We start from the raw sequence: 144179 nt of genomic DNA on the forward strand, positions 1-144179 counted from the left end.
GGTCACGTGGTTGCGGGGTGGGGTTAACAGGTAGGCGCGTTGCATGAGTTTTTCCGTTTATAAAGTGCAACATTGCACTTGCTGGTTGTCACTACTGCCGTGTGCTCTCAAGACAACATGGATTTCGATTTGGCTTCAGGTAAATCTTGATTTCTTGAATCATAATTGCATTGAACTCTAAAATATTGTCTGAAATACAGAAACTACATTGTGTGTATTTCTCAATTGATTTGGTGGTTATTAGTCTGAAATGCAGTGTAATATTTTCCTATTATTTGAGCTGATTGAATGCACTTCACACCTATTAAGCATTTATTTATTCCAAAGACTGCCTTAGTTGAGACTATGCTTACATTATTAATGGCAAATGAACAGGTGGAGTCGGCCTTATGTCCTTTCAGTTGAAGAACGCATAGTGCCACTGTCTATTTATTGCTATTGAGGATGGTAACCTATAATTTTAATGAAAATGTTCTGGTTAGTTTATTAGGCTGTGATTGTTAATGTAAAGATAACTAAGCCTACATGGCCTGTCTCTTCTTTTCCACAGCTGTAGGTAAAGATGATCAGGTGAAAAAGGATGATGCCTCTGGCCAGGAACAGAATGCCCTATTTGGGTGGGGGAAGAAGAAGGACAAAGATGGGGATAAGGTAAGAAACATACTGTTGCCATTACCTAAACCAGTTGCTTGATGAGTGTGTCAATTGTATTTCAGCCATGAATGGCAATTTGTGTGCAATTAATGCTGACAATCATACACACACTGCATACAAAGTATTCTGACTGTATGCCAACTTCCAGAATGTGTCCAAGGACAAATCAAAGGACCATGACAAATCGAAGGACTGTAACAAATCAAAGGACCATGACAAATCGAAGGACTGTAACAAATCAAAGGACCATGACAAATCAAAGGACCATAAGGAGGACAAAGACAAGTCTAAGAAACATGGTGACAAGAAGGACAAAGGTCACAAGAAGAAAGACAAGAAGCCCAAGGAGCATAAGGACAAAGATGATGGGTCATCATCTTCCTCTTCCAGCAGCGATGAGGTAGTGCACATTAGCCTTGATTTGTTACTGTTCCAAAGAATGTTAATATATGACTGCTATAGAATGGGGTCCAAAAAGTCGTGTTGACAACCACTCCTTTGGTTCAAGGGTTACTTACTACCAAGATGGGTAAGGCCATAGAGGCTGTGCAGGTTATACCAGTTGTGGCAGTTTTTTTTTTATCAGGTTAAACGCCCTAGTTATGTAGGTGTGGTTGTTGCCATTTACAACACTTGAGATTCAGAACTTTTACTGTCACATGTGTTTCCATACACTATCAGCTAGTAAAACATCATTTTAGAAACGTATCTCCTTTTGCAGTCTGTATTCATGCTACCTCTTACTGTAATGGTTCTGTTGTCGCTAGGTATATTGGTAAGACCCATAACCTTGGCCGTGCCTTACTTCAATGTAAAAGAGGAAATGGACAAGAATGCTCTGAGTTACTAGGTGTGTCTGTGAAATCAGATAGGAGAGCAATAAAAAGGTGTTCCCTGCCCTACAGTCACATCAGGGCCTGGCTGCATATTTCAACCAAGACAAGTGTTTATTATTAGTACATGTAATGGTTCATACTGGCACTTTAATGTGGCACATAATCACCAGGGTTAGTTTTTATTAAATGTATGTCTTTTGTCATTTTTAGGATGAAGGCAAGAAGAAGCATCACTGATTCTGGTGCTGTGAGGAGGTGCTACTGCCAGTGAACTCTTACAATGTTTTGTACTGCAGTGTTGCCTGCATGATATTTACTCTGTACTGTTTCCTTGTTGATCCTGATCATGTTTTGATGTGCCAGACTGTAAAGTAGTGGTTTTACAACAGCACATTAAATAACACAACAACCAGGATATATGGTGGATTGTCAGACTTCTTTTCAGACTTCTTTCCTACCTAGTAAAAAGTCTAATGTCCACCAGAAGGGGGAGGTGTTCTTCATTGAATGTTTATTTAATAGATTGAATTCAATTGCTTTGTTGAAGTTTTTTGATAAATTGTCCAGTTCAAAAGATTGAATTGCATTCACTTTATTTTAACACACCTTATGGGAAAGCTCAATGTTCTTTAGTTTGAAATAAAAAGCATAAGGGTGCATATAGCCAAAGGTTTTCTCAACCGGGGATAGTGTTGGTAGTGGGACATAGGTACCGTGCATGTTACTTCAGTACATACGTATTGTATTCCAACTATGCAGATTTAAGATGGCAGTCCATTCCTTGTCTAACCTGAATGGACGTAGTGAGCAGGTGCACTGGCCTTGAGTAAATTCATTCTACAAAAACTAACTAGGAAAAGAAAAGCTGCACAAGACTGGGGTACACGAAATGCATGACATCGCAAAGCCAGGTAGTGTTTCCTTGAACACTGGCATCAATATTGAAGTGGACCTGAACTCTAACATGGGTTGTCAGGAAAGAGGAATTAAAACATTTAACATACGGAACTTGTTCACGTACTTAATCTTTTATACCGGGCGGAAAAAGAAAATGGAGCGATTGCAAAATGTATCAATAAATAAATAGTGTGTGGATGCTGCTATTGCTGTACTGTAACTCCTATCACACTAGGCTGTATCCCTGTTGGGATGCAGAGGAGGGGAAATGAACAGATATACACCTTGTCTTTCTAGTTGATCTAGTAAACTTGTCAGCAGAACTAGCTGGTCACTTTTCATTGATGCTTTCATGGTTTATGAAATGAAACCCAAATGGTATGCTCATATGGTGTATTGGCTTCTAAACTCAGCAAAAAAAGTGTCAACTGTGTTAATTTTCACCAAACTTAACATGTAAATATTTGTATGAACATAAGATTCAACAACTGAGACACAAACTGAACAAGTTCCACAGACATGTGACTAACAGAAATGGAATAATGTGTCCCTGAACAAAGGGGGGGTCAAAATGAAAAGTAACAGTATTCTGTGTGGCCACCAGCTGTGTTAAGTACTGCTGTGCATCTCCTCCTCATGGACTGAACCAGATTTGCCCGTTCTTGCTGTGAGATGTTATCCCACTCTTCCACCAAAGCACCTGCAAGTTCCCAGACATTTCTGGGGGGAATGGACCTAGCCCTCACCCTCCGATCCAACAGGTCCCAGACGTGCTCAATGGGATTGAGATCCGGGCTCTTCGTTGGCCATGGCTGGTGGCATTGTCATGCTGGAGGGTCATGTCAGGATGAGCTTGCAGGAAGGGTACCACATGAGGGAAGAGGATGTCTTCCCTGTAACGCACAGCGTTGATATTGCCTGCAACGACAACAAGCTCAGTCCGATGGTGCTGTGATACACCGCCCCAGACCGTGACGGACCCTCCGCCTCCAAATCGCTCCCACTCCAGAGTACAGGCCTCGGTGTAACGCTCATTCCTTCGATGATAAAAGCAAATCCGACCATCCCCCCTGGTGAGACAAAACCGTGACTCATCAGTGAAGAGCACTTTTTGCCAGTCTTGTCTGGTACATCGACGGTGGGTTTGTGCCCATAGGCAACGATGTTGCCAGTGATGTCTGATGAGGACCTGCCTTACAACAGGCCTACAAGCCGTAAGTCCAGCCTCTCTCAGCCTATTGTGGACAGTCTGAGCACTGATGGAGGTATTGTGCGTTCCTGGTGTAACTTGGGCAGTTGTTGCCATCCTGTACCTGTCCCACAGATGTGATGTTCGGATGTACCGATCCTGTGCAGGTGTTGTTACACGTGGTCTGCCACTGCGAGGACCATCAGCTGTCCGTCCTGTCTCCCTGTAGCGTTGTCTTAGGTGTCTCACAGTACGGACATTGCAATTGATTGCCCTGACCACATCTGCAGTCCTCATGCCTCCTTGCAGCATTCCTAAGACACGTTCACACAGATGAGCAGGGACCCTGGGCATCTTTCTTTTGATGTTTTTCAGTCAGTAGAAAGGCCTCTTTAGTGTCCTAAGTTTTCATAACTGTGACCTTAACTGCCTACCGTCTGTAAGCTGTTAGTGTCTTAATGACCGTTCCACAGGTGCATGTTCATTAATTGTTTATGGTTCATTGAACAAGAATTGGAAACAGTGTTTAAACCCTTTACAATGAAGATCTGTGAAGTTATTTGGATTTTTACAAATTATCTTTGAAAGACAGGGTCCTGAAAAGTTTATATGAGTTTATATTTAATTAATCTTTTTTAAAATTTTATTTCACCTTTATTCAACCAGGTAGGCTAGTTGAAAACAAGTTCTCATTTACAACTGTCACCTTGTCAAGATAGGGCAACGCAGTACGACACAAACAACAACACAGAGTTACACATGGAACAAACAAACATGCAGTCAATAACACAGTAGGAAAAGTCTATATACAGTGTGTGCAAATGAGGTAGGATAAGGGAGGAAAGGCAATAAATAGGCCATAGTGGTGAAATAATTACAATATTGCAATTAAACACTGGAGTGATAAATGTACAGATGTACATTCTCACACTTATGTCAAATGAATTTAAGAATAACTCAAGGATTAGATATTTGTGCCTAAAGTCAGGAGTGACAGACATATTCTTTGGAAATGCTGCCAACAACCCCAGGCAGTACGGAAGAGCTGGTTGAAGCGCTGGCCCTTGTCATGCCTTCTCCTCTTACATTTTGAATTTCTAAAGTCTAAAAAGTTGAATAAGAGAAAAAGTTTTCACCATATGTTTGTCTACTAAGCCTTGACAGATGAAAACATATAAAAGTAATGTAAATCTGTATTTGGACCAGAAGTGCTCAGGCTCTATGCATGCAGTGTTTAGTGAGACACAGGGAGTATTTTGTGCTGAGCTGTGGTGAGATCACATTTTGTTCAAGAGAACACATTGACAGTAGCCTCCCTTTGAGAGCTGTTGTTCTGTGTTGCTGGCTCTCTAATATGGGCGGTGGTGACAAAGACAACTGTGTTGGGCTTGAAAAACAACTAAACAGTGTTGGTTTGCTGTTACATGCATGCGGAAGACAAATTTTTGAAATTTAATTTGGCTTAAACTTTATGAAAAGCTTGTCACTTCTGGAGAATTAAGATGTGCATGAAAGCTGGAGCAATCAATCAAACAAAACTTGCAATAAACCAGATAAATGGTAACCTGGCTAGTCCATAGACTTTATTTACTTGATATCAGCTTTTATTCAGCACGTGCATTGCATTGTATGCATAATGCATTACATCCGTACACATTGGAGCTGGTTTGGAGCTGGCAGCCATACAGTAGCTTTTTTTTTTTTTTTACACCAGAGGGGGGCATTACTACCTCTAGTCTAGACCGGCGTCACTGGTCTCCTGGCAACAGCCCGGGCGAGTTCTCGATCAACGTTCCAAATAGAATGCTGTACAGAAAAGGAGTGCGTGTTTCGCGTTGAGAAACATGGGCCAGCCTTGTACAAGAAGAAACAACTACCCTCCAAGAAAGTGTGCTGTTTCATGTTTTCTATAAATTTGTATCTACAACAACAAGACTGACGACAATTTTCAGAACGTGCGTAAATTAATTTAAGGTAAAATACCAAGTGCTGTCAGCAGGCAAAATAGTGCAAGAGTGTGCGACCAACAACAAACAAATAACAGTGAACTACGAAAAGATAGGACGACCAAGAAGAAGCAAAGGTTTGGGGTGGTGGTAGGCTATGAGGAGATGCAACATTTTGTTACTCTTTCGACTTTTAGAAAATTAAACATTTTGTTTTGCAACGTTAAACGCATCTGATTATTGCGTAAACCATTGGGACTGCATTCATGTGTGCTGTTTCGAGAGACCGTCACTTTCCATCAAATAAACTGTGAAATAACGATTTATTTAATCAAGAAGGCACACAAAACGACTTGCCAAGTAGTTACGAACCATGATGAAATTCCATAATTCGGACCTATGGATTGCTTGGCTGGTTTTATTTTGCATGGAAGGTAAGACATTTATTTATTACTTGAAAAAGTGTTTTAGGCCTAGCTACTTGAGTGACATTAAACTGTCCCTGCCAGTCTAACACCATGCCAAAATGTGATGGAAAAAATTATTGACCACTATTGACATTCATTTGAACAAACATAAAACCGGACTACACAAAAAACATTTTTTTTTACATGAGATGTTGTTTTATATCAATGTGGTCATAAGTATGTGATTGGGATACAATATTGCATTTATGTAATCTATGATTGCAATATAGGCGACTTTGGAATTACAATTGTGCCATGGAAGCAACCTCGCCAAGAGCGCATGCCATGCTTACGTTTGATCCTTCCCTTAATATATTTGAATCTCTCTGTAAATCCCCTCCATTTCAGCACAATCTAAAGCAATGATTTAGAATTACTTTGCTTAAATAGTTTTTCCCATATCGCATGAAAATCACTTTTGATTGCTTTCATATGCACACGATGTGCGTTGTTTTGAAACATAGGACAGGGAGCCCAAATCTTTATTCACTGTTATTGCCAATGACATGGGTACGGACTGAAACATGTAGTGGAATATTCAGTGTTTGTCTGAGATAGAAACGAAGATCCGTCCAGACGACAAAGGGTTGCATCCGATAATCCGCGCGATTAAGAGCACTCGATTCCCTGTGACGACGCGCCCTGGCCGCCTTGTCGTTGTGGCTGTACAACCTCATAAGAAGTTTTCAGAATATATAGATGGGAACTAGGCGGGGGTAGACGACAATAATATACAAAGTCATCTTTATATTACAACAAAGTATGTGCAGTTTGTGAAGTTGAAATGGCCAATGCTTGTGTAATATATTCCCAATATGAACCTGCACCCTCTGAATTCTCCCTCACATGGTTGTGTATCACAGAGAAGTGTCACTTTGAATTCTGGTTTGATCCAATTGAGTGCTAGTTATTTAACATAACACTATACTTTGCTATATGTTGTGTGTGATGTCTGATGTCATCCCTATTCAATAGTGGACAGAGACAGAGCATCCTTCTCCCCATCCCATCCAAGTCTACTCCTGTAATCAGGGTCTCACTTGATCTGCTCTGTACTTAAAGTGATCCAGTGGAAAATGCAAGAGTTCAAAGGGTGAGGTGCAGCAGTTCTCCCTTGTACTCCAAAGAGATGACCGTGAGTGGTTCGTACTGTACAATGTATCCAAAGAAGACACATGACTGAACACAAGTTGTTGATTTACTTTTCAAATATGTCCTCTTTCTATCTAGGTGTTTGTTTCTAAATACAGTGAAGTGGCAATAGATGTCGTCTTGTTTCTGCTGTATATTGATATTGACCTCCCTTGGGTGCAGTGTGCATCTCAGGCATCATCACTCAGTTATATGAATTGATCTGATCAACTCCCTGAGTTAAGTCTCTAGTATGGTGAAGCTAGCTCTGTTGATATGGTACTACTGGTTTGTTGGGGTAAAGTGTTCGGGTGAAGAGGAGAGATACAGTGCACTCTATTGGCCCGCATTACTTCAGCGTCACTTCCCACTGGGCACAAACTGGTTGAATCAACGTTGTTTCCATGTCATTTCAATGAAATTATGTTGAACCAATGTGGAATAGACATTGAATTGATGTCTGTGCCCAGTGGGTTGTCTCCCCGTGCTGTGCTGTGCTGTGCTGTGCTGTGGTCTCTCTTTAGCTGACTGTGGCCGTTAGTTTCCGCTAGATCTCCCCTGTGTCTGGGAGAAACCGTGTCACAAGGGAACTCTCTCCACACAAGTGACGCCGGACATAGTCCCCTTCACACTGTCGAGTTCACTGAAAGTCCCTTCAAACTGTCAGCCTTAGTTGGAAAAGTAGCCTGTCCTCAAGCCTTCCAACCCAAATGTTGCATTCCTGTCAATTAGCTAAGGCCAGAGAGACAGAGTACGTACATTCAGATACATGCAGAGCACAAAGTGATGCAGAAAAAGTTTTATGTTAAAACAAATTTTTTTCAGAGCTGGTTCAAGGGACTTTTAAAAGGACAGAATAAATGGCGGATTGGTTCTGCTTGTGAAATGATGCCCAGGGCCATACCCAGAGTGTGTCTCTCCGTGGCCGGCTCTAAAGATTTCACTAGATAGCTGGAGGGCTGGAGAACCAATCCGGCATGCTGATCAATTCTGCAAATTAAATTCATCTGAAGTGGTATCCCTGAACTTTTCAACTGGTTGTTGTTGAATATAATGCATTTTAAATTGCCCGGTTCCACCAGTGGCCCGATGTAGTGGCATCTCGTTTGAAGTTCTCCGCACCCCATGAGTTAAATGCTGTGTTGGGAAGGCGAGACATAAAAAAAAAAGCAGCAATGGAAAAACTCATAATAGCAGTAAGGTACTTTATCTGCATCAATTTAACACTGATTTCTTGGCAAAAAGAGTTTCAATGCAGGGACTGTAAGCTTTAACCCTCCAGACATCAACAGGCATTCTGAAATACCATAACCCGGGGAAAAAGTAGGGGTGTTAACCGGGTGTCTTGGCTGAATTTCCTATCCTGGCCCCTCATAATGCCATGGCCAGTTTCCTCTACACTGGTAATTTAGAGTAAGTTCAATCAATTTACCTGCCAAAATCGAGGTAAACGAATAGAACAGAATTGAACAGATAAATACGACTGACATGGCAGAGGAATCTCTGAAAAGAGAAGCACTCGGGTGAGAGAGCTGGGAAAGCCGTGCTCAATACAAAACACACGATCTCTGTAATCATCTGTGGTCCTTCATGATGAGTCTCCCTTCTAAATGATATTGAATATATGATTTCAATAATCAATTATTCTTTAAAAACACATTAGAGTACGATTTATACATTAAATACGTGCTCAAATCATTTGTGTTCGTTTTCTCTGGAAAATGTATGCGAAAATAAAAATGTTCATCACTAAAAAGGAGCAGCTGGAATGTGTGTAGGACAGATGGATGTTTCCACCTCGGTTATTTTAAAGCTAAAAATATCTTCTCAAAAATTAAAAGACCTTTGGGACTACTTGCAAAGTGCATGAGCGACAGAGATGAGCTAGGAGGACAAGCCTTCAAAAGACGACTGTGATAGCTGGTTTTGGGGAAATGTATAAATTAATGACAGAGATATTTGAGAAAGGAACTTAACCGTAATTGCTCCTGTCTGCTAAATGACTAAAATGTCAATCTCATTAGTGTCATCAAACCAAGCTAGGAGAATACACACATTTTAATTGAATAGAGATCGGAGAGAGTTTGTGTCAGAAGGGAAGTGGATTCGAACCCTTGCTGAGACGGTATATGTGTTCTGAAGGTTGTGGCTCTAACCACTAGACTGCACGCATACGGTATGAGCAGGGTTGGGGAGTAACGTAATCCGTAACATGTAAGGGATTACAAAAAAAAGGTAATTTACATTACCAGCAAAATTATTGTAATCAGATTACAGATACTTTTGAAAAACTAGATGATTACTTCAAGGATTACTTTTAAATTCAGAAAGGAGTTTTGCTAAAACAAATCTGACACTTCTCTGTTTTCTCAACGACATTCAAATCAGTATTGAAAAAAGGCGCACGTTTAAATTTGTTCCACCTGAGAGTCTGACCACAAGTCAGAAACCACTAAAATGACACACCAAATGAGTTTGATGGATCGTGGGAAAGATTATCCAATTTGAAAATACGCTTGGAGCTAAGGATGACTGCAGTGGTGTAGTCTACAGCGATATGCATATCACTCATTATTGATATCTATAATAGCGCATTGATGTGAATCACACTGCTGCGCTCTCATTTAGCTATTTGTCCTCATGGATTGTGGTTGTTGTGGATGGCCGTTCACAAATCTAAATGTGTATCTGACCCCAATAATGGTTGAATTCAAGAAGTTTAAGCTGCCTATCAATCATTGTTTTTGAAACCAGTGGACAGACAATGAAAAATGCACTCTTGCAATAGCTGCATAGCGCGGATCCCAGCCGGTAGAATAAAAGTTTTTTATTTTTATTGCTCAATCTAATTCAACTACAGATCGCCCCTTTAAGTCTATCACCATGAATTATATATATATATATATATATATATATATATATATATACACAATTGAAGTCAGAAGTTTACATACACCTTAGCCAAATACATTAATCTCAGTTTTTCACTATTCCTGACATTTAATCCCAGTAAAAATTCCCTGTTTTAGGTCATTTAGGATCACCACTTTACTTTCGGAATGTGAAATGTCAGAATGATTTATTTCAGCTTTAATTTATTTAATCACTTTCCCAGTGGGTCAGAAGTTTACATACACTCAATAAGTATTTGGTAGCATTGCCTTTAAATTGTTTAACTTGGGTCAAACGTTTCGGGTAGCCTTCCACAAGCTTCCCACAATAAATTGGGTGAATTTTGGTCATTCCTCCTGACAGAGCTGGTGTAACTGAGTCAGGTTTGTAGGCCTCCTTGCTCGCACAACCTTTTTCAATTCCGCCCTCAAATTTTCTATAGGTTTGATGTCAGGGCTTTGTGATGGCCACTCCAAAACCTTGACTATGTTGTCCTTAAGCTATTTTGCCACAACTTTGGAAGTATGCTTGGGGTCGTTGTCCATTTGGAAGACTCATTTGCGACCAATCTTTAACTTCCTGACTGATGTCTTGAGATGTTGCTTCAATTTATCCACATCATTTTCCTGCCTCATGATGCCAACAATTTTGTGAAGAGCAATAGTCCCTCCTGCAGCAAAGCACCCCCACAACATGATGTTGCCACCCTTGTGCTTCACAGGTGGGATGGTGTTCTTTGGCTTGCAAGCCTCCCCCTTTTTCCTCCAAACATAACGATGGCCAGTATGGCCAAACAGTTCTATTTTTGTTTCATCAGACCAGAGGACATTTCTCCAAAAAGTGCGATCTTTGTCCCCATGTTCAGTTGCAAACTGTAGTCTGGCTTTTTTTATGGAGGTTTTGGAGCAGTGGCTTCTTCCTTGCATAGCTGCCTTTCAGGTTATGTCGATATAGGATTCGTTTTACTGTGGATATAGATACTTTTGTACCTGTTTTCTCCAGCATCTTCTCAAGGTCCTTTGCTGTTATTCTGTGATTGATTTTCACTTTTCGCACCAAAGTACGTTCATCTCTAGGAGACAGAACGCGTCTCCTTCCTGAGCAGTATGACGGCTGCGTGGTCCCATGGTGTTTATACTTGCGTACTGTTGTTTGTACAGATGAACGTGGTACCTGCAGGCATTTGGAAATGTTCCCAAGGATGAACCAGACTTGTGGAGATCTACAATGATTTTTCTGATGTCTTGGCTGATTTCTTTTGATTTTCCCATGATGTCAAGCAAAGAAGCACTGAGTTTGAAGGTAGGCCTTGAAATACATCCACAGGTACACCTCCAATGACTCAAAATATGTCAATTAGTCTATCAGAGGCTTCTAAAGCCATGACATAATTTTCTGGATTTTTCCAAGCTGTTAAAAGGCACAGTCAACTTAGTGTATGTAAAGTGTTTAACCCACTGGAATTGTGATACAGTGAATTATAAGTGAAATAATCTGTCTGTAAACAATTGTCGGAAAAATGACTTGTGTCATGCACAAGGTAGATGTCCTAACCGAGTTGCCAAAACTATAGTTTGTTAACAAGAAAATTGTGGTGGTTGAAACACTTAGTTTGGAGTCATTAAAACTAGTTTATGTAAACTTCCGACTTCAACTGTATATATTGATTCTTGAAGAATATAAGTTATAAGTCCTTCATGAGCTTAGTTCAACTGTCACACTCCATGAGAACCCAAAGTATTAGTTTGTTTTTCTCCAATGTTTGTAAACATTGTAAATGTAAACAAACACTGTATAACCTCATAACATGGTTAAAACAATACTGTTGATATCATGGATGGACAGTCCTTGCATCCATAGCTCTGTTTATTAATCTGAGAGTGGTTACATTTCTCCAGGCCCATCCCTCAGTTTGTTACCAAAACAGAGGCGGGGCAACCGTTTTGTTATTGTTTCATCTGTGGAATTGCCCTTTAAACAGCCTCATATTCCCAAGATAAGAAAGTGTCGGCAACAAAAGGTAGACAATAGGCCTATAGCAAATGCAGCATATGATGGCATTCATTTTTCACATGTAAATGGTACTTTTCAGTAGTGCTTAATTAAAGCATGCCATTCCATGAGCGCAGCATTTATTTTTCAACTCGAATCAATGAGCCCAGTCAGTCTTCAATAACAACAAAATCATAAACAACAGAGTAGGGCTGGCTAATAAGTCCTTAGTTTTGGGGTTATGCTCTGGTAAAACAATTTGGCTAATCAATACTTCCATGTTTCCTATTCTTGAAGATCAAGGGGTATAACATTTATTGGAATGGCTGGAATTCTGATAGACTTTGGGTTTTAATGTAAAGATATCATGTATGTATATGTAGTATGTAGTAGAAAGTGATGGGTTAGAAGATGCCTACTTAACAAACCCATAAAGTAAAAGGTAACATATGGCCAGCTATGTAAACTTTAACATGGATTTATCCTGCTATAGATGTCGTTCAATTGGTAAAATACATTGTTTGTCCTATTCTAATGCCTCTTAAGGAGAAAGTAATCTAAAAGTAACTTAATGTAATCAGATTACGTTACTGAGTTTGGGTAATCCAAAAGTTACATTACCGATTACAATTTTGGACATGTAACTTGTAACTGTAACGGATTACATTGAGAAAGTAACCTACCCAACCCTGGGTATGATCGTACTGCCACAACTTCCTGTTGTGAAACTGTTGGGAGTAACTTTCTGTTGTGACACTGTTGTGAGTGAGGAGAGGGACACATCTGTGGTTCACACACTAACCTGTCTTTAATGTGGATTTCCTGTCCCTGTGCGTTGCTCCCAGGGTTTATGCATCTTTTAGGCGGATGTTGCCCTGCTGTAGTAGCATCCTGAGAATGGCCTCAACTTGCAGTTTTGATTTTCAGCTTCAGTGGCTTGAAATTTGATGGCATTGCAGGGGAGGGTTTAGAAATGTTCCTTGTCTATCTATCTGTAATACAGAAAAAGTATTGTATCGTGCTTTATGAAGATGGCTAATTTAGTGCTGTACCTTGGTTCTCCATTTTAACACCAATGTAAAATGTAAAGCTTGCATGGCAAGCATTTTAAAGCTATCATTAAACCTCCCAGGTGCAGTTATAATTCGTAAGCCACATTCTATAACATTCAAACCTACAACACCCATAAGACACCTTGCCTCCTTGTGCGTTAGCCTATTATAATCCTCCAACAGTGTCTGATAGAGGATTATTATGTATCAGGGCATTAGCAAGGATTGTTTGTTTATAAACCGACGGGTCAGGGGAATCAATGGGTCAGAAGGTATAGTGTGCTCTAATTCCCTTGGCATGGCAGTGAGTGAGCATCCCAGAGGTTTAATGCTCTCCTGCCCTGGTATGACCACATAGCTGCTGTAATCCACCTCACATACTGGCCACCAACCAGCATCACTTTATGTTTGTATAGTGTTTGCATGTGAGCTTTTTCTCAGGTACAAGGATTTATTCAAACTCAGCTTTTGTTGTACATATACATGTATACATATAAGTAATATATCACCATAGTGCCAAAAAAAGTAATATATCACCTCAGGTGACATGTAATTAATATGTCAGCATAAGTGACATACAGGTAACTGCCAAAATAATAGTAACACTTGAATAAATGAGGCATATAAAGTATATTGAAAGCAGGCGCTTTCACACAGGTGTACTTCCCGAGTTAGGGAATTAACATCCCATCATGCTTAGGGTCATGTATAAATATGCTGGGCAGGCCATTATTTTGGCTACCATGGCTATGCTCGCATAGCATGACAATGCCCCCATCCACAGGGCACGAGTGGTCACTGAAGGGTTTGATGAGCATGAAAACGATGTTAACCATATGCCATGGCTGTCTCAGTCACCAGATCTCAACCCAATTGAACACTTATTGGAGATTCAGGAGTGGCGCCTGAGACAGTGTTTTCCACCACCATCCACAAAACAAAAAATGATGTAATTTCTTGTGGAAGAATGGGGTTGAATCCCTCCGATAGAGTTCCAGACTCCGAGCATGCGTGACCAACTGGCAAGTGTCTTCACTGACATTTTCAACCTGTCCCTGACTGAGTCTGTAATACCAACTTGTTTCAAGCAGACCACCATAGTCCCTGTGCCCAAGAACACTAAGGTAACCTGCCTAAATGACTACCGACCCGTAGCACTCACGTCTGCAGCCATGAAGTCCTTTGAAAGGCTGGTCATGGCTCACATCAACACCATTTCCCCAGAAACCCTAGACCCACTCCAATTTGCATTCCGCCCCAACAGATCCACAGATGTTGCAATCTCTATTGCACTCCGCACTGCCCTTTCCCACCTGGACAAAAGGAACACCTACGTGAGAATGCTATTCATTGACTACAGCTCAGAGTTAAACACCATAGTGCCCACAAAGCTAATCACTTAGCTAAGGACCCTGGGACTAAACACCTCCCTCTGCAACTGGATCCTGAACTTCCTGACGGGCTGCCACCATGCTGATCCTCAAACCTGGGGCCCCTCAGGGGTGTGTACTTAGTCCCCTCCTGTACTTCCTGTTCACCCACGACTGCTTGGCCAAACACAACTCCAACACCATCATTAAGTTTGCTGACGACGCAACAGTGGTAAGCCTGATTACCGACAACGATGAGACTACAGTATAGGGAGGAGGTCAGAGACCTGGCAGTGTGGTGCCAGGATAACAACCTCTGCCTCAACGTGATCAAGACAAAGGAGATGATTGTGGACTACAGGAAAAGGAGGACCGAGAACGCCCCCATTCTCATCGACGGGGGTTTTATGCAGCAGGTTGAGAGCTTCAAGTTCCTTGGTGTCCACATCATTGTCCAAACACACTAAGACAGTCGTAAAGATGGCACGACAAAGCCTATCCCCCCTCAGACGACTGAAAAGATTTGGCATGGGTCCTCAGATCCTCAAAAAGTTATACAGCTGCACCATCGAGAGCACTGGTTGCATCTCTGCCTGGTATGGCAACTGCCCGGCCTCTGACCGCAAGGCACTACAGAGGATAGTGCGTGTGGCCCAGTACATCACTGGGGCCAAGCTTCCTGCCATCCAGGACCTCTGTACCAGGCGATGCACAGCAAGCGGTACCAGAGAGCCAAGTCTAGGCCCAAAAGGCTTCTTAACAGCTTCAACCTCTAAGCCATAAGACTCCTGAACAGCTTATCAAATGGCTACTCGGAATATTTACATTGTCCTACCCCATATTTTACGCTGCTGCTGCTCTCTGTTTATTATCTATACATAGTCACTTTATCTACATGTACATATTACCTAAATTACCTTGACTAACCTGTGCCCCCACACATTGACTTTGTACCGGTACCATTTTTTTTTAACATATCTATTTTTTTTAACTTAAAACTGCATTGTTGGTTAAGGGCTTGTAAGTAAGCATTTCACTGTTGTATTCGGCACATGTGACAAATACAATTTGATTTGATTCGACACTTGTAGAATTCATGCCAAGGTGCATCGTGCTGGCCCACCGCCCTATTAAAGCACTATGTTGGTGTTCCCTTTATTTTGGCAGTTGCCTGTACTTTGGTTAAATGTCACTATTTTGACATATTCAAATGGGACCATGTTGCTTTTGTATACTGTAGGCAGAGGAAATTCCAACATAAGCACTGTGAGTGTGTTCTTGTTACCATAAATTCCCCTATAGACTAGAAGGAATAGAGACGTGACCTCTTGAACCTAGTAGAGCTGACAATTGGAGGTTATGCCCCTGGCCATAGTAATGGCTTCCAATTTCGAGATATTATGTGGTTGAAGACTATTATGTCTGTTATGTTTGTGACAAAATCACTGAATATTACACTGCTCTAGTGAAAACAGGTAGACCAGGAAAGTGTCTTGACCAGATAATTACGATTCTCTAAAAATACATGGAGGATAATTAATATTATTCTGAATGTAATTTAGAAAAATTGCACATAGTTGCACCCAGCGTGTCGTCTGGCGCTCTGTAATGGTGACTTCCGCGTTTCCTCCCTCGAGGTTCGGCTACGGACCTCCGCTTTCATGTGCCTGGGAATTCTTTCACTTTGATATATTTAGTGTGCCAGCGTGAGGTGTGCAAAATGTAAATGCTTTGAAAAGGTTTTTCTGCTTACTGGCATTAGAAGCTTTTAAATGTGAAGGGAGGTGGTGTGCTCTCAACTGATGGCTGTTTAGCTGTATGTGACGCAGCCAGTGGCTAGTGTGTGTTTTCTTTTTAACCCAGAAAACCCAACTCGGGGGACACTGTAGTACAACGTCAATCAATCGCCACTGTACTACAAAATTCCTTGTTTGTCTAGATTCTCTTCCTCTGGAGCCGGTCGTTCTATAGCAATGTCATGCTGTTCCTCTGACATTAAGCACAATTAATAGATATTTAAACCACCGTTCAAGTGTTTGGGGTCACTTAGAAATGTCCTTGTTTTTGAAAGTAAAGCATTTTTTGCCCATTTTTAAAATGACATCAAATTGATCAGAAATACAGTGTAGACATTTTAATGTTGTAAATGACTATTGTAGCTGGAAACTGACGTTTTTTTAATAGAATATCTACATGGGCGTACAGAGGCCCATTATCAGCAACCATCTGTCCTGTGTTCCATTGGCACGTTGTGTTAGCTAATCCACGTTTATCATTTTAAAAGGTTAATTGATCATTAGAAAACCCTTTTGCAATTATGTTAGTACAGCTGAAAACGGTTGTCCTGATTTAAAGAAGCAATAAAACTGGCCTTTGGACTAGTTGAGTATCTGGAGCATCAGCATTTGTAGGTTCGATTACAGGCTCAAAATGGCCAGAAACAAATAACTTTCTTATGAAACTCGTCAGTCTATTCTTGTTCTGAGAGATGAAGGCTGTTCCATGCCAGGAACTGCCAAAATACGGAAGATCTCGTACAACGCTGTGTACTACTCCCTTCACAGAACAGCGCAAACTGTCTCTAACCAGAATAGAAAGAGTGGGAGGCCCCGGTGCACACCTGAGCAAGAGGACAGGTACATTAGAGTGTCTAGTTTGAGAAACAGATGCCTCACAAGTCCTCAGCTGGCAGCTTCATTAAATAGTACCCGCAAAACACCAGTCTCAACGTCAACAGTGAAGAGGCGTCTCCGGGATGCTGGACTTCTCTGCAGAGTTCCTCTGTTCAGGGTCTGTGTGCTTTTCCCCATCTTAATCTTTTCTTTTTATTGGCCAGTCTGAGGTATGGCTTTTTATTTGCAACCTTGCCTAGAAGGGCAGCATCCCGGAGTCGCTTCTTCACTGTTGAAGTTGAGACTGGGGGTTATTTTTTGCTGTGATTTTCTGATGCTTAGTTTGAATGAAATCTGTAAAGGAATCATCCAGAGAGATCTTCAGAGAAGCAGCGGAATATAGAGACACTACTGCATTAAACATGCCACAAGTTTTTTTTTTTTTACAGCCATAGGTAATTCATAACCTGACAGGGTGTTATCTCTCCATCTTTCCATCTCCATCTCTCTCTCTCTCTGTCGTTTTTGATGACGTGCTTCATAGAGCCATCGATTCGCTTCCACCGAAGAAGATGTATGTTTCTAAACATAGAACTGATGAATATACTGTACATCGTTAAAATATCTAAAAGATATGTATGCTGCACAGGTTCAGTCTGGCAAAAATGTGTTTAAACTAAACATGAATAAGGTTGTAGCTAAGTGATGGACAGCGACTAGCAACGGTATATTTAACATAGTGTAGAAGTTGATTACATGATATTTTACTTCTCCACCAGAGGACAGCCAGGTTAATGTGTGCTGAGTGTCGGAATTGATCCCTAATGGTGTGTTGTCTACACAAAGTTTTCACCAGTTCCCTTTCCTCACCAACTTAAACAAGAGCCAAATGGCTTTCCAAGGTCGTGCAACATTACTTGAGTATGAATGAGCACGTCAGGTCTGATGCGTGTCAGAACTGCAGAGTGATGCTTGTAAGCATGAACAGTGAGCATGCAGGAGATCCCATCTGTACATGGTTACAGCAGATTTAACTGGCCTCATAGCCGGGGCCCCTGTCATAGAAGGGAGAAGGGCCACTGCAATGTGCGTATTCTTGGGGGGGATATAGCCTACTACATTTAATTGGTCATGCGTGCAGAGCAGGTCATACGTGGAGAGCAGCCACACACAAACCTAAGATGCAATGCCAAGAGTCGGCTGGAGTGGTGTAAAGCTCTCCACCATTGGACTCTGGAGCAGTGGAAACGCGTTCTCTGGAGTGATGAATCACACTTCCTCATCTGGCATTCCGACCGACAAATCTGGGTTTGGCAGATGTCAGGAGAACGCTACTTGCCCCAATGCATAGTGCCAACTGTACAGAGCCCTGACCTCAAAACCATTGAACACCTTTGGGATGAATTGGAACGCCGACTGTGAGCCAGGCCTAATCGCCCAACATCAGTGCCCTACCTCACTAATGCTCGTGGCTGACTGGATGTGGGTCCCCTCAGCAATGTTCCTACATCTAGTGGAAAGCCTTCCCAGAAGAGTGGATGGAGGCTGTTATAGCAGCAAAGGGGGGACCAACTCCTTATAATAGGCCATGATCTTAGAATGAGATATTCAACGAGCAGGTGTCCACATACTTTTGTCCATATGGTGTATCTATCAGCCCTGATATTAGTTGTGTCCCAGATCCCTGGTCCAGCGGTGTGTTACCTATTAGTGTGTGTTATCCCACAGCAGAAAGGATTTGAAGTAGATTCAAGCTATTGAGGGGCTTTGAGCTAGCGTGGGGCGTAATTTAACAGCCACGATTCGCAAGTACCACATGGACGCTAGACAATGTGTAAAATATTAAAGTGCTCCTCTGTTTATTTGCCCCAAATCGTTCGCTAAGACAGGCTTTTCGGCAGATTACAACCCTCAGTTCCCTATGCAGTGATTTATAGATTATAGATAGCTTTGGGTTTATGTATTCACGAGACTCAGTGGACAGCAAGCCTCTTTGGCCCTACCTCACATTAACAAATTCTCTCCTCTCTCTACTTCCCTTGTTCTCCTCTTTCCCTCCATCTCTCTTCTTCTATCTCCAGCCTCTCATCATCCCTCGGTCTGCTCTGCCCTCATCCCACCACCATCATTTCTCTTTTTCATCCCTGTATGGTCACTGCTCCTCTTCCCTCTCTTCCCTCTGAGCCATGCTTCACTCTTCTTCTGTGGATCTTGAGTAAAAATACAGCACAGTGTTATGACCATGGGAATGAGCTAATGACTAGAGTTGAAAAGGTATTTGGGTTGAATCCCTGGTCCTGCGTGCTGTCTGTTTAGGTCCTCTGGGGTTATTTTTTCAGTTGTCCAATATGCAATACACAGTGTTAACAATGCAATTAACATTAATCTAGTCAATATGGGTAATTAGCCATGCACAAGTAATTATTAATGAATTAATCCCTGCATGTTATCACAGCTGTAATTAGCCCAAACCAACAATAACCATGCAATTGCCATGTTGTCCCATCTCTCAATGCCAACACGAAGAGTAATTCCTGTGTTGATAGATACTGGAGGTAGTGTATGTCATGCATAACAACTGAGATATTCCCTTTTTTAAAAGAGAAAAGGCATGTCCCAATAATCTCTCCTTCCTAAAGTGTGCACCACAGGAGGTTGGTGGAATGTTAATTGGGGAGAACAGGCTCATGGTACTTGACTGGAGAGAAATTAGTGGAACGTTAACAAATACATCAAACACATGGTTTCCAGGTGTTTAATGCCATTCCATTTGCTCTGTTCCGGCAATTATTATGAGCTGTCCTCCCCTCTGCAGCCTCCTGTGGTGTGCACTCATTCACATCTTCCCACAAACTTAAAAGCATCGGGTTGGTGTTGGAATGGGCTAGGTAGAGTACCTCATAATAAACTGTAGACCACACTATCTACCAAGAGAGTTTTCATCTATATTTTTTGTAGTCATCTATTTACCACCACAAACCGATGCTGGCACCAAGACTGCCCTCAAATAGCTGTATAAGGCCATAGGTAAACAAGAAAATGCTCATCCAGATACGGCGCTCCTACTGGCCGGGGACTTTAATGCAGGAAAACTTTGACCTAATTTCTACCAGAATGTCACATGCACAACCCTCCATTTGGCAAATCTGACCGGAATTCTATCCTCCTGATTCCTGCTTACAAGCGAAAACTAAATCGCTCAATACGTCAGATGACACGGATGCTACGCTACAGGACTGTTTTGCTAGCACAGACTGGAATATGTTCTGGGATTCAACCAATGGCATTGAGGACTATACCACCTCAATCACCGGCTTCATAAATAAGTGCATCGATGATGTCGTCCCCACAGCCATGGATTACGGGCAACATCTTCACCGAGCTAAAGGCTAGAGCTGCCGCTTTCAAGGAGCGGGACACTAATCCGGACGCTTATAAGAAATCCCACTATGCCCGCAGACGAACCATCACACAGGCAAAGCGTCAATACAGGACAAAGCTTGAATCCTACTACACCAGCCGCTTGTCGAATGTGGCAGGGATTGCAAACTATTACGGACTACAAAGAGAAACCCAGCTGCAAAATGCCTTTTATGTTCCCTTCGAGGCAAGCAACACTGAAGCATGCATGAGAGCACTAGCTGTTCCGGACGACTGTGTGATCACGCTCTCCTTAGCCGATGTGAGCAAGACCTTTTAAACAGGTCAACATTCACAAGGCCGCTGGACCAGACGGATTACCAGGACGTGTACTCCGAGCATGCGTGGAACAACTGACAAGTGTCTTCACTGACATTTTCAATCTCTCCCTGACCGAGTCTGTAATACCTACATGTTTCAAGCAGACCACCATAGTCCCTGTGCCCAAGGAAGCGAAGGTAATCTGCCTAAATGACTACCGCCCCGTAGCACCCACGTCGGTAGCCATGTTGTGCTTTGAAAGGCTGGTCATGGCTCTCATCAACACCATCATCCCGGGAACCCTAGACCCACTCCGATTCGCATACCGCCCCAACAGATCCACAGATGACACAATCTCAATCACACTCCACACTGCCCTTTCCCACCTGGACAAAAGGAACACCTATGTGAGAATGCTGTTCATTGACTGCAGCTCAGTTCAACACTATAGTGTCCACAAAGATAATCACTAAGCTAAGGACCCTGGGACTAAACACCTCCCTCTGCAACTGGATCCTGGACTTCCTGACGGGCCACCCCAAGTGGTAAGGGTAGACAACCACACATCTGCTACGCTGATCCTCAAAATGGGGGCCCCTCAGGGGTGCGGGCATGGTCCCCTCCTGTATTCCCTGTTCACCCACGACTGTGTGGCCAAGCACGACTCCAACACCATCATTATGTTTGCTGACAACAACAGTGGTAGACCTGATCACCGACAACGATGAGACAGCCTATAGGGAGGAGGTCAGAGACCTGGCAGTGTGGTGCAAGGACAACAACCTCTCCCTCAACATGAGCAAGACAAATGAGATGATCGTGGACTACAGGAAAAGGCGGGCTGAACATGCTCCCATTCACATTGACAGGCTGTAGTGGAGCTGGTCGAGAGTTTTAAGTTCCTTGGTGTCCACATCACCAACAAACTATCAATGTCCAAACACACCGAGACAGTTGTGAACAGTGGTGGAAAAAGTACCCATCGTTATACTTGAGTAAAAGTAAAGATACCTTAATAGAAAATGAGTTGAAAGTTACCCAGTAAAATTCTAGTTGAGTAAAGGTCTAAAAGTATTTGATTTGAAATATACTTATGTATAAATTATCTAAAATTCCTTATATTAAGCAAACCAGACATCACCATTAAAATTTTTATTTTATTTTACATTTATGGATAGCTAAGGGCACACTCCAACACTCAGACATAATTAAGTATGCTATGAGTCCGTTAAGTCAGAGGCAGTAGGGATGACCAGGGATGATCTCTTGATAAGTGCGTGAATTGGACAATTTTCTTTTCCTGCTAAGCATGCAAAGTGTGAAAAGTACTTTTGGGTGTCAGCGGAAATGTATGGAGTAAAACTTACATTATTTTCTTTGGGAATGTAGTGAAGTAAAAGTAAAAATTGTCAGAATTATAAATAATAAAGTACATATACCCCAAAAAACAAATTCGGAAGTACTTTAAATGTTTTTTTTACTTAAGTACTTTACACCACTGGTCGTGAAGAGGGCACAACAACCCCTTTTCTCCTTCAGGAGACTGATTTGGCATGGGAATGCTATGGTAGCCATGCTGGTTAAGCGTGCCTTGACTTCTAAATAAATCACTGACAGTGTCACCAGCAAAGCACCCCCACACATTCACACCTCGTCCTCCATGCTTCACGGTGGGAACAACACATGCAAAGATCATCCATTCACCTACTCTGTGTCTCACAAAGACACGAGACGCAGAGTAGGTGATCACACCATAGGACAGATTTCCACCTGTCTAATGTCCATTGCTCATGTTTCTTGGCCCAAGCAAGTCTCTTCTTCTTATTGGTGTCATTTCGTAGTGATTTCTTTGCAGCAATTCAACCATGCAATTTCTGAGGGCTGAAATTTCTGAAGCTGGTAGCTCTAATGATCTTATCTTCGGCAGCTTAGGTAACTCTGGGTCTTTCTTTCCAGTGCCAGTTCCATCATATCGCTTGATGGTTTTTGCGACTGCACTTGAAGAAACGTTAAAAGTTCTTAATGTTACGCATTGGCATTTATGTTTTAAAGTAATGATGGACTGTCATCTCTCTTTGCTTATCTGAACTGTTCTTACCATAATATGGACTTGGTCTTTTACCAAATAGGGCTATCTTCTGTATACCACCCCTACCTTGTCACAACACAACTGATTGACTCAAAACGCATTAAGAAGGAAAGAAATTCCACAAATTAACTTTTTAACAAGGCACACCTGTTAATTGAAATGCATTCCAGGTGAATGAAGCTGGTTGAGAGAATGCCAAGAGTGTGCAAAGCTGTCATCAAGGCAAAGGGTGGCTACTTTGAAGAATCTCTAATTGTTTAACACTTTTTTGGTTACTACATGATTCCATATGTGTTATTTCATAGTTTACTTACCACACCAATGTGTTTGAGGAAACACTGTACAGCTAGCTGGTGACCGTGTCAGCATGCACTGCACCCAACCCGCCACAGGAGTTGCTAGTGCGCGATGGACCAAGGACATCCCTGCCGGCCAAACCCTCCCCTAACTTGGACAACGCTGGGCCAATTGTGCGCCGCCCCATGGGTCTCCCGGTCGCTGCCAGCTGCGACAGAGCCTGGACTGGCACAGCTAGCACTGCGATGCAGTGCTTTAGACCACTGCGCCACTCGGGAGGCCAGTAAATATTTTCTTAACTCTATTTCTTGAACTGCATTGTTGGTTAAGGGCTCGTATGTAAGCATTTCACACTAAGGTCTACACCTGTTGTATTCGGCGCATGTGACAAATAGTGGCCTACCACTTTGACTCTGAGCCGCTGTTGCGCTTAGATGTTTCCACTTCACAATAACAGCACTTACAGTTGACCAGGGCAGCTTTAGCAGGGCGGACATTTGACAAACTGATTTGACAAAGATGGCATCCTATGACCACGTTGAAAGTCACTGAGCTCTTCAGTACGGGCCATTCCACTGCCCATGTTGTTTCTATGGAGATTCCATGGCTGTGTGCTCGATTTTATACACCTCCATTCCATAGACACCTCCAGACAAAAAGAAAGAAACAGAAATGAGTGGCATTGTTGGGTCTGAGGTTGTTTTGAACAGAGGTTTCAATACATTGGAGGTATGCTTCAGCTGTCTTGTTGAAATTGCCTATTGACTTTTAGCTGTGACTAAAGCTTTAGGAGAGTGGAAGAGGGACTGTAATATGGTGGTGGGTGCAGAAAGCGATGGCTTCGCTATTAGAGGGAACACAATAGAAAATTGAGGGTGGTTGAAAACGACAGAGAGCCCCATTGAGGCAACCATCCTTTTGCTCACACAGCCACAGGAGATGCTATTTTCAATTGCTAAAAATGGTGTCTAGACAAAAGGGTAAACGCCCGCTCGACCCAGCTATAACTGATTATATGGCTATGCATGGCAAAATGAGCGCAATTTTAATTCATCCTTGTTTTACAGTAGGGTGAAAAATTCATTGCACATTGGTATGCAGATGAGCCTGTGTGAGACTGTGCTGTACTCATAGTTAATAAACCGTTAAAGGGAGTTGCTTTTAGCTGTGCCGTTAAAGTGTGAGCTCAGGAATAAACTGCATACTTCCCTTTAGATATCTGACAGACACTCCTCAGGAGAGACCAGTTGACTGTAGATGGAGAGGTCAAAGTGAATCTTTTAGAAATGCATACATGGTTGAGAGAGTCACCCACCGAAGCACATTTCACACACGACTGCACAGTGGGTAAGGGCTGTACTGCCTCTATCTTGAGGAGAGTCAGTCAGTCAGTCAGTGTACTGGCACAGTGCAGCAGGATTACAAAGGAAAGGACCACAACACTTTGCTTGAGCTTCCTCTACCCACTCTACTTTCCTCCTTTGTGGTAACAGACCTGTGTTCAAATACTATCTGAGATCATTTAAAATACTTTAGCTGGGCGTCATTGAGCTTGCCTGTTGCAAAGGAACCAATAGAATAACTTTGAAATGGCAAAACCTGACCATTTGGCTCTCCAGGCAAATATTGGAATTTTTTCAAATAGTATTTGAATCCAGATCGGCCATGGTATCTGAAAAACTATTCTAACTAACAGCGATGACGTGTTTTGGAGAAAATCACACATGCCACAGATGATATTCAAAACAGCATTCCTACACAGCCTTTTACAATAGAAAATATACTAAAGGTTACTGTGTGTTTTTCTTTGCTGAAAGATAGTCCTCTGGAAAGCCTCAGTTCGTTCAGAGCTTTGTGGAATCCTTAATGCCCTCACTGTCCCTAGGCACTGTCAGGGTCCCGTTTCCAACTGGTCTCCTTGGCGATGGGTCTTTGAGAGAGGGCTAGCTGGTGCCAGGACACTGGGGGTTTTGATTGTCCTGCTGCATGGCTCATTATCATCTGAATACATCATGTTTCCTGCCACCATGTCAGGGGAACAAGAGGCCCCCTGTTCCACTGGCCAGAGCCTGGGTGAAGCCTGGGCCCAGTGTGGTTGGTTGGTTGGTTGGTTTCTTGGCTGCTTGGCTTTTCACTGGCACTTCTTACCAGACGTTTGTGAGCTGCTGCTGTATCCTGTCTCCTCCATATTCCGACCTGTAGATCTGGGGCACAACATTAGAGGGATAATTTGCTGTTTTGAAGATTGAGCTTTTTCGACTTTCCTAAAGTGAACTATCCACTTTAACCTGGCCCGGTGGTGTTTCTCTGCCAAAGTGATGGTGTAAGTGCTAAAACACTTCACAACCTTAACTGAAGCCTTATTAACTGATCGTGCCCAGTGCCGGCTCTAGGAATAAGAGCCCCCGGCCCAAAGCGACCACTTTCTTTTTTTTTAAGGAACTCAGTCGGGGTTTCAACTTACTGTTGAGAGTTAGAATAGTAGAATACACAGAATGTAAGTTAGAAATGTGGTTGTGCATCAGCAGTTTCTCTTGTGTCAGTCACTGACAGTCACTCAATTAGTCATGTCAGCTAACAATTGTTAGATTGTTAAGTTAGTCTAGCCGGCTATCTAAACTTGTAGTAATCATGGCCAAATACAGTGCCTTGCGAAAGTATTCGGCCCCCTTAAACTTTGTGACCTTTTGCCACATTTCAGGCTTCAAACATAAAGATATAAAACTGTATTTCTTTGTGAAGAATCAACAACAAGTGGGACACAATCATGAAGTGGAACGACGTTTATTGGATATTTCAAACTTTTTTAACAAATCAAAAACTGAAAAATTGGGCGTGCAAAATTATTCAGCCCCCTTAAGTTAATACTTTGTAGCGCCACCTTTTGCTGCGATTACAGCTGTAAGTCGCTTGGGGTATGTCTCTATCAGTTTTGCACATCGAGAGACTGAAATTTTTTCCCATTCCTCCTTGCAAAACAGCTCGAGCTCAGTGAGGTTGGATGGAGAGCATTTGTGAACAGCAGTTTTCAGTTCTTTCCACAGATTCTCGATTGGATTCAGGTCTGGACTTTGACTTGGCCATTCTAACACCTGGATATGTTTATTTTTTAACCATTCCATTGTAGATTTTGCTTTATGTTTTGGATCATTGTCTTGTTGGAAGACAAATCTCCGTCCCAGTCTCAGGTATTTTGCAGACTCCATCAGGTTCTCTTCCAGAATGGTCCTGTATTTAGCTCCATCCATCTTCCCATCAATTTTAACCATCTTCCCTGTCCCTGCTGAAGAAAAGCAGGCCCAAACCATGATGCTGCCACCACCATGTTTGACAGTGGGGATGGTGTGTTCAGCTGTGTTGCTTTTACGCCAAACATAACGTTTTGCATTGTTGCCCAAAAGTTCAATTTTGGTTTCATCTGACCAGAGCACCTTCTTCCACATGTTTGGTGTGTCTCCCAGGTGTCTTGTGGCAAACTTTAAACAACACTTTTTATGGATATCTTTAAGAAATGGCTTTCTTCTTGCCACTCTTCCATAAAGGCCAGATTTGTGCAATATATGACTGATTGTTGTCCTATGGACAGAGTCTCCCACCTCAGCTGTAGATCTCTGCAGTTCATCCAGAGTGATCATGGGCCTCTTGGCTGCATCTCTGATCAGTCTTCTCCTTGTATGAGCTGAAAGTTTAGAGGGACGGCCAGGTCTTGGTAGATTTTCAGTGGTCTGATACTCCTTCCATTTCAATATTATCGCTTGCACAGTGCTCCTTGGGATGTTTAAAGCTTGGGAAATCTTTTTTTTTTGTATCCAAATCCGGCTTTAAACTTCTTCACAACAGTATCTCAGACCTGCCTGGTGTGTTCCTTGTTCTTCATGATGCTCTCTGCGCTTTTAACGGACCTCTGAGACTATCACAGTGCAGGTGCATTTATACGGAGACTTGATTACACACAGGTGGATTGTATTTATCATCATTAGTCATTTAGGTCAACAATGGATCATTCAGAGATCCTCACTGAACTTCTGGAGAGAGTTTGCTGCACTGAAAGTAAAGGGGCTGAATAATTTTGCACGCCCAATTTTTCAGTTTTTGATTTGTTAAAAAAGTTTGAAATATCCAATAAATGTCGTTCCACTTCATGATTGTGTCCCACTTGTTGTTGATTCTTCACAAAAAAATACAGTTTTATATCTTTATGTTTGAAGCCTGAAATGTGGCAAAAGGTCGCAAAGTTCAAGGGGGCCGAATACTTTCGCAAGGCACTGTACCAACCTCCAGGGCCCCCATTGATTTTGTTAGTCACTCTCAGTCAGATATCATTAACATGGCATAAGTCATGGCAAAATGAGTAGAGTTGTTATAAAATTGCAACAAAATAAATCGTCCCATGGCATACAGTGCATTGGGAAAGTATCCAGACCCCTTGACATTTTACAAATTTTGTTATGTTACAGTCTTATATTAAAATGGATTAAATTGTTTTCCCCCCTCATCAATCAACACACACAATACCACATAATGACAAAGCAAAAACAGTTTTTTAGAAATCTTGCAAATGTGTGTGTGTATATATATATATATATATATATTTGAAAAAAAAATTAATTTACATAAATATTCAGGCCCTTTGCTATCAGACTCGAAATTAGGTGCATCCTGTTTCCATTGATCATCCTTGAGATGTTTCTATAACTTCATTAGAGTCCACCTTTTGGTATATTCAATTGATTGGACATGATTTGGAAAGACACACACCTGTCTATATAAGGTCCCACAGTTGACCTTGCATGTCAGAGCAAAAACCAAGCCATGAGGTCGAAGGAATTGTCCGTAGATCTGGGGAAGGGTACCAAACAATTTCTGTAGCATTGAAGGTCCCCAAGAGGCCTCCCGGGTGGTTAAGGGCGCTGTACTGCAGCGCCAGCTGTGCCATCAGAGTCCCTGGGTTCGCGCCCAGGCTCTGTCGTAACCGGCCGCGACCGGGAGGTCCGTGGGGCGTCGTCCAGGTTAGGGAGGGATTGGTCGGTAGGGATCTCCTTGTCTCATCGCGCACCAGCGACTCCTGTGGCGGGCCGGGCGCAGTGCGCGCTAGCCAAGGTTGCCAGGTGCACGGTGTAGCCTCCGACACATTGGTGCGGCTGGCTTCCGGGTTGGATGCGCGCTGTGTTAAGAAGCAGTACCGCTGGTTGGGTTGTGTATCGGAGGACGCATGACATTCAGCCTTCGTCTCTCCCGAGCCCGTACGGGAGTTGTAGCAATGAGACAAGATAGTAGCTACTACAACAATTGGATACCATGAAATTGGGGAGAAAAAAGGGGTAAAAATAAATAAAAAAATAAAAATAAAAAAAAGGTCCCCAAGAACACAGTGGCCTCCATCATTCTTAAATGGAAGAAGTTTGGAACCACCAAGACTCTTCCTAGACCTGGCCACCACGGGCCAAACTGAGCAATCGGGGGATAAGGGCCTTGGTCAAGGACGACCATCTCTGCAGCACTCCACCAATCAGGCCTTTCTGGTAGAGTGGCCAGACAGAAGCCACTCCTCAGTAAAAGGCACATGACAGCCCGCTTGGAGTTTGCCAAAAGGTACCTAAAAGACTCTCAGACCATGAGAAACAAGATTCTCTGGTCTGATGAAACCAACAATGAACTCTTTGGCCTGAATGCCAAGAGTCATATCTAGAGGACACCTGGCACCATTCCTACGGTGAAGCATGGTGGTGGCAGCATCATGCTGTGGGGATGTTTTTCAGCGGCAGGGACTGGGAGACTAGTCAGGATCGAGGGAAAGATGAATGCAGAGAGATCCTGGATGAAAACCTGCTTCAGAGCGCTCAGGACCTTAGACTGGGGCGAAGCTTCACCTTCCAACAGGACAACGACCCTAAGCACACAACCACGACAATGCAGGTGGCCCAGCCAGAGCCCGGACTTGAACCCAATCGAACATCTCTGGAGAGACCTGAAAATAGCTGTGCAGCAATGCTCCCCATCCAACCTGACAGAGCTTGAGAGGACCTGCAGAGAAGAATGGCAGAAACTCTCCAAATACAGGTGTGCCAAGCTTGTAGCGTCGTAACCAAGAAGACTCGAGGCTGTAGACGTTACCAAAGGTGTGGCTTTGTAAGAAGCATTTCAAGGTCCTGGAGTGGCCTAGCCAGTCTCCAGATCTCAACCCCATAGAAAGTCTTTGGAGGGAGTTGAAAGTCTGTGTTGCCCAGCAACAGCCCCAAAACATCACTGCTCTAGAGGAGATCTGCATGGAGGAATGGGCCAAAATACCAGCAACAGTGTGTGAAAACCTTGTGAAGACTTACAGAAAACATTTGACCTCTGTCATTGCCAACAAAGGGTATATAACAAAGTATTGAGATAAACGTTTGTTATTGACCAAATACTTATTTTCCACCATAATTTGCAAATAAATTCATTAAAAATCCTACAATGGGATTTTTTTTCTCATTTTGTCTGTCATAGTTGAAGTGTACCTATGTTGAAAATTATAGGCCTCTCTCATATTTTTAAGTGGGAGAACTTGCACAATTGGTGGCTGACTAAATACTTTTTTGCCCCACTGTATGTGTTTTGTACTGTCTAGGGGTTTTTGTAGGTTTATGGGGTTGTTTACCATCTAGGTGTTTATGTATGTTTATGGTTGCCTAGATTGGTTCTCAATTAGAGGCAGCTGTTTATTGTTGTCTCTGATTGGGAACCATATTTAGGCAGCCATCCTCTTTGGGTATTTGGTGGGTTATTGTCTATGTGATGTTGCATGTTAGCACTCTAGTTCTATAGTGGTCGTTTAGTTAGTTAGTTAGTTAGTTAGTTAGTTAGTTAGTTAGTTAGTTAGTTAGTTAGTTTGTTTTAGTGTATTTCGTGTTTTTTCCGTCTTTCATTCAATCATGCATTCACACCACGCTGCGCTTTGGTCTACTCCATACGACGATCGTGGCAGCGCCAGAAAAATGGTGGGTTCCGTACACTTAGGGAGCAAGTGGGGGGGCTTCATGTATAGTTGAAAATGGTGTAGAATCGTTTTATATTAACAGCAGATCTAGCACACTAGAGATAGAGGGTGGAGATGGTGCTGAAACCTAGGAGAGCCAGTAGGCACTGTGCATAAGCATGTATCATACCCTGTAGGTTTCCTCTGTAAGCTTCCTCTCCTGTGTGTGTGTGTGTGTGTGTGTGTGTGTGTGCGTGCGTTTTTGTGTACAGCCAAAGGCTTTAAAGCCCAAGGCTCTCTCATCTCATCCTGTAATTAATGTTAACCTCTGATTAAGACAAATGTAATCAGTCAGTCTGACTGTTATTGTAGACTTTTGGAACCAGGCTCCTCATCACCAGTCTTGGCAGATGACTTGGATCCCGTCTTCTCAATATTTTCCTGGCTGTGTCCAAGTGGGGGTCTCACCTTGTGGGGGACTCATCATTGACCTTTTGACATCCTTTTCCTTTTAGAATCCCTGTTGCTGATGATCAATATCTTTTGATATTGGCCGACGATTTTGCAGGGAATACTAGTCTGGGTGAAAAATACATTTGGGGTGTGTTTTGGATTAAATTATTGGTGGTGCTGCCGGTCCACACAAAATAAAGGAAATATTGCACAATGTGTGTTCATTTAGGTGCAAATTTATTATATTTGAGCCATATTAAAAGGTCTGATCATCAATGATTAATAGTCGTCGTGCTGTAATCTAGGTTAGGGCCCAAAACGGAGTGGGGATGCAAAATAAAACTAACAAATCATTCTGTATAAAGAAAACAACTTGTTTTACTATCTGGCCCAGATCCTGTTAATTATACAATATAAATGGACATTTGAATGACAAAATGATCAGTAACACGTTTACTGAGGGTTTCTGCATCAGACTGTCATTATTATTGTGAGACATGCTTGCTCACATACGCACACACACACGCACAATTAAACAAACAAGTTAATACTTACTCCTGAAATAAACAGCTTAAATTTTGACTCCTGAAAGAAAACCAGGTGCAAACACCTTGGGTCATGAATTCATGTGTGAAACTACAATCAAGTTGTGCTAATCTTCAAACGCTGTTGTTATTCTCAAAATATCTCCTAAGACTACAGGGAAGCTTAGCACACAGGACTGGGTTTTACAGGATTCGGAAGCTTAGTCTGAGCAGAACTTGAAAAGAACTGGAGGAATCAAATGGCAGAATCCCACACAGTAACAAGCGGACCATGGCCCAATAGCCGCTCGTGCTAGTGAGAAGATAGCTTTTTAAACCAAACCAATGGGACTTGGTCATGTGCTGAACGTACAGACTCATTGTGGCACCATATGGGATGTGCTTGCAGATGAGGGATGTGTGGTCAGATCGGTCTCATTCATTGCACCCAGTTATGAGGAGGTCAGTCTGAATGCTGAGAGAATTGACAATAGGAGAGAGAGCATATAGGCTCTTGGAAGCATGAGAATGGTCTGTTTTTAGAAATGAAGGCTGCATGGACGGAGGGCATCAGGACAGGGCTACCAATTCTGTGTTTGTGACCTGCTTTAAGCTTGCAGGTCACTATCTGGTCTTGAGAAGACTAAGGAACTGACCCGATAGCATCTTACTGAATCTATTTATATTAACTGTACCACCACACTGTACCACCACACAATCCTGCCACTGCAGTTGTAACATGTTTAAGCCCACTGCCAAGCTAAGATTTAACATGGTTTACCTGGCGATTCGACGACAAATACCAGTAACTTTTAAACCAACTACCAAAGTACACTAAAGCCAGTGTCCTCTACCTCTCAAATGATGTCTTTCTGTGCTGCCATTTGTCTACATTGCCTTGATTCATATGTTTTAATCTCCTTTGAGTACCTCTGTGAACCAAAAAATCAGCTAGGGGAATATTAGCAAAGGGATACTTGTGCTACTTGTGTTGGTAAATATGATAACAGATTATCAAAATGAAAACAAACGATGATATCATCAGTTTGACACTTCTTAATTAATCTCAGTGCTTCGTACTTGTAGTGTGGCGAGGAGGTTAGAGCCAGGGTCGGTTCTACAGTAGCAGCCGTCTCCGTGGTAACTGACATTCTCTTTAAAGTGCTTGGCTGTTAAGCGGACAGTTGTTTGCCTGGGTAATTGCTTGGAATTCTCACCAACGTGCTTCAAAGGTCGGAATTCAATTCAAAGGGGAACTTCAATGAAAATTGCCTTGTTCGGTTGGTATTTCTACCTACAAAGGCTTCTGTTACAGCCTGTGATTGTCAACTGTTTTCAAATATTCATGTTTGCCTCCCTGTTTGGGTTTAACCCTGTTAAAAAGCACTTTTATACATGCTACATGTAAGGCGTCTAGGTGTAGCAGATAAGGCGGAGTCAGGCGCAGGACACAGAGATGAGTAATAAACGTAACTTTACAAAAAAAATCAAAATATTCCAAGAAGGAACATAATCAAGCTCACAAACGAGACCAACTTACAATGAACAAACACGCACAAAACCATGGGGGACACAGAGGGTTAAATAAGGAACATATAATTATGGGAATGGAAACCAGGTGTGTACAATGAAGACAAAACAAATGGAAAATGAAAAGTGGATCGGTGGAGGCTAGAAAACCGGTGACGCCGACCGCCGAATGCCGCCCGAACAAGGAGAGGGTCCAACTTTGGCGGAAGTCGTGACACTACAGTAAGCATAAGACTGGCTCACATTAAGCATAAGACTGACTCACCTGCAATAGAACATGATGTGTATGCTGGAGTGAGATTTACACAAAGTGTATTATTGAACATTAAATCAGAATTTGTGGTCTAATTCTGTCAGTCATACGATCACATCTCTAAATATCCAAACGACAGTGATTTCTTATGTTTCCTGGCAGTTATCATTCATGGTAGAGGACAGCCTAGCTACTGTATATGCCTGATTTGCACCCGGTAATCTACCGAGATTCCTTCTTTCCCCAGCAGCCAATGCTCTTGAAGATAGCCTATTTCAGTCAGAGCACTCTGGCCCAGCTTGACAGCCGATTAAATGATTGCCCCTTCGTCTCTGAAATGAGAGCACTTTAACGATACAGCAGGTACTATTAAAATCAACGGTGATAGCCTGTCTCAGTATAGGAGCAGCGAGGCAAAACGTCAGCTTCACATCTCGTTGCCAGTTCATGCAGAAAATATAGAAGATTATTAACGGAGTCCGCCGTGCTTTAGGTGCATGTCCCTCTCCTGAAGCCATGGGGGTTTCAAAATGCTCATTTACATCAACTGGGGAATTTCTGACAGGCATCAATTGAACACTTGAAGATGCCAATGTCCAGAATATCAAACTCCAACCTTTCTCCAATGGTAGACTATATATTGCATTTCACATTGTGTGTGTAATGGCATTTAAAGTGAGCAGGGAGCGTACTGCGCATTTGAGAACAATAACTTTATCTGCAATGCAGTGTATTGTTGACATTGATAACGGTTTATTTGGCTGTCGACGTGGAAAAGAGGGATGGGGAAGTTGTATGTGTGATGTTCCCTCCCTTACACGATACAGTACGAGTGGAACATTTCCTGTGAAAAAAAAACAACTCAAGTATGACACCCACAATGGTCCTCTCACCCCATGCAGTGTTTTGATGGCATGCCTAATGAGCTCTAGTGCTGTTATTGGTATGCTGGTGCTCACTCCAGTTTCTAAGGATTCTACTCTAGGACTGTACGTTTCGGCTCGGCAGAGAATCAAAGGTTCTGTATACTGTCCCCCAGAGCAGGGTTCATGAAAGCCAGTTTTTCACATGATTCTCTTCAGTTTATCGAGGCTGCCTGGGTTAGAGCCAGCCATAGAGACGCTGTGTGTTCTTCTGGGCCGTTGGATCTATGGGAGGGCACTGAGAGAGGTCCATTTAACACCAGTGGAGAGAGCAGTGAAGACGCCACCATATTGCAAAATCTAGTTAGAAACATTCTAGTGTATCAGAGGAGAAGAGCCTGTTATTGGCCAGATATATCAAGCAGCATGCAAAGCTTGAATAGATTTATCACAGAAGAGCTCCATCTCTCTCTTCAGCAGTTACTGTAACTACAAGTAACATGCTGTTTGTTATAATGTATCTCTAGATTAGGGAAATGTTAATTCCAGGAAAATAGGATAAAGGGGAATGAGAAATGGGATTTATGGAAAGATCCTCCTTTGACAACTTATGTGATATTTGCTTTAGCTTGAATTCCTCAGCGATGCATATTCAATTAATTGCTTAAATGCAGATGCTGTGTATGTAATACATATTTGTTATCATGCACTTTGTATACACAAGCTATGGGGTAGATAGACCCCCACACATTGACTCGGTACCGGTACCCCCTGTATATAGCCTTGTTCTTTTTCTGTTCCTTTAAAAAAAAATTAAACTTTAGTTTATTTAGTAAATATTTTCTTGACTCTTATTTTTCTTAAAACTGCATTGTTGGTTAAGGACCTGTAAGTAAGCATTTCACGGTAAGCTCTACCAACACCTGTTGTATTCGGGGCATGTGACAAATAAAAATGGATTTGATGTCAATACATATTATTATGATTATGAGAGCCCAGGAGTCCAGGACTTATATAAACTAGACTTAATATCCCTGTATCATGACGCCTGATTTATGCCTGTAAGGTTAACTCACAATGTGGTCAATTATAGCCAATCGTAATGGCGACAGCGCTGCTGATTGTATTGGCACATTGTGGAAAACCAGTCAGCGGTGCCATCGAGCCATTTGATCTGTTTGGCATATGATTCACTCAGTGGGGCGATGATGCAAAGCTTGTTCCCCATTTGCAATGTGAGCTCTAGGGGATAATGGGGTTGATGGGGGCAGATCTATGAACTGTAATTACATTACCTACTGTACCGGAGGACCTTTTTAATTAAGTGTCCCATGTCAAACAGTATATGGAAAATAAATCGATGTATTCTGACACGCTGCAACAAATAGAGCAGGGTGCATTGAGTTTGCCATCAATGAGTGTTTCTTTCTTTTTTCCAGGGATCTAAAATCACACGCCCTTGACTACATGAGCAAGACCAATTACACTTGACAAGGTGCCCTACCAGGAATTCACTGTAGACGGGGGTGGATTGCCTTTTGAAAACCAACAGCTGTTCATGTTCTTGAAATGCACATTTGCATGACTTTATCTTTACTATGTATAGGCCTAAGCTCTTTTACATGCATGCAAGCTTTTCGCTTCAATACTTAGCATTGTTTTCTTATTCTCTTTTCTCACGTTCAAGATTTGACCTACACACAGGAACAGGTACCTTTTCAACACAGTTTTTGATTATTCAAGAAATAAATACAATGATGATCGTTGATGGTGTAGAATCCATCCACCAAGAGTAGGGTGAAGTGGTGGAGATGCATTGAAATTCATGCCGAGATGAGAAGGTCGCTCGGATGTTCAGGTGTGTCACTAGTAGTGTCAATGGCACTGTTTGAATTAATCCCTTTTTTAGGAATGGTAACTCATTAATTTGATTAGAAATTAGTCACATTCTTCCCCTATGTACTGTTAAAGCACTGCACTTAATATAGTCAGGTCCATAATTATTGGCACTTGATGAACAAAAAATACTGTATAAATAAATAATAGAAATACTGAGCTATATTGTATGCTACATTTTTTGAGGAAATTATATTTCATACAAGAAGCAAACAAAAACTGGTCCTGGGGCCCTTGTTAAGGTAAACGGCATAACAAACTTTACCTAGTACTAGCACATTTTACCCAAAAACCTGACACTTGGCCACAAGTGGATCTCTTCCAACAAGAAATTGTATATTGGTTAATTGACAACAAAAGCTCTCTGTGAGGAATCAAAGAAAATCAAAGATCTGGAAAGATTCTTTATGGAGGAATGGTCGAAGATCCCTCCCAACATGTACTCCAATCTCATATATACAGTACCAGTCAAAAGTTTGGACACGCCTACTCATTCAAGGGTTTTTCCCTTTGCCTCCTTGACAGCTTTGCACACCCTTGGCATTCTCTCAACCAGCTTCACCTGGAATGCTTTTCCAACCGTCTTGAAGGTGTTCCCACATATGCTGAGCACTTGTTGGTTGCTTTTCCTTCACGCTTCAATTGGATTGAAGTCGGGTGATTGTGGAGGCCGGGTCATCTGATGCAGCACTCCATCACTCTCCTTCTTGGTCAAATATCCCTTACACAGCCTGGAGGTGTGTTTTGGGTCATTGTCCTGTTGAAAAACAAATGATAGTCCCACTAAGCGCAAACCAGATGGGATGGCGTATCACTGCAGAATGCTGTGGTAGCCATGCTGGTTAAGTGTACCTTGAATTCCAAATAAATCACTGACAGTGTCCCCAGCAAAACACCCCCACACCATCACACCTCCTCCATGCTTCACGGTGGGAACCACACATCCAGAGATCATCTGTTCACCTACTCTGCGTCTCACAAAGACATGGCAGTTGGAACCAAAAATCTCAAATTTGGACTCATCAGACCAAAGAACAGATTTCCACCGGTCTAATGTCCATTGCTCGTGTTTCTTGGCCCAAGCAAGTCTCTTTTTATTCGACCATGAAGGTCTGATTCACACCGTCTCCTCTGAACAGTTGATGTTGAGATGTGTCTGCTACTTGAACTCTGTGAAGCATTTATTTGGCCTGCAATTTCTGAGGTGCAATTTTTTATTTTATTTTTTATTTAACTAGGAAAGTCAGTTAAGAACAAATTCTTATTTACAATGACGGCCTGGGCTAATTGTGCGCCGCCCTATGGGACTTCCAATCACAGCCTGGATTCAAACCAGGGTGTCTGTAGTAACGCCTCAAGCACTGAGATGCAGTACCTTAGACCGCTGCGCCACTCGAAAGCAACTCTAATGAACTTATCCTCTGCAGCAGAGGTAACTCTGCGTCTTCCTTTCCTGTGGCGGTCTTCATGAGAGCCAGTTTCATCATAGTGCTTGATGGTGTTTGCGACTGTACTTGAAGAGACATTCAAAGTTCTTGAAATGTTCTTTATTGACTGACCTTCACGTCTTAAAGTAGTGATGGACTGTTGTTGCTCTTTGCTTATTTGAGCTGTTCTTGCCATAATATGGACTTGGTCTTTTACCAAATAGGGCTATCTTTTGTATACCACCCTTACCTTGTCACAACACAACTGATTGGCTCAAACGCATTAAGAAGGGAATGAATTACACAAATTAACTTTTAAAAAGGCACACATGTTAATTGAAATGCATCCCAGGTGACTACTTCATGAAGCTGGTTGAGAGAATGTCAAGAGTGTGCAAAGCTGTCATCAAGGCAAAGTGTGGCTACTTTGAAGAATCTCAAATATAAAATGCACTTTTTTGGTTACTACATGATTCCATATGTGTTATTTCATAGTTTAGATGTCTTCACTATTATTAGTAGAAATGAAGAAAAACCCTTGAATGAGTAGGTGTGACCAAACTATTGACTAGTACTGTATATATTTTTTAAATTAAAGGCTCATTGTCATTATCCTCGCAAGGGGAGGATGGTAGAGTATTGAAAACAAGAATGCCAATAATTTTGACCTATCTTTTTGAGTTTTGTTTTTATTACTTGTTAAACAAAATCTCTTTCTCTGAGCAATTGTTTTATTATGAAATAATGTCATTTCCCTTTTTTTGCGTACAATTTAGCTCAATATGTATTATTTATTTTATACAGTCTTTTTTGCTCATATTCATCAAGGGTGCCAATAATAAAGGACCTTGCTGTACATATTCAGTGTGCAAACAGCCATAATCAGTTTAATCACATTGACTACATAGTGTTTACCATGGTGATGTTGGCTTTAGCATAGAGCTGGTCCTAATCATGGTAAATGGAGAGTGTGTTTGTGTGGACACTAGTAATAGTGCTCTAATAATCTGTAGGGACAGTCCTAATGACACTGTTTGGAATTCCCTTCTCCTTTCGGCCCTTTAGTTCCCCTGGGCACGGCTGTTATTCTCATATTATTACTTCTAGTATTTATTGTTGTAATGAGTCAGCACGGACGGTGTGAAGCAAAAACAACAACAACAACAACAACAGGGATATCTATAGACGCAGAGGCATACTAGTCGATTGAACGGTTCGTCCTGCCTTTATGGGTATTTCTAGCAGATGGAGTCTTGTTGCGATTTATGTCTCTGGCCTCCCTCAGTGGATCGCTGAGTATTTTAGTCCCGAATAATCCCCACCATCTGCTGTCTCCTGTACTACGGGTTTTCTCCCTCCCTCTCTCTCTCTCTCTCTGCCTATCTCCCTCTCTCTGCCTCTCTATGCAGCCATCCATCCATCACTATTGCAGATCCAGTCTGGCAAATGTAATCTGGACTCTGGTCAGGGTAGTGTTTCCTCCTGCCATCCCTATAGGCCACTTACTGTTGGCTATTGACCAGTAGCATATTCATGTGCCTGGTGCTTAAGCCTAACTAATGTCTGATGTCTGTTACTGTTTTACCAGTAGCTAGATTTGAATTGAATGTTTGCTTAGTAAGCGTTATATTTGCTACACTATCAAGTAAACATTGTTATGGCTGTCAATGAGGGACAAAACTGTCAGCCATATGACCTGTGTACTGCTGCAGTGCGGTTTGCATATAAACATTCTCGGCTCAAAATATCAAGAGTCTGTACCAAATGCCAGACAGCACTCTAGCATCATAAACAATGGCTGACCATGCACAGGATTTAGTGATTTCAAACAACCAGGCATCCAGGCCTACTGTATACACACTATACCTTACATGTTCGTCCGCCATGTTCATGCTCTATGAATTACTAATGGTTATGAATGGATTATGGAGGAATGATACAGTGCCTTGCGAAAGTATTGGCCCCCTTGAACTTTGCGACCTTTTGCCACATTTCAGGCTTCAAACATAAAGATATAAAACTGTATTTTTTTGTGAAGAATCAACAACAAGTGGGACACAATCATGAAGTGGAACGACATTTATTGGATATTTCAAACTTTTTTAACAAATCAAAAACTGAAAAATTGGGCGTGCAAAATTATTCAGCCCCCTTAAGTTAATACTTTGTAGCGCCACCTTTTGCTGCGATTACAGCTGTAAGTCGCTTGGGGTATGTCTCTATCAGTTTTGCACATCGAGAGACTGAAATTTTTTCCCATTCCTCCTTGCAAAACAGCTCGAGCTCAGTGAGGTTGGATGGAGAGCATTTGTGAACAGCAGTTTTCAGTTCTTTCCACAGATTCTCGATTGGATTCAGGTCTGGACTTTGACTTGGCCATTCTAACACCTGGATATGTTTATTTTTGAACCATTCCATTGTAGATTTTGCTTTATGTTTTGGATCATTGTCTTGTTGGAAGACAAATCTCCGTCCCAGTCTCAGGTCTTTTGCAGACTCCATCAGGTTTTCTTCCAGAATGGTCCTGTATTTGGCTCCATCCATCTTCCCATCAATTTTAACCATCTTCCCTGTCCCTGCTGAAGAAAAGCAGGCCCAAACCATGATGCTGCCACCACCATGTTTGACAGTGGGGATGGTGTGTTCAGCTGTGTTGCTTTTACGCCAAACATAACGTTTTGCATTGTTGCCAAAAAGTTCAATTTTGGTTTCATCTGACCAGAGCACCTTCTTCCACATGTTTGGTGTGTCTCCCAGGTGGCTTGTGGCAAACTTTAAACAACACTTTTTATGTATATCTTTAAGAAATGGCTTTCTTCTTGCCACTCTTCCATAAAGGCCAGATTTGTGCAATATACGACTGATTGTTGTCCTATGGACAGAGTCTCCCACCTCAGCTGTAGATCTCTGCAGTTCATCCAGAGTGATCATGGGCCTCTTGGCTGCATCTCTGATCAGTCTTCTCCTTGTATGAGCTGAAAGTTTAGAGGGACGGCCAGGTCTTGGTAGATTTGCAGTGGTCTGATACTCCTTCCATTTCAATATTATCGCTTGCACAGTGCTCCTTGGGATGTTTAAAGCTTGGGAAATCTTTTTGTATCCAAATCCGGCTTTAAACTTCTTCACAACAGTATCTCGGACCTGCCTGGTGTGTTCCTTGTTCTTCATGATGCTCTCTGCGCTTTTAACGGACCTCTGAGACTATCACAGTGCAGGTGCATTTATACGGAGACTTGATTACACACAGGTGGATTGTATTTATCATCATTAGTCATTTAGGTCAACATTGGATCATTCAGAGATCCTCACTGAACTTCTGGAGAGAGTTTGCTGCACTGAAAGTAAAGGGGCTGAATAATTTTGCACGCCCAATTTTTCAGTTTTTGATTTGTTAAAAAAGTTTGAAATATCCAATAAATGTCGTCCCACTTGTTGTTGATTCTTCACAAAAAAATACAGTTTTATATCTTTATGTTTGAAGCCTGAAATGTGGCAAAAGGTCGCAAAGTTCAAGGGGGCCGAATACTTTCGCAAGGCACTGTAAATTAACTAATGGTGACTAGTGGGGGCATGTGAGTATTTGATAAAGCCATCTATACCTCAACAGAGATAGACGTCTCATCATCAGGCACAGCTCTGCTAATGATCGATAGACACCCTCTTGAGTGGATAGGATTCACATTTTCCACCCAAACCTATTATCCATTACCAGGACACTGTCTCTCTGCTCCGTTTCACATTGGCTTTTCTCCGGATAATTCGTTTTTTCCTGAAACGATATGATAAGCCAGAGACCATCAAAGAAAAACATTAGGGCCTATAAGCTTTTGCAGTGCGGTGTGGATTGTGGATTCCAACTGCCTACAGTAGCCAGCTATCCAGTGAACCCATTGCAGTTTAACAAAGGCCAATCTCCAAATGATGTAATTCCGCTTGCCATACAGCAACCACGAGTTAATTATCCTTACAGTCATTTGAATGCTGGATTATTGTAATAGTCATTAATCTATTGGTTATTGAAAAATACGCTCCTTATTGAATGCTGAAAGGCACTTTGGGTAATCAGCTTTCAGCTTGGATATGTAATAGTTTGGAGATTCCTAGTACACAGAAACCACTAAATCTTTATTAGAACTCAATTCAACCACATTTCATTGTGCTAATCTGCTGGAACAATGGGCACTGCTGCCAAAGTGAAGCAGTGTTGCGATAATGAGGTGATAAATCCTCTATTCACAACATTTGAAGTCAGAGGTGTCCGACAGCCGCTCCAATTAACACATTGTCTGTCTGAGGTTGAAATATATCTGCAATAAATTGCAAATTCTCTCTGTTATACAGTTTGTATAAGCACATAAGCACATTGGTAGAGAACAGGGGAAAGCTACGCACAACAGGATTTGATGGAAATTATACAACGGGTGGGTTTAATCCTGAGTGCTGATTGGTTAAAACCGCTTTCCAGCCGGTGTCTATTACACAACTTACCACCGACTAAATCTATGATGTCAAAATGCTTATTAACTCTGTTCCATCTGACTGCGCAATCCACTGTCTCATCAGCCCAGCCAGGCAATTTATAAACTTGATCTCCACTATAAAAAGCATCTAGACATTATCTCACATTTCTTTTACACTAACATGTAGCTTTCAACAGTGTAGGTTTCTATAAACCTTGCTGTCTGTCTCTCTGACATTTGCAACATTGTTTCAATATTCAAATTCTATCTCCAGCTGTCCAGTAGTAATGAATGTGTTGGGAGTCGGGACGAGACAGACAGGCAGGCAAGCAGCGTTTCTCAGCCAGTCATCTGGCATTATTTTTATGGATACATACAAAGAAATGTCAATTGAAAAAACGAAAACCGAAATGAAGTACAGCCAGGTTTCAGTCTTTCCAGCTTCAGTTTGAAGTGATTGTGTTAGCCAACAACACAGCTAACAACACAGCTATCTCCTCTCCACAACAGTGTCCTGACAAGTGAGCAAATGTTCTATGCCAGGCGAAATCGCGCCTCATTAGCTCATTGTTATGGTTGTACCCAAATAAATGTCACTAGAAAACAGCTTAAACTAATGAAAATGCCTCTACTTTTCTGTTATTCTGGCTGCACTTTTTGACGTGACTGTAAGTTAGCCGTAGTTGGCTAGCTAGCAAACAAGGGATAAGAACGTTGTCAGCCAGTATTGCAATGGAACGTTTGGAAAGAACGACTGGGTCGCTTCCATAGATACAGAACAAAAAGACTGAACGACTGGGTCGTGTCTCTAGCAACTCGACTTCGTCTCTGGCCTAACAACACCCGTGCCAATATATCTTCCAAACACCGGTTTCTTGGGTATTATCACTTAAATAAAAGGTTGAAATCAGATCCTTCAGTTGTCAGAGGAAGTGGATGATGACTTCTTAGTTCAATTCCTTCCTACTTGGCCGTGTCTCATACCACTCATTCCTCACAACTCCGACCCATATCTGTTAGAGTCCAGCCTCTGGAGAGAAGAAATGTAGAGCAAGACCGCATGACCCAACACACAACACAGCTGGACTTGGACTCCTGGGAGACACTAAAGAAAACGAACATACCACTCAACCAACCCTGATTACATTCAGTTACTTTTAGATTACTTTCCGCTTAAGAGGCGTTAGAAGAAGATAAGAATGTGTGTTACCAATTGATCCACATCTATTGCAGGATAAATCAATGTTAAAGTTTACATAGCTGGCCATATATGGATGTTACATTTTACTTTATGGGTTGGTTATGTAGGTTTCTTCTAACCCATCAGTTTCTACTACATATAATAATACGATTAAGGGCCTCCCGGGTGGCGCAGTGGTTAAGGGCGCTGTACTGCAGCGCCAGCTGTGCTACCAGAGACTCTGGGTTCGCGCCCAGGCTCTGTCGTAACTGGCCGCGACCGGGAGGTCTGTGGGGCGACGCACAATTGGCCTAGCATCGGTAGGGAAATCCTTGTCTCATCGCGCACCAGCGACTCCTGTGGCGGGCCGGGCGCAGTGCGCGCTAACCACGGTTGCCAGGTGCATGGTGTTTCCTCCGACACATTGGTGCGGCTGGCTTCTGGGTTGGATGGCGCGGTGTTAAGAAGCAGTGCGGCTTGGTTGGGTTGTGAATCGGAGGATGCATGACCTTCGTCTCTCCCGAGCCCGTATGGGAGTTGTAGCGTTGAGACAAGATAGTAGCACAATTGGATACCACGAAAAAGGGGTAATTAAAAAATAAATAATAATAATAATACGATTAAATTATATCTTTACATTCATATATATATTTTATAAGTCCAAAAATGTATGTAGCAACTTCATAGTGCCCCTTAAAGTGTGCGAGTTTGAGCGTGTGTCCATTGTATTTCTTTTATCAGCGTGAATTATATTGAGCAATAAAAGGCTGGGATCCGCACTATGCAGCTTCACAGGCTGTCCATTGGTTTCTAATCAATGGGCAGCTTAAACTTCCTGAATTCAACAATTATTGGGTTCAAATGTACATTTAGATTTGTGAACAGCCATCCACAACAACCACAATCCGTAAAGCACAAATAGCTAGATGAGAGAGCAGCAGTGTGATTCACATCAATGTGCTATGTAGATACCAATAATAAGTGATATCTGCATTGCTGTAGACTACATCACTGCAGTCATCCTTACCTCCAAGCGTTTATTCAAGTTGGATAATCTTTGGATGCCGACAGCTTGGACTGTAGCCTACAAAAGCCTATTCCTTTTCTTTTCCCGCATCCATCAAACCCATTTGGTGTGTCATCATAGTAGACTCTGACTTGTGGTCAGACTCACTCAGGTGGAACACACTTAAACTTGTGCCTTTTTTCAATGCTGATTTTAATGTCATTGAGAAAACAGAGACGTGTCAAAGATGTTTTTTGCAGACATCCTTTTTGAATTTGAAAGTAGTCCTCGAAGTAATCATCTAGTTTTTCAAAAGTTTCTGTAATCTGATTACAATATTTTTTGTTCGTAACCGATTTCAGTTACCGTTTTTTTAATCATCCCTGACATGTAATGGATGACATGTAATCCGTTACTCCCCAACCCTGCTGCTAGTGGATACGAAGATCAGATGCAAAGATCTGGATACAAAGATCAGAGAGAAAATTGAGTGTGTGTGAAAAGGAATCACTATGGTGCTTGTCCTCCCGGATCAATCGGTTGGATGTACACTCATAGATCTCTGTTAGATCTCATAGATCTCTGTTCACTTGAGTATATGTCTACAGTGCATACTTTTACATTTGCTTCATTTAGCAGACACTCCTATTTAGAGTGACTTACAATCAATGCATTCAACTAAAGTAGGTACAAACAACCACATATGACAATATGTGATTTGCATACCACGCATACAATTCACATATTGAGGTTGTCTGATAGCATTATCCCATGAAACCAAAAATGGGCAGTGCTAGCTAGCCATAGACCCTCTAGGCAGTGCTAATTAGCGCAGGCAGATGCCAACGATGGCAGAGAAGAACAAAAGAATGTCCTGATTCTCATTCTTCATAACACCTAAGTGTGTGTTCCCACCCGGTTCAAATCCAAAGACCCGGGCCCCACTCATTAATGAGTCACAATTGGGGTGATATTTTTGCCATAGGCAACACATCATGTGCACTGTTGGAAATACACATCTGTCTTCTGATGAGTAGACGAGCAGTAGCTTCTTAATCCACCCTTGTATTTGTTTTTTTTTTAAAACAGATAGCAAGTTGGCCTATGTTTGTGCTTTTAGATTATATATTATGTACACTATATATACAGAAAAGTATGTGGACAGCCCTTCAAATTTGTTGATTTGGCTATTTCAACCCACAACTGTTGATGATAGCTGTATAAAATTGAGCGCACAGCCATGCAACTTCCATAGACAGTAGAGAGGCCTTGTTTCCAATGCCACGTTTCCAACAAGTCTGTTCATCAAACTTCTGCCCTGCTAGAGCTGCCCCGGTCAACTGTAAGTGCAGTTATTGTGAAGCATCTAGGAGCAACATCGGCTCAACCGCAAAGTGGTAGGCCACACAAGCTCACAGAATGGGACCACCGAGTGCTGATGCGCGTAGCATGTTTAAATCATCTGTCCTCGGTTTCAACGCTCACTACTGACTTCCAAACTGCCTCTGGAAGCAACATCAGCACAAGAAAAAACAGCAGCCACACGCAAGCCTAAGATCACCATGCGCAAAGCCAGCATCGGCTGGAGTCATGTGAAGCTCGCCACCGTTGGACTCTGGAGCAGTGGAAATGTTTACTCTGGAGTGATGACTCACGCTTCACCATCTGGCAGTCCGACGGACGAATCTGGGTTTGGCAGATGCCAGTAGAATGCTACCTGCTTAAATGCATAGTGCCAACTGTAAAGTTGGGTGGAGGAGGTATAATGGTCTGGGTTTGTTTTTCATGATTCAGGCCCCTTAGTTCCAGTGAAGGGAAACCTAATGCTACAGCATACAATGGCATTCTACACAATTCTGTGCTTCCAACTGTGTGGCAACAGTTTGGGTAAGGCCCTTTCCTGTTTCAGCAGGACAATGCCCCTGAGCACAAAGCGAATTCCATACAGAAATGGTTTGTCGAGATCGGTGTGGAAAAACTTGACTGGCCTGCACAGAGCCCTGACCTCAACCCCATCGAACACCTTTGGAATTAATTGGAATGCCGACTGTGAGCCAGGCCTAATCGCCCAACATCACTGCTCGACCTCACTAATGCTCTTGTGGCTGAATGGAAGCAAATCCCCGCAGCGATGTTCCAACGTCTAGTGGAAAGCCTTCCCAGAAGAGTGGAGGCTGTTATAGCAGCAAAGGGGGGACCAACTCCATATTAATGCCCATGACTTTGGAAATAGATTTTTGCCGAGCAGTTGTGCACATAATTTTGGTCATGTAGTGTGTACATTATCAAATGATGACATAGTGATGACATTATCAAAGCCCCGGAGATGGGGTTGTGCATGGGGTTGCCTGGGGTGAAGGTGTACAGCTAAGTATCCGGTGTACAGCTAAGTATCCTCTGCCCTCCCCGTCCTGACCCCCTTTACCCCTCACCCATCCTTCCCTTCTCCCCGTGGGCCCCACCTGCTGTTGGTGCTGGCGGTGAGGTATCCCTCACAGCCAGGGCTCAGAGACGATTAGCGTCGCGCTAAGGGACAACTAATTTAGAGCCTGCCGCGTCAGAGTAATAGGATCTGTAAACAAACTGCCTCCACACGTCCCTGGCCGGCACCATTTAACTGAAGCACCTCCTCCCTCCTAGGGGAGGTGGGGAGGGATCTCTGGAGGCGTCTGTCTCCTCCAGTGCCTCTGTGGAGAGGCCTGGTAATGATGTGTTGCAGATCACAGCTCCTTTAGCTAGTTCCTACGCGCCTCTTCCCCCTCAGGAGGTTGAACAAGTTTGGCATGGGCCCTCTAAACCTCAAAAAGTTCAACAGCTGCACCGTTGAAAGCATCTTGACTGGCTGCATCACTGCTTGGTATGGCAACAGCACCGCCCTCGATCGCATGGCACTTCAGAGGGTGGTGCTGACAGCCCAGTACATCACTGGGACCGAGCTTCTATACCAGGACTTCTATATATCAGGTGGTGTGAAAGGCCCAGAAAATCGTTAAGACTCCAGCCTCTATGCTTCTGCACGGCAAGCGGTACCGATGCAAGTCTGACACCAACAGGTTCCAGATCATCTTCTATCCCCAAGCCATAAACCTTCTAAATAGCTAACAAAATGGCTTCATGGACTATCTGAGTTGACCCTTGTATTTTTTTGTTGCACTCTCTCTATGCACACTATATGGACTATATACGCTCACCTCACACAGAAACTCCAACACACACATAACATGTACACACATTTATACTGACTCTCTCTCTCACACACACACACACACACACACACACACACACACACACACACACACACACACACACATATAATCTTCATTAACGCTGCTGCTTCTCTGTTTATCATATATCCTGAAGCCTAGTCACCACCCCCTCCCTATACATATGTACCTCTATCCCTCCAGTTTCCCTGCACATTGTAAATATTGTATTGTTGGATTTTGATCTTGCAAGAAAGGCATTTCACTGTACCTTGAAACCTTGGTCATACCTTTGTAGGCCCTTCTGGAATCAGAGAGCAGTTAGTGGTAAGCTAATAGCGGTGTTCTGTTACTGGGCAGGCGGCTTACCAATGTGTCGGTGATGGATATGAATCATAGGCCACTTTACGGAGAGATCTCTGTCAGATCAAGTACAGGTTGTGTTAAACCCTGAGCCATTAAGTAAATCATTTTCTTAGATCAGGAAGAGTCACTCAGCTTTGTATCCGAGTCAGTGAACTCACCAAATGTTCTTACACAGACACACACGCACACAGGCATTTTTGCACTCCAATGCATTCCCACAAATCTTTCATAAATCATATAATTCCAATTGTTTTACATGCTTTCTACACAAATGACCAGGCCCCATAAGAAACACTGTTGTACCACAGCATAGGTAAAACATGCAGAGTGTTGGTGGTTGTGGTATAGCCCGTTAAGTGCCTTGCTGTAATTTCAGAAACCCAGCCAGTAGCATAAATCTACCATGTGCTTTAAGCCTAGAGTCTTCATGATCTGTCATATCTTATCTGGGAGGGAATGAGTGATGTCAGGCAACACATTGATATACTAAGTAATTATGAAGCAATTTGTTTTGGGGATGATTTGGACCACACCATGCCATAGTGGAATCTGTGAATAATGCATGTCCTCTGCTGCACAGGAGGAGAAAAGCAATAAACATTTGTATCATCTGTTATTCTTGATGGGAAATGAAAGAATATTCCCTTTGAAGCACAGACCCATGGATCATGTTTTCCAGTCATTGTTTGCATGCTTTAATATCTGCTCAAGGCAGGGATTGCATATGTCAAAGTCGCTGTATAGCGAGATAGCAATATTCAGTTTAAAACGAGACTATCCTCCTGCGGAATATACATTGTACAGAGATTTGTTTTATGGATTCGTTTGGATTAGGGTTGAATATTTTCCCGGTATTTTACAAATGTTCCATCCTGAGAATAAATCACTTTTCTTCCAGGTAACCTGGTGTTTCCAAGCCAGAAGTTTAATTCAAACGCATTATAAAGCATATAAATAGGCCTATGTCTACAGTAGATTTGATTAGAGCTTTGACAGACAATTCAAGCCCGATGCTACCTAAGCTTGATGGGCCATACATTAAAGACATTTAATGAGCCACAGCCCAAATAAGCCCAAATCATTGTGCCGTTATCCAATACATACTGTACCAGTCAAAAGTTTGGACACCTACTCTTTATTTGTACTATTTCCTACATTGTAGAATAATAGTGAAGACATCAAAACTATGAAATAACACATATGTAATCATGTAACCAAAAAAGTGTTAAACAAATCAAAATATATTTTATATCTTAGATACTTCAAAGTAGCTACCCTTTGCCTTGATGACACCCCAAAAACATTTCCACTGCATTTCAGCCCAGCCACAAAAAGACCAGCTGACATCATGTCAGTGATTCTCTCGTTAACACAGGTGTGAGTGTTGACGAGGACAAGGCTGGAGATCACTCTATCATGCTGATTGAGTTCGAATAACAGACTGGAAGCTTCAAAAGGAGGGTGGTGCTTTAATCATAGTTGTCAACCATAGTTGTTCCATTGTCAACCATAGTTGTTCCATTGTCAACCATGGTTACCTGCAAGGAAACACGTGCCGTCATCATTGCTTTGCACAAAAAGGGCTTCACAGGCAAGGATATTGCTGACAGTAAGATTGCCCCTAAATCAACCATTTATCAGATCATCAAGAACTTCAAGGAGAGCGGTTCAATTGTTGTGAAGAAGGCTTCAGGGCACCCAAGAAAGTCCAGCAAGTGCCAAGACCGTCTCCTAAAGTTGATTCAGCTGTGGGATCGGGGCACCATCAGTACAGAGCTTGCTCAGGGATGGCAGCAGGCAGGTGTGAGGGCATCTGCACGCACAGTGAGGCAAAGGCTTTTGGAGGATGGCCTGGTGTCAAGAAGGGCAGCAAAAAAGCCACTTCTCTCCGGGAAAAACATCAGGGACAGACTAATATTCTGCAAAAGGTACAGGGATTGGACTGCTGAGGACTGGGGTAAAGTCATTTTCTCTGATGAATCCCCTCTACAATTGTTTGGGGAATCCAGTAAAGCAGCCAAGGGAGTGGGCTCACTCACAATTATGCCTAAGAACACACCCATGAACAAAGAATGGTACCAACACATCCTCCGAGAGCAACTTCTCCAAACCATCCAGGAACAGTTTGGTGACGAACAATGCCTTTTCCAGCATGATGGAGCACCTTGCCATAAGGCAAAAGTGATAACTAAGTGGCTCGGGGAACAAAACAAAGATATTTTGGGTCCATGGCCAGGAAACTCCCCAGACCTTAATCCCATTGAGAACTTGTAGTCAATCCTCAAGAGGCGGGTGGACAAACACAAACACAAAAATTCTGACAAACTCCAAGCATTGATTATGCAAGAATGGGCTGCCATCAGTGGCCCAGACGTTAATTGACAGCATGCCAGGGCGGATTACAGAGGTCTTGAAAAAGAAGGGTCAACACTGCAAATATTGACTCTTTGCATCAACTTCATGTAATTGTCAATAAAAGCCTTTGACACTTATGAAATGCTTGTAATTATACTTCAGTATTCCATAGTAACATCTGACAAAGTTTGCTCACGCAGCAAACTTTGGAAATTCACATTTGTGTCATTCTCAAAACTTTTGGCCACGACTAGATGGAGACTGCTATCATCTATGAATGTTTGAGAAATTATAAGGATCATTCTCCTCTATGTATTAGCCATGTGCCTTTTTAGGTTGAAACATTTCCAGTAATCTCACATGGAATGTATCGAGAGAGAGATGGTGTGATTCAGTCGCTTAAGTATAGATGGCTGATTTGGCTCCTTTGGACTTTTTCTGTTCCAGCCAGGCCTGAGCCGTGCTGTGGTGTCCCCGGCCTCTCTCTGTCACTCTTCACTCCTAAGTGTATGTGTATGTGAACAATATGCATGCACTCTCTATTTATCTCTCCGCATCTCTCTCTCTCTCTCTCTCTCTCTCTCTCTCTCTCTCTCTCACTCTTACTCTATTAATTTACATTTTCTTCATACCCTCTTTACTCTCCTTTCTGCCTTACCCATATTGAAACAATCTATCTGTCTCTGTCATATTTCTCTTATTCTGTCTCTCACTCCCTTTTTCATCTCTCCACTTTCACCTCTCACCTCTCAATCCCCTCATTCACTCCTCCCCTCTCTCCCTCCACGTTTCTCTATCTCTTTGATCCCTCTCTCCACATTTCATTTCACAGTGAGACCTCATGCCCCAATGAGATCTTGTCGAAGGGCTGGTTTCTAGCATGCATAATAGAGCAACTTAGTTTGCCTTCAGCTGTTTTTTGTATCTTAACTTTATTGAGTATGTTGAATTCCGTTTGCTTCCTGATCAAGCAAACACACCTTATCATCAATACCTTAACCCCTTCAGACACTGAACTGGTTCGATCTTCAGATGCAGTCTCTCCTCTTTATCAAACCCTCCTGCCTCTCTCCTCTCATCTGTCTGATCCTCCCATTATCAAGTTCCTCGTTTGTCACACATTGAAAACAGAAATATGACAGATTGATTACCTGCTATTTTTAGAGAGTCTCATACAGTGCATCATGCCATGCATCTCTCTGTGCCCCGAGCCACTGTACGCGCTTTATGGTTGGGATGCAATCCCAGTTTAACCCAAATGCAAAACCCAGAAGCTTTCTGCTTTTGCCTAGCTGTCTGTAGGAATGCAAGATCTCTTAATAGAGAAATACAGACGATAAGAGATTCATACCATGTTTCTCAGAATGACACCCACTGCACTGAGGCTAGGAAACACTGTTACCACCGATAAATCCAGGATAATCGAGAATTTCAATAAGCATTTCTCTACGGCTGGCCACGCTTTCCACCTGGTCACCCCAACCCCGGCCAACAGCTCTGCACACCTCGCAGCAACTGGCCCAAGCTCCTCCCGCTTCTTCTTCACCCAAATACAGGCAGCTGATGTCCTGAAAGAGCTGCAGAATCTGGATCCCTACAAATGAGCTGGGCTAGACAATCTGGGCCCTCTCTTCCTAAAATTATTTGCCGTCATTGTCGCAACCCCTATTACTAGTCTGTTCAACCTCTCTTTCGTATCGTCTGAGATTCCTAAAGATTGGAAAGCGGCCGCGGTCATCCCCCTCTTCAAAGGGGGAGACACTCTAGACCCAAACTGTTACAGGCCTATATCCATCCTGCCGTGCCTTTCTAAAGTCTTCAAAAGCCAAGTGAACAAACAGATCACCGACCATCCCTCATCCCATCATACCTTCTCCGCTATGCAGTCCGGTTTCCGAGCTGGTCATGGGTGCACCTCAGCCACGCTCAAGGTCCTAAACGATATCATAACTACCATCGCTAAAAAAAAGTACTGTGCAGCCATCTTCATCGACCTGGCCAAAGCTTTCGACTCTGTCAATCACCGTATTCTTATCAGCAGACTCAACAGCCTTGGTTTCTCTAATGACTGCCTCGCCTGGTTCACTAACTACTTCTCAGATAGAGTTCAGTGTGTCAAATCGGAGGGCCTGTTGTCCGGACCTCTGGCAGTCTCTATGGGGGTACCACAGTGTTAAATTCTCGGGCCAACTATTTTCTCATGATATATATCAATGGTGTCGCTCTTGCTGCTGGTGATTCTTTGATCCACCTCTACGCAGATGACACCATTCTGTATACATCTGGCCCTTCTTTGGACACTGTGTTAACAAACCTCCAAACGAGCTTCAATGCCATACAACACTCCTTCCGTGGTTTCCAACTGCACATAAACACTAGTAAAACTAAATGCATGCTCTTCAACCGATCACTGCCCGCACCTGCCCTCCCACCTAGCATCACTACTCTGGATGGTTCTGATTTATGTGAGTATGTGGACAACTATAAATACCTAGGTGTCTGGCTAGACTGTAAACTCTCTCATTTCAGACTCATATTAAGAATCTCCAATTCAAAATTAAATCTAGAATCGGCTTCCTATTTCGCAACAAAGCATCATTCACTCATGCTGCCAAATATACCTTCGTAAAACTGACTATCCTGCCGATCCTTGACTTCGGCGATGTAATTTACAAAATAGCCTCCGACACTCTACTCAGCAAATTGGACGCAGTCTATCACAGTTTCATCCGTTTTGTCATAAAGCTCCATCTTATCTCAGCTCACCGGTCACCATAGCAACCCCCTGTAGAATGTGCTCCAGCAGGTATATTTCACTGGTCATCCCCAAAGCCAGCACCTCTTTAGCCGGCTTTCCTCCCCGCTCTCTGCTGCCAATGGCTGGAACAAATTGCAAAAATCACTGAAGTTGGAGACTTAAAGTTGAAGTCGGAAGTTTATGTACACCTTAGCCAAATACATTTAAACTCAGTTTTTCACAATTCCTGACTTTTAATTCCAGTAAAAAATCCCTGTCTTAGGTCAGTCAGGATCACCACTTTATTTTGAGAATGTGAAATGTCAGAATAATAGTAGAGAGAATTATTTCTTTCATCTTTTATTTCTTTCATCAAATTGCCAGTGGCTCTGAAGTTTACATACACTCAATTAGTATTTGGTAGCATTGCCTTTAAATTGTTTAACTTGGGTCAAACGTTTTGGGTAGCCTTCCACAAGCTTTCCACAATAAGCTGGGTGAATTTTGGTCCATTCAGAGATGGTGATGGTGACAGAGATGGTGTAACTGAGTCAGGTTTGGAGGCCTCCTTGCTCGCACACGCATTTTCAGTTCTGCCCACACATTGTCTATGGGATTGAGGTCAGGCCTTTGTGATGGCCACTCCAATACCTTGACTTTGTTGTCCTTAAGCCATTTTGCCACAACTTTGGAAGTATGCTTGGGGTCATTGTCCACTTGGAAGACCCATTTGCAACCAAGCTTTAACTTGTTGTCTTGAGATGTTGCTTCAATATATCCACATAATATTCCTCCCTCATGATGACATCTATTTTGTGAAGTGCACCAGTCCCTCCTGCAGCAAAGCACCCCCACAACATGATGCTGCCACCCCCGTGCTTCACAGTTGGGATGGTGTTCTTTGACTTGCAAGCCTCTCCCTTTTTCCTCCAAACATAACAATGGTCATTATGGCCAAACAGTTCTATTTTTGTTTCATCAGACATTCATCATTCATCTTTGTGCAGTTGCAAACCATAGTCTGACTTTTTTATGGCAGTTTCGGAGCAGTGGCTTCTTCCTTGCTGAAATGCCTTTCAGGTTATGTCAAAATAGGACTCGTTTTACTGTGGATATAGATACTTTTGTACCTGTTTCCTCCAGCATCTTTACAAGGTCCTTTGCTGTTGTTCTGGGATTGATTTGCACTTTTCTCACCAAAGTACGTTCATCCCTAGGAGACAGAATGCATCTTCTTCCTGATTGGTATGACGACTGTGTGGTACCATGGGGTTTATACTTGTGTACTATTGTTTGTACAGATTCATTTTTTCTGAGGTCTGGGCTGATTTCTTTTGATTTTCCCATGATGTCAAGCAAAGAGGCACTGAGTTTGAAGGTAGGCCTTGAAATACATCCACAGGTACACCTGCAATTGACTCAAATGATGTCAATTAGCCTATCAGAAGCTTCTAAAGCCATGACATAATTTTCTCAGTCAATAAACTTTTACAAGGCAAAATAGCTTCAAAATATTTGCCCCCCCACCAGAACAGGAGGGTTCTTTTCTGTCAAAAACGGTCTCTATTTAAGCTATCATAAAATGAGGAACATGTGTTTTTTTTTTAAAAGCTTAACAAATGTAAAATGGGCCATTCAGGCCTCATAAACTACTTAAATCTCCAAAGACATTGGAGTGACACAACTGCACACATCATCACATCTGTTTTTTCCTCTTTAGAGGAGGAGAGGACAGAGCTTTTAGGAAATGATCTGTCCTGATACATTTGTGTACGTGCAGGCCATTTGGCAGAGAGCGCACTGCACAGCTTTTTCTGAATACGAATGATTACTTTACATTACACATGGTTTTACTGTAATGTCTGTTGTTTTACAATCTCCCGTGTCTGTCCCCTATGGTCAGTCAATATGAAGACAGTCAATATGAAGACAGTCAGAGCTCGCTCATAACAGATGAGAATACAGATGCAGGATCTTAATTCGTTCACCCTGTTGCAGGAGAACTTCCCTACAGTACAGGACAGCGTGAAACTTGTTGTCACACCCTGACCATAGTTTGCTTTGTATGTTTCTATGTTTTGTTTGGTCAGGGTGTGATCTGAGTGGGCATTCTATGTTGGATGTCTAGTTTGTCTGTTTCTGTGTTTGGCCTGATGTGGTTCTCAATCAGAGGCAGGTGTTAGTCATTGTCTCTGATTGGGAGCCATATTTAGGTAGCCTGTTTTGTCATTGTGGGTGATTGTCTATGTTAGTTGCTTGTGTCAGCACAGTTCTCATTATAGCGTCACGGTGTTTATTGTTTTGTATTCAGTGTTCAGTGCTTTCTTTAATTAAAAAATCATCATGAACACATACCACGCTGCATTTTGGTCCGCTCCTTACGACGATCGTGACACTTGTAGTGTATTTAAGGTTTAAAAAGGCTTCTGAAGTTTGTAATTTCCCATTTGAAATTTGACTTGATTTTCCCTTACAAAAAATGAATGATCCCCTACAAAACATTGAAATGTCCATGAATTATAATCCACACAATAATTCCCATTTCCTGTTGCTGTAGGAATATTTTCCCACTGTAGCAAACGGACTCAAATGTAGATGTGTACTCATATTGCTCTCTCTCTATTTACTTGTTAATGGTGAGGCAGCCTGTGATATTTTCTATCCTTTCTATTCAGCCCACATTTAGAAAACGGGGATGGCTGGAATTTCAGGAGTTATTCCCCCATATTACTCAGAGAAAGTTTCACTCTGCACATCATCTTATATGCATTCTAATCCTCAAAGGAGTGTGTTAGAGGCACAGGCCAGACTGAAATGGAGAACCTCCCCTAGGAGGTAATTGATGTTATCGCATACATTTTCATCAAACCAAGATACGGTACCGCACGCTACCCCTCTCTTGGAATCCTAGAGATTAATACAATTTCTACATTTCAAATTAGATTTTCTTTCTTTGCCAGAAGCAGTTTTTTTTTTCTTCTCCCCCCGACAGGCTTTTGTTAGAGTGCAAGAATATGTGAGGGGGCCAAGAGACGAATTGAAGGCATAAAACTATTCCTTTTCATGCAAAGCAAGAAAGGGAGCTCTGTTAGCCCTTGACATTCCACTTAATTTGATTCATTATGGGATGCTGCACATGCACAGTAGTTCCAGCTGAATACAGGCAACGTCTACTTATAGAATAAGGTTCCTCAGTTCACCATATAGGCTAGTGGTCAGCAGAGAGAGAGTCAGCTGGGGATCCATATTCCAAATAACAGCATGGCGTATTTCAGTAAATCTGTTCACGGTAGTAGTCATTTTCTATCTGAGGGCAGAATCAGGGTGATGGATATTACTGGTGGTACAGTACATTGGCACCAACCACCGTCTATTTGTCTGCTTGGTGTCTCATGATTCATGAATGCACTCGTTTGCATGCGGAGGCTGCCAAACAGTGTCAGTTCATTTACCAGGCAGTGAGATAGAGAGAATCCCCTCACGGAAAATGAAAGATCTTAGGGAGGTCCATGCAGTATGATATGAAATTGGATGGAGTGTGATTGAACATTTTATTTGAATATTCGCTCCCCTGACTTTGATGACCAGACAATCCATGAAATGTACCTGTATAAATGTCCTTTATGTCAGTTGGAAGGAAGAGCCAGAACGCAGAGTGTCTTTAGGCTTCATATTGGTCAGCAGTGTCAATGGAATCAGTGTACAGGCTATTCTCTGACAAAAAAACCTGTAGTGGACAATGAAGAATACAGCTTTTCAGCAGCCAGTCAATATCAAACAACTTCCTGTCACTGGCATCCCAAATAGTTAGGGATGGAGAGTTTGCTACTTTTCTCCATGACAACCCACAAATCCATTTCATACCCAAACAGAGATAATCGGAAATAGGACTTTAGTGTGACTGTCTACTCTGAACCTTGTTTTTTTTTCTTCATTTTGTATGTTGAATGTAATAACAAGCCTAGTTTCTCTCTGTGTTCAACAAACCTTATCCAATCTTACCCAGAATGCTGATGGTCCACTATCTTTCTGTACTGTAGTACTCTATTTAAATACCATACAGTATCACTACTGCTGCTGCTCTCCACCATCACCACTTTAAAGTCATTTGATTTCTACCACCTCCTCGGGTGTGCCATAAATCACCCTATACAAAAATCATCCTATAACGTAGGCCACCGAGGCACCGGCAAGGTGACACATATCCACCTGGCACAAACCCAGCAACACACCACCGCACTGGAGGTAGGAAGATCATTACCCGTAGAGGAGTGTAGAACCCCTTCCCAACCCGTCTCAGTGGGTGGGTTGTCTTTCAAACAAACTCGATTCACATGTGAACATCAGAGAGATAGAGACATGGAGTAGACTTTATTAAATCCCAGTGGGTTCTATCTACCTCTTTAGGAAAATGACTTGTTTTCAGTTGTTGAATGGCAGGCTTCTTATGGGTATTAAGGGCACTGGTGCACAATAGAAGCCCGTTGCCGTGTGTTAATCAACTCTGATCTTGTGATTCTCACATCATTTAACCAGTGTGAGCTACTGAACCATACAGTGTATGGCCTGTGAAGCTGTATAGTTCATGTCTAACACCCATGTACACCAGTCAGTCTCGGTTCCACGCATTTAATCACTGGGACTTGAGAAATATGCTAGTTTAACCAGTTTTTATTTTATTTTATTACTATTGACAAGTGAATTTTAGGTCAGTATTTCAATGTACATGAATAGCCTACTGTACAACTTGCATCACATTCACAACATAATCACATCACTCTTTTGACTGTATTTTGATCTTGTGAGCTCTTGTATCCTTTATACAATCCAAAGCAGGGTTCTACAACTGGTGGCCCGCGGGCAGAATTTGGCCCACAGTTGATTTCATTTTTTTGTTGTTGGACATAACAAGACTTAAAACATCAGCAAATCACCTACAAGTGATTTTAATTTTGGAAATCTTTTCCCAAGTATTCCCACGCATAATAGAAAGATATGTGATTGTATAAAAATGTAAGCAAGGTTTGAAATGGTTATGTTTTAGTCAAATGTTATATCTGTTTGGGATCCTTGCAGTCAATTTGCAGTCTACAAATTATTACAAAAATAGAAATATAACATGCAATCATTTCAATGATTTTATTGAGTTACAGTTCATATAGGAAATCAGTCAATTGAAATAAATTCATTAGGCCCGAATCTATGGATTTCACATGACTGGGCAGTGGCGCTGCCATGGGTGGGCCTGGGAGGGCATAGGCCCATAGGCCCACCCACTGGGGAGCCAGGCCCAGCCAATCAGAATGAGTTTTTCCCCACAAAAGGGCTTTATTACAGACAAATACTCCTCAGTTTCATCAGCTGTCCGGATGGCTGGTCTCAGACAGGTAAAGAAGCCGGATGTGGAGGTCCTGGGCTGGCGGGGTAACATGTGGTGTGCAGTTGTGAGACTGGTTGGACGTACTGCCATATTCTCTAAAATGACGTTGGAGGCGGCTTATGGTAGAGAAATTAACATTACATTCTTTAGCAACAGTTCTGGTGGACATTCCTGCAGTCAGCATGCCAATTGCACACGTTCTCAAAACTTGAGACATCTGTGGATTTGTGTTGTGTGACAGAACTGCACATTTTAGAATGGCCTTTTATTGTCCCCAGCACAAGGTGCACCAGTGTAATGATCATGCTGTTGAATGAGCTTTTTGATATGCCACACCTGTCAGGTGGATGGATTATCTTAACAAAGGGGAAATACTCACTAACAGGAATTTAAAGAAATTTATGCACAACATTTGATAGACATTTTTGGAATGTTTCTGGAATGTTTTTTTCTGGAATGTTTTATTGCAGCTCATGAAACATGGGACCAACACTTTACATGTTGTGTTAATATTGTTTCTAAAAAGTGTCTCTCCCCCCTTTCACCTTCACTCAATCTTTATCTGTGCATAGTGTGTATCTCACACAAAGTCTATATCAGAGTCAGACAATGGGAGTACAGAAACCAGCTTTCACAGTGCTACATTCAACACCTTGAAGTGTAATGAACTCAGCCCAGTAAAGGAGGGAAGGTTATGAGAATAGCTCAGCAGTAGGTAGCTATGCAATCACCACCACCTCCACAGAGGGTATTATAGTACCATTTTCACACTACTGAGCCAAACGGAGCTGAGCCAAGCCAAGCTGTACTAGGATGGCCTGGTTACGCATCCAACATAGTTGCTGAAGAGGGCGTAAAGAAAAGATAATATCTGAGCCAGCACAGTACAGTTCGGGTCAGCCCTATAGTGGGAACCAAGCACAGGATGGATGTTAAAAATAAACTGCAGACTATTCTCTGTAGTTGAGGGTTGTGGGTCAGGTGGGGACTCCAGCTGGTTCTCCAGTTCTCGATGAAAGGCATCGTAGATGACAGGATATGCACAGCTGATTAAGCCTCCAAGTTTTTTCTGTTGGTGTCAGCTTGACATCAGCTCACGCATGGCTTCCTCTCAACAAGTACACCCCCCCCCCGAACTGGAACACAGCACAAAGAACAAAGCAAGTTCTTAAAACCATTCCCATTCCTCTGTGAAGGAAAATATCTCATTGTGTTTTTTTGTTATACAGTACCAGTCAAAAGTTTGGACACACCTACTCACTTTATTTTTTACTATTTTCTACATTGTAGAATAATAGTGAAGACATCAAAACTATGAAATAACACATATGGAATCATGTAATAACCAAAAAAGTGTTTAAAGAATTCTTTAAAGTAGTCAACCTTTGCACACGCTTGGCATTCTCTCAACCAGCTTCATGAGGTAGTCACCTGGAATACATTTCAATTAACAGGTGTGCCTTTTTAAAAGTTAATTGGTGGAATTTCTTTCCATAATGCGTTTGAGCCAATCAGTTGTGTTGTGACAAGGAAGGGGTTGTATACAGAAGATAGCACTATTTGGTAAACTACGAAGTCCATATTATGGCAAGAACAGCTCAAATAAGCAAAGAGAAATGACAGTCCATCATTACTTTAAGACAGCTCAGTCAATACGGAAAATTTCAAGAACTTTGAAAGTTTATTCAAGTGCAGTCACATAAAACATCAAGAGCTATGATGAAAGTGACTCATGAGGACAGCCACAGGAAAGGAAGACCCAGAGATACCTCTGCTGCAGAGGAATAGTTCATTAGAGCCTCAGAAATTGCTGCCCAAATAAATGCTTCACAGAGTTCAAGTAACAGACACATTTCAACATCAACTGTTCAGAGGAGACTGCGTGAATCAGGCCTTTATGGTCGAATTGCTGCAAAGAAACCACTACTAAAGGACACCAATAAGAAAAAGAGACTTGCTTGGGCCAAGAAACACAAGCAATGGACATTAGACCGGTGGAAATCTGGTCTTATGAGTCCAAAGTTGAGATTTTTGGTTCCAACAGAAATGTCTTTGTGAGACGTGGAGTATGTGAATTAATGATCTCTGCATGTGTGGTTCCCACCGTGAAGCATGGAAGAGGAGGTGTGGGGGTGCTTGCTGGTGACACTGTCTGTGATTTATTTAGAATTCAAGGCACACTTAACCAGCATGGTTACCACAGCATTCAGCAGCGATATGCCATCCCATCTGGTTTGCGCTAAGTGGGACTATGAATTGATTTTCAACAGGACCAGGACCCAAAACACACCTCCAGGCTGTGTAAGGGCTATTTGACCAAGAAGGAGAGTGATGGAGTGCTGCATCAGATGACCTTGCCTCCACAATCATCTGACTTCAACCCAATTGAGATGGTCTGGGATGAGCTGGATCGCAGAGGGAAGGAAAAGCAGCCAACAAGTGCTCAGCACATATGGGAACTCCTTCAAGACGGTTGGAAAATCATTCCTCATGATGCTGGTTGAGAGAATGCCAAGAGTGTGCAAAGCTGTCAAGGCAAAGGGTGGCTACTTTGAAGAATTTAAATATGTTTTGATTTGTTGAACACTTTTTTTGGTTAATACATGATTCCATATGTGTTATTTCATAGTTTACGTCTTCACTATTATTCTACAAATGTAGAAAATAGTATAAATAATGAAACTTTTGACTGGTACTGTATATTTCCTGTTTATGTCAGCCCTTGTCATACATGTCTGTGCTTGCTCATGGCTTTTATTTAGTGGGCTATGGAATGGAGTCCAGCTCTGTCAGGGTGTATTGGGTAAAGCGCGCACACACACACACACACACACACACACACACACACACACACACACACACACACACACACACACACACAGTCGTCTTTCTTGCTGTAGTCATTTCTTCTGCATGGCTTGAAGTGCTTCTAGCTTGCTCGATGGAGACATGTCGTTTTACAAATTCATTCTACGTACAATAACCCTGTATACTCAACCTCTCCTTCAAGTGAGACAGACTCTAACCCAATCCCATACAGATCTCTAAATAGATCTGAACAAAGCAATTCTCTCTCTGGTTGTCTGCAGTGAGTCTGTTCTCTTCATATCACTTTTGAAGTACTACTTTTGTGTTTACATTTGATCAGAATTCTAAATGTAAAAATAGAAAATGAAAATATAAAAATAGCCACTAGCTAGAGACGCATGGACACTCTCACGTACACACACACTCACGCATGCACGCCCATGCACACATACCTTGAATGACTGTTCTCACCAATTACATCCTTGCTCGTTGCCTTGCTGTGTTGTGCCAGACAAATATCATTGAGAGTTTCAAACCTAGGCATTTCATGACTTTTGCTCGACAAGTGGTTCTGTTTATAGCCTTATCCCCACTTGATCACACATGTGTAGCCTAGTTGACAATATTTCAAAGCAGTTTGGGTTCTGCCAAGTTATTAACCAAGGCAGAATTGTAAATATTTTGCCTGATGATAGTGCACAATAATAAAGTGCCCAGAATTGGAAATGTTAGATTGAAAATGAACTCATATTTCCTGGGCATATTCTCCTGGGCTATTTAATACACACATTAAAGTTTGCACTTAAGCTGCAAGTTGTCTCCACTTCATACTTAGTTTTTCCTCAGGCAGATGCTAGACTCTATATACAGACTGTTTCTCCTCAACCCTCAGATGCTAGACTCCATTTGCAGGCTGTTTCTCATCAATCCTCAGATGCTAGACTATTTGCAGACTGCTTCTCATCAATCTTCAAACTGGGATGCCAGTGAATTCTGTATGTGGCACGTGGTGCTCCAAAATACACTGTGGTGCTCCAAAATACACTGTGGAGCTCCAAAATACACTGTGGAGCTCCAAAATACAGTGGAGCTCCAAAATACAGTGGAGCTCCAAAATACACTGTGGAGCTCCAAAATACACTGTGGAGCTCCAAAATACACTGGAGCACCAACATACACTGTGGAGCTCCAAACTACATTTCTGCATACAGAGGATAGTCTAAAACCACTAATTTGTACCGATGAGGCCCTACAGCTACGAGACTAGTGTGTACAGTATTGTAGAGTACATCAAAAGTACAACTGAATCTTACTCATGAAAAGCCTTCGTGGCTGTGTACAGCTCTGCCAAAGATGTCCGGGGAGGGGAGTGGAACAAATATTAGTTAATTGCCAAGTGGTCCATTCCAACTTTGGAATGCACTTCAAAGACTAGGGCTCATGTGTTAAACAATTAGTGCCTAAAGTGAAATAGGTTGAGAGAGCACATACTTGAGGATGACTGCTGCGCTTCTAGGGGAAAGGCAGCACACACGCACGCGGCTGTTGTTGTTATTGTTGTCGGAAAAGCCTTCAGGAGGCATGATTGTTCTCGCTGCATGGATCATTTAACGCTACTGAAGCGGGAGCGACTTAAAGCACTTATATTGACTTATTGGTTAACCAAATATGTATGTGGGTAATGGAATGTTTTGTGCGGAATTATTTGTTTTAGAGCTTACTGTTTTGTAGTGGAATTTGAAAAGGAGGTCAAAGTTGAGGAAAGTTTGTATACTGGTGTAACAGCTGCCCTATACTATTTGACAAAGAACAACGTCCCATACAGCACTAACCCAAATATACAAAATATTTAAAAGGTTAAAACATTTAGGATACTAATGCATGCTATGATTTACATTGATTCCCGAGAATGTAGTGAGGGAGAAATGATCTACTGCACTGTACAGAGAGAACGGCTTAGCTATAGCCTCTTTTTCAGCAAGACCCAGCTCCATCTTTCGGACAGTCGAGAGGTTTCTCCAATTTCCCCACCAATAGCCTACTGTTTCTGTTTCGTGTTTCCCTGGCTGTATCTTTGACCCAGCTGTCCCATGTTCCTGGCCTCGCTCTCTGACTGTGGCTCACAGTGGCTCTGTGTTACCATCACACCTGGGTTCAAATATAATTCGAACTCATTTGAAATACTACATTTGTGCTTGTTTGAGCATGCCTGAGGCAATGACACCAATAGAAAAGTCTCAAAAACGCAAACCCCGCCCACATTGCATTCCAGGCAGGGTTAAGCAAATGCTCAAAGCATTTGAAAGATTTTGAATAGTATTTGAACCCAGGTGTTGTTACCATAGGACCCTTTTTGCTGGGCATTGGTGTACATCTATTCCAGGGATCTGAAGAAAAAGGTCAGCCACGTAATCTACAGTCTGGGCAACCAACGTGGGTCACATAATTGGTCACATGATCCCTCCTCGGTCTACTCCCCATCCAGTGGTGCCAGCTGTCGCTTTAGTGTGAAATAGAAACAGGCCAAAACAAAAAAAATCTCTCTCCCTCTCTCTCTCCATCCTCAGTGCACGCTCTTCTTCATAACCCACTCTCATTTCACTCTCTCTCTCTCTCTCTCTCTCTCTCTGTATAGACTCTCCACTCTGATCTCAATCTCCTCTTACTCATGCCTGACAGACCCTCTCTAGACTCACTGGCTTCTCAGATGTTTCTTGGTCCTCTCCCTTCTGCTCAATGCAAACTCTTTCCCTGAAACCTAATCACAGCAGAGAATGATAACTACTCAAGGGCTGGAGGGACTATTGCGAAACATTACAACATGGTTTATTTTCAAATATATTAATCTGTTCAACACACCCCAATCAAGTAAGAACCTTAAATAACAGGTTTTAACTGCATATGTTTCTAACAGTTTAATATTTAAGCCATAAATATATATTTGGACCTTTTTGGTGGTTTGTAGAGCTGGCAGATAAGCTCCAACGGATCTAGGCAGCCTTCAGGAAATTACCAAATATATCTTCCTCCATTCGTAATGGACATCCCAGGAAACGTATCAGCATGTCTGGTTTTAGGTAGCCATTTGATTTAGTCCACATTTGTCAAACTCTACAGGTTTTCGTTACTCCCTTGTACTTGATTGATGAATTAAGGTCACTAATTAGTAAGGAACTCCCCACACCTGGACTTAATTGAAAGGAAAAAAACTAAAACAAGCAGACACGCGGCCCTCCATGGAATGAGTTTGACACCCCTGATTTAGTCCAACAACAACTATTCCAAAACAACTGGAACTGAGGATCATGAAGTATGTTGATCCATTATATTTCTACACATTATATTTCTATTAAAAAAAATCTATACATTCTACTTCTACACATTCTATGCTGGTGACTAGGGTTGTACATTTTGGGGAATATTCAGAGGTGGAAACTTTCCGTGGGAATTAACGGGAATATATGGGGATTAACGGAAATATATGCAAATTAATATTAATACCATTTAAATATAGATGTTTTTGCATTGGATATATTTACCATATCATATGGAGACAGAAACATAAACCTTTTATCTTATCATAGGTAGACATAATTGCAAATGATTAATCCTTCCAATAGAAATTTAAAAAACAATTTTGTTACGAATTGAACTTTAATTATATTAGTTGACTCTTCACATGGGATGATTTAACTGAACAACAAAAGAAAGGGAATATTGAATGATCCCCAATGATCCATCGCATCTCCCAAAAACGTTTTCAACATACATCTATCTGTAAAATGATAGTCTAGAAACTACAGCTTTGTTTGTCTTCCATGTCTTCTCCCTGGACCTCCTCAATATCCACCTCTTGAAAATCAGACTCTGAGGCCTCATCGTCACTGTCACTTTCCAACCTTGTTGAGGATGGCTTGTTGTAAAGCCTCAAATGTACACTTGTATTGGTCAGCCTGTTGCGTGCTTTGGTGTGTGTGTTCCCAAACAAGGACCAGCTGCGCTCTGAGGCGGCTGATGTTGGTGGGATTTGGAGGATGATGGAGGCAACAGGGGAAAGAGCCTCAGATACACAAAGTCCCTTCCACCAGGTGGCTGATGAGTTATGTTGGCACGACTGCAATATTGCATCTCCATCCCAAAGCCCTTGCTTGGAAGTGTACTTCGCCAGACTGCCAAGAACCTTGCCCTCATCCAGGCCAATGTGTCAAGACACGGTAGTGATGACACCATAGGCCTTGTTGATCTCTGCACCAGACATGATGCTCTTGCCAGCATACTTTGGGTTCAACATGTACGCTGCGGCGTGTATGGGCTTCAGGCAGAAGTCTTCATGCTTTTTCATGTATTGCAGAACTGCAGTTTCCTCTGCTTGGAGCAACAGTGAAGTGGGCAGGGCAGTACAGATTTCTTTTGAGACTCCTTCCCCTCCAGGAGACTGTCAAACATGATGACAACACCACCCCAACGGGTGTTGCTGGGCAGCTTCAATGTGGTGCTCTTATTCTTCTCACTTTGCTTGGTGAGGTAGATTGCTTCTATAACTTAATGACCCTTGACATACCTAACCATTTCCTTGGCTCTCTTGTAGAGTGTATCCATTGTTTTCAGTGCCATGATTTTCTCTGAGGAGCAGATTCAATGCATGAGCAGCACAGCCAATGGGTGTGATGTGAGGTTAGGATTCCTCCACTTTAGACCAATCAGCCTTCATGTTCGCAGCATTGTCTGTCACCAGTTCAAATACCTTCTGTGGTCCAAGGTCATTGATGACTGCCTTCAGCTCATCTGCAATGTAGAGACCCGTGTGTATGTTGTCCCTTGTGTCTGTGCTCTTGTAGAATACTGGTTGAGGGGTGGAAATGATGTAGTTAATTATTCCTTGACCACGAACATTCAACCACCCATCAGAGATGATTGAAATACAGTCTGCTTTCTCTATGATTTGTTTGACCTTCATTTGAACTCTGTTGAACTCTGCATCTAGCAAATTAGTAGACAAAGCATGTCTGTTTGGAGGGATGTATGCTGAATGTATGCTGTAGGACTGAAGGACTGGACCAAGGTGCAGCATGGTAAGCGTGCATTTTCTCTTTATTAAAAATGATGCCTACAAAACAAAGAACAAAACCAAACCGTGAAGCTTTAGGCTATGTGCCCTGAACAAAGTCAAAGTTAACTTCCCACAAAACAGGTGGGGGAAAAGGGTACCTAAGTATGGTTCTCAATCAGAGACAACGATAGACAGCTGCCTCTGATTGAGAACCACACCCGGCCAAACACATAGAAATAGAAGAACATAGAACATTGACTGCCCACCCAAATCTCACCCTGACCAAACCAAAATAGAGACATACAGTGCCTTGCGAAAGTATTCGGCCCCCTTGAACTTTGCGACCTTTTGCCACATTTCAGGCTTCAAACATAAAGATATAAAACTGTATTTTTTTGTGAAGAATCAACAACAAGTGGGACACAATCATGAAGTGGAACGACATTTATTGGATATTTCAAACTTTTTTAACAAATCAAAAACTGAAAAATTGGGCGTGCAAAATTATTCAGCCCCCTTAAGTTAATACTTTGTAGCGCCACCTTTTGCTGCGATTACAGCTGTAAGTCGCTTGGGGTATGTCTCTATCAGTTTTGCACATCGAGAGACTGAAATTTTTTCCCATTCCTCCTTGCAAAACAGCTCGAGCTCAGTGAGGTTGGATGGAGAGCATTTGTGAACAGCAGTTTTCAGTTCTTTCCACAGATTCTCGATTGGATTCAGGTCTGGACTTTGACTTGGCCATTCTAACACCTGGATATGTTTATTTTTGAACCATTCCATTGTAGATTTTGCTTTATGTTTTGGATCAATGTCTTGTTGGAAGACAAATCTCCGTCCCAGTCTCAGGTCTTTTGCAGACTCCATCAGGTTTTCTTCCAGAATGGTCCTGTATTTGGCTCCATCCATCTTCCCATCAATTTTAACCATCTTCCCTGTCCCTGCTGAAGAAAAGCAGGCCCAAACCACGATGCTGCCACCACCATGTTTGACAGTGGGGATGGTGTGTTCAGCTGTGTTGCTTTTACGCCAAACATAACGTTTTGCATTGTTGCCAAAAAGTTCAATTTTGGTTTCATCTGACCAGAGCACCTTCTTCCACATGTTTGGTGTGTCTCCCAGGTGGCTTGTGGCAAACTTTAAACAACACTTTTTATGGATATCTTTAAGAAATGGCTTTCTTGCCACTCTTCCATAAAGGCCAGATTTGTGCAATATACGACTGATTGTTGTCCTATGGACAGAGTCTCCCACCTCAGCTGTAGATCTCTGCAGTTCATCCAGAGTGATCATGGGCCTCTTGGCTGCATCTCTGATCAGTCTTCTCCTTGTATGAGCTGAAAGTTTAGAGGGACGGCCAGGTCTTGGTAGATTTGCAGTGGTCTAATACTCCTTCCATTTCAATATTATTGCTTGCACAGTGCTCCTTGGGATGTTTAAAGCTTGGGAAATCTTTTTGTATCATAATCCGGCTTTAAACTTCTTCACAACAGTATCTCGGACCTGCCTGGTGTGTTCCTTGTTCTTCATGATGCTCTCTGCGCTTTTAACGGACCTCTGAGACTATCACAGTGCAGGTGCATTTATACGGAGACTTGATTACACACAGGTGGATTGTATTTATCATCATTAGTCATTTAGGTCAACATTGGATCATTCAGAGATCCTCACTGAACTTCTGGAGAGAGTTTGCTGCACTGAAAGTAAAGGGGCTGAATAATTTTGCACGCCCAATTTTTCAGTTTTTGATTTGTTAAAAAAGTTTGAAATAGCCAATAAATGTCGTTCCACTTCATGATTGTGTCCCACTTGTTGTTGATTCTTCACAAAAAAATACAGTTTTATATCTTTATGTTTGAAGCCTGAAATGTGGCAAAAGGTCGCAAAGTTCAAGGGGGCCGAATACTTTCGCAAGGCACTGTAAAACGCTCTCTACGGTCAGGGCGTGACACTGGAGGAAGAACATTCAGAAATCTCTTCCAATACACATTGCCCGTGAGCATCAGAGGTGAACCAGTTGCATACACAGCTCAAGCAAGACATTCATCAGCTTTTCTCTGACTACGTTCCTCCATTGAGTTAAAAATAAAATTATTCCAGGAGGACCATGAGCTGTTGCTATCGATAACGTGTCCGATTCATCCTTTTAACCTTGAATGGAAGTGGAGGACATATTCAATCAATCCTTATCCCAGTCTGCTGTTCCCAAATGCTTCAAGAGGGCCAACATTGTTCCTGTTCCCAAGAAAGTTAAGGTAACTGAGCTAAACGACTACCGCCCCATAGCACTCACTTCCGTCATCATGAAGTGCTTTGAGAGACTAGTCAAGGACCATATCACCTTCACCCTACCTGATACCCTAGACCCACTCCAATTTGCTTACTGCCCCAATAGGTCCACAGACGACCAATCACAACCACACTGCACACTGCCCTAACCCATCTGGACAAGAGGAATACCTATGTGAGAATGCTGTTCATCGACAACAGCTCAGCATTTAACACCATAGTACCCTCCAAACTCGTCATCAAGCTCGAGACCCTGGGTCTCGACCCCGCCCTGTGCAACTGGGTACTGGACTTCCTGACGGGCCGCCCCCAGGTGGTGAGGGTAGGTAACAACATCTCCACCCCGCTGATCCTCAACACTGGGGCCCCACAAAGGTACGTTCTGAGCCCTCTCCTGTACTCCCTGTTCAACCACAACTGCGTGGCCATGCACGCCTCCAACTCAATCATCAAGTTTGCAGACGACACTACAGTGGTAGGCTAGATTACCAACAACGACGAGGCGGCCTACAGGGAGGAGGTGAGGGCCCTCGGAGTGTGGTGTCAGGAAAATACCCTCACACTCAACGTCAACAAAACAAAGGAGATTATCGTGGACTTCAGGAAACAGCAGAGGGAGAACCCCCCTATCCACATCGACGGGACAGTAGTGGAGAGGGTAGTAAGTTTTTAAGTTCCTCTGCGTACTCATCACGGACAAACTGAATTGGTCCACCCACACAGACAGCGTGGTAAAGAAGGCGCAACAGCGCCTCTTCAACCTCAGGAGGCTGAAGAAATGTGGCTTGTCACCAATAGCACTCACAAACTTCTACAGATGCACAATCGAGAGCATCCTGTTGGACTGTATCACCGCCTGGTACGGCAACTGCTCCGCCCACAACCGCAAGGCTCTCCAGAGGGTAGTGAGGTCTGCACAACGCATCACCGGGGGCAAACTACCTGCCCTCCAGGACACCTACACCGCCTGATGTCACAGGAAGGCCATAAAGATCATCAAGGACAACAACCACCCAACCACTGCCTGTTCACCCAGCTATCATCCAGAAGGTGAGGTCAGTACAGGTGCATCAAAGCAGGGACCGAGAGACTGAAAAACAGCTTCTATCTCAAGGCCATCAGACTGTTAAACAGCCACCACTAACATTGAGTGGCTGCTGCCAACATACTGACTCAACTCCAGCCACTTTAACAATGTAAAAATGTATGAGAAATGTATCACTAGCCACTTTAAACAATGCCACTTCATATAATGTTTACTGTACTCAACACCATCTCCTGCATCTTGCCATCTTGATGTAATCCATGTATCACTAGTCACTTTAAACAATGCCACTTTTAAATGTTTACATACCCTACATTTCTCATCTCATATGTATATACTCTACTCGATACCATCTACTGCATCTTGCCTATGCCTTTCTGTACCATCACGCATTCATATATTTTTATGTACATATTCTTCATTCCTTTACACTTGTGTGTATAAGGTAGTTATTGTGAAATTGTTAGGTTAGATTACTCGTTGGTTATTACTGCATTGTCGGAACTAGAAGCACAAGCATTTCGCTACACTCGCATCTGCTAACCATGTGTATGTGACAAATAAAATTTGATTTGATTTGAGGGATTTTTGTCTGAGCGCTGAGGGAACTTAATACACTTGGCCAGATGATTCTGCATCTTTGTTTCCTTCTTCACATATGATCTGGCACAGTATTTGCAAATGCACACAACTTTTCCTTCCACATTAGCTGCAGTTAAAATGTCTCCACACATCAGATAGTGCCCGTGGCATTTCCTGTAAAGATTCGAAAAAAATCTAATACAATTCCATGTACAGATAAATAGTTCACTCCTTTGTAAGATAAATGTTATAAAATGAAACATGTATGGAAACAGGTGAATTAACACTCCTCAGTTAGCAGGCTCAAGCAAGCTAAAACCCACATGGTAGCAAAAACTAACTAGTAGAAATTATTAACAAGTTAGAGCAACATGTGTTTAAAATATTTCTATGTTACTATTTACTAGTTAACAAAATATTATGTATGTCATATAAAATATATTCTCCCCACCCAGTATTGTAATCAAAACTTACCAGAAAGCATATAGTCATTGGTTCAGACAGTGTAGTAGTGTGGTCTCAATAGCATCTCATTAGTGTGCTAGATCTTGAGAATCAGCTGTACATGTGCAGTCCACTCTTCCATCACATGTGATGCATGCAGAGGGATGCAATTTCATTGAATTGGGGATAGTTTAACCAAAATATGCCACAAGACCTAGAATTGCCTTATGTGTATCCCACCAAAAAGGTTCACTGTTATAAGCTAACTTATTTTATGAATTTTTAAAAAATTACACAAATTCCAGGGCTTAACCTCCCTTGGAAATTTACCAGAAAGTTTTCAAACCTTTGCAACCCTAGTAGTGACCTCTCGATTGCCCCGTGGTGCAAATGCTTGTCTTTTGGAAAGCACAGAGTAGCACTAACAGGAATAAGCTTCATATAGCAGACAGGGTATCAACTGGTTTCATGCGAGTATACACTGCAAAAACAGCAAAGAGTTTAATGGAGAAAGCCAGTATGGTCCTGTGCATGGATTTTCTTTCCCGGCAAGCTAAGTTACCGTACGTAGCATTGCCTTTCAACTGTAATTCACAGAGTAAGTTTCACAAGATAACAGAGAACGGAGAAAGATGATCAAACACATCTCATGTCAACTAGATACTAGCCCAAAAAGAGATCAGATATTTTGGGATTTTAACTATGCCCTCTCTACTTGTCTGTGGACTTTCACCATGCATTTTCCAGCAAATTAAGTAGCGTTCTATCATTGATCATCTCCTTATGTGTGACTTAGCCTAACATTTTATTTGAGACACCTCTAGACTGTTTTTTTTTGTAAGTCCCAACAGCTGTGGCACTTGAAAATTGAGAAATTGTGTAAACAGTTATTTACAGCAAAGGCAACCAGGAAGGCAGGGATCAGACTTTGAAGGCCCGGCCAAACCGCTGGGGTAGGACCAATGACTCCCCAGCCCGGCCTGTTATGTGAAGCCAGGGAAGATAGAGTTTCACATGTCGCTGAGTGAGGTGGTTATTCCAAGGATACGGTTTAATCTTTGCGATGTTCAAATACCAAGGCTGTGACTGTCTCAAGAAGTGAGTTCTAATTCGGAGCCCCTTCTCAGATAGTGTCACATGCCGGTGGATGTGTGTCTCTTTCCCGGACTTGCACTTTATGAGAGCCAGTCCGAGTGGGGGAATTGAGGGTGTCAATCAGAGTGTCAAGGTGCTCTTGGTTGGTAAATATTGCAATTTAAAGTCCCGTTTTTTGTCAATTACTGGATCATTGCCTTGAGGATTCCTCCTTGTAATGGATAGGAGACATTTGACATGATTCGTTCTGTTGATTGATCTTTATGACAAAGCTGTGAGAATTGTTTTCTTGGGTTGATCCCCTCTTTAGGTCTTTGAGAACTGCGGTGCATATGATACGATTTGCAAGCGATCGCTATTAACCATTCGCGCTGCATAGAGAGAGGTAGTGTTATGCACCTCACGTCAGCGCCAATTAAGCCAGTGCAAACCGGAGCCCCTTAAGTGTGATTTTTCACAGAGGGAGCGTGAAATCCCGAGGATGAGATCCAAATGACACAAAATCTATATTCAGACCCTAAACCTAGCTGCTGCCCTTATACCTCCCCATGCCTATGAGTCAATATTTCCCACACGTCCTTGTTGAGGCCCCTCACTACCATACAAGTATATCTGCTCTGCTCTCTGGTGACACTCTGGCTGAAATGTCTGACAGGTTCTATGGATAGTTTTCCAGCAGAATCACTGGATGGATATTCTCAAGTCTGTTCATGTTGGTAACTCTGTATGTAGTGTGGTTAGCTACGGTGTGAGCTGACAGTGTTTTTAGACACACAGTTCTCTCTCTATCTGATTGCACTAATGGAGTTCACACGTGTGGTATCACACTCCGAGGTGTGAATGTCTGAGCCAGGTGTGTAGACAGTGCGTGGTTCCAGCGAGAGACGGGACTCAACATGTGATTAGGAAATAAAGTGTCTTAAAGGATTTCTGTGCTGTTGAGTGATCGTAAAAGGCTCTTTAAATTGCGAGGAGACACGATGCCCTATTTGAAGTAGTATTAATAGCAAACAGTCTTTTAATAGTTCACCGTTGCTTGAAATAAAAATGGCCATTTGTCTCAATGTTCTGTCTGGTGTAGAGGAGGTCATATAGCCTGCAGTCTTGTCTTCTTCCTATGCCCAGGGATGTAGTCATTACTGCAAACCATAGAAAATAGTTTTGTGTTGCAAAATGTGAGTTTCTATTGGGCAAATTCTGACAGGTCCCTCTCCGTTTCATCCTGTTTGGGTTCCTTTGTCCTAGGGAGTACATCCCAGGACTGTGTTCTTTAATAAGACAGCATAGCCCTGTCGAATAGACTGAATCATAGGACAGTCACGACCCAGTCTGGCTCCATGAATGAAGACTACAGAACTACTAACAGAAGACGACAGTGGGACTGTCATGTAGAAAGAGAAAGGACTCTATGGGTTTCTGTGTTCATTCTTCAATTAGGTTAGAGCTTTCTTCGTAATATTTGGCTGGCTTGGAAGGGCTCGGATTTCAAACCAGTGAATATGCTGTTGAGGGCTTGTCACAGACGTGTGGTATGATGGAGTATCCAATAAGCAACAGAAACCCTTGGAAATGTGTAACTCTAATCTGCCTTATGTTGATCAAGATAGCAGTGCAGCTGATGTGCTGTTTACATAAATTCATATTACATCTGTTGATCCTTTGGTCTGCCTCCTTCTCACGGTGTAGTATGTGTTGGCCAGATTCATAATCCTCACTGTTAGTAGCAGAACTGTGACGTCCTTGAAACAGCCCATGGGGTCAATCATGTGAATTGTCTTTCATTTAAGAAGAGTGGCCTTATTGTCCGACACCCACACATCCAAAATACATTAGTTACAGTCCACAGTTTCAAATACTTTTTTCTTAAAATGAGAAAAAGACTCTCAAACCCTTTTTAAATTTTTTTTTTTTTTTTTTAATGGGCGAGGAGGAGGGGGAGAGAGGAGGGGGAGAGAATTTAAGAGAATCAGATTATGCTAATTGATATTCTAAACTTGCACATCCCATGCCGTTGGCAAGACCAATTTCTATTTCATTATATAGGATAACTAACAAAACTTTTTTTGGTCTATCTAAGCATAACTTTAGATTGCACTACTTTTTAGCAGAAAACCTCCAGAGGACAGACTTCACTTATTTCTCTCAAGAGCGTTATCATCAAGTTTTAGGAAACGATCTTGAAAATAGTCACTCAGCAGACAAGTTACCTTACAACTGGCAAAAGCATGGCGAACAGCTAGATGAATGCTCCAGTATTGTAATACGACTTCACCTCAACATAGCCCACATGCAGTAAACAAGTTACTGTAGTTGAAGAAAACAATATATTTTCCTAGTACTGTAATGTTGTTTCCTGAAGTCTGCGAAAGACCTTCTGGCATGTCTAGAATCTTGGCTGTAGCTGTCGGCCAATCTGTGCCATTATAGTGATTTCCAACATGATCAGGAGCATGGTACAATAGAAAGGTAGCTATTTTGGTAAGACAATAAAGCCATATGGGGACAGTCCTCTTTCTAGGACTATCCCCAAGACAAGACCTCTCCAGCAGAGTCTTTCTGGAACTATCCCCAAGACAAGACCACTCTCACAACTGTTCATCCATTTTTATTTCTGCCTTGACAGCTCCGTGGTAATAATGTGGGTCAGGGTGTTCGAGCACGTGCTCAGTTTCACCTTCGTTCGCTCATCTGGAAATGTCATTGGTTTAGATAATGAACCCCTATAGTACGTTTCATGTCTTGACGTACTATAGTGTCAAGACATGCCCTTTACCATAGACATTCTAATTCAACGTGTCCCTCTAGATTTCCTACATGTCATTGTCAATCATCCCTCAAATCTGTCTTTACCAATGGCATCTCTCATTTAGCCACACTCGTTGTGGTTATTATTCATCAATGAAGTAATACACGCTGAACGGTGATCTCAACACTAGACTGTAGTGTTGATTCGTCTTCTGTCTTACCACATAATAGACATAATAGTACCCATGAGTCCATTATTAGAGAGCAGTGAATGGGGACGATATAGCCACACACATTCCAGCTTGCTTGTTTAGTCATTTAGTCATTGTTCAAAGCCGTAGATACCCGTGTGTTTATAGTAATTCAGTGACTATTATCTGTTTGCTTGTATGTTATTAACAAGTAGTGTACTTGGAGGAATGTGAATACACTATTATGGTAGTCTGTTACATAACCATTAGGCTCAAAGGGAAGAGTAATTTCATGTTTTCATGTGTATCTGAGCTATTGCCATTCAATCAGGCAGAAATGTGTCCGGTATGTTGAGAATTGCGATAAAGCCCCTCTCACTATATTGGAAGAGATTTGACTTTAAGATTGCGAAAACGTCTATCATACATGTCAGATTTCAATAGTGGCCAATGTCAGAACGTGGTGTGTTGTCTTCTCTCGAATGAGCCATTAATCATATTTTTTGCGATATTCCTACCTAAAGAAATATGTAATTTAACAGAGGGTTCACCACATTTCTCCTGTTTGTCTGCCTCTTCAGTCCAGGGCGCATTGCATGGTGCCTTTGCATGGCCATTGCGAATGTCAGACTCCACTCTGTGAGGCACATTGATCTGCAAGTTGAACATGGTGAGACATTTGTGCCGTTTTCTTTAGAGATATACACTTTTTGTGCGTATGGAACATTTCTGGGATCAAACATGGGACCGACACTTTACATAATGTGTTTATATTTTTGTTCAGTGTATTTTGTCATTTTAAAAATGTATTTTGAAGTTTGAGGTGGCATATACATGATTTTCTTCTCGTCATACCTGTCATCTATTTAGGCATATTTTACAGCATACTGCACTTTCATGTGATCCTAACTCACGAAGCATGTTCAGAGTTACGTAACCTAGAGTTAACCATATCAATTTGCAGCCTCATCCATAATCCAAAGGAAAAACATTAGCTAGCTCTCTCATGTCCAACTAGTCTATGTTCAGGCTCTCTGACTGCCTCTGCACTGTCCCAGGCAGTGGTGATTCAGAGGAGGAAACACAGGAGTAGGATGGGAGCTACACTGAGAAAACAAAACATTAAGTACACTACCTCAGTTCATGACATAGGCTGACCAGGTGAATCCTGGGGAAAGCGATGATCCTGTATTGATGTCACTTGTTAAATCCACTTAATGAAGGGGAGCAGACAGGTTAAAGAAGGATGTTTAAGCCTTGAGACAATTGAGACATGGGTTGTGTATGTGTGCCATTCAGAAGGTGAATGGGCAAGACAAAAAAATGTAAATAAGTGCCTTTGAAAGAGGTATGGTAGTAGGTGCTAGGCACACTGGTTTGTGTCAAGAACTGCAACACTGCTGGGTTTTTCACACTCAACAGTTTCCCGTGTGTATCAAGAATGGTCCACCACCCAAAGGACATCCAGCCAACTTTACACAATTGTGGGAAGCATTGGCGTCAACATGGGCCAGCATCCCGGTGGAATGCTTTCGACATCTTGTTGAGTCCATGTCCCGATGAATTGAGGCTGTTCTGAGGGCAAAAGGGTGGGGGGTGCAACTCAATATTAGGATGGTGCTCCTAATGTTTGGTATACTCTGTGTAGGTGTTCACTATGTCAGTGATTAAACCTCTGTGTGTTTGTGTGTGTTTGTGTGTGTGTGTGTGTGTGTGTGTGGATCTGGGTCGATCAGGCATCCCCCTACACACTCCAGGGTGACTGCACGTTCTCAGCGATGATGAGATTACGTAACAACAATGTTGCGGAACCTTGATAGTTGATAAACCCAGCTTATCGTGGATTATTTTCCACCCCCTCCACCCTTCCTCCCCTCTCTGTGGTCCTCTGTGTGGGGAAAGGGGGGGGGGGGGCAGTGGTGAATGACGCCGTAAACGCTAAAGCCAGATGGGACAGGCCTAAGCTGCTTAGAGTCACACTAATCATGGGGCTAAGTTGCCATCAACGGTGTGGCATCTCATGCTAGAAGGGGTACACAGTGCACACACCCCCATATCAGTGAAACGCTAGAGAGAGGGAAAGGGAGCAGAGCGGTAGGAAGCACAATTAACATATTAGTGTGTTAAAGAGAGCTAGAGAATGACAAAAGAGACAGTATTACGCTCATGCTACCAAGCTATTAGACACGAGAGTGTGGGAATTACATGGTGAATGATGAAGAATGATGAAGAATGATGAAGGCCTTAGGAAATGGAGAAAATCAATATTGTTTTGTCAACAGCAATCTGTTTGGAATTGTTTTAAATTGTTTGGAATTGTTTTAAATTGTTTGGAATTTTTTTGTTTTTTAAATGTAAGGAGAAAAAGATGCAGTGAAATGTTCAGTGACTCCAGTCTTCCGTCCCTTCCACAAATACACAGCGGACATGGAGCATCAAATCACAAGGCATGTGTTTTGGCGTGCTGACTTCGTTCCGTAAACACATGAACCGTACCCAATGTTATGAAATGTTCTCTTTCAAACATTTTATTTTTTATCTGCACACCCACTCTGAGGAAGAGCCTTCGCCATAGAAAAGCTGCAATACCCACGAGAGTGCGTTGCATGAATGTTTTTACCTCCATCAATATTCAATAACGAGGCAGTAGCACATCACAAAGGGAAGTAATCACTTGTTTATTTATTTGTGTTTTTGATATGCCGTACAATCACACATCCCTGTTCTCAAGCTCCCCAAAAGCAGCATAGGAAATACAGTGTTTCACAGTAAAACTGACCGACGTAAAGACCACTATCTATACCACTGTAGCCCGCTAGATCAATGATGGACATTAGAATAAGGTTTTTATAGCACTTTTTTATGGTCTGTGTTTATAGTGACTGAGCTGCCGGAGAGTATTGTAGTCTTTCAAGGTAGAGTGATGACAACCAGTCCACTCTCCCCTCATTAAATATGCAGCTTGCTTTTGATGGTTTTCATTTGAATTCAAATGTCCTCCTGATGAAAAGCACTCATTGCCTGGGTTAAAACGTTACCATAGTAATAGTAACGCACTCATTATCCTGGAGCTATTGGAGGTGTAATCTCACATTCGTTAGGAATGTCCTCAAGCTGTCACGCCCTGGCCATGGAGAGGCTTTTATTCTCTATTTTGGTTAGGCCAGGGTGTGACTAGGGTGGGCATTCTAGTTTCTTTATTTCTACGTTTTCTATTTCTTGTTTTTTTGCTGAGTGTGGTTCCCAATCAGAGGCAGCTGTTTATCGTTGTCTCTGATTGGGGATCACATATAAGTTGTCATTCTCCTTTTGGTGTTTGGGGGATCTTGTTTTTTTGTTAGCTCTGTGAAGCCTGCAGAACGTGACGGTCGTTATTCATTTGTTGTTTTTGTTTGGTGTTCTGAGTAATTAAAGTATCATGAACACTTACCACGCTGCACCTTGTGGTCTCCTTCCGACGACAAAAGTTACACAAGCAGACATTTTGATTTAAAGTCAACAATCTATTGGAATTGGGGAACCCATTAACACGCTAGCGTAATGAAATTCCTTATCAGTCTATAGAATTGATCAATTAATTCATCAATAAATGTTTTATTGTTATTTCTGAATTGTCAATAGAAAGCCAAAGGATCTAGATGACATTGTTTGTGTATCAACATCCACAGGGCAAAATAGAATAGAATACCAATTGCTAGCTACAGTAGCTACGTTGCTTGGTTGTTGTATGTGGAAAGGTTGAAGTAGGTGTTCTCTAAATATAGTTACAGTTAGATTTGAGGGAATGGCTTTGTCTGTGTTCAGTACGTTCCACTCTTTGTCTAAAATGACTACTGTACTCCTGGAGGTTTTCGAAGTCTGTCAGTTGACTCCTGAATTCAAACTCTTTTTTCTGTACCTTTCACCCTATGGCTTCATCCCCCCTTCCCCACCTCCCTTCATGTCCTATCTAGCCCTCAGGACTTCTCTTCCCAGCGTTGTCTTCTTCTTTTCCACATGCCTTTTGCCCTCTTTCACTCTTTCCTTAACTTGCTGCTTCGTAGAGTCATTTTCTTATTGCGTTTAGGGTGCATGCTAACTTGCATTTCAACCCTTCCTCTGCTCTCTTCTCTCACTCTCTAGGGTCTCCTAGATGATATTGTGGTTATATAAAATTCCATCATATACAACGTATATTTGAAGAAGTGTATCCTTCTATAACCACAATGAATCACTATGCATGTTTGATTGTAGGAGTCATCTACAATCTACATTGTAGGAGTCATCTACATCTACATTTGATTGCAGGAGTCATCTTCCAACCAGCTGGTGCTCCATCCAACAGGATATAAGGACTGCCCTGTAGTCTGCTGCACCCAAGGCTTATCTCTGACCTATATTGATACCACCTATCATCGGGTGGTGAAAGCACTCCCGTGTTCACCCCACCCTCATATACTGTATCACCTGGCATTTAGCCTTCACATCTCATATCTCCTCCATTATGTCACCTGGGCCTCAGGATGATGGGCTCTTCCCTTTTTACCTCCATATTTCATGTTACAGTAGCACTCTTCCTAAATCTACCCTTCTTAGTCTGTCCAGGAGCGAAAGTTATTGAACATAACCGATTTTATAGTCCATTCAACATGATAGTCTTACATCTCTTGTTATTTTTTAAAATTTGCAACACTATGGATTTCCATTAGATTAATAGATGAGGGGAAATGGCAAATGAATGAAATTGGACTTGATACTCAGACTTGCTACTGAATAGGCTACGTCCTTGATATCGTAAAGACCATGGACTGTTAATTGGATTCAGCCGCAGGCAGATTTTTTTTTTTCTGGAGCGAATGGTAGGTAGGCTGGAACATATTAATTTGAAGACCTTAAGAAGCCAAAACAGATATAATATTTGACAAAAACATAATAATTTCAAACCTTGCATACATATGTACACGATCACATATTTCTCTGTTATGCATGGGAATACTTGAGATCATATTTCCAGAATTAAAATAATTTGCAGCTCATTTTTACAGTCTTTTATGTCCCCCAAAAATGATAAAATAGAAAATAGTTGGGCCCAGAAAAGTGGGGGGGCTAAATATTCCCGGGGGACGCCAGTTGGGGAACCCTGCTATAGACATATTGCGTTTAATGTCCTCTTTGGCATACGAGACAACAATAGAATATGGAGGGTAACTGTTTGTATGGTAATTACAGTCGGAATATGTTCACTCCTGCAGGAGATGGTTGTGAATAGCTCAAGTGGTTATTGAAGACTAGGTGATTGAAGGAAAGGAAAACAAGGATTCTGAGAGATTTAAGAGCACAATCAGCCACAGCAGTGTTAGCAACCACAGCTAACACAATAATTGTCTCGGGCATCATACGGTCAACCATCAATGCTCTGCAGTTATAAAGTGTCATAGACGTCTTATGAGTGGTCATAGAACCCTCTCACTTTAATATCCCACTACAGTGCAGTTTATATATATTGAAACAGAAGCATGATTTGTAGCAGCACTTGTACTTGTGTAAAAGGGTGTAACATATCACGCCTTCAACATTTAACCCCCAGATTGGATTGACTCTGGGTGAAGGCTTGGAGTCTGGCCTCATAGGGGCCTATATAATGGGATTCTCTCTGCTCTGACTGGTGTGTTTGGCAGGTGATAATCTATCTGCCTGTGGAGGCTATGAATGCTGGGTAGGGGGGTTTAAGAGACAGATCCTGCTTTCTGGGACCCCGAGGGTCCTAATATCTTAATACCTCCATGCCGTCAGCACTCCTAGCACCCGTCTCTCGTCTCCCTCATTCCCCAAGCTCTCAGTCCAACAAGCTCTCACAGTCTCACTGCAGAATTAGAAGTTTATCCATGTTCCTTCAAATGTCAAATTTCAAAAGACCCTGGGTTCCCCCTGCTGCTCTGTATCGTTCCTTTTCTCCAAACATAAATGTTTCTAAATGCATTGTTCTACTGTGCATAGGGTACTTTGAGAGGGGGTGGATGGATGGATGGCTGGATGTAATTTACACCACCTTTGTGATTAATCTGGGCTACAAATGACAGGAAATCGGAGGAACGTTTGTCTCTTTCAGAGTGGATACATCAGCTGTTGTGATGTTTGCAGCCGGCCATCATGATCCACCTGGATTGTGGCTCGGGTTCCTGTTTCTTCTCGCTCTCTCTTATCCCCCTTTCTCTTTCTCTTCTCCCCCCTCTCTCTTATACGGAGGAGGAGTGCTTACCAGCCCATATGGCTTTGCCACAGGCTCCGGAGCAGATGTGCTTGGCATAGGGCTCCGCAACCCTGTGCTGCACGCCTGTTACCGACTGTAGAGGTCACACAATTACAAAAGCGCACACTATCCCCACTGCACTGGCTGTCATGTACATGCAGAGCAAAGCACAAAGAGCGGCTCACACTCATTAGCTAGCTTCGTAACAGGAAGCGTTTTCCCCCTCTAATAGAAGGCTATATATACACTGAAAAGAAAAGACAGTCAGATGCAGAAAATTCACAAGCGTGCCGTTGAGTGAGTGGTTTATGATGTACTGTAACCGGAAAATGAAAGTCTGTGTGGTACTCTATGGGGGCTCCATACAGTGTTTTCTCATTCAGTTTGGGTTGTAGGCTAACTGCTGGTGGGTATGTTTTAAAAACCATCCAAAGAAAGTGTTGGTTGTTTCCGTGTACTTAGAGAAGCGTATAGGCAGGTGAAGTGGAGGGCCGAATGTACCCGTGCCCCAGAGATTCGGAGACATATGTTTCCATAGCCGCCATCTCCTCTTGCGACAGGGGATACACGTGACTCCTGGGAAGTGCTGCGTCTACCAGGAGAGTTATTGCACAATCCCCCCGTCGATAGGGTGGTAATTGAGCCGCCTTCTTTTGACAGAAAGCGAGAGCCAAATCGGCATATTCAGAGGGGATGCACACGGTGGAGACCTGGTCTGGACTTTCCACCATAGTAGCACCGACGGAAACCCCTAAACACCTCCCCAAGCACTTTCGTGACCACCCCGTGAGAGCCCTCTGTTGCCACAAAATAGTGGGGTCATGAAAGGCCAATCAGGGTAGGCCCAGCACCACGTGAAACGCAGGAGAATCAATAAGGAATAGACTGTGACACTCCTGCGTAACCATGCCCAGTGGAGCGGTGCCCTTCCGAATTAGCCCTGACCCTAATGGTCGACTATCTAGGGCGTGCACAGGGAAGGGCATATCCACAGGAACAATGGGGATCCCTAAACTACGGGCAAATGATCTGTCAATAAAATTCCCAGCTGCGCCTGAATCTACGAGCGCCTTATGCTGGGAATGTGGGGAAAACTCAGGAAAATTAATAAACAAAAACATGTGACAGGGGGCTCTGGGTGAGCCTGGTGCCGACTCACCTGGGGTGACACGAGAGTGCCCTGCCTGCTGCCTCGTCTCCCAAAGGAACCTCCCCAGCACCGACCGGCAGTGTGCCCTCTTTGAGAGTGGTGTCCCTGCAGGCCAACGGACGTCCTCGTGCAGACTGCACCGGTAGTGATCGATCAGGGCCCTGTCGTTCCATCCCGCGCCGGCGGCCAGGGTCCGGAATTCCAACGCGAACACCTGTGTGCTCCTTGTTCCCTGCCTCAGGTGGACGAGATGTTCCCCTGCCGCTCTCAGGCGGATGGTCAAAGACTGCCCAGAAGCGGCGGGTGAAATCCTCGAGGTGGTCCAACACCGCTTCTTCTTCCCCCCATACGGCATTGGCCCACTTTCCCTGAGAGGCAGGAGACAAGGGCGGCCACGCTCTCTCGGCCCGACGGAGCCGGGTGGGCGGTTGCCAGGTAGAGCTCTAGCTGGAGCAAGAACCCCTGACAACCCACCGCCGTTCCAGTGATGGTAAGACTGGTGGTGCTGATAGAGCTGGTGGAGACGCTTGAGGGACTCCTCTTCTCTCCCAGCACTCCATGGTTTGTAGAACGCGATCCATGGCGCTGCCGAGATGCTGCAGCATGGCAGCGTGCTGCTGGACTCGCTCCTCAACCCCTACTGCAGGGGCACCTGCTCCTGCTGACTCCATTCCGAAGAGGTGCGTGTTTCTGTCAAGGCTGTGGGTAACTGGTGATAGAAGTCAGGCGCAGGAGAGCTGAGATGCGTGGACAAGGTATTTAATTCAAGAAAACACCAGTATAAACACAATACTATGGTTCTGGTAAAATACCGGTACCACGAACTAAACGGGCGTAATAACAACACCCAGCAACAGTATACCAGCCGTCAGATTCATCCTTACAATAAAACAAACATGCACACAAACATGGGGGAAACCAGAGGGTTAAATAATGAAAATGGTATTGTGGAATTGAAACCAGGTGTTTAAAAAACAAAGACAAAACAAATGGAAAATGACGTTGACGTTGACCGCCGAATGCCGCTTGAACAAGGAGAGGGACCGACTCCGGCGGAAGTTGTGACACCTTGACTTTTTCCACATTTTGTTACGTTACAGCCTTATTCCGAATTTGAATAAATACTTTTTTCTCCTCATTAATCTACACACAATACTACATAATGACAAAGCAAAAACAGGTTTTTCATTTTTTTTTCAAATTTATTACAAATAAAAAATAAAAATAAACATTTACATAATTTTTACATAATCAGACCCTTTACTCAGTACTTTGTTGAAGCACCTTTGGTAGCAATTTCAGCCTCGAGTCTTCTTGGCTATGACACTGCAAGCTTGGCACCTGGGCTCCCGAGTGGTACAGTGGTCTAAGGCACTGCATCTCAGTGCAAGATGCGTCACTGCAGTCCCTGGTTTGAATCCAGGCTGCATCACATCCGGCTGTGATTGGGAGTTCCAAAGGGTGGTGCACAATTGGCCCGGGGTTGGCCGGGGTAGGCCATCATTGTAAATAAGAATTTGTTCTCTATTGGGGAGTTTCTCCCATTCTTCTTTTCAAGCTCTGCACAGCTATTTTCAGGTCTCTCCAGATATGTTTGATCGGGTTCAAGTCTGGGCTCTGGCTGGGCCACTCATAGACATTCAGAGTCTTGTCCTGAAGCCTGTGTTATTTTGGCTGTGTGCTTAGGGTCGTTGTCCTGTTGGAAGTTGAACCTTCACCCCCAGTCTGAGGTCTTGAGCGCTCTGGAGCAGGTTTTGATCAAAGACCTCCCTGTGCTTTGCTCCGTTCATCTTTCCCTCAATCCTGACTAGTCTCTCAGTCCCTGCCGCTGAAAAACATCTTCACAGCATGATGCTGCCACCACCATGCTTCACCGTAGGGATGTTGTCAGGTTTCCTCCAGACCTCCTTGGTAATCAGACAAGAGAATCTCGTTTCTCATGGTCTGAGTGTCCTTTAGGTGCCTTTTGGCAAAGTCCAAGCCGGCTGTCATGTGCCTTTTACTAAGGAGTGGCTTCCGTCTGGCCACTCTACCATAAAGGCCTGATTGGTGGAGTGCTGTAGAGATGGTTTTCCTTCTGGAAGGTTCTCCCATCTCCACAGAGGAACTCTGGAGCTCTGTCAGAGTGACCTTCGGGTTCTTGGTCACCTCTCTGACCAAGGCACTTCTCCCCCAATTGCTCAGTTTTGGCTTGGCGGCCATCATTAAGAATTATGGAAGCCACTGTGTTCTTGGGGACCTTCAATGCTGCAGAAATGTTTTGGTACCCTTTCCCAGATCTGTGCCCCGACACAATCCTGTCTCGGAGCTCTACAGACAATTCCTTCGACCTCATGGCTTGGCTATTGCTCTGACATGCACTGTCAACTGTGGGACCTTATATAGACAAGTGTGTGCCTTTCCAAATCATGTCCAATCAATTTAATTTACCACAGGTGGACTCCAAGGAAGTTATAGAAACATCTCAAGGATGATCAATGGAAACAGAATGCACCTGAGCTCAGTTTTGAGTCTCATAGCAAAGGGTCTAAATTCTTATTTAAATAAGGTATTTCTGCTTTTTAAATTTAATTAATTTGCTAACATTTTCTAAAAACCTGTTTACGCTTTGTCATTACGGGGTCTTGTGTGTAGATTACTGAGGAAATTGCTTTATTTAATACATTTTAGAATAAGGCTGTAATGTAACAAAATGTGGAAAATGTCAAGTGCTCTGAATACTTTCGGAAGTCACTGTGTGTACCGATTGATATTTGAAGAATATCACTTATAAATGCCTCATGAGCTTAGTTCAACTGTCGTACCCCATCAGAACCAAAAATATACGCTCAAATCAAATCAAACTTTATTTGACAAATGCTAATGCGAGTGTAGCAAAATGCTTGCACTTCTAGTTCTGACAGTGCAGTAATATCTAACAAGTAATCTAACAATTCCCCAACAACTACCTAATACACACAAATCTAAAGGGGTGAATGAGAATATGTACATGTAAATATCTGGATGAGCGATGGCCGAGTGACAGAGGCAAGGTGAAATAGATATAAAATACAGTATATACATATGACATGAGTAACGTAAGATATGTAAACATTATTAAAGTGGCATTATTTAAAGTGGCATTGTTTTATTAAAGTTACGAGTGATCCATTTATTAAAGTGGCCAGGGATTGGGTCTCAGTGTAGGCAGCAGCCTCTCTCATTTACTGATTGCTATTTAGCAGTCTGATGGCCTTAATAGGAGCTGTTTTTCAGTCTTTCGGTCCCAGCTTTGATGCACCTGTACTGACCTCGCCTTCTGGATGTTGTGAACAGGCAGTGGCTCGGGTGGTTGTTGTCATTGATGATCTTTTTGGCCTTCTTGTGATATCAGGTGCTGTATGTGTCATGGAGGGCAGGTAGTTTGCCCCTGGTGATGCGGTCTGCACACCACCCTCTGGAGAGCCCTGCGGTTGAGGGCGGTGCAGTTGTCGTACCAGGCTGTGATACAGCCCGACAGGATGCTCTTGATTGTACATCTGTAAAAGTTTGTCAGGGTTTTGGGTGACAAGCCAGATTTCTTCAGCCTCCTGAGGTTGAAGAGACGCTGTTGCGCCTTCTTCACCACACTGTGTGGGTGGACCATTTCAGATTGTCTGTGATGTGTATGCCGAGGAACTTAAAACTTCCACTGCTGTCCCTTCAATGTGGATAGGGGGGTTCTCCCTCTGCTGTTTCCTGAAGTCCACGATCATCTCCTTTGTTTTGTTGACATTGAGAGGTTGTTTTCCTGACACCACACTCTGAGTGCCCTCACCTCCTCCCTGTAGGCTGTCTCGTCGTTTTTGATAATCAAGCCCACTACTGTTGTGTCATCTGCAAACTTAATGATTGAGTTGAAGGCGTGCATGAACATGCAGTTGTGGGTGAACAGGGAGTACAGGAGGGGGCTGAGCATGCACCCTTGTGGGGCCCCGTTGTTGAGGGTCAGCGGGGTGGAGATGTTGTTTGCTACTTTCACCACCTGGGGGCGGCCCGTCAGGAAGGACGGGACCCAATGGCACAGGGCGGGGTTGAGACCCAGGGCCTCCAGCTTGATGATGAGCTTGGAGGGTACTATGGTGTTGAATGCTGAGCTGTAGTCAATGAACAACATTCTTACATAGGTATTCCTCTTGTCCAGATGGGATAGGGCAGTGTGCAGTGTGATGGCGATTGCATTGTCTGTGGACCTGTTTAGGTGGTATACAAACTGAAGTGGGTCTAGAGTGGCCGGTAAGTTGGAGGCGGTATAATCCTTGACTAGTCTCTCAAAGCACTTCATGATGACAGAAGTGAGTGCTACGGGGCGGTAGTCATTTAGTTCAGTTATCTTTGCCTTCTTGGGTACAGGAACAATGGTGGCCATCTTGAAGCATGTGGGGAGAGCAGACTGGGATAGGGAGTGATTGAATATGTCCGTTAACACACTACACACACCAGCTGGTTTGCACATGCTCTGAGGACTCAGCTAGGGATGCCATCTGGGCCAGCAGCCTTGCGAGGATTAACACATTTAAATGTTTTACTCAAGTTGAACATGGAGAAGGGAGGGGGGCGCAGACCTTGATAGCGGGACGCGACGGTGGCACGGTATTATCCTCAGAGCGAACAAAGAAGGTGTTTAGTTTGTCTGGTAGCGTGACATGGCTGGTTGGTGTCCGTGACATGGCTTGTTTTCTTTTTGTGTCCGTGATTTCCTATAGACCCTGCCACATATGTCTCGTGTCTTAGCCGTTGAATTGCGACTCCTTTGTCCCTGTACCAGGATTTTGCTTGTTTCATTGCCTTGAGGTGGGAATAACTAGACGGTTTATTTTCAGCCATATTCCCAGACCTCTTTCCATGGTTAAATGTAGTGATTCGCGCTTTCAGTTTTGCACGAATGCCACCATCCATCCACAGTTTCTGGTTAGGGTAGGTTTCAATAGTCACAGTGGGTACAACATCTGCAATGTACTTTCTTATGAACTCACTCACCGAGTCAGCGTATAGTTGATGTTGTTCTCTGAGGCTGACCGGAACATATCCCAGTCCGTGTGATCAAAATAATCTTGAAGCGTGGATTCCGATTGGTCAGACCAGCATTGAATGGATCTAGTCACTGGTACATCCTGTTTGAGTTTCTGCCTATAAGACGGTAAGAGCAAGATGGTAGGAGCAAGATGGCGGCATGGTCAGATTTGCCGAAGGGAGGGCGAGGGAGGGCTTTGTATGCATCGCGGAATTTAGAATAGCAGGGATCGAGTGTATTACCCCCGCAAGTACTACAATCAATATGCTGATAGAATTTAGGTAGCCTTGTTCTCAAATTTGCTTTGGTAAAATCCTCAGCTACAATAAAGGCAGCCTCAGGATATATGGTTTCCAGTTTACATAGAGTCCAGTGAAGTTTCTTGAGGACCATCGTAGTGTCTGCTTGAGGGGGAATGCACACATCTGTGACGATAACTGACCAGAATTCTCTTTGGAGGTAATATGGCCAGCATTTGATTATAAGGAATTCTCAGTTGGGTGAGCAGAAGGACTTGAATTAGTGTATGTTGTTATGATTACACCATGAATCGTTAATCATGAAGCATAGACCCCCGCCCTTCCTCTTCCCAGAGAGGTGTTTATCTCTGTCTGCACGATGCATGGAGAAGCCCGGAAGCCCGGTGGCCGAACCGATTCCGACAACATATCCCGAGAGAGCCATGTTTCTGTGAAACAGAGGATGTTACAATCCCTGATGTCTCTCTGGAAGGCAACCCTTGCTCGAATTTCGTCTACCATGTCAATATACTGGACATTGGCGAGTAGTATACTCGGGAGTGGTGGGCGATGTGCACGTCTACGGAGCCTGGCCAGAAGGCCGCTCCTGGTCATAATGTTGGTAAGTTGACTTCGCTCTTATATCCAATAGTTCTTCCCAGCTGTATGTAATAAGACTTAAGTTTCCTGGAGTAACAATGTAAGAAATAATACATAATAAAACAATATACTGCATAGTTTCCTAAGGACTCAAAGCGAGGCGACTATCTCTGTCGGCACCATCTTGTGAAGATTGATTCACTCCAATGTTTGTAAACAAAGTAAATGTAAACAAACACTGTATAGCCTCAAAATATGGTTTAAACTATACATTTGATATCATGGATGCTCAGTACTTGCATCCATAGCTCTGTCTATGAATTTGTGAGTGGTTACATTTCTCCAGCCCCTTTCCCTCAGCTTTTTTGCGAAACAGTGGTGGGGAGTGTGGGTGTGTAGAGCTTTGGAAAATAATCTGTCCATTTGCAAACGCACGCACGCGCGCACGCGCGCACACACACACACACACACACACATACACACATACATACATACATACATACATACATACATACATACAAAATATACACTGCCAATTGGTCTACCAACCAAAGAAACGCTTATTACTCACATAACCGTGGGCTTGTTTCCTTCCTCTCTGCTGTAGTGCATTCAGAATAAGGCACATCAACCTGGAACCTTAATGCTTAATTAAATTATTTTGGGATTTCATAAGAACTACTGCCCATTATATATACTATTTTTTGGGAGTGTATTTTTTACCAGATTTCATCAGAACTAAACCGGATCACATCCATTGTCTGATGCTAGACCACTAGCATTGCACAATCTAAATGAGATTATTAAAATAGCTTGCCAGGAAACCCCCAAACAATAACATTGCATTGCATAGTTATTTATCATCAGGATTTCTGTATTCAGTGGAACCAGTTGTCCATAGGGTCTCATGACCTTTGCCCTCTGTACATTTTACCTGCTGTGGACGAAGGTCACAGGGGTCGTGTGTGTGGCTATGCCTGTCAACTCTTAGAGGACTAGAGGGCAGTCAGAGACACAGTCAGCCTTCTGCTTTCTCTGCTACCTACCTTGTAATGACCACTGATCTGACTTAATTGAGCGAGGTTACTACAATACCAAATTACTTTGACTAGTTCAGTCAAGTCAGATCAGTGGTTATTACCACAATGAACGAAGGGTTTGTAATAGTATCTGAACAGGGCTGGTGACTTCCTTTCTGGAGTTGAATAGTGATGACCTTTGGGATTAAATGGTAATGTCCATTGTCAGATCCTTTGGTTGGTGGCGTTGCCCTTGTCTGATGAACAGTCCCTGTGCACTTTTCAGTCCTTTGACTCTCTTCTGATTGACACTGATCTTGTCCTGTAAAGTACGCACTCAGCCTCTTTTCTACCCTCTCTGTCAATTTCTCTGTCACTCAGTCAACTTCTCTTTCTCTGTAAAAAAAATGAAAAGCTGCAACCTTCGGTACAGGCATTTTCTCCCCCACTTCTCCCCTCCGTCCTGCTTTTTACATTCAGTGCATTTGGAGGCTCAGTCTAAGTTTTCCCCATTTGACAGAGCCTGGGGAGAAGATTGCTACTCCTCCTGACTTATAAAGTAGTTTCCTCTTGTCTTACTCATGTATTTCATGCCATTGCTTTAGGCGTTCGGTAGCTAGAATCACTAGCGGTTTACCTGTCATGGAAGTGAAAGCAAACAATTTCATCATGCATGCTAGGCTATGATTAGTCCATGAATGTGCTATTACAATGCATAGAATAAGTAGGAGCTGAGGTTGAGATTGAGTTCATCGACGAGTTATAGTAAGACTCTGATAAATACTGTTGGCCCTGACGACTTGAGCACTACTGACCAACTCACCTGCAGACAGACAGCCATTGCTGTGAGGCTTGGCCAGCCCAGGCAGGCAGAGCTCTTTATTGGCAGGCAGTGAGAGGGAGAGCCAAGAGGTATTTTACAGGATAGGCTATTATCTACAGGCAGTATGGAGGCCAGCCAGAAAGGGAGGGAGGGTTTACCTGCAGCCACAGCAAGGAAGGAGGTCGTTCCTGGAATAGCCCCTTATCTGCAGGTGATGTGAGGGCATGCCAGGCCGAGAGGCGAGAAGAAGCGGCTTACCTGTCCTGCAGATAGACAGTGTGGAGGGGAGGTCCTATCAGTACCCAATGGCAGTAGCCCCAGTCATGGAGTGGTTGGCTTGGCAGGGATACTGTCTGCCTGTCTCTGGGAAGTCCCTATACCGACCAGCCATTGGAGGAGGAGACGGAGCTACTTTAGTCACGTCGCGGATGATGCGAAAGCCGTGCTGACCACTGCTAGCTGCGAGGATAATGCTGTGCTTATTCAAGCATTGCCTCTAGAGACCCAGGAGCACATGACAACAACACATTTGTTTTTATTTTGTTGGGTTGCCTCACTATTCTGATCCAGTGGTTGTATGCAGGCCTGCTGGTTGTATGTATTAGTTGTATTACAGTATGTATTACTCTACCCTGTTTGTCTTCTGCAGGTGAGGCTGAAGCTTGGCGACAAATGTGGTGGTCCTATAGTGTTAACCTGTACACTGCACCACTGCACAAAGGCAACGTAGTCAAGGCAATAATGCTCATGCACACAGGCAATTTGTGGCCGTGCTCTGTCCAAACTGCGCTCCCTGTGTTAACAGTGGTGCTAAATAGCACTAGCCTACTGCTGTGTGTGTAAAGCCGCAGACACTATCTGGCCAGGCTGCATGTGCGGGAGACCAAGCAATCTGTCTGCAGCTTTAGCAGTCTTCTCTTCCAGCACTAGCTAGCTGGGGTTAATCTGGCCATGAGGGGCCCTGGCCTACTTTAATGTTCTGCTCCACTCACTGTCGCTGGCCACTCACTGTCCCTCGCTGCAAGGCTCTTGTGTTCAAAGTCTCACCAGTCTGAAGTGCTGAGAAAGACCAGGATAGAGTGGATGGCTGGATGCAGTCCCCTGAGAAAGACCAGGATAGAGTGGATGGCTGGATGCAGTCCCCTGAGAAAGACCAGGACAGAGTGGATGGCTGGATGCAGTCCCCTGAGAAAGACCAGGATAGAGTGGATGGCTGGATGCAGTCCCCTGAGAAAGACCAGGATAGAGTGGATGGCTGGATGCAGTCCCCTGAGAAAGACCAGGATAGAGTGGATGGCTGGATGCAGTCCCCTGAGAAAGACCAGGATAGAGTGGATGGCTGGATGCAGTCCCCTGAGATAGAGACAGTTTACAGCGAGCTCTGTCTCCTTCCACCGGGGCCTGTGTTTACACATAAACAACATCTCTCACAAAAGCCCCTCTTGTCACTGATTGTCAATAATATCAGTGAAAGGGGACATCATGGCCGAGCCCTGCACTAGAAGGCTACGTTTAACTGCAGTGATGCTTCACTGTGCATGTTGTTAGAGTGCAATTGCTTGTTAGAGCATGGCTACCAGCCCTTTCTCACCAACCACCACTCTCTCTGACCTGTGTGGAGACTGGGGATGATAGCCTTCTCAGCCCTGTGAGGGCTAGCACAGTAGTGTGTGGGCTACTGTGGGGCGGGCTACTTTCAGTGTAGGTGGAGCAGTGTGTGTGTGTGTTAAAGACTGGTTGGTCAGTTAGTGTTGAGTAGTAGTAGTAGTAGTAGTAGTAGTAGTAGTAGTACACTGCAGTGACAGTGTTTACAGTAGTAGTGTAGGGCAGTATTAGCCTAAGTTATGTTGAGCAGAATACTTCAGCATGTGTGGGCTGGTGAGAGGGGTGGCTGTGGTTGGGGGTCACGCGGGCTGGAGGTCACGCGGGCTGGGGCCGGGCTGGGGCCGGGCGGGGGAGGGTGAAGGGGAGAGAGGAGAGGGTTTACGGTTCTTTCATTGGGCTAGGCATAGCGGGAAGAGGGTGGATTAGGCCTGGACAGTCATGTGAAAAGTTCTGGCTGACATCATCCGGTGACCAGCTGAATTCCCCAGCCAATCAGCATTGCTGTTGTGCAGGGCAGACTGAAGACACTAGGCTGAGCCCCGTTGTTTTGCACCAGCCCAGCCCAGCCGCGGTTGTGTGCAGCAGCTATGGGGGCACCTTGATAAAATATGAATTAGTGTCTTTAATGTCGTCCCTCAGGTGGCTTCAGAGTGAGCGACTCGAGCCCCCCCCCCCCCCCCCCCCCCCCGCACTGTTCTGTTCCACACACCATGCAAGGAGCTGCATGTTCCTCAGAAACAGCTTTTAGAACACTGTTTATACATTTTGTTTTGTTCATGTCAAACATTTATGCCACTGTGCTTGTTGAGTCCAATGAGGGATTCTGTGATGAGGAATTCACAGGTTTCAAAATCAGAGACGAGACGGGTAGTCATAGTCCATTCATGGAGAAGTTCCTTGATATATAGGACATCTTAGCAAGTTAAAAAGTGAGCTTGAAAGATGTCAGCTAAAGCAGAGACAAAGCTAACATTGTTGCTTGTTAGAGCGCTTGTCCCCCCCCCCTCTGCGACACTTTGGGCGGAGTCATTTGTAAGGTGCCAAGAAGCAGCTGGGCCCAGCTACCACCTGAGTTTCACACGGTAGGGCCTCGTGGGGCCCTCACAGGCCCTCTCTGTGAAAGCACCGCACTGTGAAGCCCCTGGGCCCCAACAAGGCCAGGGACAAATAACCCTTTGTTTGTGTGTGTGTGTGTGTGTGGGGTGTGTGGCTCCATGTTTCTGCCTCCTGCTGACTTTTTTTGTCTTTGGGAACTCTTTGGTCTGGTTCCTGTCATTCTGTTGCTGTCCAGAGGTTCAACAGTCATGGTAAGGTCAGAATGGTGTATATGTGAGAAGAGATTGGGGAAGCAGGGATTTTTTTTTTTACATTTATTTAACTAGGCAAGTCAGTTAAGAACAAATTCTTATTTTCAATGACGGCCTAGGAACAGTGGGTTAACTGCCTGTTCAGGGGCAGAACGACAGATTTGTACCTTGTCAGCTCGGGGGTTTGAACTTGCAACTTTCCGGTTACTAGTCCAACGCTCTAACCACTAGGCTACCCTGCCGCCCCGGGATGTGCCCAACACAAGCAACGTGGTGCCATTCATATCACATCAGCTTTCCTTCCTTTCAAGTGCAGTAGAACAGCACTCATTTTTGGGTGCTGGTAAAGAAATCCCAAAAGGGACTATTTTTCATAGATGAATAAGAAAGGGTCTACGTTTCCGTAGTGACCCAGCTGAGTGATGAGGTCAGATCTTTCCACCATCCTCGAGTGCTGTGTTTGTTTTAGCCTCAGGCCACCCAGTGATGGTACAGCAGCAGTGTACGCCAGCCCAGCAGCAGTAGATCAGAGCATCAGGGCATCTGTTGGAAACAGAAATGAAAGTAGCAACATGAATAAAAGAAACCCATGAATAAAAGCAAGGGCCTGTGATGAAAATGAGCTGGCTGGGAGAGAGATTAATTTAGAGTGAGGCTGACTCGCCCATGGCAGAGGTGCTACTGTGATGGCATGGAGAGCTGTACACAGAGCGAGAGAGAGAGATAAAATGACGTGTTTTCACTTCCACCCCCTATGCTCATTTGTAGCATGGCAGGCTTCCTATAGGCATCAAGGGCACTGGCGCACAATAGAAGACGGTTGTCATGTCTTAATCAACTCTGATCCAATGACTCCTTGTGGATTTTTTTTGATCTCAGTAGGATATTCTCACATCATTTAACCACTGTGTGTGTAAGAGAGAGAGAGAGAGAGACAGATCTCTCCTCTCAGTGGTATGGCTCCCATGCATTAATAAACAGGAATTCTTAACACTCGGCTCCTGGATGAAAAGAGGAATCTGTTTGAAGCGAGATGTCCGCTGCAGGCTCTTTTAGGACTGCCTAAGGTGACTTTTTCCATTAGAGTTCCCTAGGAACACAAGCACAGCCTCACTCCCACTGTCAGTGAATGGACATATATACAGTACAGTAGAGTCGGTCTCCAGAGAAGAGGGGTAGTGCATAGTAAAGCCCAGTTAGCGGTAGTAGTAGTGTACTCCACATCCTTCCAGGCTGGCTCCGGGGGCTTCAGCAGTGGAATGGAAGACAGGATGTCTATTAAAAAGTCATGGGACGAGTGGGGTAAACAAAATGGGTGTGACATTTAGCTCATTAGCATTACACACTGTCCTACACAAGCCGAGAGAGGGGGGAACACATCGATGTACAGTACTTAGCACTCAAGCGGGAGTGGTTCAACTCCAAACTACAAGACTAGGTTTGAGCAAATATTTTTTCATAAAAAGGACGGTTCCCTTACTCTTTCTGTGGACACTTAATTTCTGCATGAGCATTTCATTTTTTCAGAGCTTCCCCACTGGCTACAGACATCCCTTAAATGTCTAGTTTTGGTAGAGTTGTCAGCTGACGTGAAATCAACAAAAAATGTCACCATGTCAGTGGATTTAGGTTAAAAAAAAAGACTAAAAGACTAAATTCTCTTGCGACAATGACTTTTTGCAATTTCCAATCAGTTTTCCACGTTGATTCAACATCCTCACATGTCATTTTTGTTGTTGAAATTACATGGAAACAATGCTGATTCAACCTATTTTTGCCAAGTAGAGCCAGGCTGTATCACAACCGGCCGTGATTGGGAGTCCCATAGGGCGGCGCACAATTGGCCCAACGTCGTTTGGTGTAGGCCGTCATTGTAAATAAGGATTTGTTCTTAACCGACTTGCCTAGTTAAATAAAGGTTAAATACATTTTAAAAAATAAAGTAGGGCTGGTGCAGCTCTCTCTCACAGAAAAGAGATACATGAAAAAACTAAAACATGTGAAATGGTCAACTGATTATTCATGTCGTTTTTTGAACAAACATTCACATTCTGGTGACCTTATGAGGGTTTAATAAAATGGGCCTACAGGAATCCATTGCCAAACCATAAATTATATTTTTTTTCAGGTGGTACTGTACATTTCTCCTTGAGGCCTCTTATCTAAGGATGGCGGGGGGAATGGGTGTGGGAGTGGATTCTGGCTGGTATGCTGGGGCTGTTCTGACTCCTCATCAGCCCATTACATTTTAAGATACATCACTAAGTACTTTTAGTAGTCCATTATCCACCATTAAGTACTCACAAGTTTGGGTATACCATTTAACAGTCCTGGGCATGGCCATTTTCACTTTTCCACCAACAGGTTAAGCACTGCAACACTATCAGGCATGCCAGCCGATCACTTTTCCTTTCTTTGGCCTTAGATAATGTCTATCTAGCAACTCAAATGTCACTCAGTTTCCCCAATGCTTTGTGTGTTCCCAAGGGATGGCCAGGCCATGTGCATACATCTCTCCAGGCAGTAAGATTTGAGTCTGGTGCATTCTGCAGTCATGAGGGCTTAGGCTCTTGAGCACTTGTCCCCATAATCCAGTGTGTTGAAAATGAGACTCCAGCTGTTCGGGGCAGAAAGATGCAGCCTTGGAGGAGTTTGGAAAAGATAAGCGCTTGTGTCTTCCATTTTGCCTCAAGGTCCTTTTTCTTCTCGCGCGACTGGCTTTCTTTCTTTCTTTGCACTGCTTTATCTACTTTGTAGAATACACTTATTATAGGGCTGAGAAAGTATTAAAAATGTATGCTCGGCCTCCCGAGTGGCGCAGTGGTCTAAGGAACAGCGATGAGACAAGACTGTAATTACCAATTGGATACCATGAAAAAGGGGTAAAAAAAAAATAAAATAAAAAAAAAAACATATGTTCATGTCTTTTGGGTTCAGAACAGACCTGAGTTCAGATATTATTTGAAATCGTTTAAATACTTTGAGCGTTTCATTGTGGCGGCCTGGAGTGCCAAATGGGCTGGGTTGGCACTTTTGGAACAATTTCATTGGCTCCTTTTGCGCCAGGCTAGCTCACTAAGGGAAGCTAAAGTATTTGAAATTATACAAATTGTACTAGAATCCAGATGTGTGTCACGTTCTAACCTTTATTTCCTTTGTTTTGTCATTATTTAGTATGGTCAGGGCTTGAGTTCGGGTGGGCAGTCTGTTTGTTTTTCTATGATTTGGGTATTTCTATGTTTCGGCCTAGTATGGTTCTCAATCAGAGGCAGGTGTCATTAGTTGTCTCTGATTGAGAATCATACTTAGGTAGCCTGGGTTTCACTGTGTGTTGGTGGGTGATTGTTCCTGTCTCTGTGTTTGCACCAGATAGGGCTGTTTAGGTTTTCTCACGTTTATTGTTTTGTTAGTCTATTCATGTATAGTTTTCTTCATTAAAGATGCATGAATAGAAACCACGCTGCATTTTGGTCCGCCTCTCCTTCAACTCAAGAAAACCGTTACAATTTGGTTGTTTGGGTTCAGAGGTTTGAGTTCTCAGTCAACTTACCTGGTAAAATAACGGATAAATAAAAAATTAGAGATGAATAGACTGACCATTAAAATTACTGACAGTGACTTTTTTTTTAGATTATTTAAAGACTTTCTCAGATTTGACCTGAAAGACAATAATAGCCTGACAGCCACAGTGTAAAGTAGAAGCAAAGCTTGAGAGCAATTGAGTGGCAGTAGCCACAACATCTTAATATAGTTTGTAATATTGCAGAGAAGTGTTTCAACCAGTCCTACCTTTAAATGCTTTAGTCTCTATTCCATTGGGTTTAAAGGCCCAATGCAGGCATTTGTATCTAAATATCAAATCATTTCTGGGTAACAATTTAGTACCTTTCTCTCATAGTTTTCCCTTAAAATGGTAAAAAAAAAAAATAATTCTCAAGCAGTACTTTTGCTGGAACTGGTGTGAGAGGGGAGGGGAAAATTAAAAACTAGCTGTTACTGGCAGAGAGGATTGGAACTCTTTGTTATTGGTCTATTCAAACTTATACCAGGCAAGCAAAAATCCTTTCAGTACATGAAAACCTGCTGATTATAACGTCCTGTGTAGAGGATCTTTTCAACCAGAAATTATCAGGAAATAACTCTGATACAATTTGTTTCACACTTTTACAGTGTTAGTTTCAGCAGATGTACTATATGATACAAAACAACGGAAAAACACTTTTTACTGCAATGAACCTTTAAAACTCTGTTGATAGCCTGTGTGGTACACTGTCTCTCAAGACGTGCTCACTGAGATTCTCGTGTTTCTCTCCTTCTGGAGCTTGGGCTCCAGGCTGAAGTGTGCTTGCCAGAGGAACAACGCGTAGGAAGTGATTTTAGTCAGACAAGGAAGGAGCAACGTGTCAGTGATAATAACGTGGCAGCTGGCTACATCCATACTCCTACCTATACAATTGGTTTATGTCAGCATCATCATCCTGCATTATGGTAGACAAGGACTCAGGACATGCCAAATTTCTCTAAGTTGATTATGGGCATTGTGTTCCTCACTATGTCCAGATAAGATTACTCCCACCGGGCCTTGAACATAGATAGATACATTTTACGGTAGGATGTAACCCAATTGAGGCTTTAATATGTTTAGCGGCTCCAGAAATAGGTTGTTGTACATCCTCCCCCCCCCCCCCCCCCCATCTATCTATTTCATGACAGCTAAACAGGATACCGATTGGTTCATTTGGGATGATAGGAAACCGATCCTACTGTTCGTATAGATAGAAAGTTGGTGGCCTATAGAGGGTCGGCAAAAGTACACATGATATAGTCATTAGTATTCCTGCTTTTCTTGTATATATTTAGTTTGTACATATTTTTGTGATATTTCAAAATAGACTTGGAGAACATTTGAAAAGAGTAGCTTTGATATGACATTGTGTTTATTTTGCTGTGCAGATGGAAATGTTGAGATAGGGTTGAGTATAACGTTGTGCCATTAGATTAAACGTGACCTTTCGGTTTGAAATTTACTGCATATCCATTTAGAGGTACATTATGCTGCAACTTTACTCTTCAACCATAGGAGATTTGAGAAACAATTATTGGACTGATAGAGTGACTGAAGTACTTTCTGCCCATGACTCACCAATAACTCCAAGAGCAGGGATCTCAGTGATCTCTAGTCTAAATGAGTTAACCTTACTTTTAGGCTATATCAAAACAAAAGCATTTAAATGTTTTTTGAGTATGACTTGCTGTTAAATATTTCAGTCTCCAGAAATCTTTCTCTCCACCCACTAAATCTCTCTCTGTATGTTTTTCTCTGTAGTGAGCGTGAGGGCGTTGGATGTCACAGTGACCCAGAGCAGCATCCAGGTTGCCCGCGGCCAGGCGGCCATCTTGCCCTGCTCCTTCTCCACCAGCGCTGCCCTCAACAACCTCAACATTATCTGGATGGTCATCCCGCTGTCCAATGCCAACCAGCCCGAACAGGTAAACCTCCTCTAAACATGTTTATGTGATCTGCGTAGACTGTGTGCCTCAAAACCGTGTTATCCCTCTGAGCTAAAGCCTAGGCATCAGCTGTAGAAAGCTAAAACAGCTTTCTTCAGGACTCAGGCAAGGTTACCAGCCCATACACCACCATCACATCCTTCTCCACAGTCCCATACACCTACGCACTCCCTAACCAACAAAATCTCTCAACACAACTTTATTGACACGCCCGACTGGTCACCTCAATGAGGATTTGTGAATATACTGTACTGTTTTCCCATGGGACCCACATGCGTCACACTCGGGACAACAATCACACTGCATGCATCTGTGCCAGGCCACCCGGGTATTGTAGTGTTTGGAGCGTGGCTTACGGCATAAACAGCACACGCCTGGCACACCAGACTAGTCCCTGTGAACATGAAGCATGTGCAGACTTTATCTATAGCCAAGCCAGAACCGGATGTAAGCGGCTGCTCCTGTATGCCCAAAGAAGGTCGCTGTTGTGTTGTAAGGCCATGAAACAAAGCACGCAGGTTTCTCCTGGCCCTTTGATTCAGTCTGATTTTCTCTCATCTGCAGCTGCAGGCGTCACCACCTCACCTGCCTCCAACACGTTTAACCTCATCCACATAACATAATAATCTTATGCACTAATTAACCTGGAGCAGCTGTTCTCGCCACACACACAGGCACACATGCACACACACACTCAGATAAACACACGGATGAGTGGGAGCACGCACACTCACACAATCAGGCAGACAAGCACACACATGCGTGGACACACACCACACACACACGCACAATGAGAAGTAATAACAGGGGTGTAACTTTGGTTTTAGAAGTGGGGGGGACATAATTATATGTATTTATTTATCCAGTCAGATAAACACTCCAAACAGCCTACCCGACCGCTCGGGGGCGTCCGCATGGTCCTAAAGCACACTGTTGCCTCGTTTTGTATCACAATGATAAAACTGGGTGTGACAAAAATGCAATTTCAAATCAAATATAATTGATTTGTCACATACACATGGTTAGCAGATGTTAATGCGAGTGTAGCGAAATGCTTGTGCTTCTAGTTCCGACAATGCAGTAATAACCAACGAGTAATCTAACCTAACAATTCAAAAACTACTACTACTACAAGTGTAAAGGGATAAAGAATATGTACATAAAGATATATGAATGAGTGATGGTACAGAACGGCATAGGCAAGATGCAGTAGATGGTATCGAGTACAGTATATACATATGAGATAAGAAATGTAGGGTATGTAAACATTATATTAAGTAGCATTGTTTAAAGTGGCTAACAATATATTTTACATCAATTTCCATCAATTCCCATTATTAAAGTGGCTGGAGTTGAGTCAGTGTGTTGGCAGCAGCCACTCAATGTTAGTGGTGGCTGTTTAACAGTCTGATGGCCTTGAGATAGAAGCTGTTTTTCAGTCTCTCGGTCCCTGCTTTGATGCACCTGTACTGACCTCGCCTTCTGGATGATAGCGGGGTGAACAGGCAGTGGCTCGGGTGGTTGTTGTCCTTGATGATCTTTATGGCCTTCCTGTGACATCGGGTGGTGTAGGTGTCCTGGAGGGCAGGTAGTTTGCCCCCGGTGATGCGTTGTGCAGACCTCACTACCCTCTGGAGAGCCTTACGGTTGTGGGCGGAGCAGTTGCCGTACCAGGCGGTGATACAGCCCGACAGGATGCTCTCGATTGTGCATTTGTAGAAGTTTGTGAGTGCTTTTGGTGACAAGCCGAATTTCTTCAGCCTCCTGAGGTTGAAGAGGCGCTGCTGCGCCTTCTTCGCGACTCTGTCTGTGTGGGTGGACCAATTCAGTTTGTCTGTGATGTGTACGCCGAGGAACTTAAAACTTACTACCCTCTCCACTACTGTCCCATCAATGTGGATAGGGGGGTGCTCCCTCTGCTGTTTCCTGAAGTCCACAATCATCTCCTTTGTTTTGTTGACATTGAGTGTGAGGGTATTTTCCTGACATCACACTCTGAGGGCCCTCACCCTGTAGGCCGTCTCGTCGTTGTTGGTAATCAAGCCTACCGCTGTAGTGTCGTCCGCAAACTTGATGATTGAGTTGGAGGCGTGCATGGCCATGCAGTCATGGGTGAACAGGTAGTACAGGAGAGGGCTCAGAACGCACCCTTTTGGGGCCCCAGTGTTGAGGATCAGCGGGGTGGAGATGTTGTTACCTACCCTCACCACCTAGGGCCGACCCATCAGGAAGTCCAGTATCCAGTTGCACAGGGCGGTGTCGAGACCCAGGGTCTCGAGCTTGATGACGAGTTTGGAGGGTACTATGGTGTTAAATGCTGAGCTGTAGTCGATGAACAGCATTCTCACATAGGTATTCCTCTTGTCCAGATGGGTTAGGGCAGTGTGCATTGTGGTTGAGATTGCATCGTCTGTGGACCTATTTGGGCGGTAAGCAAATTAGAGTGGGTCTAGGGTGTCAGGTAGGGTGGAGGTGATATGGTCCTTGACTAGTCTCTCAAAGCACTTCATGATGACGGAAGTGAATGCTACGGGGCGGTAGTCGTTTAGCTCAGTTACCTTAGCTTTCTTAGGAACAGGGACAATGGTGGCCATCTTGAAGCATGTGGGAACAGCAGACTGGGATAAGGATTGATTGAATATGTCTGTAAACACACCAGCCAGCTGGTCTGCGCATGCTCTGAGGACGCGGCTGGGGATGCCGTCTGGGTCTGTAGCCTTGCGAGGGTTAACACGTTTAAAAGTTTTCCTCATGTCAGCTGCAGTGAAGGAGAGTCCGCAGGTTTTGGTTGCGGGCCGTGTCAGTGGCACTGTATTGTCCTCAAAGCGGGCAAAAAAGTTATTTAGTCTGCCTGGGAGCAAGACATCCTGGTCCGTGACGTGGCTGGTTTTCTTTTTGTAATCCGTGATTGACTGTAGACCCTGCCACATACCTCTTGTGTCTGAGCCGTTGAATTGTGACTCTACTTTGTCTCTATACTGACGCTTAGCTTGTTTGATTGCCTTGCAGAGGGAATAGCTACACTGTTTGTATTCGGTCATGTTTCCGGTCACCTTTCCCTGGTGAAAAGCAGGGGTTCGCTCTTTCAGTTTCACGCGAATGCTGCCATCAATCCACGGTTTCTGGTTTGGGAATGTTTTAATCGTTGCAATGGGAACGACATCATCAATGCACTTTCTAATGAACTCGCTCACCGAATCAGCGTATTCGTCAATGTTGTTGTTGGACGCAATGCGGAACATATCCCAGTCCGCGTGATCGAAGCAGTCTTGAAGCGTGGAATCAGATTGGTCGGACCAGTGTTGAACAGACCTGAGCGCGGGAGCTTCTTGTTTTAGTTTCTGTTTGTAGGCAGGGAGCAACAAAATGGAGTCGTGGTCAGCTTTTCCGAAAGGAGGGCGGGGGAAGGCCTTATATGCGTCGCGGAAGTTAGAATAGCAATGATCCAAGGTTTTATCAGCCCTGGTTGCGCAATCGATATGCTGATACAATTTAGGGAGTCTTGTTTTCAGATTAGCCTTGTTAAAATCCCCAGCTACAATGAATGCAGCCTCAGGATATGTGGTCTCAAATTTGCAAAGAGTCAAATAAAGTTTGTTCAGGGCCATCGATGTGGCTGCTTGGGGGGGAATATATACGGCTGTGATTATAGTCAAAGAGAATTCCCTTGGTAGATAATGCGGACGACATTTGATTGTGAGGAATTCTAAGTCAGGTGAACAGAAGGACTTCAGTTTCTGTATGTTGTTGTGATCACACCACGTCTCGTTAATCATAAGGCATACGCCCCCGCCCCTCTTACCAGAAAGATGTTTGTTTCTGTCGGCGCGATGCGTGAAGAAACCAGCTGGCTGCACCGATTCCGTTAGCGTCTCTCGAGTGAGCCATGTTTCCGTGAAGCAAAGAACGTTACAGTCTCTGATGTCCCTCTGGAATGCCACCCTTTCTCGGATTTCATCAACCTTGTTGTCAAGAGACTGGACATTGGCGAGTAGTATGCTAGGGAGTGGTGCGCGATGTGCCCGTCTCCGGAGCCTGACCAGAAGACCGCTACATTTCCCTCTTTTACGACGTCTTTGTTTTGGGTCGCAGGCTGGGATCCATTCCGTTGTCCTGGGTGAAAGGCAGAACACAGGATCCGCTTCGGGAAAGTCATATTCCTGGTCGTACTGATGGTGAGTCGAAGTTGCTCTTATATTCAGTAGTTCTTCCCGACTGTATGTAATGAAACTTAAGATTACCTGGGGTACCAATGTAAGAAATAACACGTAAAAAAAACAAAAAACTGCATAGTTTCCTAGGAACGCAAAGCGAGGCGGCCATCTCTGTCGGCGCCGGACGTAGAATGTGTGGGTGGTGAAAGTTGCGCCCCTGAGTAATAAATACACACACACACACACACACACACACACACACACACACACACACACACACACACACAGAGTAACCACACTCAGAAAAACATACATACTGTACTTCGAGGTGCATTCAACTGAAAAATACTTATCCAAATGTGCACACACATGCACCATGCTCACACACCACACCTACACACAAGGTTGCACTGCACAGGTATCTACATGCACACACACACACACGCAGAGGCTGTTTTGACACAGTCAAACGCACAGATGGAGAGTGAATTGCTAACGTCGAGCAATTGGCTGCCTTAACCTCCTTCACGCCTGTCTGAGCACCCTTTTGGTGTAAACGGCGAGGCTCGGGAAACATTGTGTGTGGATGATTCTAGCAGGAAGGAATTATTCCACCACATTCATTTGGTGACGTAGTCTCAGAGGAGTACAGATGTGCCGTGTGTGTATATGTGTGTGTGCGCGCCACTTCAGGCTTTCAGGCACCACTACAACAGGATGAAGACAGAGTCAGCTCTAGGCTAGAACGACAACACCTCATCAGAGCTACAGTACAGTACATTATAGAAGGCACCTACACTCATCAACTTGGGTGAAGTAGTTTGAGTGCAGCACAAGCATGTACAATTGTCCACCTGTTACAATAGATCGGTTCAAAACATGGGTCAATACCAGTAGAATAACCAGTTGTAATTACACGGTAACACGCTAATAAATACATACAATTATGACCTAATGTACTTACCACTTCACTTTGGTAAGTACTGGGTCAGTGTCTGTAGTTGACATGCATATTAGTTAGTTAGTTATTCCCTAAGAGTAATCGTGGAATAGTACCAGTGATATAAAGTAATGCCGTTAACCATAACAACATTTCGTGCGGGTGCAAGTTCAGTGAATGCTTCAAAATAGAGAAACTTTGCCATTGTTTCCAGTTCTATCACAAGCGTGCTAGTACTGCTTCTTCCTGTTGTCTGGTGGGCTGTCTGAAAGGTTCACTGTGGTTTGAGTGTACACCGCTGCCAGTGTTGCGACAGCGCAAGGCTACTCTGTAGGAAATGGCTGTCGTGAATGATTATGGTTCGAGCCGTACACACCGTGGATCATTTCTGAAATGATCTCATGAATGTAAGTTTATGACGCATGCATCCTTTTTTTTTTTTACCGAAAATAGGCAATAATGAAAAGTGTACAGTCATTTAAAGTCCAAAGTTATGTCACATGTGAAGTTTGATCACAGTATTCCATTTTATGATTTTAAATGATATAAAAATGATATGATTTATATTAATTGATTTGATAACTCTTTCTAAAAGAACCACAGGAGTGTTATCGCTGGAAATATCAGGCCTCGTGGGACCCTTACTTTGAGCAAATGACGAGTCTTTTGGGCGTCAGTATTCTAATGTTGGGACCGGTATCCATTGTATGGACTGAAAGGAAGCCTTTACAATGCACACTAACTCTTCCTTTCCTCACGTGCCAGACATAAGCCTACTTGTTTGTTTATTAGTGCAGACTCTCTCTGAATGCTCCGTGTATTTGGTATCTTTAAGACCATCCCAGAGGTCATGAATAAGATGTAAATAAGTTGTTGATAGAGTTTTGTTCACCAAGCTTTAGATTAAACGTGAGAACATCAGCCGGGCTCCTCAAAGACTCAGCACGTAGCAACCATCAACCTTTTAGGCTGACTGACGATCATATCCCTCTGCTCACTTCGCAAAGAGAGCTCTTCTAATTATTCTGTTTGTTTACTCTAATCTTCCATGTTTAGCCTCAGATCAAAAGGGCAGTCTGCAGTAGCTACATATACTTTGGGACGGATACAGTGGATACAGACCCTTTGCATTTTTCCACATTTTGTTAGGTTACAGCCTTACTCTGAAAGTGAATCAATTTTTTCCTCATCAACCTACAGTGGATTGTACTTTAAAAGATGCAGCGTACTGCAGCACAGCTTGCATGGTGCCGCAGAATTCTGTGGCACGTTATTTAAGTGTGAGACATTTTTACCATTAATGCTAGTTAGTGCTAGTTTGACCACCAGAGGACATAATTGAGAAGGCATTTGATAGCCTTCAATAGTGGCTGTACTAGGGAATTTAAAAAACTTTTTTGTAAGAACATAGTATATGGGTCGGATTTTAAGAAATGTTGTACACACAATACCCCATAATGACAAAGCAAAGACTAGTTTTTAGATTGTTTTTGCTAATTTATTAATAATAGAAAACTGAAATATCACATTTACATAAGTATTCAGACCCTTTACTCAGTACTTTTGTTGAAGCACCTTTGTCAGCGATTACAGCCTCGAGTCTTCCTGGGTATGACGCTACTAGCATGGCACACCTGCATTTGGGGAGTTTCTCAAATTCTTCTTTGCTGATCCTCTCAAGCGTTGTCAGGTTGGATGGGGAGCGTGGCTGAACAGCTATTTTTAGGTCTCTCCAGAGATGTTAGATTGGGTTCAAGTCCGGGCTCTGGCTGGGCCAGTCAAGGACATTCAGAGACTTGTCCCGAAGTCACTCCTGTGGTGTCTTGGCTGTGTGCTTAGGATCATTGTCACGTTGGAAGGTGAACCTTCGCCCCAGTCTGAGGTCCTGAGGGCTCTGGAGCAGATTTTCATCAATGATCTCTCTGTTACTTTGCTCAGTTCGTCTTTGCCTCAATCCTGACTAGTCTCCCAGTCCCTGCCTCTGAAAAATATCCCCACAACATGATGCTGTCACCACCATTCTTCACCGTAGGGATGGTGCCAGGTTTCCTCCAGAAGTGACGCTTGACATTCAGGCCAAAGAGTTCAATCTTGGTTTCCTCAGACCAGAGAATCTTGTTTCTCATGTTCTGAGAGTCTTTAGGTACGCCTTTTGGCAAACTCCAAGCGGGCTGTTATGTGCTTTTACTGAGGAGTGGCTTCTGTCTGACCTCTCTACTATAAAGGCCTAATTGGTGGAGTGCTGCAGAGATGGTTGTCCTTGTGAAAGGGTCTCCCATCCCCACAGAGCAACTCTAGAGCTCTGTCAGAGAGACATTCAGGTTCTTGGTCAACTCCCTGACCAAGGCCCTTCTCCCCTGATTGCTCAGTTTGGCCGAGCGGCCAGCTGTAGGAAGTGACTTGGTGGTTCCAAACTTATTCCATTTAAGATTGGAGGCCGGTGTGTTCTTGCGGCCCTTCAATGCTGCAGAAATGTTTTGGTACCCTTCCCCAGATCTGTGCCTTGGCACAACCCTGTCTCTACGGACATGCACTGACATGCACTGTCATCTGTGGGACCTTATAAAGACCGGCGTGTGCCTTTCCAAATCATTTACCACAGGTGGACTCCAATCAAGTTTTATAAACATCTCAAGGATGATCAATGGAAACAGGATGCACCTGAGCTCAATTTCGAGTCTCATACTGTAGCAAAGGGTCTGAATACTTATGTAAATATGGTATTTCTGGTTTTAATACATTTGCAAAATGTGTGTAGATTGCTAAGGAAATTGTTTTATTTAATCTATTTGAGAATAAGGCTGTAACGTAACAAAATGTGGAAAATGTCTTTCCGAAGTCACTGTGTATACCGATTGATTCTTGTAGAAAATAACTTAAATGCCTCATGAGCTTAGTTCAACTGTTGTACTTCATCGGGACTCAAAATACAGTAGAAACTTGCTTTACTCCAATGTTTGTAAACAAAGTAAATGTAAACAAACACTATATAGCCTCAAAATATGGTTTAAACTATACATTTGATATCATGGATGGTCAGTACTTGCATCTATAGCTCTGTCTATGAATTTGAGAGTGGTTACACTTCTTTAGCCCCATCCCTCAGTTTTTATGCGAAACAGTGGGAGGGCGCTTTGTTATTGTTTCAACTGCTGATTCCCGCTTTAAGCCCGACTGCGTACAGACGGTGAGGCCTGGTGGGTAGAGCCTTGGAAATTAAGCTGTCCATTCTCCGTTACTCCCTAATAAACTACTGCTGTATCCTGATGCTGGGTTTTATAGGAGGTATAGGAGATGATCCAGACCAGGGTCGTACACCAGGATCCTGTTCACTAGGCACGAAATGGAAGAAAATGGGCCGATACTATCTGAACTTGCCCAATGAGAAACGCTTGTTTTCAACATTTTGCAACGTTTTGCCCTAATGAATACAACCCATGTCATGGCTGATGAGAATGCTGGGAGCGGGGGTTGTTCATTGGTTTACAGGGAGAGGGGATGGGATAGCAAGAGGAATATGGCAGTGGACACAGTCTTTGGGTCCATACCAGTTCTTACTAGGGATCACTGCCATTTGCACACTGGAGCGTACAGCGCTCAGGAAACTGCGGCGCCGCAATTTACATGCAGTTAAGCAGCCGGTTGGAGGGAGGGATACAGGAAGGGATGGAGGGAGGAAGGGAGAGGGGAGAACATCACGCAGCGTTACTGAGATGGTTCTGTGAATCCCTGGGTCCTTTGAACAGGACAGTTCAATGGGTGTTCTTTCAAACAACGCTGAATAGCCTCCCTGATTCCCCAGCATGCTTTTGTGTGCCTGGCTGAAGGGTTAGGTGTTTTTTTTTATTTAGAAGGTGCGCACAAATGGCTGCTTCTATCAGAGTTCAAAGCAACAAAAAGCTTTTGAACACCTCCGACTCTCAAACCTGCAGCTTGGAAGAGCTCAAATCAACAGGAGGTTTCATTTCAATAGTACTATTTTTCTGGATGTTTTTCCACTTTGGCATCACTTTACTGAGGAGAAATTGCATTGCAGATGAATTGACCATGTCAATGGGGCTAGGCTTCTTCATATTATTACCATAGTTACCATAGTTTGGTGTTTTAGTTCCTTGTTGTGTGTGATGGAAACAGTATGTTGACTATTGAGCTGTGTGTGCCCCTATTTTTTGCTCACAATTTTAAAGCTTGTAAGCTGCTCTTGAATTCATGCTTGTTGTAATGTAACATACTTGTATAGTTCAGGATATTTTTAAATGATCATATTCTGTGTGTTATCATTCAAGAACATCTATGTTATACATGGATGGACCACCTTCCATCCTTTCAGTTGTCAAGTGATGCTTCAGTATACACTGCAACACTAGGTCGCCCTCTTGTGACTGTTTGTTGCACCTGCACCCTTCAGTATCCAGAATCCTCATCCACTCACTTGCCTGGCTGTTGATTCTCTGTTGTTTGGTTTTTATTTAACTGTGGGATGAAGTATTGCATTTTAATTAACTTAATTAAACATTGCTTGTTGAATTATCTCTAGTGTGTAGCAGAGAAAGGTTTTTGATTAACTTTCTACAATTACATTTAACCTCAGTGATTGTTTTTCCATTCACATTTAATTTCCTCAAAATTAATCAATTCATTATGTTTGTACCCCAGTATAAAGCTCTGCATCAATTGACATCTAGGTAATGCGCTTTCCCCTGCTGACCCAGGATGGACACAGTTGGCCACAGTTTCACGAACTCGCATCCGGATGTACAGTGGACAGAAAATCTCTGATTGAAATAGAAGTGGTCATTCGCACATGCTAGAAAAATAACAGAAAGACCTGCACACTGTACGTTCCTAATGACCACCTAATGACCAACATTTCGATCCATATGATCTTTGTTAGGTCAAACTAATGATATTCCATAGAAACGGTGTGAGTGAATCTCTGCCTTTTGTCTTTCTCATCTCAGGTGATCATCTACCAAGGCGGCCAAGTGTTCAGTCTAGCCAACCACTTAAACGGCCGGGTGGGTTTCGTGGCCACCATGCCGAGTACAAGTGCCTCTATCTTCATCAACAACACCCAGCTGTCAGACACGGGGACTTACCAGTGCCTGGTCAACAACCTCCCCGACAGAGGGGGGCGCAACATCGGGGTCATCGGCCTCACCGTGCTGGGTAAAACACACTCTGCTGCATTAGAATTACAATTAAGGGGTTGCATACTATGCACATATAGCCTGGCAACTCTAACTTGACTACAGACCAGGCTACGGTGCATAGCCTACTGTGATAAAATGGATGCATTAAAACTAGGAAGTGTAAACGCATTGCATATTGTAAGAATTCTATTGTATGACATTTATTTTGACAAATGAGTGTGCTAGGCTGGTTTTAAAGATGACTCTTGTAGCATGTTGGGACACCACAGTTCTGTATGTGTATACTATAAGAACAAGACCTGCTTTAGATAGGAGCATCTGTTAAATGACTCAAATGTAACGTAACATGTAAGACTCGATGCCTCTTCAGGAGGATAGGACCTGTCTGTGCTGATTGCTAAGGTACTAACTATACCCATCTGTCTCCTTTCTGTCTCTCCAGTGCCCCCGTCGGTGCCCTCATGCCGTGTCCAGGGCACGCTGGACGTGGGCGCTGACATCATGCTGATGTGCAGCAGCGAGGAGGGGATCCCTACGCCCAGCTACACCTGGGTGAAACTGGAGTCGCTGCCCAAGCTGCCCCACACCGCCATGCAAGGTATTAAACCCCTGGCCGTGGGCGTGCCCTTTTGCCCCACCTTCGCTGGTAAATCAACAAGTATCTTTGGTAAACGTCACCGTGGCTTCCGCCCACCCGCCCCCCAACTCTGCCCCTCAGGGTGCCACCACCCACCCTGGTTCAGTTCAGGGCTTGCATTCACAAAGCATCTCAGAGTAGGAGTGCTGATATAGGATCAGCTGGTCAACAGTTCCAGTCATTTTATTCATTATGATCTACAAGGCAAACTGATCCTAGATCACCACTCTACTCTGAGACTTTTCTTCTGAATACGGACCCAGTTTTGTGTGTGTGTGTGAGCCGTGCAGTGGCCTCTCCTCTCTCTCTCCAGCTGTGTCATCACAGCACAGTGTGATTCTTACCGTACTACACTACTGCTCACTTCAACACAAGGCTACCCTCCACAAGGACTAATCGGCTTAGGTTTCCTTCATCACTCCTCCTCCTGCCTGTCTGTGTTGTTTTACACAGTAGATATCAACTGTACCAACACTGCAACCATGATATCTGTCTGCAAAACAGCCCATGTTACAGAGAAGAGGTTAGGGGTGAAATCTAGGCCAGGAATCTGGATTAAGTGCTTATGTGGTTTGTTCCAAGCTCCTATGGTAGCCTTTTCTTAAAGGCAGTAGTGTAATATAACGTAATACTCCATAAATTATCAGACGTATGAACAACAGCGCTGTAATTTAGTTTATATCAGCAAGGCACAGAAATATAATGTGTATATATAATGTACACCAGCCATTTTACGGTAAGTGATTTGGTGCCCTCTATTGGGTTTTTGCCAGTAGTCCCAGTTACAGTACCATATCCTAAAGCAAGTTGAATAAAGCTGTTATGTAAAGTAACATATCTGCATAATACTAAATAAGATGTGCTCAACAATAATTTCCACTGCCTAAATGATTTTGAAATGATTTTGGTTATTTCAATTATGTAAGTAATGTATGAATGTTTTGGAACACGTTACAAGCAAATGGTTACATTAATTATTAGTCCTAAAGGAATATCATTCATATTTAATCCCAATGTATTTTAATTAGATGTTTTTGTGTCTTGTCTATTTGTTCTGAGATTGTGGATGGTGTTCCCCGGTGATGTTTTAACCCTAGACTGGCATGGTTTGTGTTTAAACCCCAGACCAGATGCAAGGGACCGTAACACTGAGGAACATCAGTACCAGTACCTCTGGTCTGTACCAGTGTACAGCCTCCAACGCCATCGCCAAAAGTACCTGTCTACTCAACCTGCAGGTTGTGGCACGTAAGTACCCAACATAATGATGACATAAGCAGGGCTTTGTGCAGTACCACTCGAAATAAAACATTTTAAAAAACACTAATCGGAACTTATCAATGTTAAATCGTTGGACCTCACCTTAAAAATATTGATTATTTCACTCTGGATATACTCCTCAACGATTATTATTATTTTTTTAAATTTGTAATTTTTTTGAAGAGGTAGATCAGCTTTAATTTTGCAGATAGACTGTGGCTTCTATCAACGTAATTGTCTGCATCATTTCCAATACCCCATATATATTTTTTGTAAATATATACAGTACAAGTTAAAAGTTTGGACACACCTACTCATTCAAGGGTTTTCTACATTGTAGAATAATAGTGAAGACATCAAAACTATGAAATAACATGTGGAATCATGTACACTACCGTTCAAAAGTTTGGGGTCACTTAGAAATGTCCTTGTTTTTGAAAGAAAAGCACCATTTTTTGTCTATTGAAATAACATAAAATTGATCCAGAAATACAATGTAGACATTGTTAATGTCTATTGTAGCTGGAAACGGCTGCTTTTTAATGGAATAGTTACGTAAGCGTACAGAGGCCCACTTTCAACAACCATCATTCCTGTGTTCCAGTTGTGTTAGCTAATCCAAGTTAATCATTTTAAAAGGCTAATTGATCATTAGAAAACCCAATAAAACTGGCTTCTTTAGACTAGTTGAGTATCTGGAGCATCAGCATTTGTGGGTTTGATTACAGGCTCAAAATGGCCAGAAACAAAGAACTTTCTTCTGAAACTCCTAAGTCTATTCTTGTTCTGAGAAATGAAGGCTATTCCAGGCAAGAAATTGCCAAGAAACTGAAGCTCTCGTACAACGATGTGTACTACTCCCTTCACTGAACAGCGCAAACTGGCCTTAACCAGAATAGAAAGAGGAGTGGGAGGCCCCGGTGCACAGCTGAGCAAGAGGACAAGTACATTAGAGTGTCTAGTTTGAGAAACAGATGCCTCAAAAGTCCTCAACTGGCAGCTTCATTAAATAGTATCTGGAAAACACGAGTCTCAACGTCAACAGTGAAGAGACGACTCTGGGATGCTGGCCTTCTAGGCAGAGTTCCAAAGAAAGAGCCATATCTCAGACTGGCCAATACAAAAAGAAAAGATTAAGATGGGCTGAAGAACACAGGGACTGGACAGAGGGACTTTGCCTAGAAGGCCAGCATCCTGGTGTCGCCTCTTTTAGAAGAAAGTTCTTTGTTTCTGGCCATTTTGAGCCTGTAATCGAACCCACAAATGCTGATGCTCCAGATACTCAACTAGTCTAAAGAGGCCAGTTATATTGCTTCTTTAATCAGGACAACGGTTTTCAGCTGTGCTAACATAATTGCTAACATAAGTGTTTTCTAATGATCAATTAGCCTTTTAAAATGATGAACTTGGATTAGCTAACACAACGTGCCATTGGAACACAGGAGTGATGGTTACTGATAATGGTCCTCTGTACGCCTATGTAGATATCCATTAGAAATCAGCCGTTTCCAGCTACAATACTCATTTACAACATTAACAATGTCTACACTGTATTTCTGATAAATTTGATGTTATTTTAAATGGACAAAAAATGTGCTTTTCTTACTAAAACCAGACCCCAAACAATTGAACGGTAGTGTAGTAACCAAAAAGTGTTAAATAAATCAAATCAAAATATATTTTAGATTCTAGATTCTTCAAAGTAGCCAAACTTTGCCTTGATGACAGCTTTGCACACTCTTGGCATTCTCTCAACAAGCTTCATCTGGAAGGCTTTTCCAACATTCTTGAAGGAGTTCCCACATATGCTGAGTACTTGTTGGCTGCTTGTCCTTCACTTCCCGGTCCAACTCATCCCAAACCATCTCAATTGGGTTGAGGTCGGGTGATTGTGGATGCCAGGTCATCTGATGCAGCACTCCAACACTCTCCTTCTTGGTCAAATAGCCCTTACACAGCCTGGAGGTGTGTTGTGTCATTGTCCTGTTGAAAAACAAATGATAGTGGGACTAAGTGCAAACCAGATGGGATGGCGTATTGCTGCAGAATGCTGTGGTAGCCATGCTGGTTAAGTATGCCTTAAATTCTAAATAAATCACTGAGTGTCACCAGCAAAGCACCACCACACCATCACACCTCCTCCTCCATGCTTCAAGGTGGGAACTACACATGCAGAGATCATCCATTCACCTACTCTGTGTCTCACAAAGACACAGCGGTTGGAACCAAAAATCTCAAATTTGGATTCATCAGACCACAGGACAGATTTCCACCGGTCTAATGTCCATTGCTCGTGTTTCTTGACCCAAGCAAGTCTCGTCTTCTTATTGGTGTCTTTTAGTAGTTTTTGACCATTTAACCATGAAGGCCTGATTCATGCAGTCTCTTCTGAACAGCTGCTGTTGAGATGTATCTGCTACTTGAACTCTATGAAGCATTTATTTGGGCTGCAATCTGAGGTGCAGTTCACTTTAAGGAATGTATCCTCTGCAGCAGAGATAACTCTGGGTCTTCCTTTCCTGTGGTGGTCATCATGAGAGCCATTTTCACCATAGCGCTTGATGGTTTTTGCGACTGCACTGCAAACCATATTGACTGACCTGTCTTTAGATAATGATGGACTGTCTTTTCTCTTTGCTTATTTGAGCTGTTCTTGCCATAATATGGACTTGGTCTTTTACCAAATAGGGCTATCTTCTGTATATCACCCCTACCTTGTCACATCACAACTGATTGGCTCAAGCAAGACTGCTAATTGAAATGCATTCCATGAAGCTGGCTGAGAGAATGCCAAGAGTGTGCAAAGCTTTCATCAAGGCAAAGGGTGGCTAATTTGAATTATCTGAAATATATTTTGATTTGTTTAACACTTTTTTGGTTACTACATGATTCCATATGTGTTATTTCATAGTTTTGATGTCTTCACTATTAATCTACTGTATTGATGTGCGCTGAGAGTCGGGAAGGAAGTTCAGGGAGTGAGTGTTTTAATAAAATAAACAGAGCATAATACAAAACAAGATCCTCAAACAACGCACAGACATGAAACAGAAACAATGACGACTGGGGAAGGAACCACAGGGAGTGACATATATAGGGCAGGTAATCAAGGAAGTGATGGAGTCCAGGTGAGTCTGACGACGCGCAGGTGTGCGTAACGATGGTGACAGGTGTGCGCCATAACGAGTAGCCTGGTGACCTAGAGGCTTGAGAGGGAGCACACGTGACATCTACAATGTAGAAAATAGTAAATATAACGAAAACCCTTGAATGAGTAGGTGTGTCCAAACTTTTGACTGGTTCTGTATATTTTTTTGTAAATGTTCTCACCATACCTCCCCTAATTGGAGTAAATTAATGGACAACAATAATTTGTCTTCCACTTCCAGTTTATACATACTACATACATTTCATGGACAGTCAATTTTACATTAGTTATATTTTGTTTGTTTTTTAGTCCTATCCTTCAGCGACTCCAGGAAAACGTTGTTCCCACGCTCCCCCTCTCCCAATTCCACCCCTGCCAGTGGGTAGTAACACTGTCACCTGAGTTATTATGCTGCTACTGCACTCGCCTGACCCTGCCTTAGAGTAGTCAGTCGCTGACACCAGTGGCAAATTTAGTGAGTGGCTCATTTGGGGTTTGTGACTGTCAAGGAGTAAATGGCATGCCACCGGTTGTCACCGTTTGTCAACCGCGGGGCAGCTGTGGCTGTGGTGAGTGCTCTGACAGAGGCACGGGGGGGCTGTCTATGTCTGTCTGTCAGGGAGGGGACCAACTGTTAGATCAGTAGAGTGATCCTATAAAATCTTTATCGCCACTCAGCAATCTGTTCAGCTGTCAACAACGACAGCATCATTCTCCCAGCGTATGTTGCAGCATGTATGGTTAAACACCTTCCACTGTACTACTCTCTGATCTGTAGAACAAAAGACTGACCTAAACGGCCCTCATAGTGGAAATTGCTAGTATTAATACACATCTGTTGTGGTTTTTAAAACTCACTAACACATCGTTTTCTGATAAAGGCACAATGGTACAGGTATCATAGATATTATGGTTCAGATATTATGCTAAAATTCAAACATCCTAATAGACATCCAAATGAAATCCCACTTCAGTCCAAGTAAATCTTTCCTCCAATCCACTATGGTAGCATAATAGAGCCATTTGCATCCATGGATATATTCAATGTACTGTATTAACATATTAGTGCATGTAGCTTTGTTGGCACAAATGAAAAGTTGCCTGATCAAATAGACAGGGACCGCTGTGTGTATTTAACTCATTAAGAAATATTCACAGACAGCACAAACTCCCTGTGAACACAGCTTTTCTTCTCCATCCCTCCCTCCGTGCTTCCCTCTTCAAAGTGTTTACCTGGGGGGGATGAGTGAGGACATCATTACAGGTCCTGGAGAACCACGGGGCATTTTGTTGGCGTTCAACCAAAGCTCCTCAATGTTTTATTCATGTCATAATGCAGGGCTTACTCGAGTGGCTTCATGCCACGGATGAATAGGTGTTTGTGCTGAGTTTCAGGAGCTAGCAGTAGCTGTTGTAGAGGCATGACCGATCGTGTGTGATCTAGGTCCCGTTCATTAGGGAAAACCGAACAAAACGTTATGTATTGTTAAACAAGCGTTTCATGTTTGAGAGGTTCAGGTAGTTCATTTTTTTCTGTTTTGTACTTAATGAACATGACCCCAGGACTTAGTCTCTCTCTCTCTCCCTCCCCTGGTCCTTCAGCCCAGCCCCAGAGTGTGGGTCTCATAGCTGGCACCATCGCCACGGGCGTGTTGGCTGTCATCATCTGCTCTCTACTGGTGCTGGTGACACTCTTCTACTGGAAGAACAAGAACAAATATGAGGAGGAGGAGATACCCAACGAGATCAGGTGGGTTTTCCATTGACTTCCTGTTTTCTTCCATTTTTTGCACCTCTCTGTCCATCTATAGCAACACACTAGTCTAAACATTAGACTTTGAAATCACCGTATCTGTTCTGGTGCCGTGCATTTGATAGGCTACATAGACTATGTAGTCGACAAGTGTTGAAAACGGAGATATACTGTATCTTTGAAATTGGATGATTACCCTTTTGAAGTTAGTTTTATCCAGTTCTATCCATTTGTTAAGGTGTTCAAACTTTTCTTCATCGCACCCCAATTTGTCATTTCAAATACTATGTGAATTCTCTGTCGCTTATATTAATGGCCTGCTATTCTTCCTCTAAATTACTTCATAAATCAATTTGAAGATAAATCATTGTTGAAATGTTTCAGCTCTGAGCGAGTGGGATAACATCTGCCTCATTTGGGTGTTGGTAATGTCCCTGAATTTAAATGTGGGCTCAGTGTGGTGCCTCTGCACTTAATACCATTGACAATTCAAACAAAATGGAAACACAATGTATCAGGACCAAGCTGTGGAAGTGAATGTCACTCCTCATAGAGTGATACAAAGTTTAAACCATATTTTTTTTTAAATTCCAGTTTTAACCACTTATTTATTATTATTTATTTTATTTTGGCCATTCCAATCATTACAAGCACTATTCCGACTAATAGGATACCAAGTATTGCATTTATAATATCATGAAACACAGCAGGCCACTGTGGGCTCATCTGAAGCCAGAAGTAAATATTATCTCTCTGGCTAATGTAGGTGTGCCAAAAAGGTGCCCCATACTGTAGCTGTTTAACTATACATTTGTAAGATAAGTCATGCACAGTGCATGTTCATTTAATAAACTGTCTGACTTAAATCCCTTTTGATATCAGAGACATCCACATCGGTATCAGGTCCACTAAGTTTTTATCTGCGACGAGAGAGTGTTCAAAACAGTGTTCTATCTAATTAGTAGAGTTCAAACACAAAACCTTCTCGGAAATGTTTTTACATTAAACATTTGCAGTAAGGAACACTGACTGCTCAGACTGGTGTTGCAAATGGATGTGCTTATTTAAATGTTCATAACCTTGAAAGAAACTTTTTTAAACCAATCCCACTATTTGCAATTATGAGTCCATTTCCGACTAGCGTTTTCATTGACAGCACAGTCAAACATGAAGAAGACAAAAAAGAAAACCCAGTAGAACGTAAGCTGCAGATGACTTCATAGGGCAATGACTGAACAGTCAGAATTAGAAGGGAAACCTAATTGTGTATTAAGATGATATTTGGATGGTGCAACACACTTGTTAACGTAAAAGCACCAAATACGTACACTACCATTAAAAAGTTTAGGGTCACTTAGAAATGTCCTCGTTTTTGAAAGAAAATCATGTTTTTTTTTGTCCATTAAAATAACATCACATTGATCAGAAATACAGTGTAGACATTGTTAATGTTGTAAATTACTATTGTAGTTGGAAACAGCAGATTTTTTTAAATGGAATATCTACATAAGCGTACAGAGGCCCATTATCAGCAACCATCACTCCTGTGTTCCAATGGCACGTTGTGTTAGCAAAAAAAAAACAATTTTGCAATTATGTTAATACAGCTGAAAGTCCTCAACTTGCAGCTTCATTAAATAGTATCTGCAAAACACCAGTCTCAATGTCAACAGTAAAGAGGCGACTCTGGGATGCTGGCCTTCTAGGCAGAGTTGCAAAGAAAGAGCCATATCTCAGACTGGCCAATAAAAATAAAAGACTAAGATGGGAAAAAGAACACAGACACTGGACAAAGGAACTCTGCCTAGAAGGTCAGCATCCCGGAGTCGCCTCTTCACTGTTGACGTGTGTTTTGCGGGTACTATTTAATGAAGCCAGTTGAGGACTTGTGAGGTGTCTGTTTCTCCAACTAGACACTCTAATGTACTTGTCCTCTTGCTCAGTTGCACACCTGGGCCTCCCACCTCTCTTTGTATTCTGGTTAGGGCCAGTTTGCTCTGTTCTGTGAAGGGTGTAGTTCACAGCGTTGTACGAGAGCTTCAGTTTCTTGGCAATTTCTCGCATGGAATAGTCTTCATTTCTCAGAACAAGAATAGACTGACGAGTTTCAGAAGAAAGTTCTTTGTTTCTGGCCATTTTAAAGCCTGTATTCGAACCCACAAATGCTGATGCTCCAGATACTTAAATAGTCTAATGTTGGACAGTTTTATTGCTTCTTTAAATCAGAACAGTTTTTAGCTGTGCTAACATAATTGCAAAAGGGTTTTCTAATGATCAATTAGCCTTTTAAAATTATTCACTTGGATTAGCTAACACAACATGCCATTGGAACACAGGAGTGATGGTTGCTGAAAGTGGGCCTCTGTACACTTATGTAGATATTCCATAAAAAATCTGCCATTTCCAGCTACAATAGTCATTTAATACATTGACAATGTCCTCACTGTATTTCTGATCAATTTGATGTCATTTTATTGGTCAAAAAATTCCTTTTCTTTCACAAACAAGGACATTTCTAAGTGACCCCAAACTTTTGAACAGTAGATGTTATATGATGTTGATGGAAATACGATAAAGAGTGACATATTACTTAAGAGATTGAATTGGATATGAAAAACTGTTAACCCTATAGTGACCTCCCCGTGCCCTTTGTGCTTTACAGGGAGGACGACCTGCCCCCTAAGAGGTCGGCTTCAGTGAAAGCGTTTCACGCCGACGCCTCATCCTCTGAGAACGACACCCTGACGTCCACCAACACCTACAACAGCCGCTATTGGCACAACCCCAAGCCCAACTACGACACCAACTCCTACACCCGCTACAACGGCGACACGCGCCAGACGTTCTCTACGGGGCAGGCGGGTCACACAGGTCAAACGGGGGGACATGCAGCGCACACAGGACACGGGACGCTAGCTCCGCCGGGCTCCGCACCCCTTGCCCGCCAGGCCTACTCTAATGGTAGCCACACACTCCCCCCGCCCAAGACTCTAGTGGTCACCACCAACTCCGCCCCCTCCCCTCCCACCATGGTGCGCAGCAATGGCTCGGTGAGCCTGAAGCCCGTGACGGTGGCATCGCATGGCGGGTACACACACTCGTACGCTGTAAGCCAGGCCACGCTGGAGCGCATGGGCGCCGTGCCCGTCATGGTGCCAGCCCAGAGCAGAGCAGGCTCTCTGGTCTAAAGTAAACTGTTACTGGGCTGAACCAGCCTGCCTCCCTACTTCTCTGATTCTCCCTTTTTAACTCATAAACAGGATTTTACAATACCGACTTCATCTAATGCCAACGTCTCCAAGTACAGGACCCCATTTAAAAGCAGCTCCAGGTGTTCTATTCCTATTGGTTGGTTTTGTATCTCTTCTTGGGTGTAGTTGTCTCGCACTGGTTCCTTGGATTAAATGGCTGTAACCAATGGGATTATCGCACAAAAGTTACACATAATCTTCAGACTTTTCAGGTGATTGTGGCTGTGGGTTTTGGACTCATCACGACAGTGAGCATTAACTGTTTAATGTCTGTTTTAACCACATCTAGACACTCCGAATCCTGCAAGTCCCCAGGGAGAGGCATCCGATCGTGCATGTATATTCCATTGAAAACTAACAACCAGATTCTTGCTATTATTTCATATCACTCAGCTATTGCGGTGATAATAATTGTTTCCTATCTTAAAAAAATGACCGAGATGTTCTTTGATTCACTGCAGTGGTCTTACATGAACAGAACCATGGCGGTGGGAATGGCCTTAGAAGAGCAGAGAGTTACGGAAGGGATTTCTGCTGAAGTACCAAATAGCAGAGACACAGAATGGCACAACACAGTAGGCTGGTCCCGTAATTGGACAGGGGTTTTCTGATTCTGTCCGTTAGTTCCAACTTCAACATGTTCATTTGTTTTTGCACAGTAGCACACTTTCATCATCAACTCCTCTGAAGAAATGTCTTATTATAGAACAGTCTTACTGAATGCGTCCGCTGACCTCTACAGTGTTACGAATGGGAGAGATATACCGTAGCCGCTCCAGCTCAAACTTGTAAGGGTTCAACATTTATATTGATTGGATCCAGTATTGATAATTATGGTTTTACCTCAATATTCTATTATATATTTAAAAAAAAAAAAAACTTTCCCTGAAACTTGAATCTGCAGTTTGAGATATACTGACAGTGTCTATGGAAGTATGTGCTATCGTAAACATGCTGCTGATTCGTTTTTAACAAAAATCCAAATCTCACATCGGTGCTGCTTTGACAATAAAACATCTTATTTCATACATCCTTTCTAAGAAAAATGCTATTTAAAGGGGATTTCCCTTGAGAATGCTAACAATCACTGTTCTGTACCTACTGTCAATGTTGCAACTACTGGTAGGCTAGGTTGTGAATTGAAAAGAAATACTTTTATTCCCAATGGATGCATATTTTATAACTCGCGTGTCTTAACTCAAGAGGTCTTTTCATTTCTGTCAACAGACACTGAACTGGGTTTTGTGGACGATTGTCTTGCGTTTGTTAAGAAGGGATGTCTGTAGGAGCCCTCTGAGGGTGGAGCTGCAAGTTTGGGCGGTGCAATTCATACAAAATGTCTCGCACAAACCCGTATACTAAAACGACTGTCTGCGTCTCTTGATAGTAATAATAATAATATTAATAATGTAACCCTAGTGTAAACAAACTCTACCAATTGATTTCCAGGGCAGTTGGATTTGTCTTACAGCTCCAAAATCCCAGCACTAATTATCCACAATGATAGTTGAAAATAAAGGGAATACCACCTGTATGAAATATCTAGGTTTGTTTACAGCAGTGTTGTAAAGTGTTGCTATTGAGGTAAGAATCAGAATGTTTCGGAGGGCCATATTTTTTGGGGGACACTTTTTAGACCTGAAAACGGCCGATTTTATGTTTTATGTGAATTTTACAATATTATCTATCCTGCTCTTTGCATCGAAAGTCCTAGTAATATTCAACTTGATCTTTCACTTGAAAGACAATATTGATATTGTGTGATATTAAATCAAATAAAATAAAATGTTACTGTTCATTTTCGGGTAACCTTAAAAACACTTCACTCTTGAGAAAAAGCGCCTCCTGTATTTGGTGTCAGGATCTTTCTCCGTTCAGTCTACATAGACTGTACTCAATGATAGCTGTGTTCTCTACAGTATGAATTTGGCCATTCAGTGTGCTCAAAGCTGAGTGTTATTGAAGTTCATTGAAATACGCTCCAGTAAGAATCCATTAGACGCATTCAATTGAACCTCCTCAAGTAAATCAACGAGGATGGTGAGCGCAACTTTCCGTCCTGAAGCAATAAAGACCAAACAGGTGAACCACATTAGGAGGACTTGTTGATGTACAAGATCTTTATCAAACGGTTCCTTTTCTCTCACACTCTGCTCATTGGCTGAGGTCCCTGCTCATTGGCTTATGTGTTATGTCTCATTCCATCTGTCAGGGAACCAAGATTATATTCATGACTTAATCATTCAAAAGATATTGCTTGATTTGAACTCAAATCGGCTATGACTAAAACACTGTTGGGTATGATCAGGTAATACTCACAACTTTGGAGAGTATTCTTTGCGTATGTTTGGCGTTTGGAGACTTGTTTCAACATCAGAGTGCATCCATATGATTTATGTATGTACTCAAATGTACAGTGCCTTCAGAAAGTATGCATACCCCTTGACTTATTCCACATTTTGTTGTGTTACAGCCTGAATTTTTTGAAAAGGAAATACAGAAATATCTTATATTCATACTGTATGTATTCACACCCCTGAGTCAATACATGTTAGAATCACCTTTGGCAGTGATGACAGCTGTCAGGCTTTCTGGGTAAGTCTCCAAGAGCTTTGCACACCTGGATTGTACAATACTTGGAACATTATTATTTTCAAAGTTCTTCAAGCTGGTTGTTGATCATTGCTAAACAGCCATTTTCAAGTCTTTCCATAGACTTGAAAGCATACCACTGCATACCACCCTGCATACTACTGCTGGCTTGCTTCTGAAGCTATGCAGGGTTGGTCCTGGTCAGTTCTTGGATGGGAGACCAGATGCTGCTGGAAGTGGTGTTAGAGGGCCAGTAGGAGGCACTCTTTCCTCTGGTCTAAAAAATATATCCCCTGGGACACTGCCCTGTGTAGGGTGCTGTCTTTCGGATGGGACATTAAATGGCTGTCCTGACTCTCTGAGGTCATTAAAGATCCCATGACTCTTATCGTAAGAGTAGGGGCGTTAACCCTGGTGTCCTGGCTAAATTCCCAATCTGGCCCTCAAACCATCACGGTCACTTAATAATCCCCAGTTTACAATTGGCTCATTAATCCCCCTCCTCTCCCCTGTAACTATTCCCCAGGTCGTTGCTGCAAATGAGAATGTGTTCTCAGGCAACTTACCTGGTAAAATAACAGATAAATAAAAAGATGTTCAAGCTGATTTGCTGTCAGAACTATAACTTGGCCACTCAGGAACAGTCACTGTGTTCTTGGCAAACAACTCCAGATTTGGCCTTGTGTTTTAGGTTATTGTCCTGCTGAAAGTTGAATTAATCTTCCAGAGTCTGGTGGAAAGCAGACTGAACCAGAGTTTCCTCTAGGATTTTGCTTGTGCTTGGCTGAAAAACTCACTAGTCCTTAATGATTGCAAACATACCCATAACATGATCCAGCCACCACTATGCTTGACAATATGGAGAGTGGTACTCAGTAATATGTTTGGAGCAAATTTAATACAACACAACACTTTGTATTCAGGACAAAAAGTGCATTGCTTTGCCACATTGCAGTGTTAATTTGGTGCCTTGTTGCAAACAGGATGCATGTTTGGAGTATTTTTATTCTGTACAGGCTTCCTTCTTTTCACTCAGCCAATTAGGTTAGTATTGTGGAGTAACTACAATGTTGTTGATCCACCCTCAGGTTTCTCCTATCACACTAACTCTTAAAGTCACCATTGGCCTCATGGTGAAATCCCTGAGAGCTTTCCTTCCTCTCTGGCAACTGAGTTAGGAAGGACACCTGTATCTTTGAAGTGACTTGGGTGTATCGATCCACCACCCAAAGTGTAATTAATAACTCCACCATGCTCAAAGGGATCATTAATATCTGCTTTGTTTTCACCCATTTACCATTAGGTGCCCTTGTTTGCGAGGCATTGGAAAACCTCCCTGGTCTTTGTGGTTGAATCTGTGTTTAAAATTCACTGCTCGACTGATTGTATGTGTGGGGTATTGTATGTGTGGGGTAAAGGGATGAGGTAGCCATTTTAAAAAATCATGCTAAACACTAATATTTCACACAGAGTGAATCCATGCAACGTATTGTTGGTATTGGTATTTTATTAGGATCCCCATTAGCTGTTGCAAAAGGAGCAGCTACTCTTCCTGGGGTCCACACAATACATGAAACATTACATCATACATAATATATGTGAGCACATTTTTACTCCTGAACTTATTTATGCTTGCCATAACAAAGGGGTTGAATAGTTATTGACTCAAGACATTTCTAATTTTCAGTTAATTAATTTGCGAACTTTTCTAAAAACACAATTCCACTTTATGGAGCATTGTGTGTAGGCGAGTGACAAAAAAAAAAATCAAAATTGAATCCATTTTAAATTCAGGCTGTAACACAACAAAACATGGGAAAAGTCAAGGGGTGTGAATACTTTCTGAGGCAGTGTGTATGTACTCTGCTGAAAACCCGGGGTTGTTCACTAGCTTGTTGTGTCTGGTCAGACAGACAGACACATCTGCTCTTTATCTCTGAAAACGATTTTTTAAGAGCCACAGGTTCATGTCAGATGAGGTAAGGGTATCTGTTTCCTCGGTTAGACATCTCTTGGGGCGAATCCTAACTTCCACTTAAATGTTTACTTAGTCAAGCATTGATGTCAATGGGAGACTAAGTCAAAATTCAACTTAATAGTTAGTTAGGATTTGTCTCTTAATGAACCTGGCCTGAAACACAACTACTTGAACTAAACCCAGACAAGTGATGGTGGATTGTCTGCTGTGGCCAAAAGTTCATGTGTATATAGATATATTGCCAATAGTAAACATTGTAAATATGTAAAATATATATTGTGTTTAAAAGTTGGATTGATATGAAATATGACATTAACACTGGAAGTTGTAATTAATAAATATTGTTAATACATTCTAACTGTAGTTGTGTTAATTGACTTAGTCATTTTAAGACTTATTATTTTAGGAATACAGCTGATCTTATTGGTAGTATACACAGAGTTTGCCAAACATTAGGAGTGTAACAGTATAGCTTCCGTCCCTCTCCCCGCCCCTACCTGGGCTTGAACCAGGGACCCTCTGCACACATCAACAGTCACCCTCGAAGCATCGTTACCCATCGCTCCACAAAAGCTGTGGCTCTTGCAGAGCAAGGGGAACCACTACTTCAAGGTCTCAGAGCGAGTGACGTCACCGATCGAAACGCTATTAGCGCGCACCACCGCTAACTAGCTAGCCATTTCACATCGGTTACAGGAGCACCTTCCTAATATTGAGTTACACCCATTTCACTCGAAAAGGTGTCGAAAGTGTTCAATAGGGATGCTGGCCCATGTTGACTTCAATGCTTCCCAGAGTTGTGTCAAGTTGGTTGGATGTCCATGCCATGAGACAATTGACGCTGCTGGGTTTTTCACACTCAACAGTTTCCTGTGTGTATGAACGATGGTCTACCACCCAAAAAACATCCAACCAACTTGACACAACTGAGGGAAGCAATGGAGTCAACATACTCATTATTGTTATTCCCTGTGTATTTATTCCTCGTGACAGTCATTTCTTATTTGGTTTAATGAAACATTTTTAAAATAAATCAAATTAAAATAATTACGAATGAATCTGGATCTGCAATATTTCTGAATAAGTGAATAGTTGCTGATGGATTTAGATTAGCCAAACACCCTGCAGTTAGTTTGAGTAATCAACTATATTCATATATTGGAGCAATGGCAAAAAGCATATTTAAAACACAATAATCCTCAAGGTGTTGCTCGCCATACTATGTCCTTTTTTTTACCTTCCTCCTCCAATGGAATCCTATGAGGGATGGTTTGTAACAGAGGCACTAGCTCTGCTGTGATAAGAGAAATTGGTATTCTTAGAGATATCGCTCAATTAGTGAATTTGCGGTGTGAGCTATTGGGGGGGGGGGGGGGGTGTGTGAAGATTTTTGTTATTTATTGGGGACTTGGATAACATGAAGCACAACATATGATCAACATCCACACAACTTATTACAACCTTCACACTGGGCCATAGCTCTTAAAGGGTTGGTTATGGCTGTGTTTTTATCCTCCCTGATCTCCCTGCTCTCTCCTTCTTAACCCTTATACATGTATTTACAGCCAGGAAAGCCAATCTGGAGTATAATTTAAGCACCTCCCACTGTTGATCACTGCAGAAACCTTTTAACTTTATTAAACTGTCAGAGCATGGCCAGTCTTTTATGCCTGGCCATGGACATACAGAGTTTTACATGAGATGCCATACATGTGGCCTTGCTGCTGCTATACATGAGACTGATGGGACACTGCATATGGGGCTTTTCTACATTGGCTGGATAAGACCCATGTTTTTTTATAGGTCTCAGTGTATCATATCATATTTAAATATATAGCTCAGGATTTACAAGTAAAAGACAGACTTTCTTGATATTTTAAAAAGGCTCAAAGTATGTTTTGCTTATCAATGTTGATCTAGAACCTTTCCTCACGTTGAATGAACGTTTAGACGACATTCTCAAAACTCTAAAGGCCCTATTGAATAGATTTTCCATGTATTTCTTTCTCAAAGAGAAAAGTTGTGTTTATGTTTGATTTGGGTTAAATGTAAATGTCATCCAACCTGAGGGCATTGGAAAGCGATGGCTGAACAAATGGAAAATCTCTTTCATCCGTTTTGCCAAATGTTAATTCTAGTATAACTTTCACCAATACTTGAATAACATTAGAATAACTTTCCCAAACACTACCCCCAAAGCGACACACCTCACCTTCATCCATCACATGATCTCAAAAACAAATGGGTAACCAGGGATGAGGTGAGCAAATTGAGTCCATCAAAGGGCCTCGCGTTTTAATTTGAATACACTGTGGTTCTCTCAGGGAAGCACTTGAACATCCATTACATGCCCAAATCCGAATTTCTGCTAGCAGCAGTGGTGTATCTACAGAACACCCAGCATGTAATAGCCTCCATTTTTATTCTCCTGGCTGGCTGGCTGGCTGCTCTGGCCCTATTTAGGCCTTTGTTATTCATGACTTGGGGATGCAGAGGAAGACTGCTGCCTGGTGCTTGGTGATGCAGGGGCAAAATAATTGGCCTCTAAATGAAATTGCCATATAAGAATGCACTCTCTGAATACCTCATCAACCCACAGTGCAACCCACATACATTAAACAGTAAGGTGCATACAAAGTATAAATTGTTTGCTTGGGTGAAAAATATATTTCTTCAGTATAAGTGCCAGCTGGCATATGTGATAATACAATGCTTTATACAAATGTGACTAGTTACAAGATCCTAAGGTTATTGTAATTTTTTTGAACAAAAACTGTTCTTTACAGTTTATAAAAGTACAGACTCAGACATTCAAAATGGCATATCATACACTGCAATCGGAAAAGGTAATGGGAAAGTTATGCTGCTATGAAAGAAGGCGAGGTCAGTACATGTGCATTAAAGCTGGGACCAAGAGACTGAAAAACTGCTTCTAAATCAAGACCATCAGACTGTTAAATAACCATCACTAGCCGGCCTCCACCCAGTAACCTGCCCTGAACTTACTCACTGTCATTAGCCCGCTACCACACGGTTACTCAACCCTGCAACTTAGTGGCTGCTGCCCAATATACATAGACATGGAATCCCTGATCACTTTAATAATGTTTACATACTGTTTAACTCATTTCATGTGTACATACTGTATTCTAGTCAATGCCGCCCTATTCAACTATTGCTGTATACACACACACACACTATTCTAACCTACGTATTCTACAGATATACTAAATACTCTATCCACATACTGCCCATAATGTCTATAATGTCTACACTCCACATCACAAATATACACTGTATACAGTTGAAGTTGGAAGGTTACATACACTTATGTCATTAAAAATTGTTTTTCAACCACTCCACAAATTTCTTGTTAACAAACTAGTTTTGGCAAGTCGGTTAAGACATCTACGTTGTCATTTTTCCAACAATTGTTTACAGACAGATTATTTCACTTGTAATTCACTGTATCACAATTCCAGTGGGTCAGAAGTTTACATACACTAAGTTGACTGTGCCTTTAATTTAAACAGCTTGGAAAATTCCAGAAAATTATGTTATGGCTTTAGAAGCTTCTGATAGGCTAATTGACATAATTTGAGTCAATTGGAGGTGTACCTGTGGATGTATCTCAAGGCCGATCTTCAGACTCAGTACCTCTTTGCTTGACATCATGGGAAAATCTAAATAAATCAGCCAAGACTGTCTGGTTCATCCTTGGGAGCAATTTCCAAACGCCTGAAGGTACCACGTTCATCTGTACAAACAATAGTACGCAAGTATAAACACCAAGGGACCACGCACCTGTCATACCTCTCAGGAAAGTGACGCGTTCTGTCTCCTAGAGATGAACGTACTTTGGTGTGAAAAGTGTGAAGATGCTGGAGGAAACAGATGTAAAAGTATCTATTTCCACATATATCGACATAACCTAAATGGCCGCTCAGCAAGGAAGAAGCCACTGCTCCAAAACCGCCATAACAAAGCCCGACTACGGTTTGCAACTGCACATGGGGACAACGATCGTACTTTTTGGAGAAATGTCTTCTGGTCTGATGAAACAAAAATAGAACTGTTTGGCCATAATAACCATCGTTATGTTTGGAGGAATAAGGGGTAGGCTTGCAAGCCAAAGAACACCATCCCAACCGTGAAGCACGGGGGTGGAAGCATCATGTTGTGGGGGTGCTTTGCTGCAGGAGAGACTGGTGTACTTTACAAAATAGATGGTATCATGAGGGAGGAAAATTATATGGATATATTGAAGCAACATCTCAAGACATCAGTCAGGAAGTTAAAGCTTGGTCGCAAATGGGTCTTCCAAATGAACAATGACTCCAAGCATACATACAAAGTTGTGGCAAAATGGCTTAAGGACAACAAAGTCAAGGTATTAGAGTGGCCATCACAAAGCCCTGACCTCAATGCTATAGAACATTTGTGGGCAGAACTGAAAAAGCGTGTCCGAGCAAGGAGGCCTACAAATATAATTCAGTTACACCAGCTCTGCCAGGAGGAATGGGCCAAAATTCACCCTAATTGTGCAAAGCTTGTGAAAGGAACTCCGCTTACCTCATCCTGAGCGCTATATTGGGGACCCTGGAACCTGCCAGGTGTTTCTTTCCCAGTGCTCCTTCATCTTTGAGCTGCTGCCCGCTTCATTCCCTTCGGACCATTCGAGAATAGCGTATCTTATAATGCTCATGTCTGGTATGGCGCTCTCCTGGGCTACGGCAGTTTGGGAGCAACAGTCCGTCCTTCGTTTGGAGGATTTCATGGCGGAAGTGAGGAAGGTATTCGATTCTCCGGTGTCCAGGAGAGAGGCTACTTTAATTACGTCAACAACCCCGTAGACTACACAGTAGACTTTCACACGTTGTGAGTGCCTAGAACCCAGTGTCTCTGTTCGATATCTTTCTTCATGGATTATCCGAGGAGATTAAAGACTAGCTTTCTGCTCGGGAGTTACCCCTGGACCTCAACTCCCTCATAGCCTTAACCATAAGGATTGATGGACGTCTACGGGAGTGCAGGAGGGAGAGGTCTGTTTTCGGCCCCAGTCATTCGTCCACGGCTGCCGGCTTGCCCCCCTGAAGAGTGATTTGTTTTCTACAGTGCTTACGCAATGGGGCAGAGCTAGATTATCGCCTCAGGAACGACCACAGAGGCTTAACTTCAACAGTTGCCTATATTGTGGTGCTACAGGGCATTACAAATCTACCTGTCCAGCAAAAGACCAGACTCAGTTTTATGGACGCTATGCTGGTTTCGGAGCTTGATATCTCCACACAACCCCTCTCCATTCCCATGGATGCCAGAGCACTGGACGGACGCACCATAGGCAGTGTCACTCATAGTACGGTGCCCATTAACCTGCATTTGTCGTGCAATCACAGTGAGTTCATATAGCTTCTTCTCATTGAATCTCCCAATATTCCTGTTTTGGGATTTTCATGGCTCCAGAGGCACAACCCCGTGATAGACTGGACCACTTGTTCTATCCTGGGTTGGAGCCCATTCTGCCACTCACAATGCCCCAAGACATCCTCCTGCAGGCTTTGGTAAAGCCTCAGATTTCTCTGCTATTCCTGCAGAATACCAGGACCTCTTGGAGGTTTTCAGCAAGATTCGCGCCACCTCCTTTCTCTCCACATCATCACTACAATTGCGCTATTGATCTCCCCTCGGGTACAACACCGCCTTGTGGGTGGCTATATTCCCTGTCTGGCCCTGAGACCAAGGCCATGGAGGACATTGAGGACTCTCTGGCTGCTGGGAGCATCCGTCCTTCCTCCTCCCCTGCTGGCGCAGGGTTTTTCTTTGTGGAAAAAAATGATAAGACCCTGCGTCCATGTAGCGACTATCGGGCCTCAAGAAATCACGGTGAAGAATCCTTACCCTCTACCACGCCTCTCCTCGGCTCTCGAACCTCTCCAGGGGGCTACCATCTTTTTCAAGTTGGACCATTGGAATGCCTACCACCTAGTTCGAATACGCAAAGGAGACGAGTGGAAGATGGCCTTCAACACAGCTAGGGGATACTATTAGTACATGGTCATGCCGTTTGGACTCACCAATGCACACGCAGTGTTCCAGGTCCTGGTCAACGGTGTGCTCAGTGACATGTTGAATAGATTTGTGCTTGTCTACCTCGACGACATCCTTGTTTTCTCCCGTTCTGCTCAAGAACACGTCCTCCATTTTCACCAAGTCCTTCAGTGCCTCCTAGAAAACCAGTTGTTCGTGAAAGCTGAGAAGTGCAAATTCCACCGCTCCACTATCTCCTTTATGGGATATGTCATCGCCGAAGGGAATGTTCAGATGGATCCTGAAAAGGTGAGAGCGGTGGTGGATTGGCCTCTTGGGATTTGCTCATTTCTACAGCCGCTTAATTCATGGCTACAGCACCCTGGAGGCTCCCCTCTCTGCACTCACTTCTTCCAAGGTGCCGTTCACATGGTCCCCAGCTGTTGACAGGCCGTTTTTGGACCTCAAGCATAATTTTCCTCAGCCCCCGCCCTCATCCATCCGGATCCGTCCCGTCAGTTCGTGGTTGAGGTCGACGCTTCTGACGTTGGAGTGGGGGCCAACCTGTCCCAGCGGTTTGCCCAGGACCAAATGCTGCATCCCTGTGCCTTCCTGTCCCATCGTCTCAACCCCGCTGAGAAAAACTATGATGTAGGAAATTGGGAACTTCTCGCAGTCAAGATGGTGTTGGAGGAATGGAGGCACTGGCTGGAAGCGGCGGAAAATCCATTGTTTTTTGTGTGGACTGATCATAAGAATCTAGAATATCTCCACACCGCCAAGCACCTTAATTCTAGGCAGTCCCGTTGGGCCCTGTTACACACCAGGTTCAACTTTACCATTTCCTACTGCCCCAGGTCCAAGAATGTTAAGCTGGACACCTTCTCTCACCTGTATAGCTCCGCTGCCACACCGCCTGACTCTAATACCATCCACCCTACCTCATGTCTGGTAGCTCCACTCAACTAGTCTAAGGAAGGCCAGTTTTATTGCTTCTTTAATCAGTACAACAGTTTTCAGCTGTTCTAACAATTGCAAAAGGGTTTTCTAATGATCAATTAGCCTGTTAAAATGATACACTTGGATTAGCTAACACAATGTGCCATTGGAATCACAGGAGTGATGTTTGCTGATAATGGGCCTCTGTACGCCTATGTAGATTTTCCATTAAAAAGCAGCCCCTTCCAGCTACAATACAACATTAACAATGTCTACACTGTATTTCTGATCAATTTGATGTTATTTTAATGGACTAAATGTTTTATTTACTTTCAAAAACGAGGACATTTCTAAGTGACCTCAAACCTTTGAATGGTAGTGTACGTATTTGGTGCTTTTACGTTAACAAGTGTGTTGCAACATCCAAATATCATCTTAATACACAATTAGGTTTCCCTTCTAATTCTGACTGTTCAGTCATTGCCCTATGAAGTCATCTGCAGCTTACGTTCTACTGGGTTTTCTTTTTTGTCTTCATGTTTGACTGTGCTGTCAATGAAAACGCTATTCGGAAATGGACTCATAATTGCAAATAGTGGGATTGGTTTAAAAAAAACTTTCTTTCAAGGTTATGAACATTTAAATAAGCACATCCATTTGCAACACCAGTCTGAGCAGTCAGTGTTCCTTACTGCAAATGTTTAATGTAATGTAATTTAATGTAATGTAGTGTGCGTGTATTTAAATATATATTTAAAACAGCCCTACTGTGAAATAGGAACTTGCATCAAAGTTCCACCTTCCCGAATCCGTTCTCAATGGTTTTCTTTGAAGGCAGCATTGGGAGAACCATGCTTTTATATACAGTATGCAATATATGCATTCCGAGTATCCTGGAAAGAGACATCACAGCCTACTCTTTAACTCACAGTTGATCAATTCTTCATTACCTTGTGCCTGCTTTATGAATATGGATTCTAGCAGCAATTATTCAGTGAAACGTAACACTATTCTGTAGTGAAAAATCAGTGGAGCAGAAAGAGCGTTTTGTAATTACTCTTCTTGAACTAACTCTTGTAATTCTCCCTCCCTCTTTGGCTTGTTTCTTCCCCTTAGCCTGATTGCTTCTCAGTCCAGGCGGGAGAAGAGCAGACAAATCCCTATAGTCTAAAGCTTGGTGACAGGAAACACAGCTCTGTGACTTCAATTGAAACAGGGAGCCGAAATGGCCGCCTAATAGTGTTCTCTGTGTATTGGGGCATTGACTGAGCCTCAGCCCTCTGGAGAGCCGTGTGAAACTGTTGGAGCTGCTGCATTGGACCGTTGCTGTGACCAGAGGCGGAGTGGTGCAAAGTGTCCAAGTATAACAAGAGCAAAACACTCATTAATCAAATGCTCTCAACAGAGTCGGAAATAATCAACTGTGGGGGCCATGTGACCGAGCCCACTGGGTAGTTTCACTGAAAATAGACAAAGGAATGATTTATCAAGAGTTTCAATTGAAACTGGAGTTTCAACACTCATTAGTGTTATGCTCTAACTACTGTGCATCTCCGAGATGAAGATGCAGTCTCCTCTTTTGTCGTAAATTACACATTGTCAGGGTCAGCACATATGCTGAATGTATAAGTATAAATCTAGGTCATGTGTTTCTCAGGCTTTAAAAGTTCCTAGGGAACATTTGTTAAATCTTTGTGATACAATTTAAAGATGACTTGTGTTTATTGATGAGGTTGCTATATTAGCAATGCATTTCACAGACGCGGTATGTAAATCGCGGTATGCAAATAAAAGTCGAGCTGTACAATGACGAAGAGGAGGATCTAGAGATCCACCAGCTAAACAAGAGACTTACAGCCAAAGCCAAACCAAAAGGCAGCTGAAGCCTACTTTCAGGGCATCGAGCTAAAGCATTTTCTGTTGCCTTCTAAGTCTGACTGACACAATGAATAAAGTGATTTAATATCAATTCACAAGCATTTTGTACATGAGGTCATGCACCTCCAATCTGAATCTTTAATTGCTAACAGGAAGTGGAAGACAGCCATCTTTAAAAGAGGAAATCTATTTTTCATTGATAGTGGAGGAAAGATGATGAAACAAAAAAAGAGTGGGATTTAAAGAAAGCGACATCCATGAAGTCTTTAGGTGAGCTTTCCCTTTAGTTGGCAAAAAAAGGAGTATGTCTTGTCCTAATAGCACTGGCTTTGCTGATAAAATGCGTTGTTGAGGGAAATGTACTTTATACGATTGTCTCACCTAGCTATCTTAAGATGAATGCACCAATTGTACGTCGCTCTGGATAAGAACATCTGCTAAACTACTAAAATGTCAAATGAACTATTAACAACCAGGAAGTCTTGAGAGAGAAATATAATCACCATTACAGCAGGCGCAACAGTAGTTAGTGAGATAAAAGAGAAGCTATCTTATGGCTGATTTTAAAATGGCAGGTCCATGAATGCCTTGTCTCTCAAAAGAGAAAGGGTATAAAACATGCACAATGACATCGACTTGACAACAACAACAACAAAAAACATGATTTTTCAGTGATTTGATTATACGATTACGAGCAGGAGACAGATGAGTTCATGTTTTTGATTTGGAAACTGTGATTGATTGTAATGCCCAGACGGGTTTCTACTCAGAGTAAGGCAGCCAAACAACCTTCCTATAATGCCGACATACAAATGAATGTTACATCAACCAACCGCACAAGCAGCCCAGCATAAGGCACTCAAACCACTCAAGTTGTACATCTGATGTACAATGCATTCGGAACAACGGTTGTGATACTACAGAGTTTTTCTGCAGAAACAATATTACAGAAGAGTTCTGGAGACACAGCACAATTGTACAAATGTTTGTGTAGCTAACTCTCCATTACAAAAATATCCGTTGCATCACAACCGTTGTGTCAAATACGTGCTACATCAGTTGAACAACCTGAGTGTGTACGGTGCCACAGTGAAGAACTCCATTTGTGTGTCGTTATGTTATATACAAAGTCCTGTTTCCTTGATACATGTGCAAAAATTTGCAGTAGATTCATAAATGGACAGCAGTTCATCCCAACTTTGTATTTAATGCCTACTTGCACGTCTCAAATATATTCTAATGGCTATTCAAGATGTCTGTGGGTTTTTAGGAGTTTCTGCTCATCTGTGACATTTGAATACATCACAACTCACAAGTGGTCTGCTCTGGCTTGATTTTTAGATAGCTACTGGAACATGAGTGCAAAAGAGAGGTGCTTCATTACACACAGTCTGCTCCAGAAGCTTTAAAGCCGAGTAACACATTAATAGCTGATTTCAAAGACAGTGGCTGACCTGTTGATGAATCAGTATCGTTTCATCTTGCCATGAGTCAGCGTTCCATAATGAGGACTAATAACAAGCAATGCGCAGACAAAATAGTTATTAACAAGATCTTCTGGCTTTAGAAATGATTATGGTGAGACAAAAAGTGTAATATCTGTACATTCTCACACCAGAAGATGAGTTGAAAATGAATTTGTACTGTAGAACATTGTGGAACTTTCAATACATGCGGTAAAGAGAGCAACGATGCCGTCATTGGTACACAGTGAATATTTATCAAATCCCTCATTATGATTTTTTTCTAAAGCCTTGTTCACACTATAGGCCTTAATGTTCAAATCAGTTTTGTTTTTCAAATCCATTTTGGAATAGTGACTGTCCAAACACCAAGTTACAAGTGACCAAATGGGATTTGTGTCACCGTCATTTGCTGACATGGCTACACTAGTTTTCATAGTAATGTCGCGTGTGTGCGCAGTGGTATAAGTTGTTTGGTGGTGGTGCTTGTGGTTCCTATCACTCAGAACTTATGTAGCAAGCTAAGGTGAAAACAATACCTGTCATGGATGTTTCCCAGTTGCTTTGAATGTTCAAAATCATAGTGTAAGAACACTTTTAGGGCATCCAGTGAGTCATTTTTGGCTAGCCACAGCTAGCTAGCTGTTTAGCTTTCTAGCTCATTCACTAATGTGTTTGTAAACACTTAACAAGTTAGTTAGCTACCACATGTTCTCGTCAAACATTCAACAGAGTAGCTAGCAAGCAACAAGATAAGCCACTTTGTGGCAAATAAATCCGATTTTAAGGTTCAGACACAATTTGCACGGCCAGGAATCATTTGTATCTGAATTCAAATCACCTATGAAGGTGGTTCGAAATGTGGCTTTTTGGTTGTTCAGACTGCAGGAAAATTATCAGATTTCAATAGGATTTGAGTCATTTTGAACTGCCAATGTCAACAAGGCTTAACAGTCCCACAATGTGGTTACTTAAATCCAATTCAGACATATTTGGCTATTTTCACTGCATAATATTTTGAAATAGTTATTTTTGGGGTTAGAAAACAAGTCTGCTAAATGCTTCTCCTGTTCGTATAAGCTGGCAGCATAGCTAGCCATATGGAAATCGATGGTGGTACTTGAAGCTGTTTTTAAGTGTAACGCAGTTGATTGGTGACTGACATGAACATGTATTGGGGTTGACATCCATACAACAATTATACTGCAATTTTTACCCTAAAATAATGTAGGCACATTTTTATTCGGAATATAGGCCTGAGTAGCATTACCATGGCATTTCCATTGTTTTAGTCAAGTTCCATTGATCTCTTTACAGCATCTACTGTTACATCTGCTCCTGCCATGCCCTCTAGTGCTCATCCTGTATCTCCTTGACCTGCCGCCTCTCCCCCAGTGCTCTCTCCCTGTGTCTGTCTGTCTGTGCCTGTGTGTCTCTGTGTGTCTCTGTGTGTCTCTGTGTGTCTCTGTGTGGGCAAGACAGGTGTGCTGGAGTCAGAGCAGATCCCCACCAGCACAGGTGTGCTATCTTAATTTGATCAGTTTCTCACAGCAGGAATATAATCCTGCGGCAACAGGAAATGTAAATTATTATGTGGCTTGTAATTATTGGACATTTTTGTAGGGGTTGATAACATTTTTGTTAGGGCAAATTTAGTCTGACTTTTTTTAATGGTAAATTACAAAATTTACCATACAATTTGAATAAGTTTGCATTTCCTAGGAACATTCTCTCTGACAACGATGAAATTATAATACCCGAGGGGTATACTACCAAGCAAGATCAAGGAGTTAGCCAGCTAACTTGCCTGAATATTCTGAAATAACGTTTTCATTTTTTGAACGATAAGCTTGTAATGGGCATGGTCTAATTGACTCAACAACCAAACCCACGTAACCATGTTTAGCTTTCTTAATGAACAGGAAAATCAACTGTTATTTCTGGTTGTTTATCAAAGTTAACTGGCTAACTCATTGATACTGCTTTGTAGTATACAAACCTACCAAAACCAAAAGCCGTGGATAGACGGCAGCATTCGTGCAAAACTGAAAGCGAGAACCCCATTTAACCCTGGAAAGGTGACTGGGAATATGGTTGAATACAAACAGTGTAGTTATTCCCTCCATAAGGCAATCAAACAGGCAAAAAGTCAGTACAGAAGTCACAATTCAACGGCTCAGATACTAGACGAATGTGGCAGGGTCTACAGACAATCACGGATTACAAAGGGAAAACCAGCCACGTCGGGGACACCGACTTCATGCTTCCAGACAAGCTAAACATCTTCTTCGTCTGCTTTGAGGATAACACGGTGCCACCTACGTGGCCCGCTCCTAAGGACTGTGGTCTTTCGTTCTCCATGGCCGACATGAGCAAGACATTTAAGCATGGCTGCCGGCCAAAACTGGAGTGGACTGGAGTGTTTACGGGCATATTAAATCTCTCCCTATCCCAGTCTGCTGTCAAGATTTCCACCATTGCTTTCTTGGGTACAGGAACAAAAGTAATTTAACAAAATTACTATCGTCCCGTAGCACTCATTTCTGCCATCATGAAGCACTTTGAGAGGCTAGTTAAGGATTAATTTGCTTACCGCCCCAATAGATCCACAGACAAATAAGTTTAATTAAAGGTTACACATCCACAGACAATGCAATCGCCATCGCAATGCACACTGCACTGTCCCATCTGGACAAGAGGAATACCTACATCAGAATGCTGTTCATTGACTACAGCTCAGCCAAAAATACCATAGTACCCTCCAAGCTCATCATTAAGCTTGGGGCCCTGGGTATGAATCTTGGACTTCCTGACGGGTTGCCCCCAATTTCAGCCCCTTCCTGTACTCCCTGTTCACCCATAACTGCGTGGCCATGCACGCCTGCAACCCAATCATCAAGTTTGCAGACGACACAACAGTAGTAGGCCTGATTACCAACAATGACGACACAGCCTATAGGGAGGAGGTGAGGGCCCTGGTGGAGTGGTGCCAGGAAAATAACTTCTTCCTCAACGTCAGAAAAATGAAGGAGCTGATCGTACGACTTTAGGAAACAGCAGAGCGAGCACGCCCCTATCCACATCGATGGGACCGCAGTGGAGAAGGTGGAAAGCTTCAAGCTCATCGGCGTCACTGACTTGTCTAGTTAAATAGGTAAAATTGCATGTTTTAATAATGAAGATACCAAAAGGAGAACATGGATGTGGTTTATTTCTGTGCATGATAAAAAAATAAGTAAAATGAGTACCATATCAGGATGTGATTTACAGTAGATATATCTGTCAACACAGTCATACACATGATGTATAATCTTGTAACATGATTCTGGCCCGCGATGGCAAAGATATATTCTAATTCGCCCCCCATGGACAGTAATTGCACAGGCCTGCTCTAAACTCAGTGACAATCTCAAAACCAACATGAAGCAGTTAAAAGGGGAAGTTCAGGATTTTACAACTTAGTCTATGGGCCAGGACAAAACCAAAACATTGATTATAGTTTTCTTTCATTTGGACTGCTCATGAATTGCATTGTTTTATTACTCTGACAGCTGTGGGTGGCGTGTCTAGACACACTTGACTCTGTGGCTCGTTTTTACTTAGATCCCTTTCATGCCCATCCTAACCCTGTTTCGGCTTTCTCTAAACAGCCACTACAAACATTAGCTAACATTAGCCACCACTACGGGCCTCCCGGGGGCAGTGGTTAAGGGCTGTGCCACCAGAGACGCTGGGTTCGCGCCCACTCTGTCGTAACCGGCTGCGACCGGGAGGTCCGTGGGGCGACGCACAATTGGCATAGCGTCGTCCGGGTTAGGGAGGGATTGGCCGGTAGGGATATCCTTGTCTCATTGCGCACCAGCGACTCCTGTGGCGGGCTGGGCTCAGTGCACGCTAACCAAGGTTGCCAGGTGCACGGTGTTTCCTCCGACACATTGGTGCGGCTGGCTTCCGGGTTGGATGCTCGCTGTGTTAAGAAGCAGTGCGGCTTGGTTGGGTTGTGTATCGGAGGACGCATGACTTTCAACATTGTCTCTCCCGAGCCCGTACGGGAGTTGTAGCGATGAGACAAGATAGTAGCTACTAACAATTGGATACCATGAAATTGGGGAGAAAAAAGGGGGTATAATTCAAAATAAAATTAAAAACATTAGCCACCACTAGATAACAATTAATGTGTGCATGTTTTTCCATATAACATCAAACCAAAAAGGGAGATGATTTCAGCTGAAATATTGACAATTGCACACATGCCTCCATCACTCCAGTTGATGTTTAGCTAGCGGTGACTAAAGTTAGCTGAAGTTTGTAGAGGCTGTTTAGAGAAAGCAGGGTTAGGATGTAAAAAACAAGCCATACAGTCAAGTGATCTGGATACGCAATACACAACTTGAAATGTATTGAAGAATGAACTATTCCTTTACTAATTCAATATGCTCTTAACCTGTTAAGAGCAGCCAGTGATCGTTATCCCCACCTCCCAGCCTCTCAAAATGAAATACTAAAGAAAACATGGCTAGTGTTGACTTAGGAGTACTCACATGTTGCAGAGTCGGTAATTCTCAAAGTGTCTCTGAGAGGCCACAAACATTGTGTTACAAACCTGACTGGAAAATATTGGCTTGCCATTGTGTGATGAACCAAAGCTAATTAACATTAGAATAATTGCAATACTCCTTCTGGAATGAGGATTTATGGAGTGCTCAGCCGAAAAGTTCTCTCGTCATTAAGAGAAAAACAAACACCATCTACGGCGACACAGAATACACAGTGACAAATTAATGAAGACGCTTGACAACTAATATTTGACAACAGGGTCGGTCCCGGTCTGTCATTTACATAAACTTCCAAATTAATAGGCTGTTAGTCAGCATACTGACTGAAGGAAGGTCGACTCCTGTCCGACTTTACAGAGCCTGAGAATAAACAGCAGGAGAGCGGAGAACAAGTTCAGCCAGGAGATGTTGAGGGTGAACGAAGAAATGTGCTGGTGCAGGGGCTGGTAATCATGGCAGAGCAGCTGAGGGACACGACAGGCTCTAGAGTAAACCTGTTGACAAGTGCCATCCCCAATTACAGTCCCCATACACAGCCTGCTAATTAGTGCTAGTGTGTGTGTGTGGATCCCAGAGAGGCTGATATGTGGGCTAGCCACCTCAGGGACGCTGATAAATTGTGACACCAGAATAGAGCTCCCCTACCTGACAGGGCCACATCTGCCACGGACCCCTCTGACAGTGCTAAGCGCTCCATTTTACATACATACACATAGGTATGCGGCTGGGCGTACACACAGTCTTGTACTGCTAACCATGTGGGGACACACAATTCAGTCCCATTCAAAATTATATTTTTCCTAACCCATATTCTTAACCTAAACCTAACCTTAACCCAAAAACCTAACCTAAACCAAGCTCCTAACCCTAACACTAACCCTAGCTCCTAACCCTAACCCTTAATAACGTAATTCTAACCCTAATACTAATTCTAACCTGAACCCTAAACCCCCTAGAAATAGCATTTGACCGTGTGTGTAGGTCAAATGCTATTTCTAGGGGGTTTAGGGTTCAGGTTAGAATTAGTGTTAGGGTTAGAATTACGTTAAGGGTTAGGGTTAGCAGCTAGGGTTAGTGTTAGTGTTAGGATTAGGTGCTTGGGTTAGGGTTAGGTTTTTTGGTGGCGGGTAGCCTTTTTCCATTTGGGGTGGCGGGTAGCCTAGTGGTTAGAGTGTTGGGCCAGTAACCAAAAGGTTGATGGATCATATCCTTGACCTAAAAAAGCTAAAATCTGTTTTGCTGCTCAGGGGCAGAATGACCCCAGTAGGCTGTCATTGTAAATAAGAATTTGTTCTTAACTGACTTGCCTAGTTAAATAAAGGTTAAATAAATGTACACTGCCATGACCTGGATACATGGATGCTCACACGATCTCCCCTGTAAAAAGCCCCAAACATTTGTCACTCAGGGTTCTTTCCCCATCGGTTAGCCTTGACACTTTTGTTTACTGAGAGGAGACCTCAAACAAACCTGTCAGGATCCCAGGGAGGATATTAACGGCTATCCGTCTTAACCAGGAGTCTTCCAGGAGAGAGACAGGCAATTAGCACTTCAGACAGTGCCCAGGCATGACTGTTGACACGGGCAGAAGAGACATGCTCAGCGGTGGCGGGTGCCATTCCTTCTGTGTGTGGTCAAAGAGAGCACGTTTCAGAAAGTCACATTAAGCGCTTGATGTAGGCAGTGACACGTCCGGCCTGCATCAATAAGGGGGACTTGAGGGAGGGCCTGGTGATGTGCTTGTCTGTTATCATTAGTCACTTGACTCTGGTGGCTCCTTCTCTCCCATACAGAGAGAGACTGACGTCTGGCCTGTCTTTGAGGCTCAGTATGTGTCTGTGATAAACACACAGCTACTGTAGCATCAACACAAAGAATCAACCTTGGCATTGACAGGAGGACCATGTCTGGGGCATTTGTTTACATCCTTAAACACGTGTGGACACACCTACACACACGCTGCGTAGGTGTCTGCCCTGTAGATACTCTTTACTTTCACCCTGTTACCCTGCTCCTGATGATTTAGTTTGTCACACGATGCTTACAGTTGAAGGATTTACAGTATTTTACACCTCGCTAATACTGCCCTATTATCTATTTGCCTGCAGTCCAATCAGTCTTGTGAAGGTGGAGAGGTGACAATCTCCTCTCCTCTCTCTCTCTCTCTCTCTCTCTCTCTCTCTCTCTCTCTCTCTCTCTCTCTCTCTCTCTCTCTCTCTCTCTCTCTCTCTCTGAGCGGCCCATGGTTTATGAGGTGTGACAAGAGGCAGACTGGGTCACTATTAGGGCCGTTGTCAGCTACTAAGATCTGGGGCTGAATGGCATGAAGGGTCTGTCATGGCAGCGGCCTAATGGCCTTTCAACAGCCATGCATGCACAGGTTAACTAATTTAATCAAGGGAATATGCTGGCAGCCAAAGCAGCCTCCTGCACAAATCAACATGGGCAGGAATGTTGCTCTGGCCATTTTAGCCACACCGGGTAAATTCAACCTGGTTGCAGAGTTGAGCTTTATACTCCAGTCGATATACTGCTTCTCTGGCTAATGGCGATGGAGCTGGTCCAGGCCAGACACGCTGAATGGCTGCATAAGTCCTCGTTATAACATGACAGGGATCAAATGTGAGGACTGTGTTTGGGAGTTTATTCAGGGGGTGTCTGAATAGTGTGGGTCAATATGTATAATGGACACAATGACTGGGCAGCCTTGATGTGCCAGTCATGGTTGAATTATAAAGAGCCAATGGGATATCGGACAGCAATAGTTCTGGGTAAAATTTGAATCTACAATTCAGTCAATGAGGCATGAGTAATTTAAATAACTGATCTGTCGTCATCCAGCAAAAACAAATTCAATTGATTGATAACTTGGAAAGGCCAAACTTTTGTCTTTATCTCTGGCTGTTGAATTTAGTGAATTTTTTGTAACGTATTATCATAATCTACCTTCTTTACCACATTTAAGTAGTCCCCTTTGACTTGAGGGAGGGGTTTAAGGCAAGCTCTGCATAATGAAAGGTGAAATGAGTAAGGAGCTTGCATACCAGCTGACTGCACGGATTACACAGACGGCTTGTTGCTTGTCATAAAATATCTAATTGAAAATCTTGACTGTTGGGGATTGCGACAACCTTAGACACAATAAACGTGTTTGAAATTGGGTTGCAGACTTCTAGTGATTGCTTTGTCAGACAGGATTGGATTCCACCTCAAGCTGTGAGGGGAAAATACACTGAAGTGTACACAGAGGACTGTACTTAAATAACTCTTGAGGCAGTTGAACAACTGCTTCATCACTGCATTTATAAGTTCTCTCCATTGGAGCAGGCAGCCATGCTTTATCACGAAATGACCTGAGAAGGGTTATAACGACACAGGGCGAGACCCAGATGCAGACACAGGCGGAAGATGGTTTGAGTGTCTAATATTTATTAAACAACAAGGGGCAGGCAAGAGGCAGGTCGAGGATAGGCAAAAGTTCATTAACCAGGTCAGAGTTCCAAATGGTACAGGGAGGCAGGCAGGCTCAAGGTCAGGGCAGGCTGAACGGTTAGGCAGACGGGATCAGAGTCAGGGCAGGCAAAAGGTCAAAACCAGGAGGACTAGAAAATCAAAGACAAGGAAAAAAGCAGGAGCGCAGAAAAACACGCTGGTTGACTTGACAAGACAAACTGGCAACAGACAAACAGAGAATGCAGGAATAAATACCCTCGGAATAATGGGGAAAATGACAGGTGAAACAGATCAGGGTGTGACAAGGGTGCCCGTTGTCTCACAGTGATTGTAATAATTTTGTGCAAACTTAAAAACTAGTAAGGAATAATGATATTGATTACAATATCTAGTCTTTAAACAAATGGGTAAGCCTATAGATGACAACAATGCACTAAATGTGTTGATTCATCGTCATTCTTATACCCTCTGGTATCCCACAACCTTACAATAACAGTACTTACAATAGCTGCTGCATTTGTTGAACCACCTTGGAAATTGTCTGAAAACTTCAACTCTAGTCAAAACTACCTTTCTGCATATCAGAATGAGCTGAAGTCCTTGCAACAGGTATCAGTCATAGCACTACCCTAGATGCATTGAGACTAGAAACGTTTTGAATATTTCCGACAGAGATTTTTTGGCCACCAGACAATGGCACTGTTGTCGACCCCAGGTTTCCCTTGTGTACAAAGGACCTCATGCGGAGAGGGTTGAGCAGGTTGTTAACCTGAGAGGTCGAGGAAGTCCATCTGAAGTCTGTCTGAGATGAAATGGAATGGAGTAAAATTAGATGGGATGAACAAATTCAGCACAGGAATGAACAAGACTGTAGTTTTGGAGAGATTGCCTCTAAGATGTCCCTAGAACTATTCAACACTGTGCAACAAGGATCTTTGGAATAATTATATCATTGCTGTACATAGAGATTTGAATTGCAGATGACTGTTACGTGTAAGACTAGTTACTCAATAATTAATTCTATATCTACCACTGCTGACTACAGAGTGACCTAATAAACACTTGCTGTGTCTGAAATGGCACCTTTTGACCATTAGTATTGGGAATACTAACGGTCAAATATGAATTGGGAACACGAATGTTTTGGACACAGACAAAGTGCACTGATTTCCTGAGCTGCATGATTACAATATGTGTACATCAAGGGCAGCAGCTCTGTTGCCTTTTAGCTACACAGGGACAGAAAACGTGGGAGTGTCTTTTGTCTTGAATAGATACGTAAAAAGGGTTGATTGAGTTTATTATGAATATTTTACAAGATCAGTGATGAGGTTCATTTGCCTTTTACCTTGGAGAAACGGAAGAATGTGACATGCATTCATATTACAGATTAAGATATCACGACAGTAACTCTTAGCCAACATGGTATCATTACAATAATGTCAAAATAGTGACATTTAACCATTGCAGTTATATCACCTGCATTGACATTACTTATAGTGAGATATTACGTTATGCCTCAAGCTACACTGAGTGCACAAAACATTAGGAACACCTGCTCTTTGCATAACAGACTGACCAGGTGAATCCAGGTGAAAGCTATGATCCCTTATTGATGTCATCTGTTAAGTCCACTTTAAATCAGTGCAGAAGGGAAGGGTTTTTAAGCCTTGAGACTATTGAGACATTGGATTGTGTCTGAGGCCAGCAACTCAGAGAGGAGTGCCAATTACGGTAGCCTGTGATGTAGGTAGTGTGTGTATGTTTGTGCTTGTGTGTGTGTGTGCATGCGCGTTCCTGTGTATGTGCAACATTCTCTCTCCACCATCTCCAAACACTTTTTGCTTATTGTAGTCATACTGCCAAACTTCCCTACTGAGCTCTCTACAAATAAACAGGGTGGTGACTGGATAGTGCTGTTCAAGCTCAAAGACTATGTCAGGGTTCCCTAACTGGCGGCTGATTTGATTTGCCCGCCCTAAAAAAAGAAGTTGTGTTTTTTTAGTTTTATTGTTGGACTGTAAATACACCAACAAATCTGCTCCAAGTGATTTTAATAGAGAGATGTATGTAAACGTATACAAATGCAAAGTTTGAAACAATGTTTTAGTCAAATATTATATCCGTTTGGGCTTCTTGCGGTCAATTTGTAGTCTACTAATTATTTGTAATTATGTTCCTGCCCCCTGACCATCCACTCAAGAAAAAATCAGCCAGCAGATTAATCTAGTTGATGATCCCTGGCTTATATCATAGAAGTCCACACTTTCATTTTTTAAAATATATTTCACCTTTCTTTAACCAGGTAGGCTAGTTGAGAACAAGTTCTCATTTACAACTGCAACCTGGCCAAGATCAAGCAAAGCAGTTCGAAACATACAATAACACAAAGTTACACATGGAATAAACAAACATACCATCAATAAAACAGTAGAAATGTCTATATACAGCATGTGCAAATGAGGTAGGATAAGAGAGGTAAGGCAATAAATAGGCCATGGTGGTGAAGTAATTACAATATAGCAATTAAACACTGGAATGGTAGAATGTGCAGAAGATGAATGTGCAAGCAGAGAACTGGAAGGAGAGGCTGGCCAAATGAAGAATTGGCTTTGGGGGTGACCAGCTTTGGGGGTGATCAGTTATGATTGACAGAGTCGAAAGCCTTAGCCAGGTTGATGAATATGGCTGCACAGTAATGTCTCTTATTGATGGCAGTTATGATATCGTTTAGGACCTTGAGCGTGGCTGAGGTGCACCCATGACCAGCTCTGAAACCATATTGCATAGCGGAGAAGGTACGGTGGGATTCGAAATGGTTTGTTAACAAGCTTTCGAAGACCTTAGAAAGGCAGGGTAGAATAGATATAGGTCTGTAGCAGTTTGGGTCTAGAGTGTCTCCCCCTTTGAAGAAGGGGATGACCGTGGCAGCTTTCCAATCTATGGGAATCTCAGACCAATATGAAAGAGAGGTTCAACAGGCTAGTAATAGGGGTTGCAACAATTTCGGCAGATCATTTTAGAAAGAGAGGGTCCAGATTGTCTAGCCCGGCTGATTTGAAGGGGTCCAGATTTTGCTGCTCTTCAGAACATCAGCTATCTGGATTTGGGTGAAGGAGAAGTGGGGGAGGTTTGGTCGAGTTGCAGTGGGGAGCACAGGGCTGTTTACCTGGGTAGGGGTAGCCAGGTGGAAAGCATGGCCAGCCATAGAAAAATGCTTATTGAAATTCTCAATTATAGTGGATTTATCGGTGGTAACAGTGTTTCCTAGCCTCAGTGCAGTGGGCAGCTGGGAGGAGGTGCTCTTATTCTCTATGGACTTTACAGTGTCCCATAACGTTTTGGAGTTTGTGCTACAGGATGCAAATTTCTGTTTGAAAAAGCTAGCCTTAGCTTTCCTAACTGCCTGTGTATATTTGTTCCTAACTTCCCTGAACAGTTGCATATCACAGGGGCTGTTCGATGCTAATGCAGAATGCCACAGGATGTTTTTGTGCTGGTCAAGGGTAGTCAGGTCTGGTTCTAAATTTTTTGAATGGGGCA

At 42.9% G+C, this 144179-nt stretch overlaps 1 protein-coding gene and 1 long non-coding RNA gene across 3 annotated transcripts; both read left to right on the top strand.

Moving 5' to 3' along the window:
• Nucleotides 1-806: 806 nt before the first annotated feature.
• On the top strand, nt 807-1905 carry LOC139382872 (uncharacterized). The gene is made up of 2 exons (XR_011628667.1): nt 807-1054; nt 1701-1905. It is a non-coding gene; the product is annotated as an uncharacterized lncRNA (long non-coding RNA).
• Nucleotides 1906-5352: 3447 nt separating this feature from the next.
• LOC139382959 (immunoglobulin superfamily member 11-like) lies at nt 5353-119536 on the top strand. Of its 2 annotated transcripts, XM_071127235.1 has the most exons (7): nt 5353-5956; nt 97270-97433; nt 107510-107717; nt 108144-108299; nt 109464-109586; nt 114349-114496; nt 117162-119536. In XM_071127235.1, the coding sequence occupies exons 1-7, from the start codon at nt 5896-5898 to the stop codon at nt 117685-117687; spliced, it is 1386 nt and encodes a 461-aa protein (XP_070983336.1). In that variant the 5' UTR covers nt 5353-5895; the 3' UTR covers nt 117688-119536. The 2 variants fall into 2 exon arrangements, with proteins under 2 accessions (XP_070983336.1, XP_070983337.1); XM_071127236.1 differs by lacking the exons at nt 5353-5956; nt 97270-97433 and adding an exon at nt 102857-102955.
• The last annotated feature ends 24643 nt before the right edge of the window (nt 119537-144179 follow it).

This window comes from Oncorhynchus clarkii, chromosome 24, assembly GCF_045791955.1.
Source record: "Oncorhynchus clarkii lewisi isolate Uvic-CL-2024 chromosome 24, UVic_Ocla_1.0, whole genome shotgun sequence".
Classification (NCBI taxonomy): Eukaryota; Metazoa; Chordata; class Actinopteri; order Salmoniformes; family Salmonidae; genus Oncorhynchus; species Oncorhynchus clarkii.

Excerpts from the sequence above, each read along its gene's own strand:
- LOC139382959 (XM_071127235.1), top strand. The coding sequence starts at position 5,896 with ATGATGAAATTCCATAATTCGGACCTATGGATTGCTTGGCTGGTTTTA. Across the intron at positions 97,434-107,509 it reads ATGCCAACCAGCCCGAACAG|GTGATCATCTACCAAGGCGG; the intron begins GTAAACCTCCTC and ends TTCTCATCTCAG. Across the intron at positions 107,718-108,143 it reads CATCGGCCTCACCGTGCTGG|TGCCCCCGTCGGTGCCCTCA; the intron begins GTAAAACACACT and ends CTGTCTCTCCAG.